Source organism: Haliotis rufescens, unplaced genomic scaffold (assembly GCF_023055435.1).
Source record: "Haliotis rufescens isolate VD_foot unplaced genomic scaffold, xgHalRufe1.0.p SCAF_66, whole genome shotgun sequence".
NCBI lineage: Eukaryota > Metazoa > Mollusca > Gastropoda > Lepetellida > Haliotidae > Haliotis > Haliotis rufescens.
This window is the reverse complement of record NW_025964357.1, coordinates 663,029-790,964: the sequence shown is the minus strand read 5'-3', so window position 1 is coordinate 790,964 and position 127,936 is coordinate 663,029. Positions and strand designations below refer to the sequence as shown.

At 38.7% G+C, this 127,936-nt stretch overlaps 2 protein-coding genes across 9 annotated transcripts; one reads left to right on the top strand and one right to left on the bottom strand.

Moving 5' to 3' along the window:
- Nucleotides 1-29,429: 29,429 nt before the first annotated feature.
- LOC124118971 lies at nucleotides 29,430-50,907 on the bottom strand. Of its 6 annotated transcripts, none has more exons than XM_046481317.2 (4): nucleotides 50,614-50,898; nucleotides 36,008-36,099; nucleotides 34,024-34,198; nucleotides 31,336-31,516 (listed from the first exon to the last, which is right to left on the bottom strand). In XM_046481317.2, the coding sequence occupies exons 1-4, from the start codon at nucleotides 50,710-50,712 to the stop codon at nucleotides 31,481-31,483; spliced, it is 402 nt and encodes a 133-aa protein (XP_046337273.1). In that variant the 5' UTR covers nucleotides 50,713-50,898; the 3' UTR covers nucleotides 31,336-31,480. The 6 variants fall into 6 exon arrangements, with proteins under 6 accessions (XP_046337274.1, XP_046337273.1, XP_046337276.2 ...); XM_048387116.1 differs by lacking the exon at nucleotides 31,336-31,516 and adding an exon at nucleotides 33,286-33,455 and having other exon boundaries at nucleotides 50,614-50,899; XM_046481318.2 differs by lacking the exon at nucleotides 34,024-34,198 and having other exon boundaries at nucleotides 29,430-31,516; nucleotides 50,614-50,873.
- A 340-nt stretch (nucleotides 50,908-51,247) lies between these two features.
- On the top strand, nucleotides 51,248-98,751 carry LOC124118967 (ras GTPase-activating protein-binding protein 2-like). 3 transcript variants are annotated; one of them, XM_046481311.2, is made up of 12 exons: nucleotides 51,248-51,402; nucleotides 56,888-57,009; nucleotides 64,591-64,672; nucleotides 65,796-65,897; nucleotides 70,688-70,862; nucleotides 73,257-73,350; nucleotides 78,066-78,298; nucleotides 78,869-79,037; nucleotides 85,801-86,015; nucleotides 90,420-90,478; nucleotides 95,341-95,400; nucleotides 96,558-98,751. In XM_046481311.2, the coding sequence occupies exons 2-12, from the start codon at nucleotides 56,915-56,917 to the stop codon at nucleotides 96,819-96,821; spliced, it is 1,548 nt and encodes a 515-aa protein (XP_046337267.2). In that variant the 5' UTR covers nucleotides 51,248-51,402; nucleotides 56,888-56,914; the 3' UTR covers nucleotides 96,822-98,751. The 3 variants fall into 3 exon arrangements, with proteins under 3 accessions (XP_046337267.2, XP_046337266.2, XP_046337265.2); XM_046481310.2 differs by having other exon boundaries at nucleotides 70,688-70,901; nucleotides 85,834-86,015; XM_046481309.2 differs by having other exon boundaries at nucleotides 70,688-70,901.
- Nucleotides 98,752-127,936: the final 29,185 nt, after the last annotated feature.

Below are 127,936 nucleotides of genomic sequence, written 5' to 3'. Positions count from 1 at the left end.
CAGGGTACCTCTGTCCAACAAGCCCTCCTCCTGCCTTCTGAATTTGTTGAAACTGATGAATTTGACAACAAATTAGGATAAAGTCACCACTGCCACAACAATTTCTGCCTTGTGTCAATCGCTTGCCAGTCAAGTTACGCGATGCCGTTATCTTGAATATGAAGCATGTACACTGCTGACAGCAGAATATGTCAAACATCCCCTTATTTATAGTAAACAATGTAGCATACCAATATGTCTTTCTGTTAGGTGCTCTTGTGTGAATGAATGATGCTATTTTTCTATTAAGTTTCTTAAAACAGACTTATTTTTCACTCATATAACTTTCAAATAATTATTTTGTCCCCTCAAGAACTGACTCCTGGCTGTTATATCCAAACTGGTTTGCCATTTGATATTGTCTGAACACTTTTTTCAGCTTTTCACATGCCTGATGTTGACTGGGGAGGTATATGTGCACTCATGCAGAAGAAGTAGGAGTTTCGACATCGAATTTGGCATTTGGAGAAGCTGATCCGAAGTCCGGTGTTGGCAGTGTGTGATCGACAACCCTTGTTTTGCCTCGCTGCGCTTCATTACCTTGTAGAAGTTGTGGAACTTGGACATGTAGGTACAGTAAGTACATTTAAAAACCCCAGTCCACTTGAGGCCCCTCTGTTGCTCACTATCAAGTGCCATAATAAGATCACCCTCATGCACTAGACATTTCTGACAGTGCTCCCTTAATGCCTCACTGTGCAGTTTTTTAGTTTGCAAACATGAAGTAAGGGCTATACACCAGTCCCAGAACCTGCTTAGATGAAAATAATATCCACTGGCTCTTTTGGAATGTAACATTATGGTTCTGAAATCATCTGTAAAGAATGTGATAGTGTTCGACAAAACTAAATTATCTCCCCTGTTTAGTAAAATGCATTGTATCTTTCATTCCCCTATAAACCCATAAATTATTGGAGAGAAACACTATTTTAAGCTGGTATTGCATGACACTGTTAGTTGTGAATAAAAAGAATTACATTTATGTCAGGATAAGCTGTACATTTTCATAATTATATGGAATTTTAACTTTGTTTCATTGAAACTGGCAAATAACTGAAATAAGCAAGTTTAGCCACCTTGAAACATTAAACAGTAAGAATGTTTGATGTCCTGTGAGTATTTTAAAGTCTTAACTAAATAAATCAATAGAGTTAAGTGTAATTTCCTTCCATGTTGTGGTTTCAAAAAGCTTTTTTCTACTTGAGGGTCCATTTCAATTTCTCGGCTTTAATAGGCGGTATGGTTCACTGGTCAGCATTTGAGATTGCTGTTAACAATGCACCCCTTTACTTCCTATTTTCTGGTAAAGTTCATTATCCAGCCTTACATATATGATGACTTTAAAGCTGCTTAATGTGTCCCTTGCTTATTGTTGGCCTGAATTCCATGCTCTCTGTCCAATTTTGAGATTTTTTTCTGATTCCTTTCCATGTGTACTTATGTCATCAGCCTATATCATAGAGGATTATACTTTTGATTTTTGGAGTATATGAAAGCACAAACATTTGTGATAGCCCCTCCATAGATGATTTACCAAATGCTGACAGCCATTTGAGTGTTTAATTATATAAACAATGGATGGTGTAAGTTCGAGCAATCTCAAACAATATCAATCGCATCATGTCATGAGTGTCAAAACCATATTCCATGAATGTAGCAGACTCTGCTATGTTCTGATGATGTCAGCAAAGGAAGGCAAACAACAGACCACTACTCAATTTTAAATATGTATTGTAACTGGTTTTGAGGTTTAAAGATTTGTTCAATTTTTTTAGTCGAAAAAATATTTTAGGGTGATATGATCTATGCAGCCTCAATCATTTATAGAATTGACCCCTGACCACCATCTTTTATGAAATATAAATGAACTTCCATGGTCAGTGCATGAAGGTAAAAACTTCTTTATTAATACAGAAATACCTTTTGTAAAACATTGATGAAGTGTACACCATTAAACTCTCACAACTCTTTCTGTGCATCAAAACTATGTATTCTGGTGCCATATAGACATGCTGGATAGGAACAAGTAGTGAAGTTTAATCCAATTTCCATTTTTTTTCTGAGAAGCTACATATATATACAATATATAAATCACAGATTTGACAAGTGCAAATATATTCTGATTTGTCTACAGGTTCTACTACACCAAATCAGTACCAGTTTGGAGAGTGCGGTTTTCGTAGGGAGCCTTCAGTGCAGATCGAGAGATATCTGCAGGCTGTGATTGGAGGATATTCTGTAAGATTTTTATGTCTTTCAAATGTACATCCATCCAGTTATTAAAACTGACCATGTTCTTCTATATTTAGTACTGTCTTTTTCAACATGATGACTTATGCTGAATGTGACCACAGCTATTTTCAAGTAGGTGACATTTGGTGCGAAACTGGGGGTGGTGTGTTTAGCTTCCGGTACTCGGAAAAGGAGCTGGGTAAGCTAGTCATTTTTATTTTTTTTATTGCTGCTCTAAGGCCAAACTGTGCACACACGTACAGGTAATAGCTGTTGAATGCTTAGTTATTTAAAAAAAAATCATAACGTTACTATAGAAGTCTATGGGAAAACATTTGGTTGTGTGTAACCTGTAGGGTGAGTGCACATTTCAGTAATTCATACTTTACATGCTTTTCTGTTTATATTTCACCATGGATACACCATGGAGGCAAATTTAAAAATAATGACAGTGAAGTTGGGGACATTTTGGGTTGAATGGAGCATTTGGATGGGCTGGAAATGAATGTTGCTTCGTATTGTGGTCGAACTCAGCACGAACCCCCCAGGGTACCTCTGTCCAACAAGCCCTCCTCCTGCCTTCTGAATTTGTTGAAACTGATGAATTTGACAACAAATTAGGATAAAGTCACCACTGCCACAACAATTTCTGCCTTGTGTCAATCGCTTGCCAGTCAAGTTACGCGATGCCGTTATCTTGAATATGAAGCATGTACACTGCTGACAGCAGAATATGTCAAACATCCCCTTATTTATAGTAAACAATGTAGCATACCAATATGTCTTTCTGTTAGGTGCTCTTGTGTGAATGAATGATGCTATTTTTCTATTAAGTTTCTTAAAACAGACTTATTTTTCACTCATATAACTTTCAAATAATTATTTTGTCCCCTCAAGAACTGACTCCTGGCTGTTATATCCAAACTGGTTTGCCATTTGATATTGTCTGAACACTTTTTTCAGCTTTTCACATGCCTGATGTTGACTGGGGAGGTATATGTGCACTCATGCAGAAGAAGTAGGAGTTTCGACATCGAATTTGGCATTTGGAGAAGCTGATCCGAAGTCCGGTGTTGGCAGTGTGTGATCGACAACCCTTGTTTTGCCTCGCTGCGCTTCATTACCTTGTAGAAGTTGTGGAACTTGGACATGTAGGTACAGTAAGTACATTTAAAAACCCCAGTCCACTTGAGGCCCCTCTGTTGCTCACTATCAAGTGCCATAATAAGATCACCCTCATGCACTAGACATTTCTGACAGTGCTCCCTTAATGCCTCACTGTGCAGTTTTTTAGTTTGCAAACATGAAGTAAGGGCTATACACCAGTCCCAGAACCTGCTTAGATGAAAATAATATCCACTGGCTCTTTTGGAATGTAACATTATGGTTCTGAAATCATCTGTAAAGAATGTGATAGTGTTCGACAAAACTAAATTATCTCCCCTGTTTAGTAAAATGCATTGTATCTTTCATTCCCCTATAAACCCATAAATTATTGGAGAGAAACACTATTTTAAGCTGGTATTGCATGACACTGTTAGTTGTGAATAAAAAGAATTACATTTATGTCAGGATAAGCTGTACATTTTCATAATTATATGGAATTTTAACTTTGTTTCATTGAAACTGGCAAATAACTGAAATAAGCAAGTTTAGCCACCTTGAAACATTAAACAGTAAGAATGTTTGATGTCCTGTGAGTATTTTAAAGTCTTAACTAAATAAATCAATAGAGTTAAGTGTAATTTCCTTCCATGTTGTGGTTTCAAAAAGCTTTTTTCTACTTGAGGGTCCATTTCAATTTCTCGGCTTTAATAGGCGGTATGGTTCACTGGTCAGCATTTGAGATTGCTGTTAACAATGCACCCCTTTACTTCCTATTTTCTGGTAAAGTTCATTATCCAGCCTTACATATATGATGACTTTAAAGCTGCTTAATGTGTCCCTTGCTTATTGTTGGCCTGAATTCCATGCTCTCTGTCCAATTTTGAGATTTTTTTCTGATTCCTTTCCATGTGTACTTATGTCATCAGCCTATATCATAGAGGATTATACTTTTGATTTTTGGAGTATATGAAAGCACAAACATTTGTGATAGCCCCTCCATAGATGATTTACCAAATGCTGACAGCCATTTGAGTGTTTAATTATATAAACAATGGATGGTGTAAGTTCGAGCAATCTCAAACAATATCAATCGCATCATGTCATGAGTGTCAAAACCATATTCCATGAATGTAGCAGACTCTGCTATGTTCTGATGATGTCAGCAAAGGAAGGCAAACAACAGACCACTACTCAATTTTAAATATGTATTGTAACTGGTTTTGAGGTTTAAAGATTTGTTCAATTTTTTTAGTCGAAAAAATATTTTAGGGTGATATGATCTATGCAGCCTCAATCATTTATAGAATTGACCCCTGACCACCATCTTTTATGAAATATAAATGAACTTCCATGGTCAGTGCATGAAGGTAAAAACTTCTTTATTAATACAGAAATACCTTTTGTAAAACATTGATGAAGTGTACACCATTAAACTCTCACAACTCTTTCTGTGCATCAAAACTATGTATTCTGGTGCCATATAGACATGCTGGATAGGAACAAGTAGTGAAGTTTAATCCAATTTCCATTTTTTTTCTGAGAAGCTACATATATATACAATATATAAATCACAGATTTGACAAGTGCAAATATATTCTGATTTGTCTACAGGTTCTACTACACCAAATCAGTACCAGTTTGGAGAGTGCGGTTTTCGTAGGGAGCCTTCAGTGCAGATCGAGAGATATCTGCAGGCTGTGATTGGAGGATATTCTGTAAGATTTTTATGTCTTTCAAATGTACATCCATCCAGTTATTAAAACTGACCATGTTCTTCTATATTTAGTACTGTCTTTTTCAACATGATGACTTATGCTGAATGTGACCACAGCTATTTTCAAGTAGGTGACATTTGGTGCGAAACTGGGGGTGGTGTGTTTAGCTTCCGGTACTCGGAAAAGGAGCTGGGTAAGCTAGTCATTTTTATTTTTTTTATTGCTGCTCTAAGGCCAAACTGTGCACACACGTACAGGTAATAGCTGTTGAATGCTTAGTTATTTAAAAAAAAATCATAACGTTACTATAGAAGTCTATGGGAAAACATTTGGTTGTGTGTAACCTGTAGGGTGAGTGCACATTTCAGTAATTCATACTTTACATGCTTTTCTGTTTATATTTCACCATGGATACACCATGGAGGCAAATTTAAAAATAATGACAGTGAAGTTGGGGACATTTTGGGTTGAATGGAGCATTTGGATGGGCTGGAAATGAATGTTGCTTCGTATTGTGGTCGAACTCAGCACGAACCCCCCAGGGTACCTCTGTCCAACAAGCCCTCCTCCTGCCTTCTGAATTTGTTGAAACTGATGAATTTGACAACAAATTAGGATAAAGTCACCACTGCCACAACAATTTCTGCCTTGTGTCAATCGCTTGCCAGTCAAGTTACGCGATGCCGTTATCTTGAATATGAAGCATGTACACTGCTGACAGCAGAATATGTCAAACATCCCCTTATTTATAGTAAACAATGTAGCATACCAATATGTCTTTCTGTTAGGTGCTCTTGTGTGAATGAATGATGCTATTTTTCTATTAAGTTTCTTAAAACAGACTTATTTTTCACTCATATAACTTTCAAATAATTATTTTGTCCCCTCAAGAACTGACTCCTGGCTGTTATATCCAAACTGGTTTGCCATTTGATATTGTCTGAACACTTTTTTCAGCTTTTCACATGCCTGATGTTGACTGGGGAGGTATATGTGCACTCATGCAGAAGAAGTAGGAGTTTCGACATCGAATTTGGCATTTGGAGAAGCTGATCCGAAGTCCGGTGTTGGCAGTGTGTGATCGACAACCCTTGTTTTGCCTCGCTGCGCTTCATTACCTTGTAGAAGTTGTGGAACTTGGACATGTAGGTACAGTAAGTACATTTAAAAACCCCAGTCCACTTGAGGCCCCTCTGTTGCTCACTATCAAGTGCCATAATAAGATCACCCTCATGCACTAGACATTTCTGACAGTGCTCCCTTAATGCCTCACTGTGCAGTTTTTTAGTTTGCAAACATGAAGTAAGGGCTATACACCAGTCCCAGAACCTGCTTAGATGAAAATAATATCCACTGGCTCTTTTGGAATGTAACATTATGGTTCTGAAATCATCTGTAAAGAATGTGATAGTGTTCGACAAAACTAAATTATCTCCCCTGTTTAGTAAAATGCATTGTATCTTTCATTCCCCTATAAACCCATAAATTATTGGAGAGAAACACTATTTTAAGCTGGTATTGCATGACACTGTTAGTTGTGAATAAAAAGAATTACATTTATGTCAGGATAAGCTGTACATTTTCATAATTATATGGAATTTTAACTTTGTTTCATTGAAACTGGCAAATAACTGAAATAAGCAAGTTTAGCCACCTTGAAACATTAAACAGTAAGAATGTTTGATGTCCTGTGAGTATTTTAAAGTCTTAACTAAATAAATCAATAGAGTTAAGTGTAATTTCCTTCCATGTTGTGGTTTCAAAAAGCTTTTTTCTACTTGAGGGTCCATTTCAATTTCTCGGCTTTAATAGGCGGTATGGTTCACTGGTCAGCATTTGAGATTGCTGTTAACAATGCACCCCTTTACTTCCTATTTTCTGGTAAAGTTCATTATCCAGCCTTACATATATGATGACTTTAAAGCTGCTTAATGTGTCCCTTGCTTATTGTTGGCCTGAATTCCATGCTCTCTGTCCAATTTTGAGATTTTTTTCTGATTCCTTTCCATGTGTACTTATGTCATCAGCCTATATCATAGAGGATTATACTTTTGATTTTTGGAGTATATGAAAGCACAAACATTTGTGATAGCCCCTCCATAGATGATTTACCAAATGCTGACAGCCATTTGAGTGTTTAATTATATAAACAATGGATGGTGTAAGTTCGAGCAATCTCAAACAATATCAATCGCATCATGTCATGAGTGTCAAAACCATATTCCATGAATGTAGCAGACTCTGCTATGTTCTGATGATGTCAGCAAAGGAAGGCAAACAACAGACCACTACTCAATTTTAAATATGTATTGTAACTGGTTTTGAGGTTTAAAGATTTGTTCAATTTTTTTAGTCGAAAAAATATTTTAGGGTGATATGATCTATGCAGCCTCAATCATTTATAGAATTGACCCCTGACCACCATCTTTTATGAAATATAAATGAACTTCCATGGTCAGTGCATGAAGGTAAAAACTTCTTTATTAATACAGAAATACCTTTTGTAAAACATTGATGAAGTGTACACCATTAAACTCTCACAACTCTTTCTGTGCATCAAAACTATGTATTCTGGTGCCATATAGACATGCTGGATAGGAACAAGTAGTGAAGTTTAATCCAATTTCCATTTTTTTTCTGAGAAGCTACATATATATACAATATATAAATCACAGATTTGACAAGTGCAAATATATTCTGATTTGTCTACAGGTTCTACTACACCAAATCAGTACCAGTTTGGAGAGTGCGGTTTTCGTAGGGAGCCTTCAGTGCAGATCGAGAGATATCTGCAGGCTGTGATTGGAGGATATTCTGTAAGATTTTTATGTCTTTCAAATGTACATCCATCCAGTTATTAAAACTGACCATGTTCTTCTATATTTAGTACTGTCTTTTTCAACATGATGACTTATGCTGAATGTGACCACAGCTATTTTCAAGTAGGTGACATTTGGTGCGAAACTGGGGGTGGTGTGTTTAGCTTCCGGTACTCGGAAAAGGAGCTGGGTAAGCTAGTCATTTTTATTTTTTTTATTGCTGCTCTAAGGCCAAACTGTGCACACACGTACAGGTAATAGCTGTTGAATGCTTAGTTATTTAAAAAAAAATCATAACGTTACTATAGAAGTCTATGGGAAAACATTTGGTTGTGTGTAACCTGTAGGGTGAGTGCACATTTCAGTAATTCATACTTTACATGCTTTTCTGTTTATATTTCACCATGGATACACCATGGAGGCAAATTTAAAAATAATGACAGTGAAGTTGGGGACATTTTGGGTTGAATGGAGCATTTGGATGGGCTGGAAATGAATGTTGCTTCGTATTGTGGTCGAACTCAGCACGAACCCCCCAGGGTACCTCTGTCCAACAAGCCCTCCTCCTGCCTTCTGAATTTGTTGAAACTGATGAATTTGACAACAAATTAGGATAAAGTCACCACTGCCACAACAATTTCTGCCTTGTGTCAATCGCTTGCCAGTCAAGTTACGCGATGCCGTTATCTTGAATATGAAGCATGTACACTGCTGACAGCAGAATATGTCAAACATCCCCTTATTTATAGTAAACAATGTAGCATACCAATATGTCTTTCTGTTAGGTGCTCTTGTGTGAATGAATGATGCTATTTTTCTATTAAGTTTCTTAAAACAGACTTATTTTTCACTCATATAACTTTCAAATAATTATTTTGTCCCCTCAAGAACTGACTCCTGGCTGTTATATCCAAACTGGTTTGCCATTTGATATTGTCTGAACACTTTTTTCAGCTTTTCACATGCCTGATGTTGACTGGGGAGGTATATGTGCACTCATGCAGAAGAAGTAGGAGTTTCGACATCGAATTTGGCATTTGGAGAAGCTGATCCGAAGTCCGGTGTTGGCAGTGTGTGATCGACAACCCTTGTTTTGCCTCGCTGCGCTTCATTACCTTGTAGAAGTTGTGGAACTTGGACATGTAGGTACAGTAAGTACATTTAAAAACCCCAGTCCACTTGAGGCCCCTCTGTTGCTCACTATCAAGTGCCATAATAAGATCACCCTCATGCACTAGACATTTCTGACAGTGCTCCCTTAATGCCTCACTGTGCAGTTTTTTAGTTTGCAAACATGAAGTAAGGGCTATACACCAGTCCCAGAACCTGCTTAGATGAAAATAATATCCACTGGCTCTTTTGGAATGTAACATTATGGTTCTGAAATCATCTGTAAAGAATGTGATAGTGTTCGACAAAACTAAATTATCTCCCCTGTTTAGTAAAATGCATTGTATCTTTCATTCCCCTATAAACCCATAAATTATTGGAGAGAAACACTATTTTAAGCTGGTATTGCATGACACTGTTAGTTGTGAATAAAAAGAATTACATTTATGTCAGGATAAGCTGTACATTTTCATAATTATATGGAATTTTAACTTTGTTTCATTGAAACTGGCAAATAACTGAAATAAGCAAGTTTAGCCACCTTGAAACATTAAACAGTAAGAATGTTTGATGTCCTGTGAGTATTTTAAAGTCTTAACTAAATAAATCAATAGAGTTAAGTGTAATTTCCTTCCATGTTGTGGTTTCAAAAAGCTTTTTTCTACTTGAGGGTCCATTTCAATTTCTCGGCTTTAATAGGCGGTATGGTTCACTGGTCAGCATTTGAGATTGCTGTTAACAATGCACCCCTTTACTTCCTATTTTCTGGTAAAGTTCATTATCCAGCCTTACATATATGATGACTTTAAAGCTGCTTAATGTGTCCCTTGCTTATTGTTGGCCTGAATTCCATGCTCTCTGTCCAATTTTGAGATTTTTTTCTGATTCCTTTCCATGTGTACTTATGTCATCAGCCTATATCATAGAGGATTATACTTTTGATTTTTGGAGTATATGAAAGCACAAACATTTGTGATAGCCCCTCCATAGATGATTTACCAAATGCTGACAGCCATTTGAGTGTTTAATTATATAAACAATGGATGGTGTAAGTTCGAGCAATCTCAAACAATATCAATCGCATCATGTCATGAGTGTCAAAACCATATTCCATGAATGTAGCAGACTCTGCTATGTTCTGATGATGTCAGCAAAGGAAGGCAAACAACAGACCACTACTCAATTTTAAATATGTATTGTAACTGGTTTTGAGGTTTAAAGATTTGTTCAATTTTTTTAGTCGAAAAAATATTTTAGGGTGATATGATCTATGCAGCCTCAATCATTTATAGAATTGACCCCTGACCACCATCTTTTATGAAATATAAATGAACTTCCATGGTCAGTGCATGAAGGTAAAAACTTCTTTATTAATACAGAAATACCTTTTGTAAAACATTGATGAAGTGTACACCATTAAACTCTCACAACTCTTTCTGTGCATCAAAACTATGTATTCTGGTGCCATATAGACATGCTGGATAGGAACAAGTAGTGAAGTTTAATCCAATTTCCATTTTTTTTCTGAGAAGCTACATATATATACAATATATAAATCACAGATTTGACAAGTGCAAATATATTCTGATTTGTCTACAGGTTCTACTACACCAAATCAGTACCAGTTTGGAGAGTGCGGTTTTCGTAGGGAGCCTTCAGTGCAGATCGAGAGATATCTGCAGGCTGTGATTGGAGGATATTCTGTAAGATTTTTATGTCTTTCAAATGTACATCCATCCAGTTATTAAAACTGACCATGTTCTTCTATATTTAGTACTGTCTTTTTCAACATGATGACTTATGCTGAATGTGACCACAGCTATTTTCAAGTAGGTGACATTTGGTGCGAAACTGGGGGTGGTGTGTTTAGCTTCCGGTACTCGGAAAAGGAGCTGGGTAAGCTAGTCATTTTTATTTTTTTTATTGCTGCTCTAAGGCCAAACTGTGCACACACGTACAGGTAATAGCTGTTGAATGCTTAGTTATTTAAAAAAAAATCATAACGTTACTATAGAAGTCTATGGGAAAACATTTGGTTGTGTGTAACCTTGATCTCCCCAGGTTGACATGCGAATAATGTGCTCCTTCTGTACCCGCTGGATGATACAGGTCATGTACCAGAATGTCAATGTGTACCCTGTCAGTGATAGTGGAGAAATTCACTTAGATGAATGACTTGTGCATCTGTATGAATGTGGACGTTCATGCAGCAGTAATGATTGTTAAAATAACTATCATATTTCACATGGTGAACCCAATTGACTCATGGAGAGAACAGTTATAGGCATGTTCTAAGTGAGAAAGGTGATCTTTCCACTTTGCCTTTTGCTGCTCCTCCAGAGTGCCGAGCATCCCTAAGAGCGTTCGATTAAACCGCTCACATAAGCCATTACCCATCGGATGATACAGAGTGGTTCGTGCTTGGAGAATACCCCTTTGCTGCCCAACTGTTTGATGATATAACTCTCAAAGTTAAAGCCTTGATCCGAGTGCAACTTCTCTGGAGTGCCACAGTGAACAATGAAGTGATCAAACAGTAGTTTGGCTGTAGTATGCATGTGCCGTTTGGTTGCGAGTTGGGATGGCATCAGCATATTTGGTGAAATGGTCGGTAATGACAAGGACATAACCACCAGAGGAGGGCTCTAAGCTGAGATAGTCGATGCACACCAACTCCACAGGTTGAGTGATTTGAGGTTAGGAGCTTTACGAAGCATACACATACAAATACACATACACATACACATCATTCTCGGCCAGTAAAACCATGTCCGAAGAAGTGCCACAGTCCTGTCCCATGCCGTCATGTGAGTGAGTATGTTTTAGGCCGCTTTTAGCAATATTCCAGGAATATCACGGCGGGGAACACCAGAAATGGGCTTCACACATTGTGCCCATGTGGAAAATCGAACCCGGGTCTCCAGCGTGACGAGTGAATGCTTTAACCACTAGGCTACCCGACCGCCCCCCAATGGAAATGAAATCATCCAGGAAGCAAAGACGTGGTTAGACTAACCTGGAGACAACTATAGTCATCACAGATACAAGTAGTAACTACAAGTATTACAGACCAGACAACTGTTAGAAATAAAACATAATAATAAGATGCAACTATAAGTGAATTGAACATTCAGTTAGTAAATGTAAAAGAGTAGGTACTGACTGAACTCCACTGTCACACATGTAACTTACATGTGCAGGGAAACTATACAAATATCTTGCATCACAACTGAACTGTTACTTGAGATAATAGATATGAGATATGCAATTGAGGGAGACACAGGCGATATCAAGATATCAGTGTCGGTATAAGTCACTGAAGGTGTTCCTATACTCACACGCAATAGAAACGCTAGTAGTTTTAAGCAAATAGGTAACAAACACGGAACCATGAATTGATACGAGTTTTAGCATGTAGTGAAGCCTGATGGTGTTATCAATATTTTTGGTTGCATTTTGGAAGCCCCGAGTAAAAACGCAACATAAAAAACGAATCGCCAAAACGCACCATTTAAATGAATATGTGGGTATCATGCACCCATTTCTCGCGAAATCGAAAATGCACGAACTGTCACGAACTGTAGTGGGTATAAAACTGTGGCCGATTCTTGGACCTGCAACTCCTTGGACAACAATGCCACGCCTTACTCAAATTCAGAGAAACGAGGCTATCGGACGTTTGGAAGCTGGAGCGTCTGTCCAAGATGTTGCCCGTCATTTCAACGTTAACATAACCACAGTTTACCGTCTCCTGCATCGATACAATGCTACACAGACCACAGATGACCTTCCTCAGAGCTGTCGTCCTAGGGTCACCACACCTCCTCAAGATCGGCAGATTACCCGTCAACACCAGCGACATCGTCTTAACTGCAAGTGAAAGTGCTCGACAAACCATAGGAACACATAATCGACACATTAGCTGGGACACTGTGATCCGACGTCTCCGTTCCAACAACCTCAGATGTCGCCGACCAGCACGTCGTCCTGTTCTCCAACCACGGCATCGAAAAGCACGACTTCAGTGGGCACAGGGTCATCGCAATTGGCGTCATCGTGAGTGGAGGCGTGTCATCTTCTCTGATGAAAGTCGCTTTTGTGTCTCCCATGAAGACGGAAGGGTTGGCGTCGTCGAGGTGATCGTTTCGCTGACAGAAACGTTGTGGAAAGGGATCCATGGGGTGGACCTAGCGTCATGATATGGGCAGGGATTGGACTTAATGCGAGACTTGGACCCATGTGCTTTCTGGATGTTGGTCAAGGTCGGGGACACGGCGTCACTGCTCAGCGGTATATCGACCAAGTGATCAGACCCCACGTTGTTCCATTTTTTGTACAACATCAACAACACATTTTCCAGCAGGACAACGCTCGTCCCCATGTTGCCAGAGCTACCATGGCCTTTCTGCAACAACACAACATCCGTGTTCTACCGTGGCCGGCCCTCAGCCCTGATCTGAACCCCATCGAACACTTGTGTGATGAGGTTCAAAGGCGTCTGCACAATGTGCGCCCAGTCCCTACAACTGCCGATGAACTACGCACAGCTGCTCTGGGTGTGTGCAGGGGGATCCCTAGGGCCTTCACAAATCGTCTGATCCACTCAATGTACAGGAGATGTGTGTCAGTGATCAATGCTAATGGTGGTCACACCAGGTATTGACTGACAGTTTGGGTATTGACCCGAAACTGTGTAAGCCCTTAACATTTGAAAAAAACAATTATGTCATCTGCCTTTTAATCCATTAAACTGTCTTCAGTCAAATTTTTGTCAATCTTGCCCTATTAGTATTTCTTATCTTTACTGTTGAAAATAGATAACATGTATACTGCATACTCGACTTGCGTTTCTTTTGCGTGTGAGTATATATTGCAAACAGATAAAGATCTGCTATGAATGATGAAATGAAGAAACACAAGACAAGACAAAATATTTAGGGTAGGGTAAACATGTTTGTGGTTTGCGACGACAGGAACAACATGCAAAAAGTACTGAGGATATCAAAAGTATTGACTGAAAAGATGAAGTAAAAACAAATTAACTTTCGATTTTGAAATTGAACTGTTTTAGTTGAAAGCTAGATAATGTGAAACATTAAATTGGAATCAAAGTCAAATAATTCCCAGCTACACTTAATATTAACCTGAAATTTTGATTAGTGCTGAAATTTTGAATAGAAATGAATTCCAATTAATATTTTAAGAACATATTTGTTTTCAATGAGGTGAATATAAATCTACTCTATATTGATAGTTTAAATAAACACTGTAGACATAGACATGTGGTAGAAAGAGAATTTGTACTAGAATCAATACTTTGTAAAAATCAGTATCATTATTAATTCAAACAAATGTAAACATGGTAAACATATAATATGTATCACATGATTATATTGCAAATTGGATATTGCAATTAAGAATATATATTATGCATGCAGTTGATAGAAATATAATATGTAGATCACAGATCGGGTATTCAGGCTCTATTGTCAAAGCTCACACAAGTCCTGAATTTGGGAAGCACAAGTTGTAAGGTTCAAACGCTTCATAAATCACAGTCTGTATCATGTTGAATTTATTATCCATCAATGAAAGTGTATCTGATGGTCCTTGGAAACTGCACGAACTCTTGAATTGCCATCTGATGAATGGTGAACTGCCTCTTCTCACTATGCAAGTGATGATGTTGATTAACTAGCAGCCGCACGTTGGGCGCCATTCTGGGCTGCTAGTTATAACATAAGTTCCGTAAAAATAGATCTGAATCTAATAGGAAAACTTATTGTCAGTTACGCAACAAATATAAAACAAAATGTAAAAGCTATGTAAAATCCCTTAAACTTACCAAATTAAATCGTCTAAATGCCTCATTATCAAACCCAAAACGGTTCTGGAGAGAAATTAATTCTCTACGCAGTCCATCATCTGTTCAGAATAATATCACAGGCACAGAGTGGCTGACTCATTTTAAGCATGTGTTTGGCAATGATCTTATATTCCATGATGTTATTGAAAATGAGCATGACGATATTGCTGTTTATAACCCATCAGATGTTGAGTCTGACATTCTTGAATCCGAAATAACAAGAAAGGAAATTCTCGATGCTATTGACTCACTTAAACCTGGAAAATCTCCAGGCCCTGACAATATCTTAGCGGATATGCTGAAGAGTTCCAAACACATAACTGTTCCATTTTTGCATTCTCTCTTTAACGACATATTCAACAAAGGTATATTTCCGTCAATTTGGTCAAAATCTATCATTGTTCCTCTATTTAAGAAGGGTGATACAAGCGTTCCTGATAATTATAGAGCAATTTCATTGACAAGTATTTTAGGTAAAGTTTTTGCTATAGTTTTAAACAAGCGTTTAACGCTCTGGTCTAATGTTTATGATAAAATTCCAGAAAATCAGGCAGGCTTCAGACGATCATATTCACCTATGGACCATATTTTTACACTTTATTCTATTGTACAAAAATATCTTGGATGCCGGAAACGAAAACTGTATGTTGCATTTGTGGACTTCAAAAAGGCTTTTGATAGCGTTAATCGTTGTAAACTTTGGGATTGTTTGAGAAAAACGGGCGTTGGGGGTAAAATGTATAAAATGTTAAAATCTATATATGCAAATGTCAAATCATGTGTTCGTCACAAAAATGGTGTCACTGATTACTTTGATTGCCCTATCGGTGTGAAACAAGGCTGCATTTTAAGCCCTCTCCTTTTCTCTTTCTTTATCAACGAATTGTCCCTTGAAATCCAACAAAACGGAAAACACGGTGTCCAACTTTATCCAGATATGTATGAATTGCTAATATTACTTTTCGCAGACGATGTTATACTAATTTCTGATACTGTTAATGGGCTTCAAACACAAATAGACATATTATTTCAGTATACCATCTCCTGGAAACTGACTGTTAATACAGATAAAACGAAAATTGTTGTTTTTAGAAAGGGGGGTCCTCTTGCATCCAGGGAAAAATGGTATATAAATAGGCAACAAATTAATGTTGAAAAAACTTATAAATACCTTGGTGTCATTTTTCCTTTTAATCTGAAACTAAATCACCTCGTCAACGATCTTGCGCTACGAGCTAAGAGAGCCCTCATTACCTTATTTGTTGTTCTTGATAAACTCGGTGTGTCTTCCCCGTCTGTTTTCTTCAAACTTTTTGATTCTCAAGTTAAACCAATTCTGTTATATGGTTCAGAGATTTGGGGTCTCGAAAAATATCACATCTTGGAAAAAATTCACTTAACTGCTTGTAAACGATTCTTAAATGTTGGCAAATCTACCCCAAATTGTATGGTGTATGGTGAATGTGGAAGACATCCCTTATATATCTGTTCTTATGTACGCGGTCTAAAATATTGGTTAAAGATTATAGAAATGTCACCTGATCGTATTCCACGTAAATGTTATGAAATGCTGAAATACCGCGACAATGTTGGTTATATAACATGGGTCACTAAAATCAGACAACTTTTATTTCTTCATGGATTTGGATATGTTTGGATTTATCAATGTGTTGGAGATAAGACAGCATTTCTTAGTGTATTTAAACAAGTTGCATCTGATATGTTTATCCAAGAATGGAGAGCTACATTGGAAAATAGTTCAAGATACGACCTTTATAAAACATTTAAATCCTGCTTATCTCCAGAACAGTACTTAACAGAAATAACAGACAGAAAACTAAGAGTGTGTTTTACACGTTTTAGATTAGGTTTGAACAATTTAGTATGTAATACGGGTCGTTTTTCCTCAGTTTAAAAAAATATGCGTTTTTGTCCTTTTTGCCCCACATTTATTGAAAACGAATACCATTTTATGCTTATCTGTCCATGTTATGAATCGCTAAGAACAAAATATTTCCAAGGTTTACCCCAAAACATCAATACACTAATCAAGCTCCTCCGTTTTGATGAAATATCTAACGAGCAACAAAAGAATACTATCCTATACATTAATTATGGTTTACGACTTCGCAACCGTCTTTGTACAAATGATGTTTAATTATTCTTTAGGTTATTTGCCTTCATTAATCAAATGCTTTTATCTCTTCTTGTTGTGTTGTGTTGCGACTTATTTTTCACAAAATTGTACACGTGCACATCTCTGTGCATATAAGTCTGCATGTTTATACTTCTACATGTACAAAATTGTATACATATAATGTTACTGTATGTATATGGGCCTATGGCCAGAATACAATAAATGATGATGATGATGAACATGAGGCAGTTCTTGGATGATGATGAAGTTTATTCTGTGTTTTGTCAGATGATGGGAGAGAGGCTGGAAATAAGAGACCTCCCTCCATAAAGAGTCATGCAGAATAATACAAGAGGCCCATAGGGCCTGTATTGCTCACCTGGATATTTTACGCAATCATGACAATATATACATTTGCATTGTACATGTATATAATACTGCAAATATTTCGTAATTTTGACTGTCTGCATTTAAAAGGGGTGGATGGCAAATCTGGCAGCATAAACGTGCACTTCTCTAAATACAAATGTAGCATAAAGATCTGAACGATTTCCATGTTATAATCCTGGATCTAGGTTTCCAGAGGCAAGGCTGGACCCAAGGGCGAATACTATTGGCATTGATGTATTATTCTCTTCATAACAAACGTATACAATCTCTCTGTTTATTATAGGGTGGGGATAATATGTACTTTCATTTGATTCATAATTAATTAAATATCCTCAGAATGTGAACATATTAATCTTTTTTTATGATTCAGTAATACAGTTAGCTCTGAACTGTCCGAAAGGTTTATGTTATAAAATTAATCTTTGAAGATGTCTAATGGGGGCTTTTGGTAATAGTTAATGTCCATAATATTATAGCGCCTCCCTTGTCAGCTTCTTTTATAACAACTCATTTTTTGATACTCTATTTCGAGCCGCTCGCTCATTCTCTTTGTAATGTTTGATTTTACAGAAGAGGTTAAATCGTTGAGGTGGGCCTTCCCTCTTGTTGTTCACTGTGCTGGTTTGTAGTGAAGATATCTTCTCACAGATATGCCAATGTATGAATACACAATGCCATTTAGAAAGTGGTCGAATGTAACAAATTTTATATGTGGGATAACTCTTTCTTAGTAAAGTACTTAACTAAGAAATTGTTATCCCAAATATTACATTTGTTGCATTTGACCACTTTCTAAACGACATTTGTGTATTCATAGCTGTCGGCCATGGGAGCCGTGCCAAATTACTCTTGTCAGAGGGGTACACAAAGTACGTGATCTAGACTACCAGTTGTTGGACTTTCATTTTTGTGGAAGCCTCAACCCGTGAAGAGAGGGGTAGCATCTCATGTATGCTGTAAAAGGCGACTATGCTTGTCGAAAGAGGCGACTAACGGGATCGGGCGGTCAGGCTCGCTGACTTGGTTGATGCATGTCATCGTATCCAAATTGTGTAGATTGATGTTCATAGTGTCAATCACTGGATTGTCTGGTCCAGACTCGATCATTTACAGACCGCCGTCATCTTGATGGAATATTGCTGAGTGGGCGTTAAACAACAAACAAAACAAACAGCCTCCACATTAGCCTCCGGTTAGACCGCTGACTTTGTGTGCTGGCGATTAGGTGCCTCACTCTGGTAGTGTGGGTTCGAATTCCGGATGGGACTCAACCCAAAAAAGTATGATTATCTGTACTTTACTAAGATAGTGTTGTCCCAAATATAACAATTGTTACATGCCAATACTAAAACCATGATGCACAATTTAAGTGTCTAAGAAATCGGGGGCACGGGTGGCCCAGTCGTCTAAGGCGCCGCGATTCGCTGTGCAGAGTCGCGTCCCTTAGGCACGCCTGAAACCTATGATTGTGGGTTCGAATCCCCGTTCGCCCCGATTATGTTTCTAGGTTTGTCAGCACCATACCCGTGCTCGTGGTTTTCACCGAAGTGGTAAACGTCTGAGACCTGCATCACTTCGGCCTTTCCTCCCACATTAAGCCGACACGCCGTGATATGACTGGAATACTGTTAAAAGCGGCGTTAAACCACTCACTCACTCTAAGAAATCATGAACATTATTCTGTATTGATCCATGCTTGGGAATTGGGAAGGTGTTTCCCCTGGATTGTGGAAGATAGTCTAGCAGTGTCAACAGTGTCGCTCAGAATCGTGTTCATATTTTTGCTTGTCAATATGTTTATTCTTATGATTTTTTGGCAGCAATTTCATTGCGATGCTGGTAGAATATCAAGTTGTAGGAGTGACCTTGATGTAGTGTGACCTCCCTTGGTTGTATATAATCCAAACTTCGTCTCAGTACTTGACACCTTTTTTGCCCTCCCGGTAGAGAGAGTTTCACTGCGAGGAGCTTGGCTTGTTAACTGTTATTGACTGTCGGTAAACACATTCTCCACGCTTCAAAGCAGCATGTTCGAGAAGGCTGGCCATTCCTATATAAGTGCGATACGAGTGCGAATGGAGACCTTCCTTCTACGATATGACACCCGGGAAGAGAAAAGGTCTTCAGCAACCCATACTTGTCGTAAGAGGCGACTAACAGGATCTGGGTGATCAGGCTCGTTGACTTGGTTGATGCATGTCACCATATCCAAATTGCGTAGATGGATGCTCATCTGACTTGTGTCTATCAACTTGCCTAGTAGTCCAGTCAATCTAGCCAAAAATAGACCCAGCCCACCACAAATTGCAACAGAAACGATTTCAACTGATTTACACTCAGAATTTATCCCTTTGTAACATATAAAAAGTCAACCAAAATCGGAATGGTGAGCACTCATGTGAGATTATGATATTCTTTTCATTTTTGTTTCAATTGTATCATGATGCATATCAAATGAAAGCTCTCTTCGTATGCTTTTCAGAAATATATACGTTGTCAATGTGAGATATATACATCTTGAGAATTAAAGAAACAACACAATTTTGATGTACAAAAACATATTGAGGTATTTAATTCTTAATAGAATTAGGGAGCAAAACTAATGTGACATAACATTAACATTTCAATAATATGAAATTGAATTTAAAAAACAACAAAATGACTTAAAATATTAAGGTGAAGTCACTTGGTGTTTGGTCAGTTTTGCACCTACAAACACTTGTTGTCTTACAAGTAGTACAGAAAGTGCCATTGCCTACGACATAGAAACCCAAACAAGGTCATAACTATGGCCTTATTTTGATGTTTTGTCACACATCATGGATTAAAGGTGAGTAAACTTGGATTATGAAGAGATATAATGTCTGTGCATTGAAAGAGATAACACATCCTTTGTAAATATCTATATAAAACGAATAATTTACAAAGAAAGCATGAAGATTTTGTAGGTGCCACCTGTCAAACTTTTCCTTAAGATACTATCTTCCTGAGAACAACTTTTATTAATTGAGGATTTCATTTCTAATTTGTTTGCAATTAATGAGATTGAATCTCTTTTTACACAAATGTGAATCATAGATGCTCAAGATTTTTTTATATTAAATAAATATACATATGTACATTTTTGTTGACTTTTATCCATATTTTTCAAAATATTTCAGCTTCATGGTGCTACATAGAGGAATGTGTTCTCTGTGTACACAGCCTTTGAATAATGGTGAGGCAACAGTGGTGTGACATGAGAAGGGGTGGGATGGCCTTAATTTGGCAAGTCAAGAATGTGGCGAATCTTTGATTGTGCAGCCAGGACAAATTGTTCATATCAAATGCTGAAGGAAATATATTAACCCAAGAGACATTCTTGCTGGCAAAAAAAAAATGACATCAAGCTCTCTCAAGATCATTGCGTTCACAAGAAAAAGTATTTTCTTTTAGAACTGACTGCATCTTCTGTGGACAATGAGCCAAATATTCTGGCAAAAAAAGAGAATATGATGTTATCCCAGTGTGGACCAAAACGTTTCAAGAAAACATTGAAAACATGTGTACTATGTGTAATGACATTTGGTCTACCAAGGTTAAAGCAAGACTTCTGATGCTGCATACCAACAGTCTTGCAGTGTTAACTTCAGGACTCACAAAAGCATCCCTCGCTTTTATGCATGCAATGATGAGGATGAGTGTTAGAAATCAAAACTAGGCAGACACAACAATTCCCAGAAAATAGATGCTTTCAACTATGTAGTGAAGTATCTGGAAGAATATGATGATGAGCAGATTACCATTCAGGACCTCATTTCAAAGATGGAAGACTGGCTGGATGGTACTGACTGGGATGCCTACTCTTTTACATTTAAGAAACAGAGACTCAAAAGCCATTTTGGAGATAAAATACTGATTTCAGAAGTCAATGGCAAACACAACATTATCACATTCAGAACTACAGCATCCAGAATTTTACATGATCACTATGGTATTCCAAAGAAACAAGACACTGAAAAGGAAAAAATGAGACTCAATGAGACAGCATAAAGGTAATTAAAAATGACATTGAATCCATGACAGTGCCTGATAGTTCCTACCCATCACCACATGAAGTGTCAGACATTCAAGAGAATCTGCAGTATCTTCCTGCATCTGTGAGACTGTTTCTTGAAACTCTTCTTGATGGTAAAGATACAGACCTGATGCTTGCTTCTATTGGTGAGGCAATTGTGCAAGCAACACGACCTCATCTTCCGCGAGCGCCTCTTCAGCTTGGACTTGGAATAGATCTTCATTGCCGATTTGCCTCAAGATCCCTTGTTGATCAACTCCATGATCTTGGATTCTGTTGTTCTTACATAGAGGTAAAGAAGATTGAATACAGCGCTGCATTCAATCAAAGAACAGACATTCCAGACTTCTCTTCTGAGAAGTTTGTTCAGTACTCGCCTGATAATGTGGACCATAATGTAAGAACATTAGATGGATTTAACACCTTTCATGGAATGGGTATTATTGCCACCGTTACACCGATATGCAGAATATTCCGACCAATACCAAGAAATGATGTAACAGCAGATGATATCGCTACCGTAAGTAGGATCAAGATCCACTTTTACCAACCTCCAACCTCAGGATTTCAACATCTGAAGTACCATCCTATCATCAACATAGCTGCAGAGGATCCAACTTCAAGCATTGACATACTATGGAAGAGTGCTTGGCTTCTCTGACCTACCAGGCCTTCCTGGTCAGGCATGATGCAAGCTATTCATCATGGAAGTCATCCAGGACAAGCATCAGTAGTATATCTACCCATGATTGACATGAATCCTAGTGATCTCTCTTTTATATACACCACGTTGACATTTGTCAGCAAACAGGCAATCAATTACAATGTGACACCAATCATCACATTTGACCAACCTCTATGGTGGAAAGCTACAATGATAGTTACAAGTGAACCTTCATCAAGTGATTTGAAGAACATAGTTCTGAGACTTAGGGGTTGCACACTCAGATGAGCTTCTTGGGATGTATGTCACTATGTCTGAATCAGGTCTACCTGAGTTACTTGAGGTGATATATGCCAGTAATACAGTCATATTCTGGCTGGAAAAGCAGTAGCAAGAGCTATGCGAGCACCCTTTCTGATTGATACAGCCCTTAATGCAATGTTGGTTTCAAGAACTTTTGGAGTTACTCTTCCTGATGAACCAATTGCGGGCTCTCTTCCTGACACAGATGATGAGGATATACATAGGGCAACCGTTCTATATGATAAACTCATGAGCGAGTATTTGTGTGTCAGTGAGGTCTCTTCATCTGCTTCTCTGCAGAGTATACAACAAAGGGTAGATATGGAGAAGAATGCCATGAGAGACATCAGTTGTGGATCCAGTATATGAGCATGGTTGATGTTTTACACAGTTTCATCAGAGCTGAACGAACAGGAAATTGGCAACTACATCTTAAGTCAATGACCAACATGTTGCCATTCTTTGTGGCAGCTGGTCACAACCTGTACACCAAGTCTATGAGAATCTATCTTCAAATGATGATATCTCTGCAAGAAATAATCCACAGACATTCGAGTTATTTCAGTCTGGGCAACATGTTATACGATGCACTGATCGCTACTGGGAAGGCCTTTCCACAGATCTTGTCATCAAGTAAGTTCTAATGAGGACTGTCAAGACAAGCGGTGGACTGACTAGAGGATCAGGGATGTCTGAAACTCAAAGGCTGGTATGGCTCATGTCAGTGCCTTCATGCACAGAGATCAGTAATGCCATGGGAGAATTAACTTATGATGGAAAAAGAAATTCTGATCTTCATAAGGACATGTCAAGTGCCAGACAAGAACGAGACAAAAATGATGCATGTAAACTCCTCAGCTTCCTTTAGGACAGAGACCCCTTTCAGCCAGATCCTGACCTCAGAAATATTGCAAATGGTGTCACAGCAAGTAAATCTGTAAATGCAGATGATGCATATAATATTTGTGTACACATACTGGGCTCTATGACCGACAAGAATACAGCAGAGCACACGTTCAGAAAGAAAGAACAAGGCGTGACAATGAATGCAAAGCACTTTGACAACCAAGAGATCAGTTATGTGGACCCAATGCTATTTTCCAGAGGTTTTTGACAGCAGCTGGAAGCTCAACAGAAGAACTTGGAACATTGCTGAAGTTTGAACTTTGCAGTTATCCACCTGCTCTCTTTGATTCAGCTGTGTTCTTAAAAGAAGCCAACAAACCTGCATTCATCTCCACTTTATTGGATGCTGATACCCTTGGACCTCCATACAATATTTGGTATGTACTTGATAGAGGAGCGTTGCTTCACTGTTTGCCTTGGCCGCACAGTCACATATTCTCATTTGTGCAACATGTATTGCAAATGTCTCAAACCATTGTGGACAGCACAGTGAAATTTGACAGTGACATGATCTTATAGTCAAACAAAGAATCCTTCCTTGCAAATGTTGAAAACAAAGAAAAGTTCATCAAGATGCTGAGTGAATGCCTACAGGAAGATGGATGCAAGACAATCCATGCAACGGGAGATGCTGATGTCTGGATAGTGCAGACAGCTGTCTCAATGGCATCACAGTACCTTTAGTTGTCATAGGCGATGATACCGATCTCCTTGTTTTACTCTGCCATCATGCCAATATGGAATCAAAAGATATCTTCCTACAATCAATGTCCACGAAGAGTTCTACCAAAGCATTGCAGTTCTGCAACATCAGTGAAACAAAGGAGAAGCTTTGCAATATTCTATGTCAGAATTTGTTGTTCCTCCACTCAGTTTTGGGATGTGACACAACATCAAGGGTGCATGGAGTTAGAAAAGCTGTTTCCTTGAAGTTTCGAGGAAATGAATCATTCAGAGAGATAGTGGAAGTATTTGATAATCCAGTTGAGGAAATAACAACAGAGCAAATCATCGAAGCTGGAGAGAAAGCTATCGTGTGTCTGTTGAACGGTCAACCTGATGAAAGACTTGATAGGTTAAGACATCGGCGTCTTTGTGAGAAGGTTGCCTCAAGCCATGTCCATGTTCATCCCTAGAGTCTACCACCAACATCAGCTGCAATTAAGTATCACAGTTTGTAGGTTTACTTCCAAGTCCTAGAATGGAAAGGGAAAACAGCTGGACTAGATCCTAAAGACTGGGGTTGGAAGGCAGTTGGCAACAAAATGATGCCCATACAGACAGATTTGCCACCAGAAGAATTGCTCAACATCATCAAATGCAACTGTAAATCTAACATGTGTAATTCTCAGTGATGTAGCTGTAAGAAACATGGATTGAGATGAACACATTTGTGTGGTGGATGTCATTGATGTGCTTGCTTGAATGCCCAGCTTCCTGGTCTCAGTAACGAACAACATTAGTCTTCTTCCAGCACAGAGACAATTCAGAATGCCTTTTGAACAAGATAAAGTGGAACTTAATAATGTGAATTTTATCCTGATTGAATGTGCAAGAACTTGAAACACTTGAACCGCCTCCTATTGATCATAAAGACAGGTATAATGGAGACGAAACTGGAGTTATTCACTTCAATAACTGCAGTCAACATTTTTTCATTTTTGATAATGAAGCACTTATACTTACGCGAAACTAAATTGTATACTCTTCAAAAAAAGAAACTTGACACTGACTTTCAAAATGTAATATAATGCGATTGTTTCAAAATAGGACACAGAAACCATAATTGAAACACTGTTTGAAGATCAATGTACACAATGTTCAAAACATTAATCGTGTCACCTAGACAGACACACGTACTCGATACAGTTAATGTCACAGGGGTACAGAAAATTTCAGTATCGGTTGTGCGCACCACGTGCATCAATCACCGCTTGACACCGACGACCCATAGATGCAATCAAGTTGTCAATAACACACTGTTGGATGTGCTGCCATTCATGCTGAAGTGCATCAAGATGCGCCGGAAGTGTTTGGGGCGGTGGATTCCTTCTGCTAACGCGTCGATCCAACTTGTCCCACAGATGCTCAATCGGGGACAAATCTGATGACCAGGCTGGCCAAGGTAATGTCTGGATGTTGTTGTGCTGTAAGAAGTCCTGACAAACACGTGCAATATGCGGTCGAGCATTGTCCTGCTTGAACTGTCCGCCATGAACGTTGACGTGAGGAAGAACGTAAGGCTGTAGGATCAAGTCTCTGTTACACCTGTCAATGCACCTGCCACATGCACGAGAGGCGTCCTACCACCGCGATGAATTCCGGCCCATACCATGACACTCCCCCCGCCAAATGGGACAACCTGCTGCACACAGTTGGGGGCGTAACGTTCACCCTGACGTCTGTAGACACGTGCGCGCCTATCAGCACGTGTGAGTAGAAAACGGGACTCGTCAGTAAACATTACATTTCTCCACCTTGCACGTGCCCATCTAACCCTCTGTTGGCATCAAAGCAGACGGTCCGCCAGATGACGTGGGGTCAATAAATGACGTCGAACAGGTCTTGTGCAAAAAGTCCAGCCTCCCTCAGTCTGCTGCGTACCGTTTGATCTGATATTCTGCGTACCCCAGGGATCTGTGTGGTTGTAGACGTGGCTGTGGTAATGCGGTCTCGGAGGTGTCGCAGCCGGATGTATTGATCTTGTGCATGGGTTGTCACCCTTGGTCTTCCTGACCTTGGTCTGTCGTCAACTCTGTTGGTGTTGTTGTATCGGGTCCACAGTGCGGAGATTGTCTGTCTGGATACGCCAAAGTGCCTGGCCACTTCTTGCTGAGTTGCTCCAGCTTGTAATCTCCCAATGGCGTTGTTCCGGTTGAGCTGCATTCAGTCTTGGCATTCTGTCACCGCCTCTACTGCCGTTATAAGGACTGTATGAACAGCCGTTGATGTGGATTTTTATACCCATTCAGCAGGCGGCCTGCATGCCTAAATGCAGGATCCTGTGCTACACGTTTTTTACAGGCAGTTGCGTTTGGATGAAGCTGTAAAATTGATCCCAAACGCTACGTTTATGTGCTTTGCATGTGTTTTCGCGAATTATAGACACATCATCTTTCTGTTTGACTTATTTGGTTTTCATTTAATGTAGTTACAGTGGTCCCTCGCTACAACGCTACCAATGGGGTCCAAATAATTGGTTGGCGTTATAGACGATGAGCCGTTTAACCGAGGCGGAGGCGGGGGAGCGCGCTCGGCCAATCTCACAATCTTCGCCTTGTCTCGCACATTGCAATGATACAAGTTGTTTACGGTTCATAGTGTAAAAAATATATCCATTATGTTTTCGCCGTTTGTTATTATTTACAAGCCTTAACTGTCACATTCAATGTGAAAGTACTCTACTTACATGAAAATATCGATCGATAATGGTAGTAACAGAAGCTATGAGTGAAGAGCCAAACACAATTCATTACGCAAGTACAGAGTGTTTCAGTGGCATTGATTGGTCATGTTGCTTAAAATACGGAAAAAGAGAGTTTTGACCAGCACTAGAATTTATTACATGTGCGCATTCATACACATTCATACAAATATAGATACACATTCAAGCCAGATTAATTGGTTTGATACTGTTACTTGATCCGAATCAAAAGGAATGACCGTCGTGTTGTGACAGCAACTACATGTGAGTTGACAGTGTCGCCTCAAATTGGATTGCCCACTAATTAAGAATATGAACTTCGCTTGTGGTTCTCTTTTATTGCGTGCATGCGCTTCTAAGATCAAAGGATGTATAGTGTGAAAAGTTAACTAGCAGAACAATCGTATTTCCGGGACTTGCCGTGGATGTTTTCAAACAGATTATTAGAACTCCATTCAGCGATAAACAGTTGATTATGCAATGAGAAGCGTTATGTGCAAATGAACAACGAACAACAATGCAATCATGTCTGTGTAAAACTCTCAGTATAAAAAGTGTACATAAATTTTGGGAGCCATGCGTTACCGCGTGTAGTAACCAAGGTAGCGCTTTATCGAAGAGCACAATAGCGAGGGATCACTGTATTTTAGATATTTGGCAAAAAGTGGTTTTACATCTGTCAAGTTTCTTTTTTTGAAGAGTATATTTCTTAAAGGTACAGAATATTTACATTTAAACGTGAGAGATAAACTTAATATGACCTTCTAAAAACAATAACACAAAATCATTTCTTTTGAATTTTATAACAATTTTTTTTTAATATTGCTCATTATCAATTGTTGTAATTATTTTTGTTAGACTAATACTGGGGTGTTTTTTGTATTTCTCAAGATGTATGTATCTCACATTGACAAAGTATATATTTCTGAAAAGCATATGAAGAGAGCTTTCATTTAATATGCATCAAGACACACTTGAAACAATAATGAAAAAGATCATAATCTCACATGAGTGCTTCAGAGTGGCGTTGACCCCCCTGACTTTAGGTGTCAAATTCGACCGTCTTCCACCACTCCGATTTTGGTAGACTTTTAATATGTTACAAAGGGATAAATTCTGAGTGTCTGATGCAATTTTAGGTGGGTGCCTTGTTATTTTGGCTGGACTATTGTGCAGATGGGATACCTATACGAAAACCGCAACTTTACTGCATGTTTCAAATGCCGATTCCTGGATTCAAGAATGGAGCAATTCACCTGTGACAAATTTCGGACATTTCGTGAGAGCACTGCACAAATATGTTTGGAAACCTATAATCCAATGATAACATTGTTTAAAAAAAAATCTTTAGAAATATGAAATATGAGTTACAAAGTTTCTTTTTCAGGGTTACAAATTTTCTTCAGTAAGGGTACGAATTTGTTTGGGTTACGGAATTACCGCAACTGACTTGGGCCTGATATTTAATATTGCTGACCCACTGTATTGCTTTTCAGGACTGTGCACCTTAACCTGTGTATTTCAATAAAATTTGTTGATGGTTCATAGATCTTATGTGGTTATTTATTGATTTCACAATTTAATAATACCCCAACCTAAAAGGGTGGGGGTATATGGTTATACTAGAGCTCATTTTCTATACCAATAGTTGAGGTGAAGTGCAAAGTTTGATTTCAATATTTGGATTTTCTAAAAAATTACTCTTTACAACTATTTTTTTATTTTTTGAGTTCAACATTTTTGAGACCTATTACATGATAACTTGAATTTTTGTCAAAAGTTAGGGAACAGTTTCAACGCTAAAAGAATAGGTGCAGGGCAAATTTAGATTTTAATATGTGTATTTTCTTAAAGAAATATGATTTTTCATGTTTTTGGACTTTTGTTTTTACTTCAACATTTGTGCCACTTACAACTTGAAGTTACCTGCTTGCCTGATGTTTGAGACAGCTTTCTTATCGTTTTGTGAGAGTTACACAGTGATCTTTTCCTCTATCACAATGAAGGTTGTCCAGAGATGAGAGAAAACTGTTATTTAGGGACCGACCATGGAATATTGCTTCAGCTTGTTGAAAAAAGAAAGAAATCTCTTGCCACAAAAATTAGATTGGTGCAAGGTAACAAAAAAATCATGCTCAAAGTTTTAAATAAAGATATATAACTGATTTTGAAGCTGAGGCTGACAAAAAATATCTAAATCTCGATCTGTGACATCGTGGTAATACTATGAGGTCACAAAAGTACAAAAGACGTACATAAATACATGAACATTCTTCAAAATAACAATCGATCGAGGGTCAAAATATTAATCAAGTCAAGTGTACTGTATCAGACAAAGCTTGCTGATGATGCATCTTTAAATCATGCTATTAAGTACTATGTTATATAATTGTGCTTCTTAAGAGAGACCGCCTCCGCGGAATAGTGGATAGAGTGTCTGCCTGGAGAGCGGAAAGTCATGGGTTTGATCCCTGACTGCATCATATCAAAAGGATGTTAAAAGATAGTACCTGTTGCAACCCTACCTGGCACTTGCCATCAAGAGGCTAAAACAAGGACGGGTAGGCTCGGAGTCTACTGTGTCTGAGTGGGCATTTATGTTAAAACTGTGTGGATCATTGTAGTTTGCCAAACAGTTAAAAAAACAACAGCAATCATTGTGCAAGTAATATATTTTATTAAATAGTACATAAAAGGCAAATATTGTATAAACAAATAATAGTGTAATACTGACAAGGTATAGTATAGCAACAGTGGCATATGAAAGCTTCTGGTCAATACTTTTGTCCATGGTAAGCAGCAGTGCAATGCAAAGAGACAGTTAGAAATGTTTATACTGACAATCTGTCATACACAGAGATTTGTTTCACTTATTCCTCAACAGTAGCATTTAAAAAAAATCCCTCCAAGTTAAAGAGCTATGACCACTTCTTGCTATGGTTTGTATTTCCTCGAAATGTTCTCAATGGCTGAGATAACCCTTCCTTTTCCTTTACTTACTCATGACTATTATACTGTTTACCTGACTTCATTGTACAATATATTACAGTTGGTACACAGGTAAACGACATCACATTCCTTGTAAGATCACACAGCACGCATTAGAATAGATTCATCCACAACAAAATACAGGAAACAGCATGTTCATATACACCAAAATATGCACACTATCGAAGGCCATCAACATGGTGGTTTACTTTATCAAATCTGTGCAAAACTTTATACTTATAAAAAAAACAAGATATGGAATACATAGCGCCTGTATCAACTTACTCAACTGAAACCAGGTATTTGTAAAATATGTAAGATTATGCACAAATGAAATGTCTTGCATCTTTCATGTTCTTGCAACATGAAACTATTCAAACATATTAGTTCTTAGCAGTCATTTCAAACATGCTGGAATGCAGAAGAGTGACATGAATTTGTTTGACAAAATATACACCAAATGTTTGCACAAGAGGTGATGTAAAAATAATTGGGGAAAGGGGGAAGTCTTCATTTGAAAATGGGACAATTTACAGGAATACACAGACAATAGGCCCCCCCTGACATTGTAGTTCATAAACCTGACGCTTCATTTGTCCATGTGAAATATATATAGAAATGAATATGAAGAAATGCCTTTCACACACTGTAATCCAGGTTAAAAATTAACTTTGGTATCACTCTTATAATTTATGTATTCAGGTTATGAATGTAACACCCCAACTCATGTTACCCCATGTCAACTAAAGCAGATTGGTGAGGACATCTGCCCGATGTAGACCTGAATAAACAAATAAAAATCATGTGCTGCTCAATCTATTCTGCAAAAATCTTAAATCTTGAAGGGGTAATTGAAAAGGTAACAGAGTTCTGGGTATAATTCTAGGGTGGGGCCTTGGGCTTTAGCCCTTAAATTTGAAAAAAGGCCCACATTTTCAAATACAATGGGGCATTTTAACATTCTGCTGTATTGGCAAGAGTGGGTGTACCTCTGGAATATATGAGGTTTTCACATAAGATTCTTAGAGTGAACCCTGGTTACACATATGTATACGGTTTATTTAGATCTAGTTCAATTTGCCAAATTACCCAATGTGAACACAGTTACAATAAACCAAAAACAAGTTGAAATAAAATGAAGAGATAGTGCAAGCATGGAAAATACACTTTTGATTACAGCAAACTTGATATTTGCTGCTTCAGTGAGGATTTGGAAAGAAATAACCAAGATTGGGGCAGATGTGGAAGAGATGAAATTGGTAAGATATACTTGGGGGTAACAGTCACATAAAGACACTACAGTACTTTAGTACTTGTCTTTTATTTATATCATATTTATCCATATCTTGTTTAATCATTACATATACATTTTTGTCACTTGTCCATAAATCTTTTCCTTTCTGGGGCTGAAGTAATGACTAGATGAGTTAATATAGTTCTAGGCAAATATAATATTGTTCACCTTTGCTGAAAGGAACTGCACATAATAACAAGTGACAGCAAACTGGTTAGCAATTTACAAGTTCCCATGAACATTCATAAGTTCTCAAAACTAATACTATGCTAGGTCTCGTATGAATTTCAGGATGAACAATTGAATTTCATCCTTACAGCTGATGCTCCAAACAGTGAAGTGGTTGCCTCCCTAAACTGAAGTTCTTTTTTCAAACTTGTCCAAGTATTGGGCAGAATGGGACCATCTCGACTATGGTCATACTGACGTCTATTCCGTTCCTTTCCAATCCATGACAGAACACTCCTAGATAATCATACAATATTGTTAAAGTCAATATTGTCTTTATCAAAGGATCATTTATACAAACAAGTTGGCAAGGTTAACATATTTTAGACTTTGAAGTGTGGTTTTCGACATGGCAACTCTGGCACAGGCACTTTGAAGACTGGTTTAGGATGCAGAATTGGATATATCGTATCACTTGCTACATTTGAGTAGTTGATATGTTTATGACAATTATGACCATTCCTGCCTTGATTCCTGCAAAGAAATAGAACAGCACAACATTTACTCTAGTGCAGTGACAGTGACCCATAAATGAAAATAGTTTATATAGACCCATTCTCTTCCTACTTAAAATATTCTTCATACATATAACACCTTACAAGTAAACATGACCGTGTGTACAGGGTAAAACCCTATTTCTGTATGAGACCTCATCTCCAACCTTGGGCAAATTATTGTTTATATTAGTATTCAAATCTTGATTTCATAACTGGAAACCTGTTGCTATAATCAGGGCCAGACAGCCACTGGTCTATTCATCTAGACGAGTGAAATCTAGAGATGCCACTTGTTTCCTTCCCAAAATTTAGTTATTTTACGTAAACCACTCGTTTGAAATGAGCTGTGAACTAGTTGGATATAACCCATGGTATCTACTGTCTCCCTTCGTTAGACCACAAGTTTTATTACAAAAAACTGAAGTCTTTATTAACAAGATATTAATGTACTGTACACAACCTGATTCAGGGCTGTCTTCTGACCTTTAGAACAAGATATCAATGTACTGTACACAACCTGGTTCAGGGCTGTCTTCTGACTTTTAGAACAAGATATCAATGTACTGTACACAACCTGGTTCAGGGCTTTCTTCTGACTTTTAGAATGTGCACAGAACGTAATAACACACAAACCACCAGTAGGCTGTACACTCTTTAAGACCTATAACTTTATTGCACAGTATGTTCCAATAAGAAACGATAATTGAAAATAAATGTTCTTTTCTTAAACATAAAAACACATTACTTTTTTCATTAATACATAAAAAAATAAAAGACCTGATATATTGCAAATTTAACATTTCCATTCTGAAATAGATCTAATATTATAGTACTACCTTTGGTAAACAGGAAACAAGTTCAACTTTGTTCTAACTGCTATTTTAAATAAAGTTGATGAGATACTCCACACATAAAACAACACAGAACAAGAATCAACAGGTTTTAAATGCAGCTACTAGCTATGGAAGTCATATGGGTGGAAGATTTTGTACACATGATCTCGCTGGATGGCAAGGATTGTAGGAGGTGGTAGATTGGGGATAGATTCATTCTCCAACCTATGTTTCCTATTCTGAGAAAAATCAAATCCTTTCCTTAAATTCTTTGCCAATAGAGATTCATGATTTTGTCTGAAAAAAGAATGATAGTTTTCATTTACACAATCAACCTTAGAGTGGTCCAAACAAAACCAAGACAGTCCAGCTTAAGATGTGTTCTTTTCTGCTCATGTCACAGAATATTGAAGTGACATGTCCAATATGCAAGACCTTATTAACCAAACATACAATGGCAGAGCTAAAGGTGCGAAAGAATATCCATGATAAAACTATATGCAGCATGGACTCATTGGTAAACTTGCTGACAATAACAAAAACTGATCATAATCAAACAAAGTTTGGAAACAAAATGTTCTGAATAATAGAACATGATTTTATTCAGGTGTTTGTCTTAATACTTGTACATGGAAGGGACCATTGACTTTGTTCAAAATATTATATTTATCTGACATGATGTTCATTCTCCTGTTGTTTTGGTTCACATCACAGGTGTAATCAGAGTTATCATTTCCAGGGTAAAGTAAGGCGAAAGCCTTGTCACAATGGGGTGCTAACTCTTGACGATTTCTATAGCGATTTTTTAACCCTTCTTCATTCACTCGAAACATGGGTAAGTGACACCTGAAAGTTAGATATTAGCAATAAGCTGATGTCTGGACAAATTCATACATAGCATAGTATAGTATGGGAAACGTCCAATATGCAGTAAAGATGGCCTGATTTGACTGTTCTGAGATGTACTATTTATCATTGTTGAGTATCTGTGAAATTTCGAGGACTTTGCAATCCTGCTGATCTTAGTCTGGTAAGCAGGCTATATTTTAAACACTGATGTGATTTGAAAATGAAAAACTAATTCAGTAAAATGGTACAAAGAACAATTTCAAAATAAAATTAAAATTCTTTAAACTACAATATCCACACTGTTCCTGTACACAGCTGCAGTTATAATTCTTAAACTGGTCATCACTGTCATGGCTTCCACAGCAGCAGTGAATCTTACCTTGACCACAAAACACAAGTGCCTCAAAATATGGCAAACATTATCAAAGACCTCATAGTCTATTGAGTAGTAGTATAGCAAAGCATCAGTGGGTACTTGTAATTGAATTCTACATACCAATAAAAAGAGAGAGAGAAGCACAAAATATATGGGGGTTGAAGGTGTTTAGTTGATGCAAGCACCTACATGATGGCAGGGGTCTGGGTACATGATTTTGTGTATGGGATCAACATGTACAGGAGCACTTCCAGCAGATTTCAAAATGCGGTATTTAAAATTTGGGTCGTGGACAACCTCCCCAAACACCACACCTTCTTCTCTAGGCAAGGTAGACATGTACTGGTAAGAGCTGTTACTTGATCTAAAAACAGTAACACAACATTTGTGTCAAATAGAGGGGATGATATTTCATTTGCATCTGCAATCTCACATGATCCACAATATGATTATTACTAATCCTTGGCCATTGTAATATTAATTTCACTTGTACAAACAAAATGATTTCAGATATGCCAAATGTATGGAGTCTACTGGACTAGACATGTCCTGTTTTAGCAGATTTAACATCTTTACATATTGGCTGTCATTTTTCAGCTCTGTAGACAAACAGAAGTGCTACTTAAGTGTCAGAATAGTGGCCAAGTTGCAGACTGACTACTGTATACTAACGAGTGCAGGCCAAATGATTCCGACCCAAAAAATAGAACAACAGCACTGTAGCTCACCTGGATATGTAGTCAACAGTTTCAAAAGTCAACAAAGGGGACAAATCTAATGATTTGGACAAAATATGATGTTATCATGATGGCAATTCCAGAGGAAAAAAGTTTCCAGAGCTAAATATGTACTTTGAGAGAATTTAAGAGCTTAAGATTTTCTAAAATTCATGGCCATAAATAAATTTTTCAAAATATGTTTTTAGCTTTAGGCTGCACTCAGCAATATTTGTGGCTATGCTGGAAATCGGATTAGAATTATTTGAACATATTCAGGTGTCATAGGTGGGAACAAGCATGCAAGGTTTCATCTTTATTTGTCTTGTGGTTTCTCAGGCGATGATGTTCACAGTGCAATAAAATGCATTTTGAGTGAATGGACTAAATGCCAAGGTCCATTAAAGGTCAAAATTTTAAATATCACAAAAACCATAACATGTGTGCTCAGCTCCACTATCAACAAACTATACACTAAACCTCATTACTTTTCACTAAGTTACTAAGTAACATCCAAAAGAGCTTTCAGTATGGTCGAAGTGTAAAGGTCGAATCAGGACTAAAATTCAAAATATTGAAAAAAAAGAAAAAAAGAGAGAATCCTGCCAGAGACTTCAGTAAACCTACTCTAATCCCTGGATCCATTCCTGTTGTTCTTGTGATCTCAAATTGCTCACACTTGATTTTCATTTGCCAATTTCATTTGCTACTCTACTCACTCGAACAGACCAATCAGAGTGCAAGTTACAAACCAACCTAAATGTTGGGTTGTCAATATTAACAACATTGAGACTTATGCGCCCTCTACATTCATACTATCGGAGCAAAACTTAATGATCCCAGGGCCCTCTATAATTTGGAACACTGTATTATTGGGAATACCGTCACCAAATAAGTACTTTCATGATTAACATTTGACTTCTATCAACTAAATGAGAGAGTTTTATAGGGTACCGCCAAGATACAGGATTACAGCAATGATATGATCGAGGTATGGTATTTGCAGGAATTATCAGGATTGGGTGATCATGATGTGTGACTTGGCATTTCATCACAACCTGACAGTTTTGGATATCAGCTTGTTCTCTCAGCCACTGGTCTGTCTGCTCCAGACGAGCAGGTATGATAAACTTTAATATTGCTGACTTACTACACTAAACAACATTCCTTCATGATGTCTGAAGGTAAACGCCTGAAATAGGTTTTATATGCCTACCGGTATATTGGAAAGACTATTAATTTATTGTTTGAAGAATTTTCTTGGCCAATCAATAAGCCAAGATGGTTGCGGGAAGAATTAAAAAAATGTAAATTATTGACTAGAGGTTACTCATAATGAAAGTGGTAAAACATGAAATATATGTTGGTTGATTATTAGGGTACTTATTGTCTCCATCTCCTAATTCAATTTTGCAGACTCTGCTTATGAAAGGTAACAAATGTTTACAGAAACCCACCTCTGTTGATTAAACTGGCCTTCATCGGTAATGAGCGGAGATTCTTTAGGTGTCTGTTTAGAGAGATAACCGTCCATCACTGCATCTTTGGTCTGTGAAAATAAGTATCACAGCACTGCAGTTCATCATATATATATAGTTTACAGCATAAAATGTTAGTATTTTCTGCATAAATTCCAATATTGAGGACTACAGTGAAATGTTATACCACAATCTGTAACAACATATTTAAGGAAGCACTTTAGAAATCAGTGCCAGATCTTTAGAGGAGAAGAAGACAATCTCATTAAAATCAGATCTTAGTTCTCGCTACCGCTAAACAAAGATCTGAGGACATCCCATTACGGGTCACGTCAGACCGACCTTGCGCAAACTTTGACCGACCAATGGAAGGACCAATCAGAAGGCAGCTTTCTCGTGCTTTACAGCACAAATTTCAAATTGGCGAATACACCCCGAAACATATTTTGACAAATTCTCGATAACAAATTTGAAATCTGAAAATAAAAAAATTCTGGAATGGCTAATAGATGGTCTAGATTGTAAGGATTCAGTCGTTAAACCCGTAACTATCGTTTGGAATACCCCATGTTAAAGTTTTCGAGATTGCATGATTAGAAATCACATTCCGACTGTCACTTTCATAATCTGGTAAGCGACGCACTGATTGGTCGGATGAAAGGTCGTTCTGACGTGACCCCTAATGGGATATCTTCAGATCTTTGTTTAGCGGTACCGAGAATTAAGGTCTGATTTGAATGAGATTGAGAAGAAGAAGAACCTTTAGAATTGTGTACCAGAACATCTTGTAACGATGACTGATGTCCATGTTATGGAAACGAGGAACCAGTTTTAATGAACATTCACTGGGCTTGTAACCCATGACTTTTGGTTGTGAGCTCACTATTGACTGCCCTCACAGCTATACAGAGTTACAATAAACCTTGTCATACCTAACACTTTACTGAAATTCATAAATATGGTTCATTTGCATATTGAAAACAGCACTCAGAAGGCAATCGACACTGGCACCGCCAAAAGTTAGAGCGATTAAACACCAAATATATGATGTGACAGTAATTTAGATAACATGTCCAGGAAGGTGTTTACGTAAGTATTTTGGAATAAATACTTTACTTCAGTAGATTTGAAGCATGAAACAATCTCAGAATGAACTTCAACTTTTGATGACATAAGCGCCAGTAGATCGCGGGACTATTTGAGCTGGTCACAGGAGCTAACTATAACTGTTAAACATTACGATACATTTAATTGATCTTATACCTACAATATACATAGTTTTTTACACACAAGATGTGTATGTAATAATAAATAATCATATCTTGAACAGCTATAAAAAACTTCAAAACGATTTCGGGTACGTGGGCGAAAAACTGAAGGTCTCGATTGTTTATGACCGAGCCTGACTATTACGTCATTTCTGGATATTAGAACATGCACTGGCAAATTGATGAAGTTGTATATTGGATGACGTTATTTTTAGGGAGTGTCTAGTGAGTTGTTCCCCATAGATGTAGCTGGGCAACGGAGATAAACGCGATGGCCAACTGATCGCATCCAAAAGCAGCAGACATGAAAATATGTGGAAAATACCCACCTGTGCATAACATGGACTTGTCCGACATTGCTGAGGTCGGATTCTATTGAGGGCGTCATCATTAATTAAATACAGGTAAATATTTTTTAAGCTTGTAAATAGAGGTTATCAAGCGAGTGTGTTTGGGGATGGTGAATATCCTGTATTAGGAATAAACATTGTATTTAGCGAGCATTTGCGAGCTATACATACAGTGTTTGTTCCTAATACAAGATATGTACCATCCCCAAACACACAAGCGTGATATTATCTTTATCATATAATGTCATTCTTCAATTCTGTGCTCGAAAATCTCTTCCATCTCTCATAAACATAACCTAAACATTGCAAGTCTTCGTGTAATGTGCGCAGTAATATATATTACGTCAGAGGGTAAGTAATGTGTCAGTCGGAGAGTGACAGTAGCGAAATATAGTTCCAACTGCAACCTGTTTCTTAAACAGTGGAGTAACTACACACGTGGAAAACACAAATTGTTTTTACTAGCATTTCTGTCAGATAGAGTTAGTGCCCTTTATCAAAGGGAAGCTACTCTAACCCTTGTGTATGAGACGTCACGGCCACAGTAAGTTGTGATAGTCGGCCTGTCCTGTGACAACCTTACGAAATGCAGTCAGATGTACACAGCAACTAAATGAAACAAGGTAACAATTCGAACATATTCCGGCCAAATGTAACTGTTTTAATCTGTAGAAAAGGTTCCAAGCCGCAGAGGTCTACAAGCACAGCTATTGAAACTGATCTCTCTTGGCTAGTGTCTTTGCTAAATTGTTTTGCAATTTATATCTCCAAAATTGCCAAAACTTGAAAAGTGCCTTAGCTATGTCACAGTCAGACACTGATTTTCAGTATATTAGACTATTGATATATGATAATGACAGCAATTATCCTATTAGTTTCTCCAGATTCCCGATCATTAATTTTGACACAATGACAATGCATTACTCCTTTATGCATTTACTGCTTACCTTACGACCAAAAAGATAGCGCCTTTCGACGGTCCTGGGTGAAAAAAGAAAAAAGACAACTGTTTCCGACTCAAGGCCGCTTTTTACAGGACCACCGCTGCTGTCTTGTGACAGGTTGTGATGTCACATCCAATCCGTTTTACTGCTCGTCGTTTGATCTATCAAAAAGAGTTTCTGAAGCTGTAGTGGGGAGGCAAGTCTATGACGGATGGGTCCTTAGACGTAGTAATGTAGGATAAGTATGCATATGTAAAAAAATATTTATATTTTACTAATATTTTTTCTTATCCTGCATTACGCCTTAATGCATCTGTGTCAAGCGGGATGGTGGAGGGTATACCTTCAGCTGTCAAAAACCTCAATAAAAGAAAGCCTTTAAAGACAAGGCGCAAAAAGCCTGAAACCCTGGATGGTAGGGCTGGTTCAATCTTATTTACAGATGGAACATGAGAATTGAGGATAAGTCCGTACAAACAACTAGTCAAACGGAAGATTAGTGTAAGCTAAAATCTTTACATACTGTGTTACCAAGCCAAAGCTGATGAAAACCTTGAAAATTCCTCTCACCGGGCATATGGTAGACAGTACTGTGCTGGAAGGGAAAACTGGTTCCCGACGGGATAAGTTCATTATTTGTGTTGGTTAACAGCTGGGCTTCTACCAGAAGGCCAAAACTACGAACGCCATCGACGTCTTCAAGAAAGCTACTTCCTTATTGGCTGATGTCAACTTCTTGTTAGTCATTTCAGTGGTCGGTCAAAGTTCGCGAAAGGTCGTTCTGATGTGACCTGTAATGGGATGTCTCTGGATCTTTGTTTAGCGGCAGCCAGAACTTAGATCTGATTTTAATGCGATTGAGTTCACCCTCATCTTCAACGCTAACAAAATTGTTGAGATTGGTAGGATGGTGAAGGAACAACTGGGTTGGCCTGGAAGTTGATTTTCCGCAATGAAATCACACCACAACCCGAGATGTACCGCTCCCTGTACCATGCTCAAAATGGACACAGGTGATGTCCAGCACGTGTAGCTTGCTCACTCGCGCCACAGTGGCAAAGGCCAAGAGAAAAATTGTTTTCTTGGGGAGGTCATAAAATGAGGATGTGTTGAGGGGCTCGGTGGGGGGGCCCACGTAAACCTTAAAGTTCCACATTCAAGTCCCAAGCAGGGGCAGAATTTGGCCTTCTGAGCCTCGTTCCACCAAAGATCTTAGCGCTATGACTGTCGTAAGTCTATGTTAAAGTATGGGAGTTACGATCACCTTAGCACTAAGATCGCTTTGTGGAACAGGGCCCTGATCTTTAAGCCTGAAAGAGCGTAGTACGGCCCCTAGTTCCAGAAGCCGATTCATCTTGCGATTTTCCGGTACACCCAACACTAAATTAAGCGCTATCAAATATGTTGTAATGGTGCTACCCTTCAAGTGTCTTTTGGTACGCAAGTGTAGGAGGTATTCAGCTAAGAACTGAGGTGATCTTGATTCTTTGCCTTACAAAATGTTTCAAAGGATCGCCACTTGCACCGCATAACCCCCTGGTAGAGGGAGGATGTGCCAAAGCAATGACCTTAGCTGCCTGCGCCAAATAGCCCTTTGCGCTTATCGCCTTTTTAAGATGAACCAGAGACCATATAATAGAGGGACGGCCCTCCCCAACAGTTTATCATAAACCATCAGCGCTACGGTCTGGCATGTAACTGATACACCCCGACACCCTGCTGTTAACCTCTCTGTACCGCTGCAGATGCGCAATAGATGCGCAGACATTCACGACTGACCATTCTGGTAACCACGTAAACAATATTATATAATATCCGGGGTAAGAGTTAATTCCCTTAGCCGAGATTTCTCCGACTTCGACCAGCGACAATCCAATAAAAGGACGTCTCTTAGCGGATTACAAAGATTTTTTTATGATATCTCTCATAAGCACATGTCAGTTGGCTGCAAATAATTTGCTGAACATGTGTGTCTTCCGGGACATTTATTTCAATTTACATTCGCCACAGCCATGGACGACTTCATTCACTGGGACGATTTCGTCTTGGACCTAGATATGCCACTTGAAGAATTCCCTCTCTTCGACCAGGGGTTGGTTTCGGATGACTCTTGGTCTAAATAAAATGACAGTGATGTTACGGCTACCAAGCCGTTGGTAAATACCTCCCAAAAAGATTCACTCAAAGAAAAAGACAGGAAATGAAAATATGACGTCTGTCCACAAGCGTAAGTTTTCGAGGGCGTGTGAAGAAAAAGCCGTTCCGATATCAAAAGTATTTTATAAAGTATTCTATTTGTTTTAAAAATCAGTTAATATATCTCATTTTATGCTGCAATTGATACCTATTATAAATAAACAAATATACCAAATCTACTACGAACGCCACAGAAAACTACGATCCGGTAAATTGCACAGGAACTCAGGAAGCGTAAATAAAACTCATCCAGAAGCAGGGAAGACACTTGTAACATATCACCATATTCCCGATGTTCACAAAATATCTCCATATTAACTTCATATCTTATAATAAGTCCAGACTAGATTTACTTGCAAAAATGCATGATCACCGACTGGTGTAAATGCTTTACTTTTAGCCAGAAAAAAAATGACGCCATATTAATGTTTTTATTTCATGTAAATTCGCTACTATTTTATAATGCTAATAGTTCCAATGAATTAGAAATACACATTAAACTACGAGCGTTGTTTAATTAATTTTCGATGTGTCCGACAATGGGCTTCGAAAGAATAAAAAGTTATTGGTTAATGCCAGTTTGGGGCTAGCAGTATGTGGTTTGCTGGAGCGAGGTAAGTTTTTTTTCAAAGGGAGGCTACTGTTAAATTCCAAATATTCCGATATTACCCGATTAGATTGATATTTCAGCATACAAATAATTAGGTATTTCAGGTATAACAATATAGCTTCAATGAGCATGGGACCAGATATGTACTAGTATATCGTAAACTGTAGTAACGTTTGTTGTTTTCAAAATTCAATGGACCATCTATATATTTTACTGAATGACACCTTCGACCTTGTTGTCTGGAACTTCTCTCCCGACGACTGCCGATATAATACTTCTTCTTTCTTGGCATTTTCAAAGCAAATGATAATTTTATTAAACAAATATTTCATGTAACTGATTTTTATTTTTGTATGATGTTTTCATTGATACCTTCATCATATTTACATTATTATGATTGGGTTTAGGCCAATATCATTTTGCTCATAATCAATATTTACAGGGCATAAAATAAATAATTGATTAAATGTAGCCATGATTTATACAGACAAAATCTACAGAAGATAACAAATATGTAGTATTGTAGTATGTAGTATATGCGCGATATGTGATAAGGCCTAACTGAAACAAAGTTAAACTTACGAAGAAATGGCGAAAGCAATGGTAAAAAAAATACGCGTTTTACAAAAACAATTCTAATATCATACAATATAAGTCACTTTGTAGAATGTATCAAAGGATATATGCGGATGATAATCACAGACAAAATGCATGTTATGTCGTCTGCTATATGGTAATTTAACTTAAAATATGTGACGTAAAATATGGCATTGCGCCAAAAATCATACTAAAAAAACTACCGATCGTATCTAAATAACGTTGGTACCAAGCCATAGGGGAAATCGTGATGAATGTAAAACTATTAAATTCAGGACCGATAATAGGAACACATTCGTCTGAAAGCATGCGAAAATTAAGAGTTGTGGTGTAATTATTTCGGGAAAATTCAGATTTAGTCCCATTTCTTGAGTCAAAATCTGAAATTTCGGATCCGCCCTAAATTTGTTAATGGCACTAAACCAATTTTTAACATATCTCCTTTTTATACACCTGAGTAACCAAGGACTTTCATTGCGAATTAGAGGCCGTTATTGAAAATCAAAATCTGCACTTTTGCCGATTTTACATGTGCGCCATTTTGTTCTCTCGGACAAAGACAAAGCGTGATCACAGTCATCAAATACAGTGACAACGACATGCTTTAGGGCACCAACAAATCTCAGTTGTAATGTTAACAATGTTAAGAAATATATGAGTGTAATTATGTATTGTGAAATATATCTTTTGCATGGGAAAAAAAGGCGACAACGATGACTGCAGTGAACGCGTTTCTGCTCGCTTCCGGACAGGTTGCGCAGTACAAGCCGTTGCACTGATGGTTTCGCGCATAGGCTAGAGGGCCGTCCCTCTATTATATGGTCTCTGGATGAACCAAGCAAAATCTGTCTGGCATTGGGCAAGGCAATTTACTGTGAGGGTGGATGAGTAGGTTTAACCACTGTGGGAGGGGTAGTGGATCATCTTCTGCTAGATTTCTGAGCTCAATGAACCACCCCCTTGCCGGCCACCAGGGCGAGACTAAAGTCAGAGCAAGATTCCTTGTCTCTTTGATCTTTTGTACCACCTTGAGAAGAAGAACAGGTGGCGGAAAAGCATACGCTTTTAGCCCTTCCCAAGGGATGCTTGATGCATGCACTGCCCAAGCCTGCGGATCTGGTAACTGGGAGACATATGTCATAATTTGGTAGATTGGGCAAGTTGCAATGTTTGGTTGCCCAATCACAAGTTGGAAAGCCCCTGAGTTAAGTTTCCACTCCATGGGAAACGCTGTGTCTGACCAGAATAGGTCATCGGTCAGGATGTTTCAACACTGGGGGATGTGCTGGACTATGAATGTTGGTCCCAGACGATCGTCTAGATGAAAGAACCTGAGCGTCTGTTACAAAAGGGAGTGAGTGCGTTGTCTCTTGACTGCACAGGCACCACACCTCCCTACTGTTGTCGGTGGGTATTTTGAGTTGTGTGGACTATAGCTGCTCCTGCCAATGTGAGATGGTCAGAATGAGCGCTTCCAAACTCTAGATTGTTCACGTGCCAAATCTGTTGTGCATACAACCACAACCCTGTGACTTGTCTGGGCCTGTAAGAGAGCACCCCTGCCGGGAAACGTTAACAAACAGGTGTAAATTCATGGCTAACCCGAATAAGGAGACGTTCGACTATCAACCACCAGTTGAGAATGTCCTCAGTTGAGACGGTAGATTGATAGCCTCTTACGGATCTTGGCGACTGATGTGCACAAACCCTGCACCACTTACCACTGACAAGAGTCTATGTGGCTTTTGAATGGGTAGTAGCAAATTGTTGTCTTCAAGTTTTTGTAAAAGTTGAAAAAAAATCAACTAATAGAGCTTCTAGTCGAGTTGTGCCTTGTCTGGTCAGAGACATGTAGACTAAATAAAAGCACTCCTCAACCGATAGCCAAGATACGAGGTCGTATATATGCTCCCATTCTTATACTGAGGCGATAGTGAAGGGAGGCGCCTCTTACTCCGTTTGTGGCTCGATGTTGCGCATGTGAGGTTAGGATTATCTACCGTTAGATCTTGATCCATAGCACAGGTTGAAGAAACCAGTGCTGACAAAGGTTTTAGTACACGACTGATTTCTGTTTCAATAAACGCAAATCTGGTATCTTGGACCTTAAGCGTGGTCATCCTTTGTAAATCATCATCCAAACTATGAGCCTGATCTGCCACTGAAAAAACCTGAATAAGAAAATCATCTTTCATGAACTTTGGAGGTTGGAATGATGGAGCAACTGTGTGTCTTGAGAAATCCTTGTCCAGTGCCCTAACCAAATCATCCACTGACAACTTAGGCAAAGCAAAATTACTGAAAATGACCTCTGAAAATTAGGTACATCGTAAATGTCGCATTTTACACATAACTAAATCACCATTCAAGGTGTTATTTACAGCATGTTTTGACATCTAAATTTCAGATATTTACTCAGAGATGAATTTCAAAAACAGCATATTAGTGATCACAGGTATCTGTCTTTTATTAAATCACCAATGACCATTCAAAAACGTTTCTGATAACCCTAAAGTAATGTCGGAAATGCTAGAAAACTGCTTTTTGCCTGTTAAAAAAGGATAGAATTTTTCACAGACTGTTGTTATTGAAATATCAAGTAACTACCGATCGACCTACCTGTGGTTTGAAGTATTTCAGTCACAAGGAGTTCTATCGACAAGTTTACAGGAGACAAAATCTGAACGAAAACTGGAAGTTTACATTTATTCTAAGTCGAATGATGGCAGTCTGAAACGGACTATAGACATATGCCCACATGACTCTGTTACAATGATAATAATGTACTCTTCATAAAACATTTAATCCACACACAAAAATCATTTTAAGAAAATTCTAGATGTGCATCTTCTAAAATGGCAAAATGATGCTGCATTTGTTTTGTTAACATTGCTCCCATGATGCATGTTACATTACACTCGCATAGCCATAACCATGGTACACGATATGGAGTCTGTACTGGGAAATGTATGCAAGTTCTTTACACTTCAGAGAGATAGAGGGGAACCATTTATTAATTTAGATAGGATGAATTACTGAACTGCCCATGCTATGTGGTTTTCAATTCATACCATCAAGTCTATGGTATGATAAATAAAACAAAACAGGTATAGGGGTGGTCTCAAAAACAAAATCGGGACGTAAAAGGATATTAGACAGCTTTGATACAGGGTGATTAGGCATATAGTGTACAAGGTTCATGAGCAGCAGGTAACCCTGACTTGTAGTAGAATTTGGGAGGAATTAAAGATACAAATGTACAATTAATGTTAACTGCACTAACTATTGCTCTCCAAGAGATGGGATATCGATACACTGTGCATGGCGATGACCAAGCACTTTTCAGGGGAAAATATTCCATCCTGTCTATGAGGTCACATTATCTCCGAACCATTCATAACTATCACAGTCAGAGCATCCAGATAATTTACCTTGATGAATCATTCCACTGACTACATGTGGCTATCGGCAGATTGACATAAAGCACCCATAGACCAACAGGTAAAGGTAATTGGTCATTGTTTTGCACGCTGCAGTGATATGGAAGTTATTGATGGATGTGTGCTAGTTTTCGAGGCGAAAAAGAAAATTATAGAAGTTATTATAGAAGGTGATGTGTTCATAGACTGTTTGGAACTTCAGCTATTGCACATTTTAAATAATGTCAGTGTCATTGTCATAGATAACGCCAGTTAATATAACGTCCCTTGAATCAGAATGTAAAGTACAGGACATATGTGCTGGCTGCACGGTCACGTTGTCTTACGTACGCCAGTCACACATTGCGAGCTCAACCATGTTGTGTCCATCTTGGCTGAGTGTAAAGGGTTCATGGCAAGACCTAACACAACATTAAAAAGTACAGATTCATATACGTCATCAGTGGAGATAAATGTTACCTCAAGAAATCATCTGTAGAACAACAAATACTTCTGGATTACAAAACCGCAACCTTCCAATACTCATCCCGTTTCATAGCTCTTAACTAGTCCATCATGTTTCCAAGCAAATATAATGCAGGTCATCACCTAGGGACATGTGTTAGGTAATTACCTCAGGTTATAGGCCATTTCATACATGCATGACAACACACGAATATTTTCTAAGTTGATCATCATTTTACCTGTAAAAATACATTTTAAGGGTAATCACAGTGTCAGTTAGGACAGGCTAGATTAGGGCAATTTGCATTATTTTGATATATGCTCTTTTTATAGTCCTATGACTCGTATTTATTAAATGAAGCCAGAAAAGCAGTTTTCTAGCATTTCAGACGGTATTTTAGAATCGTTTAGAATGTTTTGGAAAATACACAAACATGAACGCCGAAGTGAACTTTCTGTGGAGAGTGTTTACAAAATCATATTTCGTGTATACCGGGTAAGGTCAGAAAACTGCACTTGTTTGAAATATAAACAAAGCAAAATTCTGGTTTAACACAGTGTTGCATTTTCTCCTATTTTGAGCCAACCATTCTTCTATTCGTTGTATACATTGGCTCAATATTTTCAGAATATGCATTAGAAGAGAATTGCAGGAAGAATTAGAGAATTACAAATAGACACATCACCATGATTTGATATTTTCAACAGAAATTGTCAAAGTTTCCGTCCTGTGTGATGCAAAATCATGCACTATAACAGTATTTATCGGAATTTCTGACTATTTCCCTGGGTTTCAATGAAAAATATTGCAACAAATAACAGTATACAGGTTGTCAGAATGTTTCTGACTACTTACATGTCACATTCATGTATATACGATCCCTAAATTAACAAAAGTCCCCTCGTAAAATCCTGCGTACTGTTGTCAGTGAATATGCCATTTTATAAAAGTCGGTCACTGGTAGTGAGGCTATACGTCAACATTGTTGTTCATATTTGGTAATTTCTTTGAGGTGAAGGTCCTTGAATAAAAGCACACACCATCATTGTATCCTGCTCTTTATAGTTTTAATTATGATGTAGATTTTGCACAATTAATTTCACTATGGATATTTGTCAGTGGTTAATATATCATACGTAAATATAAGCCACAAAATGTAGGAACCTTTGATAATCTCCTGTTTGTTTGAACTTTGTTTACATAGGAAATTGACAGATTTTGTGTCATATATTCGATTTTTCTTACCTTAAGACAAGTGGTAGAAAATGTAAATGTAACTTCAACATGTACATATTTCTTTGGAGTGTAATAATGAATATTATAAGTTCATAAAAACAATGTCCCGTGAAGATCCGGGGTAGAATAGGTCTTCAGCAACTCATGCTTGCTGTAAAAGGCGACTTTGCTTGTCGTAAGAGGCGACTAACGGGATCGGGTGGTCAGGCTTGCTGACTTGGTTGATGCATGTCATTGGTCCCAAATGCGCAGATCGATACTCATAAATTCATTCACTGGATTGTCTGATCCAGACTCGATTATTTACAGCCTGTTGTCATATAGCTCGAATATTGCTGAGTGCGGCCTTAAACAACAAAGAAACAAACAAACAAACAAACAATGTCCATGAATAGCTGTTTCATTTTATTTTATAACTAAAACTAAATATTTTACTTTAACAAAATGGACAATGTGAAAATATATGCACACATTTGTAGAAGAATTGTCTTGGAATTGCTTTTTTTGTTGTTTGATAAACAGAACAGTGATGTCTAACAATTCGCCAGGTGCGCGTTAGTCACAAACGATTTACGAATTATTCCTCTTGTCTCCATAACATAATCAATGGGTCATCCTTTTTTAAATATTGTGATCACAGGATATGAAACTGTTTACTTTATTTCTTCAAGAATTGTACAAAGTATAAAAATAAAAACTGTGCCATGTATCCAGTTGGTGGAACCTTATACGATTATCCTGATAATTCTAACCCAAAGGAGCTTTCTTTGCATCTTTTATTGTATAATTCTGAGACGAGATGATTTGTTTGTTTGCTTGTTGTATAACGCTGCACTCAGAAATATTCCAGATATATATAAATAATCAAGTCTAGATGAAGAGAAACAATCACATAATAATCAAGAAATACCTGTACAATATTGATTAAAATTTTGTTTGTTTCGAAATATTCTTTTGGGTATTTGATAACGTAAAAATGATGCCAAACAAATGCGTGTCTTGTCCAAAAAAGATACAGGGTAAGCTATCTAATTGTTTAAATGTTCAAGACATTATTTACATGGTAAAGGCAGTCGTTTAATGTTGTGTTGCAAAAGTGTCAAATTCCATTTTACACATCACGATTTTCCATACTATAAGGGGAGGTATACATAAATCAAAATACCAGTGTCGTCTTTCTCCGAGGTTGACAAAGACATAAACCACCCATGACGTCAAGCAGAATGGTGTCATTTGTTTTAGTAATTCATTACATTTGATTATAAGGCTTGTGCTCCAAACATAATGGTGCAACATTTGTTCTAAATACACTTGCACAATCAGCAGAATGTTGGAATCTAAGGATGAATTTATAGAATAGATATGGCCATCCATTTTGCTATTACTTCCTTTTCTTATTAAGTACGATTTCATCTCTTCTTTTTTATACCTAAACGTAAACAATTTCAGTATCGATATTTGTGTTGGAATAGTTTGGTTCCTCGTGAACAAAACACTGCGAAGATTTATTGTCCTTACCCACAGCTAATTCTCACCAAGTGACCTGAGTTACAAGTGCTAAGCATAACGAGGTAACGTTCCCTTTTCTTTGTACATGTATAACCTCTCTGTCACCATTTGATGTCCTAGAGGAAAAATCAGTATTCAACATTAACAGCAGGCCATTTTTGGCATTGAATGTATAACGTTATACATAAGCACTTAACTCCATTTGATATATATTTATGTCGTTTAGATATTAGGCAGTATTTTGTTTGCTCACGAATTCTGTATGCATAAAAAAATTGTCACATAGCAGCGTTAGAAATTGGCACTAGTCCTGTAGTCCTTACCAAACTGCCCAATAGTAAAGGTATCATAAGGACTAGTAGAAATTGGCCCATTTTAAGGGTTTTGCTATATGTTATCATTATAAGGACTAGTGGACAAAAATTGTTAGTTTCTAACCCTGACATAGTACATTTATTGGTGTTCTATAAACAAAAGCGGAGAAATTTGCTGATATTCAACGCAGAATAGTTTTTTATTTGAAGTTGACACGATATACAGCTTTTCCTTTGGACAGGGGTCGGTCACATTACCGCGAAAATTGATGTTCATATGTATATGAACGACACAATTTGACATTCATAGGTTTTTCACGAGACCGTGTTCTTGAAATGATGCAAACACTAACGGACTACTTCCACATTCTTGGGGGAATCCCTGGGATTAAATACAGAAGCGTTGTTTCTCATCATTTAGACCCTTTAATCTTGAACTCTGTGTTTCTGCATACATTGGGATAAGTCAGAGAGTTTGATTGCATGTCCGTTTAAGGATATCCTTGCTACTACCCATCTTAGAGAACAAAACGAAGAAAAGCACATTCAAACTACCGTAGTATCGACTTGATCCATGTCTAGACTACAGTGACAGTCTACAGCAATATACAATGTACCTTAGTATGTATTTGACACATCTCTACAATCACCTTTTAGTGATTGGCCAATTGATCAGTGATTACTAACACTTGTAATAGCCACAGGTTCATTAAGAACTTCGGAAATCTCTCCCGTCATGTTTATCCTGTTGGCCATTCTGACGTCTTGGACTTGATGTAAATGTATTAGGACGCGCTGTCATTGTGACTGACTTACTGAGGTAGTACTTAACAAACCTTTATATTATTTGAGTACATTTGGGCCTACATTTGTTTACAGCAACTTCAAAAGTTGTTCCTGTTGAGCAATTTGAGCATTCATAAGCTCATGTCACCTCTCGTTTTGAGAAACTATTTTACTACTTTGACGTTCATACAGTTTGGCCCTCACTCTGCGAAGGTTCATACTCCAATGAATTCACACAAAGTGAAAGTCAATTCTTAACTAAATTCTCCGAAAACACTTAACAGTGTCTTTTTTTCAAACCAGTCTAATATTTGCAGTTAAATTTACACCATCAAATAGGAAATTTAATATTCTACATATCTGCGTATTTTTATAGCCGGAGGTAGATTTCTAGATCCAGTGCCGCGTGAGAGCAATTCTCGCACAACCTTCACTTTTCCGATCTTAGAAAAATGTGTGTCAGAAAAAAACCTCGGCATCCAGCAGGTTAACATACTTTAACATAGTCTTACGATAATCTTAGCGCTAACATTGCTTTGTGCAAATGGGCCCAGGTGAGAGGACATAAAGTGAAGATGATTTCATTCAAATACTTTGAACAATGGCATTACGTGATTTTGAAATTCTGACGAGGCCAGCAAGGACTAAGTGTGATAAATGTGAAGGATGACAACACAATTTATGCGATTATATATATATATATATATAAGATATAGATATAGATATATATAGATATACAATATATTCTAATGCGTATATTTAAGGATTGACTGTGTATTTATTTCGGTTCATTGAGGTATGAATCGAAAAACCAATGTGCAAACTGTATGAATCCGTGTAATTAATTTAACATATATATACAATACAATACAATATATTCTAATGCGTACCAAGTCAGTTCCCTGTTTTTCCAAACGTCTTAAAGCTTCATTCTTTCGGTCCAACAGCCGTTGTTTCCTGAGCGCTTCCATGTGATAACTGTTAGCCATTGTAGTTGACGGATCAGCAGTAATATGTGTTCACACGAATAGTCTACTAGCAATATTTTAGGACAAACGTCTTGACACAGATCGACAATGTAGAATCTTTTATATGAAATTGAGCAAGCGTTGGTTACCAATAGCAACGGTCATGCGCAAGCTTCAAACTGTTGGCTGACTAATATAGTACCAAAAATACAAAATTAAATAAAACTATTTTAATTTTGTATTATAAGTAAAATGAAATAATGTTAAATGAAGAAACCTATAAAAATAGGAAATTCTACTTATGACCTAATAACAGAGTTGCCCTGATCATGAATACTTAATGGCAAGGAAGGTACTATTTATGTTTCAAAATATATTAAAGTATTTAATGTTCTGGTAAATTTCGCACATCGTAGTTTGTTATTAAATATTGAGTGTCCTTTCATTGAATTGTATCAATTTACTTTTAGCTAAAAAGATTAATTTACTACAATCGATGTTGTTTTAAATATCCTCCTTGAAAAGGGGGTTACAATTTCTCAGGCGGAGAGTCCCGGTCTGCGCAGACCTCCTCTGCGCATCGTGCATGTGCTACAGGAAAATTTCTCTCATCTGAAGTGAATCACCAAAAATATTATACTTTTAAACATATTTATATTCAGATGTGTACATAAACTCACTATTTAAATACCCATCATCATCATTTTTGAGGTGAGTATCACTTGGAACGGATATGTGTATTAATAGTAATTGATTCTATGTTTTCTATCTACGAAACCGGTGTGAGAAAACATCTTCCGTGTAAATTTTACATAGCCGTTCTGTATCTTTTGTTGAACGTTACGCACTTGATTGATTATGCATATATCTGAATTTACAAGTTATGAGGTATTGGTCCATAAATATGTGTTAATAGTTGGTTTAGTCGTTTTAGCATGATGAAAACCTGGGGTAGTATGAAATCACGTTTTCGCGGCAACATTGGCCACTGACTGCACTGTGGTCCAAGTTGGCTCACTGAATGTTATCGTTATTCATAATATCTTGTAGGCTTTTGTAGTGTATGTATTATTTCATTAACGCAAATTTTCGGTCTAGACAGCCATTTGACAATATTAATTTGAAATCGTTCGTTAAAAAGTGTTTTGACTAAGTAAACGAACTGGAGGGCACCTTTGGGGTGACCCATAATCAGTGTTATAGCTCAAGTTTGGTGATGGTTCATGACAGTAAGAAGAACAGTTGGTACTTTCCCCGCATACATATATATGTCTTGAACCGTATTTAACCCAAACCAGTACATGAAATGCAAACAATGGCTACACAATCTTTAACTTCTGAATGAACATGCTAACTTGTTGCTGGAATAGTGAAGTATACAATTCAATAGTCAATAAATGTTTCTAGGATTTGCTGTAAACAGTCACGTACAATCTAGGTGAAGTATGTACACTTACAACTATCCAGGTATCTACCAAGCTTGTGCTGAAAGTCTGAAACTGTTGTGTTATGTACCAAAACAAAGATACTCCAATGACCTCGCTGGTCATTTTGTGTGTGCATGTGGCATTCTTCTTTAACCCACTATTCTTTAAAATCTGTTCATGCAATAGTAATGCCATTCTTCAATTTTGTACATGTACATTTCAATTTAAAAGTAAAATATAACGGTGATCGATATGTTTTTCTTGTTCGAGCTGTATTTAAAAAATACTAAAAAAATAGGAGCGCCTTTAGAATTCAGCACCTCAACTTCTTGTGGGGATACAGGTCACAATTCCAGCAACCAGTTTTTGTGAAAACCTCTTAATGGTTAGCCAGACTGACTGAGCTACTCCACACTAATAAGCTGAATGCAAATTTACCTTGTCATGTCTAAGATATTACAATGATTACAAAAATGAATGAAAATGTTTCGATTATGTGACACACTTACAAATGTTAGAAGTTGGCAGGGTGTCTCATGACTTTTGTCTATGGACACTTATGAATGATCACAATGCCAGGCACACTTGTCCAGAGTGATGAGGAATGAGCCAGTGTGGTGCAAACTGAAAAGAGTACGCATGAATGACGGATGTTTAATATTTTGCTGGGTAATTTTCTGACCAAAACATGGTAGGGAACACTAAGGATAAAATGGATTATGGTAAGAAACAAGGAAGGCATTGGGCATAGGTACTGACAGCATTAGGGTAAGTTGGTTTTTGAATCATTACTGAACCATCGGAGCACATGAAAATGGCTTGGATGGAAATTTAAAAAAAAATTCCTGTCTAAAATAGGTAGCTGCCAACCATTTCACCATGCATGCACACTTGATGTTTTTATGAGGAATAAATGCAGTTGAACATTTTAAAGCAATTTCTGGCAGTTAACAAGTTCATTTGCATGCTTAATCACTTTAAAATGCATGAGAAGGGGGTACTGCCCCCTTAGACCCTCACCACAGCTCCTATCCACAGTTGTCATTTAAGACTGGAGTCTGCAGAACTTATCACGCAGTAGATATGTTCAGAGGACAATGTTTTGATGTGTGCGACATGAATACATAGATACCTAATAATTTAAATTCCATTCCTGTCCAAAGTAAAGGTGAGTGGGCGGGGAATTCCAGGATTAGATCTTATCATTCATGCCCTGCGGGTGAGTCTGATGAGAGCACCTAGCTCGAAACTAGTCACTAAGATTGCTATTGGGTTTTAGCCCCAAACTCTCAATTATCCATTCCTGTCCAATTGAAATAATATACATATTAGTTCCCATTTTTAATCCATTCAGTTCAGTGAATTAGAATCAAACTGAAAACAGAAATGTTGAAAATAAAAATGCTTTTGCAAACTGGCATTTGCTGTAAAATGCGCCAATGCATGCTATGATAAGTAAATATATATTGAAAACTCCCAACAACACAGGGCTTATTTATTGACAGTGTGTTTAGAGATTATAGAGAAAGCGCTTATGTACACTCAATGACACCAGCAACCCAGTTGCTATGACATCCCAGGGCATTGTATCATTGTTGAATTCTAATGGTAGACCAAAAGTTGCCTACATTGGTTGAAAATGAATAATGAACAAAAGGTTATCACATTGCACTTACAAGTAGCCAATCACAATCTCATTAAAATCAGATCTGTGTTCTCGCCGCTAAACAAAGATCTGAGGACATCCCATTACGGGTCACGTCATTACGACCTTTCGCGAACTTTGACTGATGACTGAAATGACATCATGATCTGTACATGATGTATGTTTGTAAAGTATACATAACTAAGGAGCACATACATATTAATGGTAGTAGACTTACACAGGTCTTGTTTATGGGTTTGAAAAGGATGAGAGAAAAATGTGCAGTCTTTTAGTCCGGAAGGGCAATAACTCTTCTTTGGAAATGATATAAGCAATGATCCAATCTTTTGTTGAGGCACTGGTTCCCTGCGACTTGTGACATGTAGTAACCCTCTTATCAATTACTGAACTTTTATTATGGCGAGTAAGTGTACATTTTTAGTTGCACAGTTGCTCCTTACTTTATTATTGAATGGAAAGCCCAATTTTCCATTTAATTCTTCCATGTAACTAATGTCTGAAACAATTTTTGATGTTTCTTGGCTGTCCCCGAGCGGAACCAAAACACGATAAATTTCATATACAATGTCGACTAGAAATAGTCTTTCTATATTACTGTTGTGTATATATATTACTGCGTGATTGTAACTGGACATAAAACCCAGTTTTTGTATTCTCAGCAATCTGTATATATAATTCGGTGATTGGCTAAATATGACAAATGATGAAGCATGAACTAACTCTACTCCATTCATGGAATAGTCTTTGTTATTTCACTATGTTATTGTGACATGGAGCACAAAGTAGGTCTGGTGTCTGTGGTGGAACAATGGCAACAAATATATTGTCAATATTTAGAGTTTTCATCCAGCGATAGTAAGCGAACTACTAAGGGTAACACATTCTGATGTGCCTGTAGATAACAGGCATGTTTCGACCAGCGATGTTTTGACTGACAAATCTATTGAATCCAGCACGAGCATCAATGCTAAATCGTCTGCAACTACCGAATCTTCAGCAGGGTGCGGGACATTTAATAATGAAAAGTTAGTAAAATGGTTGACTAGGTCACTGCAACACATAATTTGTAAAGGTTGGCTGAAAGATTTCAATCAGCTTCGATTTAACAAAAGCATGAACGTTATATTTTGTGTTCCACGAATCCAGAATTTGCTGGAACAACAGATGTCGTGGATGGCAGTTGCAATCTTAATTGAGTGATGGGCAACAGAACTCCCCGCTTCAGGTCAATGTTATTTGTTAGATCATCCCCACACACAGAACCATTCCTAAAACATGACAACACAACACAATCAAAATAACATTCTATACTTACATCTGTCAACTTTACCAATACGATTTACATGCTATCTTAACAACACAATAACTTCCAGAATGAGTTATCTCCCTTACATCATGAGAAACTTGTCAAACATTCACAAAGTGCCTAGCACAGACACTTTAGAGATGGCGCCTACAAATCGCTGTGTAGTGATTTTGATACTCCAATGAGAAATGATTAAGAAAAAACAAAATCTGATAAAATTCAAAATAAACACTAATTGCCAAAGAAGAGTTCAAACTCACAAAGTTCAAACTGTCACTTGATAAAGATCTGATTAGCATTGATAATTTTAGGTTATTGGTTATTTTGTTACAAGTTTAAAAAGAAAAAAACCCATGATATTGTGCACAGATAAATGTGGATACTAATAAAACCAGTTGACTCCCAGGGGAAAAACTAACCATGCTGGCTGTCCAGAAATGAAGTCGAGCTAAAATGGTACTCTGTTGCACCTTCATTAAAAAAGCTTACTACAGAATATCTGAAGCAAGCTTATGTTTTGTTGTGATTGTTAGTTTAGAATAGCAACATTTGTTCATTATGCAACTAAAACACAAACTGACATGATGAAGTTGACGAGAAAAACATCATGAAAAATTGTATTGCCTCTGCCTTTTCAGTGTCTGGTAACATTACATCTATAACACAATGCAAACTTAATTTATTTACCATGAAGTCAATGGTAGTATGAAAACTGTTGGATTTAAATTTTCAACAGTTACAGTAAAAATATGTCTGAAATTAAAAAAATGAATGTAGTTGCTGTTCTAAACAAATTAACAAGTCGCCTCATAATGTGCTTGTTTCAGATGTCAATTCAAGGTGTGAAATATCAAAAATGTAAACTTGTCCTTGGATAACTAAACAGTAAATATTCACGTAATAAACTAATAAAACGAAACCATACATTTTGAGCTGCTAGTTTGACTTACCATGACTACTTACGTTATGTTCTGCAGTTTGCTACATGGTACTCTGTTCAGCTGATCAGTGAGTGTGTCCTAAAGCCTAATCAAAATCAGAACAAGGCAGTAACATTACACAGCAGTCGGTTGAATTAGTCACACTTGCAATGCATACACATTTTCAGAGCTACATGTAGTTCTTGTTGATGTTTTTATCAAAGTTTACAGGTCTTCTAAATTATAGAGTTGCAGGGATAATTCTAGGGTGGGGCCAAGTGCTTTTTTAGCCCCTAAATTTGAAGAAAGGCTCACATTTTCAAATACAATGTGGCATTTTAACATTGCGCTGTCAGAAAATTCCTAGAGTGAACCCTGAAGTTGTCTGCAGAATCTTATGAAGATGATATTTCTGGTTTGTCTGCTTAAGCTTGGCTCCCGTCTTTATATGTCACAAGTTGTCACAACCCACATTGACCTAGGAGTATGAGCACTGGTATTGAAAATGACAACAGAATTTGGTACATAATCATGATAATGTAAACCCTTTAGTGCCTTCATTGAAAACAGTTCAGTTGAAAGAAGTCAACTTTATGCAGTCTCATTATCATCAGATCTTTTCAGTTAGATCTCTCTTGGCCAAAGTCAGACCAACCTAACATGTATACATGTGTTCAACAGGTGAACCTTGAGCAAACTTTGACCACCAAATCAAAATGAAGGATGCATGAGTTTTGGGCTTCCTGAAGTGATGATACTGTGTGGTCAAGGTGGCAGCATTGACAGTCCAGTAACAGTGGCATGATGTCCTGTACTTAATTGTTGCTAATATACTATGGTTGTCCCTGAATTAAAATGATCCCTTATCCTCTTTCAGATTTTGTCCAACTCTAGAGTCAAAGTCATGGTCATGGAAACTCCTAGTCCACAATGTGTTGGCCGTGAGTTCGTGAGGCAGTACTACACCCTGCTTCATGAGGCTCCGGTCCATCTTCACAGGTAAGTCAAACAAAAAGTCAATGCTTTCTTCCAAACCTTTCCACTCCTCTGTTTTAGGGTCAGATTAGCATCAAAATGTTAACATGTGTTTGCACCAGTAATCAAGAGCTGTCCGTGGCATGGTTGATGGTGTGGTCATAATGGTGTGGTTAAATTATGACCCAAATGCCTTAAGGGCACACTGAGAACTTTTGTTTTCATTTTTTATAACTATGTGATAATTTTTATCATTTGATAAAGATAGTCACTGTAAATTTAAGATCTACGACAAAATTTAGATGTTATTCCAATGATTTTTAAATACATAAACAGAGAATGTCTAGTTATCATGACTTTGCTGACAGCCTTTGACATTTCTGTAAAGAAGATTTAGATGATGAATACCAAGCACCATTTATATGTCAATTAGGTGGATCAATGCTCATGATATTAATCACTGGATTGTCTGGTCCAGACTCAGATTATTTACAGACCGCCGTCATATAGCTGGAATATTGCTGAGTGCAGCGTTAAACAACAAACCAACCAACCACCTTAAGGTTGAGGTATTTGCCCTTGTATTATCAATATCCTACCATGCACAAGTTTGTATTGTCACTCATAACAAATGATGACAGCATCTTATTTCAGCTAGCTCTTTATATTGAAAAAATGTTTAAACTTAGAAATTCCAAAGCCAATATAAAAACTAAAGCGCTCTGTCACAACATGTCAAATATTATCCAATCATGTGTACTATTGGTCTCAAGACTAGACTATACGAAATAAATTAAAATAAACTGGACAGACATGAAAATGATAAACATATGAGGATATTTTCAAATTTCATATTTCTTTTCTCATTCAAGTTTTTTCTGGTTGGCACACTTACTCTCAAAGTGCACACCTAAAAGTCCATAGGATTGCACTGTGGCACAGTGTCTGTTCTGGCTTAAATTTTCTTGGGGTCACTTCGACCCCTTCATCATAAAATTAGGGGTCCCAAACAAAAATGGATGGGTCCAACTTATAGCACTGTAACATAACATTAACAACAGAACACAGTGGTTGTGAAAAATCAGAAATATTTTCGCAACTGCAAAATATCAACAAAAAGGCAAAGTGAGAGAAAGGTTCACATCAGGGCGCTTCCTGCTCTCATGACCAAGAGGTTTACATTAAGGCATAAAAAATATCTTAAAATGGAAATTTGATATTAATGAATATTTTAACACAAAATTATCCATTTTAATGTCTAACTTCATATATGAAAAGACAGTACACAGAATATTTTAACACAAAATTATCCATTTTAATGTCTTACTTTGTAAATGAAAAGGCAGTACACGGCCAGGTCATCAACCATTGGTAAGGGGTCATTAGGACAGACATTTGTGAATGTATAAATCTAGATCTACCAATGATTTGAAGTTTATGGATTCAGTCAAGTTCAATGGCTGTTCTGGTGCTACTGTAGTGAGTTCATGTCGTAACTGTGACAGTTACATTAATGACTCATGACATAATTGGCATATCAAACGTTTTTTAGTAAGAGTGTATTCAGGATCCAGCATTTCCTTGATATCTAGTCAACATGTTTCAGGTGCTATAAATGTTTAAACATGTCACTTACACTGATAGCTGTTCTGGCAAAGGTATTTTGCAATTCTTAATATAACTCGCCAAAGATTGAATTATTAACAGCTGGATAAGTCTGTTATAGAATAACTAAATATTCAGAGTCTGCTAATTAAAAACATTCAAGTGTTCGCATTTGTTCTTTATCATATGCAGTATCGATAAATCTTGTAATCCACACACTCTGTCGACTGTTTACTTATGCAAATCTAAGCACGATATATTTCATCGCATGATCAGTGTGTCACGGCTACTTGCAAGTATACACACATTAATTTTTTTATGATAGTTTCTGGGATGATTTTGAAGTGGCATTACCCTACCCAGCGTTAGAAATTGGCACTAGTCCTATAGTGGTGTAACGATACAGCGATACAGTATTGTATCCTGATGCACAGCCCACGATACGATGCATAGATTTGGAAAGCATGTATCGCGATACATACGATATTTTCATAACACAGTTTTACTTACCGTATTTTCTTGAGTATAGTGCACACTTTTTTCCAAAAAACACAGCTGTGTAGAAGGGGGTGCGCATTATACACAAATTAATGAGTTTTGATGTTTTTTACATTACCGTGAGCACGTAACACCGGAAATACCATGTAAACAAATCCATACTGAAGTTCGCAAATTATTCATGTAATTACACTGTCTGGCTATAAAAAGTGTTCTTTGTATATCTGGACTTTTGTTTGTAACTTATTTCATTAATTTTATTCAAAATTCCTTTTAATATTGTTTTAATTAATTTCGGCAAAACCGTGTGTGAAGCGATCGAAGATCGCACAACTCACCGTTATTAACAGCAACCCGGTCAGATTAACGCCATTGATGCCTTGAAACGAACTTTAGTTGACAGAATGGATGCATATATCCTAATGGCCATACTTTGATTCGTTAAAAGTCATATTTGTTTTTGTTAGGCGATTCTATGTCAACACGTAATTCTGGCGATCACTTGCACGGGAGCCTTGACGGTGACTGGTCAGACTGGTTGCATGTAAAATATAATACCCGGCAATAGCGATCAGCTGCTTCGCTTAGGGTTATTATTATTTTAAATATGTTTAGTAAAAGCTGCATCTAAATTAACAAGATATTGGAATATATTATTCCTGATAAAAAAAATAGTTTCAGATACAACTTTTGCCGATCCTTGCATTAAAATCCTGTGAAGTTATATCATTGGGTGTGCCTTGACCGAATCACCGGTAGATTCCAAGAAAACGTGTGTACAGCTGATTGCTGTGTCCGGCTTAGTTTACGAGAAAATACACAAGGTAATCTTAATCCCTGGATATAAAACAATGCCTAGCTGAACAAAAAATACAATTTAAACGGTAAATTAACATGTCTGGTGATTTTTTATCTCAAATTTCAAATTTGTACTGACAAAGTTTCTCATCATCTGTTCGTTTGCCGGACTTCGCTGAAGGAGTACAGTGTAATTTTTTTCTGCGCATAATATTCAATTTATTTTTTTTCTCCAAAATATTGAACCAGCTAGAGGGGGGTGCGCATTATACATTGGTGCGCACTATATTCAAGAAAATACATGAAATACGTTTAACAGTTTCAAAGCCAGTTTGTTGTTTCAGTAAAACATACTGTATTGCTGACAATTTGCTATAACAGTAAATAAACACATTAAATCTTCTTCAACTGTACTTGTCACATCTTTTAGAGAGCAGAAAGACATCAACTTGGCTTAGCTTGTACCAGTAAACACTGTATCGTGATACGTATCGTATCGCGACCCCTGTATCGTTACACCTCTATAGTCCTTACCCAACTGCCCAATAGTAAAGGTATCCTAAGGACTAGTAGAAATTGGCCCATTTTAAGGTTTTGCTATATGTTATTATAAGGACTAGTGGACAAAGGCTGTTAGTTTCTAACCCTGCTACCTCCATTCGAAATTGATTAGAAGAGAACCCATTTGTTCAGACTTTACCCATCGTATGCATTATGATTATGCAAAATACAAAACAGGAAGTGATGTAAACCACATAATCCACACAGCCTTACTGCGGTAAGATTCGCTAATGACAGGTACTTTGTTTACCGAACTCGGTAAAGAAAATCAGCATCGATCAATTTATGTGTTATAAAAGTTGAACAAAGAACAACGAACATTTTGCATATCACATATTTAATAAGTTCGCAAGCGTGCCCCATTATGATCCATTACAAATTAACTACCGTGATAATATAGCGCACCGTCCTGCATGGTGACCTGATCTCGCGGGTCACTGCTATTACCACGTTCTGAAGTATATACCCTTGATGTGCATGATGTGCCACGAGGTCGTGATGTTTTCGATCAATCACCAAGCTAAAAGAATTACGAATGTATCCGAGCAGCTTAATATGCGACACATGATTGGCAGAAGCAAACCTTCGGACTATAGCGAACATTAATACATGCAAAACATGCAGTGGCCATCTGATATGAAATTAATGATGGTCCAGTCACTTCGTCAATGAGACACACACGTTACGCAGATGCGTTCAGACTCGTATTTGTGCATCCAAAACGCAAAAACTTCCTCTTCAGCCAACACTGGTTGCACACTTATCACCGTAGATAAGCCAATATTCATAGCTAAGCCAAGATATTAACTTGGCCCTTGAAATCTTATCTGCAGTAGACTTCCTCAGTGGTATAATGGAAGAGCGTTTGCCCGGAGAGCGGAAGGTCCGGGGTTCAATCCACGACTGCATCACCAAAAGATGGTACTTGTTGTCACCCTGTGTGGCACGCCGCATTAAGGGGCTAAAACAAGGATTGGTCGGCTTGGAGTCCTTTTACTGTATCTGAGTAGGGTATTCATGTTAAACTGCGGCATGGTAGCTCAGTGGGCTAGCACTATGAATTGGTATCAGTCCTGATGCTCACTCACTCACTCACTCGCACCTCGTCAACTATCATCAGAAATAGAATATCAACAAATCCGTATTGAATTAAGCAACTTAATCCTTTTGTTACACCATCGGTAATATAAAATGTTATTTGCATATCTGGACTCATGTTTGTAATCGATTTTATTAGTTTTAATCAAAATTTCTTTCCATAATATTTGCATTAATTTAGGAGAAATCTTGTGTCACTCTGATACTTACAACTTCCGTTTTCCCTGTTCCATAAGGTCCACTTTACCACATACCGTGACAGCACAAACTCACCGTTATTTACAGCAACCACGATCATATTACCCGCTTTTGACACCTTGAAACAAACCTTAGTTGACAGAGAATGGATACATATATCATAACTGCCATACTTATACACGTTAAAAGTTACATTTGTTGTAGTTTGACAATTAAATGTCAACATTTTGTTTTTGCGATGGGAATAGGAAGATCGCGTGCAACCTCAGCGGGAAGTATGGGAATTGGAGGTTTAAAGTGTATCACAATATCTTGCAATGCACAAGGCTGTATTGCAGTACGTATCACGATATATTGTATACTAGCCACATTAAGAAACTGTGCACGGAGAAAATATAGATATAAGGGCACACCGTCCATATATGAAATATAGGTTTGAACACAGCAATTATTGGAGACATTCAAACGCTCATGCACATGCCATGCGATATGACGTCATTGATGTGGGCTTATGGACGTGCAATGTGTTACTGCACGTGCATCCTGTGCAGCTGTACACAGCATGTGCAACTCAAAATTCGCTGTCACTTTGGAAAGCATGATCTGTGGTCATTCAAAAATTCAAAACTTCTCAGGCGCAGACACAAGCATATCACAAGCAAATCATGCCAAGATTGACAGCTGCACCCATTGGAATGATCCGAGCAGGAATGAGGCAACAACAGGTGGCAACACATTTCCAATGCCATCGTAACACGATATCGGCCTTTGTGAGGCGTTATCAGAACACAAATGACGTTGCCGACCACCCACGTTCAGGACGTCCCCGAGTAATGACGCCAAGACAGGACAGATGGTTTTGAGTTACACATCTCCGACACAGGTTCCAAACGGCAGTAACGACGTCCCAGACAATTCCTGGACTGCGCCGTATCCATCCCAACACTGTCAGGAATCGTTTACGTCAGTACGGGATTCAACCACGACGCCCTGCCATACGTCCCATCCTGACACACCGTCATCGAGTCAACCGTCTAAGATGGTGTCGAAATCATGTTCGCCAACCTCAAATATGATGGAGAAATGTTGTCTTTACAGATGAATCGAGGTTCAACATTTCCCACAGTGACGAGCGCCAACGTGTCTACCGGCGTTTGGGAGAACGTTATGCACGCAACTGTATTGCGGAGAGGAATCGTTTTGGAGATGATTTGGGATGGGATAACAGCATGGCACCGAACCCCTTTGGTGGTTGTTCAGGGCAATCTCACCGGTGTTGGCTACAGAGATTAGATTCTGAGGCCTGTGGTCATTCCTTTCCTGCAACATCATGGCCCGGGACTGACATTTCAACAGGACAACGCTCGTCCTCACACGGCTAGGGTCGCAATGGAGTTCCTTCATCATAACAATGTCATGTTACTGCCATGGCCTGCAGTTTCTCCAGATCTCTCCCCAATAGAGCATGTGTGGGATGAAATGGAGCGCCTTCTGCGTCGTCTTCCACATCCTCCAGATAACGTCCGTGACTTGGCACAGGATTTGAGGAGGATATGGCAGGCCATTCCCTAGGCCTTCCATGCCCATTTGGTGGACTCCATGCGTTGCCGATGCACTGCTGTGATTCAGGCACAGGGTGGTCATACCCGTTATTGACTTTGTGACTTTGTCGTATGACCCCCTACTCCATTTTGACCTTCTGACGTCATCGTAACAGATGTTCAGGTCCCGTTAACATTTTCTTATGGTCCGATCATTCAGCTGCCACAGCGTCTGCATCATTTTGTTCTTGCTGTGTTTTATTTCAATCCAGAATATATTTTCTCCGTGCAAAGTTTCTTTATGTTGCTAGTATATAATTCTAAATTTTTAATTTTTAATTCAGAAACAATCTGATACATTTAGGTATGAATTAAAGTTCATAATTGAAACCAAATAAGATGCTGGTACAACATAATGTTTACTCATTCAATAAATACGCAGCCATCTTTGGGCCCCGGATGCTCGCTCCTGGCAGTGAAGGCATTTGACAAGTATATAAGAATGAACCTCAATTGACGGATATACCGGTAATACCACACACCCTTACTCAACGGTGATTAGTCAAATTGTTCCAAAGCCATAAAAGTATCCGACAATATACAAAAGTATCACCGGTAGATTGGGAGAAAAGGTGTTAACAGCAGATTGCTATTTCCTGCTTACCACCATGATATGGCTGGAATATTGCTTAAAACGGCGTAAAATCAAACTCACTATTTCCTGCTTAGTTTACAAGACAATAGACACAGTAATCTTTATCACTACATATAAAACAATGCCTAGCATAACAAGAAACAAGAAATACAATCGAAGTGGTAAATCACCATGTCAAGAGATGTTCCTTTTTATGATGACATTATCTTTTGTTCACATCATTAGATTTTAGTTAGTTTTCATCCGTTTATTTATGCTGAAAATATTTTGATATCAATGCTGGCACCAGTGTCTGTCTTTGTTGACTACCGTGCCAGGGCACAGTTAAAGACTCCCCGATAAGTCCCTGATCACTTCAAAACTTCAGACCTGTGAAGGTCGGGGGTAGAATAGGTCTTTAGCAACGCTGTAAAAAGCGACTATGCTTGTGGTAAGAGGCGACTAACGGGATTGGGTAACTTGTTGACTTGTTTGATACAATTTCGTAGATCGATGCTCATGATGTTAATCACTGGATTGTCTGGTCCAGACTTGATTATGTACAGACCGCCCATCATCTTGCTGGAATATTGCTGAGTGCGGCGTTAAACAACAAACCAACTAACCAAAATCAAAGCTTCAAAAGGTCTCACAAATGTTTTTTTTCTTCAGATTTTACAGTCACAACTCCTGTTTTGTTCATGGTGGTGTTGAGAAGCCAGGGGAAGAGCAACCTCCTGTGATGGGACAGGCTGTGAGTGTGCTAGTTCTCTTCTTTTACCCTGTCTTATAGATTCCACATTTGCTAGTTACTCTTCGTGAGCAAATTTGACTCAGCTACACAATTTCTTAATCAGTTGATTTCTATCTTGGACATCAAATTAGATTAAAGGCGAAACACTTTGTATGCGCAAAATACACCCAGTGACCTGAACCAAACAGTTGAAAGAGCTAAGACATATACTATTGTCATGATTAATGAGATAAATAGTTTTATTTTAACACCATGAAAATGGGGATGCTTCAAGGTTTTGCCTAAATTTGACCACTGCTGTGGCACTTTGTTTTTGAAACCACACACTGCTTGGACATCTCAGGGATACCATATCAGCGTTAGAAATTGGCAGTAGTCCTAAAGTCCTTGCCAAACTGCCCAATAGTTGAGGTTTCATAAGGACAAGTAGACATTTGCCATTTTTAAGGGTTTTGCTATATGTTATCATTATAAGGACTAGTGGACTATAAATGTTAGTTTCTACTGCTGCATATCATTCCTATGTCCTTTATTGCACTAGGACATCAAGGTCACAATTGGTGGACAAAAGTATTCATCACTTTCAATATGATGTCCGTTTGTTTACAAAAGTTTGCATCCTTGAAGAATTGAATTTGGAAAGATCTTTTGGAATAATTGTGGAATACATTTCCCCAATAGATCTATGCTCCAAATGAATATGTACTCAAATATTTTATATATTTTTATTCCATGTATTGTTTATAAAAGGTAGTTATTAATTGTGGAATCATATGTGAACTGATAGGCATTTTGCACCATTATTAACTGCAACCACTATCAGATTACTGCCATTGACGTCTTAAAACAAACGTAAGTTGTCGTTTGTTTGTTGCTTAACACCACATTCAGTTATATTCCAGCTATGTGGCAGGTGTATGAATAATCTGGACCAGACATAAGACATTGACAACAGCATTATGTTCAGCATTGTGTACAGAACACTCAAATCATCACTCATTTTTCTTGCTGAGACAACTCAAGTATAATGCTCAAATGATCCTTTCAGTCTTCAAAAAACAGCAGAAGCTACAAGAAATACAAGATTACAAGAAATGTAGCAGCATTTGTTTGTTTTTTCTAGGATATTCACAAGAAGATCATGTCTCTCAACTTCCGAGACTGCCATGCAAAAATCCGTCAAGTGGACAGTCAAGCTACAGTTGGAAATGCGGTTGTTGTGCAGGCAAGTAGTATTTATGTCTTTCTCTCCTCTCTCATCCTCCATATTTCATTGCTCATCAGCTTGACTGGTGCCTTTTGATATTTGACAAAATTATATTTTTATTATGACCCCAGCATATAATGTTGGGGGTATAGTCGATGCCTCGTCTATCTGTTTGTCCGTAATCATTTTGTTTCCGGAGCGTAACTCGGAAACCGTTTTATATTTTCAACAAAAATTGTATTCAAATGCAAAATAAATTTCTAGTGAGAAATATTCATGTTACAATGTAGCTGGAAGTTGTATTAACTCTTTCAAAACCAGTCAACCAGAAACTTTTGCTTTTGAGTTCCCAGTGACTCTTGTGTGATAGATGAAGCCAACACTTATCAAGGAAAATATCTGCTTGTAAAACATCTTTGCTACTAGACCGGAGGCAGGTAATAACGATGATGTGGCATCAATCAATGTGCGGCACGGCCTCCTTGAACACTAACCCACTAAGTGACAACAATATTCATGACTGACAATGCAGTCTTCCTGCCAAATTGGCGTTCGTATAGCCTGTATTGGTAAAGGCCTCCACTTAAAACATGAGTGTGGCATTTACTGATCACTCATCCACAGATAGTCCTAGTTGTATATGAAAATATTCAGTGAATTCAAATGATTGATATTTATGTTTCCATTATTTAAAATTAACATATATGAGATTTATATGTAATATACAAAATAATACACAAAATAATACACAATAATACACAATGAAAAAGAATGCAAAATACACAAGAAAGCCGTGTTCACACAATTTACAAGTAGATGAAATTATTCACATACCTAAACCTAAAGTAAAGCGCCAATGTGAATAAATTTACAAAACAAAATAAAATATATAATAGATCAAGTATAAATATATAAACTCATACTTTGTAGCATGTAAAGTATTTTCACCAAAAATACGATGGAAAATCGTAATATCACATTGATAAAAATTAGCAAAGATTGTTATAATGATAGCATTTAGTGGAGTAAATCTCTTTTCAAAAAGGCAATTTTCAAACACTAATCTTATTTCAGGAAACAATGAATTGCCTCATTGGGTCTACCAAACAAAGACAAAAATACTCTCAAGAAATTTTAAGTGAAGCTGTTTCTATGATGAAAGGCGGATCTATTTCAATTTCTAAAGCATCTAGAGTTAATGGCATTCCCTACACAACACTTCATGATCATTATAGTGGCAAATATGACAATAGAAGTGAAGTGAGAAGTGGGTTATTGCCATGGTGAAAATAGGTTTGGGACGAACAATGCAGGAGCTACTTACCACAGTTCAGAAAATATTAAAGGAAGATGGCTGTGATATTCCGTTTAAAGAGAACAAGCCCAGAAAAGATTGGTACAAGGGGTTCCTCAAGAGACATCCAAATATCTCTGCTGGATCACCAGGTCAGCGATTTCCATACAATCCGTTTGAGGGCTTTGAAGAAGCTGTCATGGTTAGATCAGAGAATGGGTGGATGGACTCTGAACTCTTCGCTACATGGCTCAAAGATGTTTTTATTCTAGGTCTTGATCAGCGGCGAGTTCAGCGCCATGTCCTGCTCCTAGTTAATTGGCATTCTACACATCTAACCATGACAGCTTCTGAAATCTGTAGGGATAGTGGCATTGAACTATATTGCCTACAATAACATGCTTCACACCTGATACAGCCTCTAGATTTGCGATTTCAGCTCGTTGAAGGACACGTGGCGGCAGTCTGTAAGAAACTACCAAATAGAACATGTAGGTGATTAAGTGACAAAGGTAACATTTGCCTGAGTATTCTGCCAAGTCCTGCATTAGTCAACCACTGTTGACATAGCTGTAAAGGGTTTCAGGGACGCTGGGCTATTCCTCTTTAATCCGCCCGTCAACTTCTAAGATGGCTCCAAGCAGCGTCTTTGGACAGTCCTCTATCCTGACACGTGAAGCCAGTGGTACCCCCCACTGCATCACCTGTTGCTACCCAGCCCATGTTAACAGTTCCTGTTTCCGAGACGGCACAGGCCCCAACAACTCCGTTGGAAAGTTTCACTGAAACAAAAGAAGCATCTGAACCACCTTCATCTCCTCAGCTGGAACCTCCTTCTGCCCATGAAGCCCCGACCCCAGCCACAATAACACAGCAAATGTCATTAACATCTTTTCAAGCTGCACTGGGGGAAGAGAGGGTAATGACTTGCAAAACGATGAAGTGTCAAAACGATACTTCTGCCTAAGGTTCTGTGGTATTCAGGTTACTGCTGCTGCACTGTCTCTTATATATAACAAAGTCGTGACTGAATATTATTATTAAGTTTCAATTCATTGATTACATCCTGCCACTTACAACATAAAAAGAAGGACTGTCTTCTGTCTGAATATTGTTTAATTAACATTATGAGCGACATTTGAAACTTTAGATTGGTTCCCCATTCCTGCACCACACCAAGCTGAGGATCCTTGGGAACCAGTCAAATTGTGTTTCAATCATGCATGGGAAGTGAGTTTATAATTGCGCTTTGGTTTCAAAGTACCAATGGATGCGCGAAAGAAAAGACAGTAACAAGGCATTGTGTTACTGCTGCAGGAAGAAAATTAATATACAGGGATGTGAAATCTGTTGAAACGCGGAAAATCACGTTTTTTAAAACAGTAGTTCTCGGGGAAAATATATCTGCGTAAAAATATAATCAAAGACTTAAAAAACACTCCAAAAAATATGATTGAAAACCGGACAACCATTGCGGATCGTCCTGTTTTCGATCAGAGCTTTCAGCAGCATAGGTTTTCGGACATCATATGTTTTCTATCACGATTACTTGCACTATAACGTGGGTTGTGGCATTACACAGAAATTGTAAATACTCAGTCAGATGATGGCTTGTTTTTAAGATAAAAGTTGTCTTTTAGCCTACAAGTGAACAATCTCATTAAAATCAGATCTTAGTTCTCGCTATCGCTAAACAAAGATCTGAGGACATCCCATTAGGGGTCACATGGTTGACATGGTATATGATAATTTGTCGGGTGATTTTTGTGACAGAAAAGTGTGCTAGGGAACAGTGTAAGGATGATGTGGATAATAGTAAGGAACAAGGGAGGCATGTGCATGGCTAGTGACAATACAAGGGTGAGTTCGCTTTTGAATCAGTACTGGAAAAATGTAGCAGGTGAAAGTGGCTTGTGTGAATGTTCCATCACAGTTTCCAGTAGCCAAAGTATTTGACACAAAACCATTTCATCATTTTTGTGTGAAGACTATTGGGAGCCGCTATAGAATCTATAATAGCCACTAAACGAGTAGATTTACCTAATCCTAATGATTGTAAAGGGATGATTGATCGTACAGGGGATCCAAGGGCTAAAGAGAGTATGGGGTAACCTACCCTAACACTAGCGATATTTGAATGTGTTCAGCGCCTATATGTATATTAGTTCCCGTTTAGAACCATTTTAGCCACTTGAATTATGAGAAAAACAAAATAAAAAATATAAGTGCTTTCGTAAACTAGCGCTTGCTCTAAAATGTGCTGCCACAGTCTATATTTATTAAACATATTCAAAACTCTCCACATCGCTTGGCGTATTCAATGACATTTCGTGAACAGATGATAGATCTCTGGGAAGAGCTTATGCACACTCGATGACCCCTGACTTCAAAGGACATTGTTTTGCTGGTGTGACTGTCAACAAATTACTACAATTTACATCATAGGGTATCGTCACATGTTTGAAAAGTTTGTGGTACTGTATTCTAAAGGCTAAAGTTAGGCCTATAGTTGTTCATGTGGTTAGCGAGAAAACTATGAATGTTTCTTCACCGTCCGAAAACCCACATGGGGATATATGTTGTATTAATGTCATGTTTGCAATGGAGTTTTGTTTTTTTCAACAAAAGGTAAGTAAGTACAGGGTATGTTTCAACATGGGGAAAGGTCAGACATTGCACGCTTGTGACAGTTGTCCTTGTGTCTGAGGGATGGGGGTTGAAGTTTATGGCAGTATTGCTCCCATGCCTGATTTTTTAAAAGTACTGATTTAACTTCAAAATTTTACTGCTTCTGCCATCTTTGTATATTTGACTTTTTGACTTTTGCCATTGACTTGTCCCTTTTCTTGGTGTGAATGTTGTCCAAACTGCACAAAATTTCTTAAAATGCAATCAAAAGTTAAAAAAATAAAAAAGACCCCCTAGACTTTTCCTCTCTTTTTGGGGGGGGGGGGGGGGAATCCTGCTCACATCCCTGAATATTTTGATAGTAAGGGGAAAGTGCGCTAAATTTGCAGAGATGGAGCAGTCATCAGAAATCTGTTTGTCATTGTTGGGATTACAATTTTAGGATTTGGAAGTTAAACGAGAAAAGAGTCCTTGAAAAGTGCTTTAAAAGTGCTAGACTTTAGAGTCCAAAGATCTGTCTGAACCCTACATTATATTTGTGCAAGGCTTTTATGTCATAGTTAACAGGTAGTGATTGGCAACTTAAATTGTACTTTCCATTGCCGTAAGCATTTGTAGCTACCCTGACTGTAAGTCAAGTGAGCTTATGTTGTGGCACAGTCTGTCTGGTCATCAGGCTGTACATTGTTAACCACATCTCTAAAACTCCAAGTCATGAAGCTTTGTTTGAATGATCCCAGCTATGGGTCAACTAGAAAACTGCTCTCCGAGTTCTGATCTGATTTTAATTGTTTTTGGCCAATTACTCAGCAGGTTTCATTCTGAAATTTGAAAGATATGTCAGGTGATGGTCAGTTGTCTGATTTATAGGTTGGTTCCTTTGCAGGTTACTGGAGAATTGTCTAATAATGGTGAGCCCATGAGAAGATTCATGCAAACATTTGTGCTTGCTCCTCAATCCCCGAAGAAGTACTATGTGCACAATGACATCTTCCGTTACCAGGATGAAGTGTTCCATGATAACGACAGTGATGATGCTGAGGTGGCAGAGGAGGCTGGGGGTATGCAGCTTCTTGAACTAGGAGATAACAGCTTCTGTAGTGGGTATAGATTATGTAGACCACAGAATTAATAGTATCAGTTAAAGGTTGATCCTTACACCTCCACACTGAAGATGGTGGGGGATGTTCATGTATACATGTTGAGCTCACCTGGCCTGAGAGGCCATGTGAACTTATAATATTATATTGTCACCCGTCAACCTTTGTCAGCATTAGTATCCACACACTGTATCATTTTGATGGCTTCTCAAATATGGCGTGATGGATTCAGCGGATGTGGATTATGTTGATGGTTGTTACAACATGTACAAGTTGAAAGTTCCAAGTTTGTCCAAAGCAAAATAGTGGAATTTTAATATGGCAGTCAGGTAGCCATTTTTATCTCCCCGGTTTGAAAAACGGGGCGGGATATAGTGATCAGCATGTCCATTCAACAGCTGTCCATTTTCCTTTTCTGAAGCAACTCCAAAACTGTAAATTTTTAAACTTATCCTATCTCACTCTATGCATTTCATCCTTCTTCTTCCGATTTTGTGTGGAAACGTCCCACAACAAAGTTTCCACCCTTTGCATCACCATGATGCCCACCCTCTAACAATCAGGTCACAAAAACACGAATCAGCAACCTGAACTGCATAGAGTGAGATAGGATAAGTATTATAAATATACAATTTACTGTAAAATTTACAATTTTATGTGTTTAATGTTAAGCACTTGCCAAATACAGGGAATGTAATTAATAAAATAAATTACAAATATAAGTTCAGATATACAATGAACACTTTTTATGACCAGACAGTATAATTGCAAGATTAAATTCTTCAGTACAGATTTATTGACATGTTATTTCCGGTTTTACATGCTCATGGTAATGTCTTTGCATTGGGAAAAAACAACTCATCACAACTCATTATAGCATGTATAATGCTCAAAAAAGTGTGCACTATACTTAAGAAAATAGGTAAACATTACGTTGTACCAGCAACTATTTTTTTTTTCAATTTCTGAACTTCAGTTAATACACTGGTGTTTCAAAGTTTTGTCTGAATTCTAATATGTTGTCATACGTATTGCAATACAGCCTTGTGCATCGTAAAATATTGTGATACACTTTAAACCTCGATTATACCAAAACTCGATTACCAATGATCTCAAGTATCCTGCATGACCTTGTTAAATTGCTGTGGTCGGGAGTATTTGGTGCCTTCGACAACCTTATCATGGAAACAATGTGGGTCGTTGCATTTTTCTGATTTCTAAGGTGCGGAGAATTCACCTGTGTAGCAGATTTTGAACCAGAAATTGGATTTGCACAGACAACGCTGCACCTTGAACCTCATAACTTCCATGAGCTTTGAGCTTTATTGCCCTATTTTTCAAATAGTGACACTGTCTTGTGTGGCTATAGTTAGGGATTAACTCAGTTCATTGAGATATAAATCGAAAAATCGTATTTCGAAAAAAAATACAGTCAATGCTTATAATTTAATTTGACAATGAAAACATGTTTTATCTACAATAGTTTAACCAAATACAGTTGTATATATCAAAGCAGACAAAAATGACGAGACTGATACACATTCCGTGTGTTGGAATACATACTGTGGCGTGACATGAATCAAGTGATTGTTTAATTTATGCACACAACTTGACACACCTACAAAGTCAGTAGCCAATCAACGGAGTGTATGATAAAAACAAAGACTTATGCATAGTCAGTTACCGCCAGATGCAAACATTAGTTCCCTGAGAATGGGAAGACAGTTGGAAAAATGCTAGTCGGCAAAGAAACCCGAAGACATGAAAGTTGTGGAACCGAGGCGAGCGTTGAAAAAAACAGGCGAGCAAACCTCCACGTTTGCTGTTTTATTCCTTCTCAGCCTTCGTTCTCAAAGAGTTGTTTGGACAATGAATATGCATGAACTCCGCTTATTGTCATGTTTATGACGATAGGGAATTCCCTCGACTGTAATATTGGGATTCTCTGACATTCCGTAGTTATAAAAGTAGTCTGCTTCGGTGGGCATGGCTTAATGTTTTACACTCATTGGGAATTGAATGCAATAACACACTCAATTCAGCTAATCAGAATGCAGGAATTTCAATGAATTCAACGAAAATTTAATTACAAGCATCAATGTATGTGTAACCATGTTTCACATACGTCTAGGCCAAATGAAAATGTATAAACCTGTAGCATAAACCTGTGTCATGGTACTATTTATGTTTTGATTTTTCACATGAAATTACGCTTTTGTACCCTTCTGATCACTCCAAAGTTGCATTTAATGTTGGCATCTCTCCTCTAGCATTCCATATCTCATTGTCATGACTGATGAGACAAAATAAGTTGATTCTTATTCATACATCAATGAAAATATTTCTTTTTTTCAGACTCTGAACAAGATGTTGTTGAAAATGGTCAGCAAGTGGATTCAGGGACTCAAGAGTCTTCTACATCTTTCTATGATCAACCTCCACCTCTCAGGTAACCATAGTAATACCTGCATGATCATTTCTCTTAAAATGAAGTGCAGCAATTCTTATTTCTCTGTCCCTTGCCTTGACTAGCTGTTTATTTTAGCTCACTTGGTTTGAAAGAGCTTGGGTCGTCATAAGTCGTCCTGTGGTTTACATTGTCGTGTTCGCCAAAATGGTTTGATATATTCCTCTGAAATGTGGATGTTGTTACCATTGGTTTGTTCAAGTTTGTTCAAAGTCTCTGAAAATGCAGACGAGTTAGCATTCAGGGTTTTGTAAAACATCTTCATGTCATTGTCAGTTTCTGAGGCAAGGTTACCTCCACCTCAAATATCATTAAATTTTTCAAACATTTAGGTCCTCTCTGAGCTTATTGACACAAATTGTTTTATCATATTTACTCTTGAATATGGCGCAATGTAAGTTCTAACAGAATAACGAGGTGTAAATGTGGTTTTATGGATCTCTCGTTTTATACCTAGATCTTGTTCTTGTCATTCTGGAATGCAGATAAGATATTGATTATTGACACAGGATATCCAAGAATGGACTTCCTCATTTGGAAAGGTTAATGTCGTGAGAGAGGCAAATCTTACTCAAAAGTTTGTGGTAACTTTTTCAAAAAGGTTGTGTAATGCAATTAAACTTAATGTGTCTTTTGTCAGTTTCTGAGGCATTGTTCCCACTACAGCTATGAGACTTTCCATTGTCATCTTTGATGTTGTGACCACCTCTATGGTCTTGTGGTTGAGCTTCCGCCCAGCCTTCAAATACCAAAAGATGTTAAAAGATGGTACTTTTTGTTACCCTGCCTAGCGCTTAGTATGAAGGGGCTGAAACAAGGACTTGTTGGCTAGTAGTCAGTGTACTGTGTCTGACTGGGGTATTCATGTTAAACTGCGGCATGGTATCTCAGTGGGCTAGCACTATAAAATTGGTATTTGTATTGACTAGTGCACACATGTCAACACAACACAACACATTGTCAAATATGTTACACATTTGTTTGTACAGTCCTGAAAATGGAACTTATAAGAAGTTGTCTCGATTACGGTCAAGATCTTGGAAATGTTCTTTTTTTGTTAGTATATTCAAATACTTCTAGTTGGTTTATTTTTTAACTTATTCTGCATTACCCGTTTTACTCCTGCTTTTACTGCTTGCTTTTGACAGAAATGAAGCTGTGATTGGTCCTGCTGCAGAGAGAAAAAAAAAGGTTGTTCCATTCCATGAGCAGGATTCCCCAGTGATCAATCAATCAATCAAACACTCAATCTACTACTTCAACAAATTGAGCGCTTTCAACGCCCATCGGTACCTCTGACATCCTGCAATCGCTTCACGCTACCGAAGTGCAAAGCGTTATTGTAGCTTCTATGCCAGAGCCTACAGCACAAGCACAGCTATCGCTCAACAAAGATCTGAGGACATCCTGTTTCGGGTCATGTCAAAGCGACCTATCATCCGACCAATAAGAGCATAGCTTACCAGATCATGAAAGAGACAGGCGAAATGTGTTTTCTAATCATGCAACCTCGAAAAAGTTAACACGGGGTATTCCGACCGTCAGTTATGGCCCGTACGACTGATTCTGTCAAAATTATCGTTTGAACGGAGGAGGCGTTGAACACTACGTGGGAAGCACTGCCATACAATCGCAACCATATGTTAGACATTCGGGAATGTTCGTTTGTTCCGTTTTCAAATTTTTAATCGAGAACTGTGTCAACATATTTTTCAAGTGTAGTCTGAAATGGAAAGTGCCAGGTTGAAACGAGTGCCGTAAAGCTCGAGAAAGCTGCTTTCTAATTGGCTGATGTCGACTTCTTGTTAGTCGTTTCAGTGGTCGGTCAAAGTTTGAGAAAGGTCGTTCTGATGTGACCCGTAATAGGATATCCTCAGATCTTTGTTTAGCAGTAGCGGGAACTAAGATCTGATTTTAATGAGATTGTAATGTCTTTAGCAGTGCCTATCTACGCGCCTAAAGACGCTTCTACTAGACCTGCGCCTTCAGGAGTCTCTACATTGCCAGTGCCTAAATGAACATCTATAATGTTTACACATTCGACAAACCCTGTGATGCGTAGCAACTCTCCTTGGCTGTGCCTTTGAGCTTCAACTTGGGCTTCAACACCTGCACATACCTTCCATCACGGCCAGTTGTTTAACTGTTCCTGGCCACACCATAAGCCCCTTTTACAGGCACACTGCCTTCTAGCAGTATACATGAGCGCCTTGAGTAACCACTTGCGCCTCAGGTTTAAACAGCTACCTCACCCCGTACAATGCCTCAAGTGCCTCGTGCTCACCAGACCTTGGACTGTTTAGTTATATGTCTATTGCTGAGCCCACTGTCGTGGCTTACGTCACAGGATTCAGTATCTCCCGGCACATCTTCCATATGACTCCTGAAGACAGCCAAATCTATATCTGCTATCCGTTACACTGGTACATGTGGTACATGAGGTACATGAACAACCTACAGTTGGAGGCCCTCATACAGGTGACAACTCATTGATAGAAGCACCTCAGAAACACCCAACAAGCCATTTCCACCGAAAACATCATGATGGCCCCCCCTTCAGAAGCAGGGGATTCAAACGCTCTTTACTCAAATATGGATGTTCAGGTTCTTCAACCTAGTGGATCGACAGGGTCTGCGCTAACTGGTCCAGCACATACCTGGGTAGAATGTCTCCAGCAACCAATGCTAGCCATAAAAAGTGACTATGCTTGTCGTATGAGGCGACTAACGGTATCATGTGGTCAGGTTCCCCCACGTGGTTAATGCATGTCATCATATCCCAATTGTGTAGATCAATGCTAATGTCAATCACTGGATTGTCTGGTCCAGACTCGATTATTTACAGACAGTCCTATAGCTGGAATATTTCTGAGTGTGGACTTAAACCAAAAAAACAACATACCTGGTTGTTGGAATTTGCTTGCAGACGCCCTATACAGGCCAGTCAGTGTGTAGCCCACTGAGGGTAACTTCCACCCTGAGGCATTCCAAATTGTTTGTCAGACCCTAGGTCAAACCAACATCAACCAATTCGCCACACGTTGAAACTGCCAGGTACCATCAATGCGCTGAGCATACCTTGGGGGCGTACCTTAAGAGCGTAAACTTTTCCACCCCAGTACTTCTTCCTAAGATGGTGCAAAAGATACGGGCATCCAGGAACCTTGCTCTGATTTTGACCGCGCCTTAGTTGCCGGCCTTTATTGGACCTAAGAAACCTTACAGGAAGCGATCTCCTACCTCTACCGGGTTGACCCAGCCTGCTAGCACATTCACACAGAAGGCAGCCACACCCCACGCCAGGCAGGTTTCATCTACTGGCCTGGCTCATTTACAAGGAGCCCGATGCAAGAAAGATTATTTGTCAGGAGCGGCTAAGGCCATTGCCATGGCACATAGAACCTCGACTCGAGGCCTTTACGATGATAAGTGGCTATCATTTAAGACCTATTGTTAAGAAGAGGCTCAAGATCCCACTAACACCTTGCCTCAATTCTTGGCTGAGTATCAGCTACTCCTGCATACCAAATGACGCTTGAAGGGTAGCACCATTACCAGTCTGGAACTCTTCAAGCCTCTCCACGTTATATCATTCTTTAACCTCACTAAGGAGACAATATTTCTCTTGGCACTAGCCACAGCGGCAAGCGTGAGCAAGATTCATGTGCTCGACATCACGTGTGTGCACTTTGAGCGTGGTACTCGCGGAGTGGTTCGCCTCGGGTTCTTCTCAATACGAGTATTTGTCTGCTGCTGCAAGACAGGTGTGGTACGTGAAAAAACAGTTATTTATTCCCTTTTCTCAGATGTCTATGACCGAAGTCAGCAGCAATACTGTTTCTTAATGGTTGCATGTTCTCATCCTTTAGGCATACGAGATTGCCAATCTCATGCCGCCAAAAGCTAATAACCCCCCATTAGATTCGGGCAGTTGCCTTCATGATGGCTCTTCACAGTAATTGTTCAGTTAGAGCTATCATGGAAGGATGTTTTTTGTGGTCAGACTCAGTCTTCGCCAGCCACTGACCTGAGGGACGCGGTTTTAGAAGACATTGAGGGCTTTTGCGGTTTAGGGACCGCTTGTTATAGCCCAGCAGCTGACCAACCCGCAACGCCATAAATATACTTACTCATGTCCAGAGCCATCCTTACCCGCTATTGTCTCTTACTGATTGTTTACCTGGACATACTCATACTCTTGTTACCTTTCAGTGGACAGGATTGGTTGATCAGTTACCGATCTGCGCAGAGGAATTGTGCCGTACGGCACACATGACTGCTAGTTGTTTATCAAGTACACATCTAAGATATCCCCACCTCTATATCGTCGGATATAGATGCATTAAGGAGTAGTGCAGGATAAGTTTAAAAAATCTAGTAAAATCTAGATATTTTTGTATTTGTATACTTATCCTGCTTTACAAGGGCCCACCCATCACAGACTTGCTTCCCGACAATAACTTCAGACAGTTTACATGTGAACATCAGCAATATGAAAGGTCCACTGCCGGATGACGTGGTAGCTGGTGGTTGGGGATCCTGCTCATGGAATGGAACAACCTTTTTACTCTCTTCAGCAGGACCAATCACAGCTTCTTTCTGTCAAAATCAAGCAGTACATGCATTAAGGAATAATTCAGGATAAGTAAACAAATATGAAAAATATCTTGATTTTACTAGATTCTTTCTAAATACAGTAATGGGTCGTCACATGTTGAGGATGTCGATGAGGCTGTTGGTGTACCAGAAGAGGGGAAAGATGTTGAAGAGAAACTTGAGCTGGAAGATGAAAAGTTTGATGAGAAGGTAGATTTGAAGACTTCTCCTGGACCTACATCTGCAGCAATTGCCCAATCACCTGCAACTACAACACCTGTGACTGCCAGCACGATCACAGAAACACCACACGAAGATGAGGAGGAACCACAAGGTTGTTAATACTTGTGACACCTCATTGTGATTGCTACATTTTGATTTCTGCCATGTGTCTTGATTGTATGTTTTTAAATGTTCTGTTATATTATCAGGATTGAAAAGCACAACAGTAGGTTGGCTTTTACCTGGTAATACCGGTGTACCTTCTCAAGGAATGAGGCCCTGCTGTTTATAGGTTTTTCTCAAAATGAGCCAAAGGTCAATGTCAGCATTCAGGTTTTTGGAAAACATGGTTATGTCAGTTCCTGGGGCTTGGTTACTTCTGCAGCATGTACCTTTACAAATCCTGCCACTTGATATGTTTATCAAATGTCAAGGTCATCTTTGACGTTTTTGTTATTGACAGATACTGTTGCATCTTAACTTGTACAGTCTTGAGGCTTGGAAATTTATCTAGAAATAATGTTTTGGGGCTTGAAGTACATGTTCTTATTGTAAGACTTTAAAAGCTTTGAGGAAAAGCGTCAGTTTCTGTTAAACACCTACCTTGTTGATCAAACTGTTTAAGAAAGGGATGTATGTATTTCTTTATTTTTCATGGCAATGTTTTCATTTTTGTTTTCAGTTGAAGCGAAACCATTTTCATGGGCTGCAATGGCCAGTAAAAATACAATGTCAGGATCTGCCCCACCTCCAGTGTCGAGCCCTACTGTCAAGTCTCAACAGACAAGACCAGAGCCCAAACCTGACCCAAGCCTGGCTGCTGCTGCTCCACAGCCTCAGAGAGCTCCAAGGTATTACTTCCCTCTTCCACTTCAATAGCATGTTGGTGTACTTGGCGTTTATGTCTTTTTGTCAGCAGCCCATTGTAGATTGTTTTACTTGAATTTGACTGCTTCCACCTCTTCTGCAGCATTGTTTTTGAAGCAAGACAGTGCTTGGACATCTTGGGCTTATCATAGCATGTGTATCTCCTTCATAGCTTTTGGAATATTTGGTTTGACAATTGTGCTAGCCATTCTCCGGGCAGGGTTCTGTCTGGAAGTGCATGGTAGAAGGAAATGATATCTTAGTCTTGTTTTTGTAGCTTCTTTAGGGAGAACCACTTCTTTGAAAAGTGTTTTGGACAAAGGTCAAGGTCAACATTCAGGTTCTTGAAAACAAGACTGCTCGATTTCGCTCAATTAAACATGTACCAGTGCAACCTATCATGAAAAGTGTAACCTAATACTTGTGTCTACATGCGCTTTTCCACACAACAATCTATGAACACACTCAATACCTCTGACCTTCTACTACATCATTAATCAGTGTGTTATGGCATTCGTCACCACTCGCCACTTTCCGTAACCTGCAAGAGGACTCGTCCCCCTATCGATGAATGTTATGTGCGAAAATACGACAAACCAATCAGAATGCGCGTATGATTTCAATTTCTTCGTCAAAGAATCCCTCAGAAACAATTTTTGATTTAACATATGTCTTGCATCTAAAAATATACCCAAGACACAGTTAAATGTGGTCAATCATACTGTATAATTCCGCATGTCCCGATGTGCTTTAAATTGCATCTGAAATATTTATAATATATGGGGAAATATATGGGAACCATTACTCAACGTGTTGACAATTGTTTTAGGTATGCCCGTTTGCGCTAAGACGGAACCCGGTCGCAAAAATGGCCATGAGAGGCGCACGAGTCGCTATTCGGCTTGTCCCGGAATAACACGAGTTGGTCACGAATGTGTGTTATGGATAATTTGTCAGGCTTTCTTGTGCATGACATCATCAAACTGTTTGATGAGATTATGTGCACGTTTCTGATGTTTTTTAGCAATACATCATTTACTTATGTAAAATCACGGAACAGTCGTCAAAGATCTGAAGATTGTATTTATTTTTTTTACTTAAGACTACCGGTAGTCTATATTTGAACTTTGATAAGTTTATGGGACAAGAGTGCAACCTGGTTTTGTCTTGTGCAGCTAGTTTTTCATGTCAACTTGCACCTGGTGCAATGTAGATGTATCATATTTTCATATGAATAGGATGCAAAGGAAATTAAAGAATATCCTTCTATGGGCGTACACCACATGGAGCTAGGGAATTCTTTTGGCACATGCACTGATAATGTGAAAGGTCAAGGTCATAGGGTAGGAAGACTCGAAGACATTAATGCATAAATCATAAATCATAAAACATGGCATGTACCTTCTCAATAATGGATCTCTGCTTTGAATAGGCCTTGGTCAAAATGAGGCAAAGGTCAAAGTATTGTGTGGTCAAAGTAAGCGTTCAGGTTTTTGTAAAACATGGTTTATATCTATGGCTACTGTGTATGCATCTGATGTTGGTGCTTTGTCTACCAAAGGTCAAGGTTATTGTGAAACATGATTGTGTCACTCAATGCCAGATATTGTTTCACTTATACTTGTCCAATCCAGACACTTGACAATTGTTGAATCTTAAGAAGGTGTCAGAAAGTTTGGAAGTAATGCTGTTGAATTGAAAGTACATGATTGTATTAAAGACTTTCGAAGCTTTGAGGAAATGACAAATTGGCTGCTTTGGTGTTTGCAAAGACCTTCAGTTTGATGCAATGCATAGCACAGGTCACTAACATACATGTGATATGAATTTCTACGTTGAATTGCTGTGACCTCATAGCACAATATCATTAGTTTCATTATCCCCCGCCCAAACTGGTTCCCTGCGTGCGTGTGCGTCCCGAAATCATTTCCGGAGCATAACTCAGAAACCGTTAAATATTTTTCTACGAAACTTTGCATGTGCATCCGACTCATGCTGATGTCTTTTGCTATTTAGGAATTTTAGAAATTTATATTTTTTTACGTTTCCATGACAAGTTGGATTTAAGTTTTAATACAGGGTGGGTTCACTTATGGAGTATAACAAATAAAGCACATACTGAACTGGTGCCATTTGATATTAAGGAGTTTTAGAAATGTTTATTTTAGAATTTCCATTGCAGCTATTTTGACATGGGCTAAGAGAAATGTTGGGTCAGTTACCTGGTTTGGGACCATATGGGCGGGGGATATAGATGACTTCGTCGCATATGCACTTGTTACAACATTGGAATATTCCCACTGCAAATCCAGTCATTAATATCCCCCTTGCATTCAGTGCTGGTGGATATAGCCAACAGGTCTAGTGGTGAACTGGTGCCTTTTGATAGTTTGGGATATTTTACAAATATATTTTCTGAGTTTCCATGGCAACACCTTTGATTTGACTGAAAATGGCGGTTGTGCTTGTTCCTGGATTAGATTTTGAAAACAGTACAATATCTCTGCAGCCCACTTGGCACATAGAAAGGTCTATTGGTAAACTGGTGCCCTTTGATAGTTTGGGATTTCTGAAAAAGTTATGTTTTGAGTTTCCATAGCAACAAGTTTGATTTGACTGAAAATGGTGGTAATGTTCGTTTCTGGAGCAGGTCTTGAAAAATATTACTTCACCAAACTTGGCACATAGTTAGGTCTAGTTGTGACCTGGTGCCTTTTGACAGTTTGGGATTTTTTCAGAATGTTTCCTCGGCAAGAAACTGGACTTTGGCTCAAATAAGTGTAGCATTTGCACCCATAATTCTTAAACTGTTTACACATTCTACAAAATACCTGAAGATCCGTAGGAGAATAGGTCATCAGCAACCTTTCCTTGCCCTAAAAGGCGACTATCCTTGTCTTAAGAAGCAACTAACAGGATTGGGTGGTCAGGCTAGCTGACTGGGTTGATGCATTTTATCGATCCCAATTGCATGTTTAATTTCATTTTTTTGACCAAGGTAGAACAAAAATAAAGTGCTGTTTTTGTCAGGCAATAGTAGCCGTTTTCGCTTGAGGCGAGGTGCCATTTTAGCTATAACCCGCCATTTTAGCTATAACCCGCACTGATGTAATTTGATTGGCTGCCTTAGGTCACATGCTCAAATTTGACCAGGCTTGGATATTTAGCGCTTTCTAACTGGGATTCCGAATTTTAGCGTAGGCTCCTACGTCAACTAGCGTACTGTTCAATGAACAAATCGCGGACACGTATGCTAAATTATGCTAGGGACCTCGCTCAAGGCATTAAAGCACGTTTCTCAGTTTTTCCCAGGGGGTAGGCAGGTCAGGTAATTACAAACCTAGACCCTCTTCTCCCAAAGAATGTCAAGTCCAGGATTCTTTTCAAGGAAGAGGGCGTGGCAGAGATAAAACTTAAGGTTCCTATTAGTCCTGCTGTGGTAAATTCCAGGGCAGGCGAAGTGGGGTAAACACTGAAGTGTTGGACAGTCAGAACCTGTTCTGGCAGAACTGAACCATTCACAAGGATGATTTCATATTCAACATACTACATTACAGCTACCAACTGAACATAGAGGTAGTTCCACCATTGGAAGTAAGCAAGGAAGCAACATCTGCTACTAAAATCCAACATAGAGATTTTACACAACCCAGAGTTATTCTCACATCTTTCTAGTACCCAAGAAGGACCCAGACAAGATGCGATTGATTCACAATATCTTCGTGGTCAACAAACGTCATCTGATGCGTCCACCTTACTTCAGCCAGAGGTTCCTTCATCGAGTGGATCGGCCGGAACTAACATTCATAGTTCAGCACATCCCCCGAATGTTGGATCTTACCAAAAAACACTTGAAAGGTAGTATCATTACTAAGTGTTTGGTAGCCCTTAACTCAGTGTTGGCCGTTCCGGAGAATTGCAAAAGGACCTAGGTCTCGGAAATACAGGCCCTATTATGCTCATCTAGGCTTGAGGATCTGAAGGCCAAATTCCTTCGAGGTTTGCGAGGGCCCCTTTTCGAGCCCGTCTACACATCCTCTTTTAATGACCACACCAGGAAAATAATATTTCTCTTGGGGTTAGCCAATGCGGCACAGGTGAGCGAGTTAAATGCAATCGACATCACCCTGGTCTGTTTTGAGCATGGTATGCATGGAGCGGTACATCTCGGGTTGTGCTTGGATTTTGTAGCAAAAAATCAACCACCAGGCCAACCAGATCGTTCCTACACTATTCCTCCAATTTCTACTATTGTGGGAGTTGAAGATGAGGGTGAACATGCTCTACGAGCTTTCATCCCCCGCTCCAAAACTAGGCGTGGTTCGAGGAAAGTTATTCATACTCATTTCTCCTATGTCCATGACCGAAGTTAGTGACAATACCATATTTCTATGGTTATGTGCAGTCATCCTTCAGGCTTATGAGATTGCCAAACTTGATCCATTGAGAGCGAATAATCCTCACGAGATCAGGGTGTTGGCCTCTACCATGGCGTTACATTGTGACTGTTCTATAAAAACAATCATCAAAGGATGTGTTTGGAGGTCGGACACAGTTTTTGCTCGTCATTACCTTCGCGATGTTGCTCTTGAAGAGGTCAAAGGCGTGCACAGTTTTGGCCTTCTGGTAGTAGCCCAGCAGGTAACCAACCCTCGACGCAAATAATGAACTTGCCAAAAACGGAGCCCCACTTCCTGTGCAGGTCGTATGAGACAGTAGAGGAAATGAAGACCTGCTTTTTATCCCCTGCCGGGCCAGAATGGCCGAAGGGGGATTATATCGTGGCGCTGTCCGTCCGTCTGTCCGTCCCACAGAGGGTACTTCGCCGCGAATAGCTGGAAAATTGCTGATGCGGCGTTAAGCAATATTCACTCTCACCCACAGAGGGTACTAAGCTTGTGAAATCAACTCCTGCAGTTTCCAGAGAATATCACTGAAACTCTACACACAAGATGTCGACATGTTGATGATACGCATATCGCAGTCCCGTTTCATTTCGACTAATTTTGACAGAGTTACTGCCCCTGTTTTACGGAGCTTCATTTGCCTAATTGTGAGAGAGGTACTAAGCTTGTCAAATCAACTCCTCCTCCAGCTTTTAGAGAATATCCCTGACACTCTACTCACAAGATGTCGACATGTTGATGATACGCATATCGCAGTCCCGTTTCATTTCGGTTATAGGTTATTAGATTACCCGAACTCTATCCTGAGCCCTTGGATCCAATTTAGTACCCGTTTAGTGGCATTTATAGATTCTATAACAGCTCCTAATATTTTTCACGCAAAAACGTCAAGAAAGCAGGGTGAGATGGTTAAGTGTTGAATATTTTGGCAACTGGAAACTATCCTGGAACATTCACACAAGCCACTTTCACCTGCTATATTTATTCGGTACTGATTCAAAAGTGAACTCACCCTTGTATTGTCACTAGCCATGCTTATGCCTCCCTCGTTCCTTACAATTATCAACATTATCCTTACGTTTAGTTCTGTAACATTGTAGGCATGTCTAGTTAAATTTGCACTTAGTTTTACAATGTTCGACGTAGCTCAGTAGGTTAGCTGTCCAGCTAACAATCCAAAGGTCGCGAGTTCGCGTCCAACAGTTTCTCACAACAAATGGTTGCTTGTCTTTGGGACAAGTGACCTTCGGCAGAGATCGTCCTCACGATAAGTTGTACTGTATTCTAAAGGTGCTCCCATTCTTGACAGTTTTGTTGAGCTAAAAACAGGTTATTCTATGTCAGATTGGAGAATGTTATTGTCAGTGAAACACCATTGCATTATTCACTCCATTAATGTGGATGGGTAGGTGTTAAAATTTAGTCTATTTGTGTAATCACCTGGTCGAATTCAAAATTTTCTGACTTCTTAAGATATTGCCTAAAAAGTAGGGCTAGGATGGGTAACTCGGGTACCAGGGTCGGGTGGCTACAGAGTAGGACCCGGGTACCCATAGGACTACCCGGACTAGTGGTTTGTCACGTGATATATTGTCTAATGACTAAAATTATCTAGAACTCTATGGTTACACTACAAGTCACTAATGTTAGCTTTTCGTTCTGACTATGCACTCATTCCTTCTGATTTTTCATATGGTTGAATAACGATATAACTTAAGTCAACTTCAGTGTATGCATGACCAGATTGTTTAATACATGTATCTAAATACGTTTTGCCAGGGCTATGCTAAAAATATTCCCAATCGGACATTTTGAGACATCTCCTGAGACCTGGAGTGGGTACCCAGGTAGGGTAGGGTAATAGGGGGTGGGTACCCGGGTAGTAAATTTGGACTGGTCCCAGCCCTACTAAAAAGGATTATGGTTCTGTTTACATTTAATTTCAAACTAGAATAGGTTGGTTGGTTCTTTCTGTTAGTTTTGTTTTCTTCAGAAAACTGCTGTACAGTTTAGGCTGATTAAATCTTTTGTATTGTCATAACCAGACATTGCTCATAATTTCAAACACTGGTTAGCCACTATCATGTATGTAACTTCATGCTGCATGAAACAGACAACAAAATTGTTTCAAGCAGTGAGCTACCACTGATAAAGTAGTTGGCACTTTTAATTAGGGTTAGTTTGGTAACCCAAACAACATCACTCTTTTTTAGACCATAATGTATATTTTGTTGTCATACATTTTAATGTTGTGTGGTTTGTTGTTTCTATGCATTTAGATCAGTCTGTTACAGCATGGCTTGCTCTGTCTCTCCTATTGTTAATCTGTCTGTGGTTGTAGGACTTTCAATGATGAAGGGCCTGATTCTTTTAGACAAGCCCGGGAACAACGTGGAAATGAACAGCGAGGAGAGAGGACAAGCATGAGTCGAGACGACGGGGACAATGACAGCATCAGTGGAAGAAGGGGCTCTCGATTTCCAGATAGTCACCAGCTCTTTGTTGGAAACCTACCACACAACATTTCAGAAAAAGAACTGAAAAGTTTTTTTGAACGTAAGTTGTGGTCACAAATCTTATATTTAATGAACGCTGTTTGTATTTTAAAATGAGCAATTATATATCGCAGTTGCGATGAATATCTTACACCATGTTGTCAAGATATTATCTTGAAACGAACAGCATTGACTTTTATTAATATGTGAAAACGTTGCCTGTAGCAAAAAATAACTGTTTTTCATTAAGGATGTACTTTGATTATTTTGGGGCAATGCAGATATTCATCTAGACCTACTCAGAGGTTGATATTTTGCCCCAAATTAACATCAAATGTCAGTAAAAACTTCATGTTTATGTAGTTCCAACTACTGTGAAGGCTTGGTCGAGGTGACTTGACCAATAAAGAGGAAGAGGCTTGAATGCTTAATTTTAAATGATTGTATTGAGTGCAGTGTTGAAATACAATGTTAAAATAAGGAAGATAAGAACTTTTAGAAATCCAAATTTCTAAGCAAAAATACAATGATTTTCCCAATATTCCTGCCATATTTGTCTTGGTATCCAAGACAAATCCTTGCAGTGACTCATTAATAATAGTCCTATGGTTTCTGTTCATGGTTGCTGTAAATTGGTGCAATCTGCCGATCAGTTTACACATAATTTCACCAAAATTAATTTTATGCATTCAATATTGAAAAAAACTTTGAATAATATTAATGAGATGGAGTTAAAGTCAGAAAGACATTCAAAGTTTTTTACAATCAGATTGTGTAATAACAAGATTGGCTTGTGTAATCAGTACAGATTTGTTCAAATGCTATTTCTGGTGTTGAGTGTTGGCTGTAATGTCATTGCTTTGGGGTGGGGAGGGGTGGGGGAATATACACTCACCTGCATGTGTTATGTGTATCCCACTCTGCAATGCTGACCTTGGGGGCAAGAGAGTCTTCTTTACCTTCAAGTCAATGCTGTAGTTCACACTATTGCAATACCTTTCCATTAACAATAGTATTATGACAGGTTGACAAGATGTTTCTACTGTAATAGTGTACATTTCTTTTCCTTTTTTGTGGGCCACTGTTACACGCTGACTGGCGTTAAGTGTTTTCTGTTTGCTTTTCTGACCTACAGAACATCCATTCATTCCCAGCTGTCATTTAAAAGCAGTTTATCATATCTAATTGACAAACATTTGAATGTATCCTTTGCCTTTATAATTTTCAGCCAAGTCAGTTCACTTAGTTGATTTTATAATACTGTGTTTATTAAATATTTTCACTGAATTATTGAAAGAAAGCAAATGCTTGAAAGAAATACTTGTCAAGTTTACATTGTCAAGTTTACATTGTCAAATAATTATGCAATTAATGTTACATGTGATAGGAAATGAACGTAAAAAAGTCTGTTTCCATCAAATGCGACTGTATTATTATCCCCCGCCATGAAGTGGAAGGGGGATATAGGAATGGGTGCCGTCCGTCCGTCCGTCCGTCACATTTCGTTTCCGGAGCAGATCTTGAAAACCATACCATATTTCTTCACCAAACTTGGCACATAGATAGGTCTAGTGGTGAACAGGTGCCTTTTGATAGTTTGGGATTTAAAAAAAAATTTTTTTTTGAGTTTCCATAGCAACGACTTTGATTTAGACTGAAAATGGCGGTAGTCCTCGTTTCTGGAACAGATCTTGAAAACCGTACCATATTTCTTCACCAAACTTGGCACATAATGTCATCTCGCAGTATTGAATACATTTCCATTCTTGTTGGTAAGTTCTGCATTGCTGGTGTGTATGTTCCTCCAAAAGTATCATGGACACAGTTGTTGCATTCATTGACTAACTTTATTCAGAAACACAACTCATTACAAAAACAACAGTATAACTGATCTTAAACCTACTCAACTGTATAAACACTGCCTCCTACTCTGTATATATTCTTGTCAACCATACTCTGTACTTCACTTGCTTGATAATTGTGTTAGAACCTACACCGAAATCATCGATCCTAATTGTAATAAAGAAGTTGTTTGTCCATTTGTCTCATCCTTACTCATTCCAAATACAGTTACATATTCTATCATAAACTGCAGATGGCAAAACAACACCAGTAATAACTTTTTTTAGTGCTGCAAATTAGGCCATTTACAAAAAGGCCCAGTGAACATAGTTCACAGGAGCTAATGCATTGCACACAACCCAACATGTCATATTGGCGGGGGATGTGAGTATTTCATGCTTGTTGTGTTTGGTTTACCCAACAAACGTAAATCCTCCAGTTTGACATGTGGTGCCACTTCATTGAAACAATAGTAATAGTATATAGATAAATAAAGCATATTCAAGTTTGTTATTAGAGAAGGTTCCTAGCATTACATAAGTTTGCAGAAACTTTTTAACTTAGGCTTAAAAAAAATACAAGAATTGGTTCTCAATGGCTTTTGAAAATACAGTGCAGGCGGGCAACCCTTTTTGTTTGGTTGTATAAACAAGTATGTAACCAAATAAACAGTTGTGTACAATCAACCTGGGAAGGGTCTTCCCTACATAAATGAATTCCTCTATGAGTAAAATACAATATTCTACCATTGGACTACCAGTAAATGCATAATACACGCATACAATGAGCTTTGATTCTATTTCACATTGCGAAAACGTTATAGTGAGCACAAAACACTGGGAAAAGCGTGTAAAAAAATCTGTACTAAAGTACGCTATAAAAGTGTTCATTGTGTATCTGGACTTTCCTTGTAATCCATTATTTTACTTTTGTCCAAGATTTCATTCAATTTTGTTTCCATTAATTTTTGCGAAAACATGTATCATCTGGTCGGCAAATCACATCAACTCACGGTGAACTCGCCTTGAAACGAACATTAGTCGTTGGAGATACAAACTACAAAGTCTTCGGTCTTTCTATCAATTTTCTTTTCAGTTATGATATTGGCCATGACATGAAGTGGGTTTGGTTTTTTTACTATATCACCCATAGATCGGGAAGATAATGTATAAACAGCTGATCGCTATTACCTGCTTATTTTACAAGACAAATACACATGTAATCTTATTCTCTGCGTGTGAAACATTGTCCGCCATACCATTGAATTTGTAAATCATCATATCTAGTGATGTTTATAAAAACATTCATGTTTTCATTGACCAAATTTGTAAATAAGCATGCAACTATTGCCGCCATGACCATAACATATAACACTAGATGGGCAGTACACAAGTGTGCATGTAAAGGGAAGTAATTAATATTGGATTGTGTTGCTTTTAAGTATTGTAGCATTTCACTGCTGAGGTTGTGTGTTTGAGATGCTGAATATTTAAGGATTTTTTATGTGCGGTGGACTTTGTGATGATGCGGCGGTGCCTGAGAACCAAGAGTGTATTTTTTTTTAGCCTTAAATAAGCAAGATTACAAAATGGATACTGTTGTCGATGCGATAAAGCGATCTAACAGACTTTGTATCAAGATTGAAAAAATGGTTCAAATAATGTCACCTAGCTTTCAACTACTTTTAAGATGCACCAACAGGGAGTTTGTAGTTCATTTAGTGTTGCTTAAGTTACTTCTGTGAGTGAAGGGGCGGTGGAGTAGCCTAGTGGTTATGCTTTAGCTCGTCGCACAGAAATGCCCAGGTTCGATTTCCCACATGGTGTCTCCTGCTGTGATATTGCTGGAATAGTGCTTAAAGAGGCGTAAAACCATACTCACTCACTCACTCTGCAAGTGAATTTATGGCTTTCAAATACATTACTTGAAGGATGACATATTTTATGTGATAGATGTGTATTGCACTTGCCAGAGTCGTGAATTGTACAATTTTTATGCAAAGACATGATATACACACTACAAAACACTTCTCTTATCATTTCTATTTAACACACCTACTTTGCTGTTAGTGTTACTGGTCTAGGCATATATATTGCATGAATGATCAATATTTTGCCATTGATAAAAATTAGTGGGAAAACTTGAACACTGTCAGTATAGAAAAAGTGAACATTGCAAATGTTGCTGTGATTGAAACCATCACCATAATGTGTGGTGTATATATTGGGTGAAGATTATTTATTGGTCAGGTGGTAGATATGTAAGATCTGCAAATGTGTGAGTATAATAACTCAACAATATTCCCGCTTTGTCATGGTGTGTAACTGGGAGTATAAGGTGGAAAAAGCAATTTAGTAAGGAGCCAGATTGGAAATAATTTGATAATTTTCACATGGTAATAACAAATGTACTTTGCCTTTAGATAATCATGATTTGTACCCATTATTAGGTACCAAGTACTTCAGCATTTCAGCATGTGTTAGGATTAACATTTTCTACATTTCTTGTTGCTTTGTAAATAATGCAAATGCCAGTAAACTAGTCAATCGTTTATGAGTAACAGCTTTGTAATGAGCTTTAGATTTGAAACAATGTCAGTCCTTTATTGTGTCTTCATTTTCAGAGTATGGAAAAGTAATGGAACTGAGAATCAACACTAAGAGTGGTGGAGGAAAATTGCCGGTGAGTACCTTCATTGTGATATTATCTGCTCACCTGGATGAAAGTGCTTGTGTCAGTGTCTGCTTGTCCATCATTTGGTGTGTGTGTATCCGTCAACATCTGAAGAAGTTACCTCGGGAACACAGAAAACAATAGTCTGTATATTAATTCCACTTCTATTCTCAATCAACAGATGATCTGACAGTAACATACAAACACAAACTCGTACACAATTGTCTTAGTCCTCTGGAACACACCATCCCTCCCACACTTGTTATCTTAAAGCTTAACTGCCCTTATACGTCATACAATTACATCACAATCTCATAGAATACATCGGGGGCATGGGTGGACCAGTCGTCTAAGTGGCTGCTATTCGTCAGAAACCTTTGGTCGTGAGTTTGAATCTCTGTTCGGCCCATTTGTGCTTGCAGGTTTGTTGGCACCATACCCATGCTCGTTGGTTCCCCCAAAGTTGTAAACGTCTGAGACATGCATCACTTTCATGGCATTGAACACTACTCCCTCACTCATACATGTAACCAAAGTACTGTTGTGTGGAATGCAAAGGGAGATATCCACTAATAGTACTAAATTGATTTGAATTAGGTCAAAATGGCATTAGGTTATTTTTTGAAAACAATTTTTGAAAACCTTAACATCACAGGGCTTGTTGATATTGCATGCATATATGATAGATCACTGACCTCAGCAAACCTGTTGCAAGGCTGATGTGTCAGGGCATTGTTTCACTTGTTTCAAGCAACAAAATTTCAAAATTCTGTCATAAAGTATTGTGACATCTTTGAAAAGTTCGAGGTAAATTCTGAAGGTAAGCACAGTTGAAAGAACCATGTGAACAAATAAAAACCGAATGTATACTAGCCACGTAAAGAAACTGTGCACGGAGAAAATATAGATATAAGGGCACACCGTCCATATATGAAAGATAGGTTTGAACACAGCAATTATTGGAGACATTCAAACGCTCATGCACGTGCCATGCGATATGACGTCATTGATGGGGGCCTATGGACGTGCAATGTGTTACTGCACGTGCATCCTGTGCAGCTGTACACAGCATGTGCAACTCAAAATTCGCTGTCACTTTGGAAAGCATGATCTGTGGTCATTCAAAAATTCAAAACTTCTCAGGCGCAGACACAAGCATATCACAAGCAAATCATGCCAAGATTGACAGCTGCACAGCGTCATGAAGCCATTGGAATGATCCGAGCGGGAATGAGGCAACAACAGGTGGCAACACATTTCCAATGCCATCGTAACACGATATCGGCATTGGTGAGGCGTTAGCAGAACACAAATGACGTTGCCGACCACCCACGTTCAGGACGTCCCCGAGTAACGACGCCAAGACAGGACAGATGGATTCGAGTTACACATCTCCGACACAGGTTCCAAACGGCAGTAACGACGTCCCAGACAATTCCTGGACTGCGCCGTATCCATCCCAACACTGTCAGGAATCGTTTACGTCAGTACGGGATTCGACCACGACGCCCTGCCATACGTCCCATCCTGACACACGGTCATCGAGTCAACCGTCTAAGATGGTGTCGAAATCATGTACGCCAACCTCGAATATGGTTGAGAAATGTTGTCTTTACAGATGATTCGAGGTTCAACATTTCCCACAGTGACGGGCGCCAACGTGTCTACCGGCGTTTGGGAGAACGTTATGCACGCAACTGTATTGCGGAGAGGAATCGCTTTGGAGGTGGCTCTGTGATGATTTGGGGTGGGATAACAGCATGGCACCGAACCCCTTTGGTGGTTGTTCAGGGCAATCTCACCGGTGTTGGCTACAGAGATTAGATTCTGAGGCCTGTGGTCATTCCTTTCCTGCAACGTCATGGCCCGGAATTGACATTTCAACAGGACAACGCTCGTCCTCACACGGCTAGGGTCGCAATGGATTTCCTTCACCATAACAATGTCATGTTACTGCCATGGCCTGCAATTTCTCCAGATCTCTCCCCAATAGAGCATGTGTGGGATGAAATGGAGCGCCTTCTGCGTCGTCTTGCACATCCTCCAGATAACGTCCGTGACTTGGCACAGGATTTGAGGAGGATATGGCAGGCCATTCCCCAGGCCTTCCATGCCCATTTGGTGGATTCCATGCGTCGCCGATGCACTGCTGTGATTCAGGCACAGGGTGGTCATACCCGTTTTTGACTTTGTGACTTTGTCGTTCGACCCCCTACTCCATTTTGATCTTCTGACGTCATCGTAACAGATGTTGTTCAGGTCCCGTTGACATTTTCTTATGGTCCGATCATTCAGCTGCTACAGCGTCTGCATCATTTTGTTCTTGCTGTGTTGTATTCCAATCCAGAATATATTTTCTCCGTGCACAGTTTCTTTATGTGGCTGGTATAGAAACCTGTCTTAGAAAACTTTATATGATGTTTTAAAAGGAAATTTAACTGTTGTCTGTTGTAAACACTTATACATATTATATCTATTGTAACAGATTAAGAAACATTGAAGTTAAGTTACTCATGTTTCAATTAGTATTTGACCCTCAATGCTACAGTGTTCCCTCGCTATTGTGCTCTTCATTATAACGTTAACTCGGGTTATAGCTCGTGGTAAAGCATGGTTCCCAAAATTTACTAACATTTTTAATTAACTCAAGTTTTCCAAAAAAACAATGTTTTTTCCCCATCTCAGAAAACATTATCAGCTGATCACGGCGATCATGTAACACCGGAAATACCTGTCAACAAATCCGAATTGAAGTACGCAATTTAATCCTATTATTATAATATCTGGTTATAAAACAATGATTCATTGTTTTTCTGGACTAATGTTTGCAATATATCTTAATTATATTCAAAATTTCATTCAATAATTATAATAATGTTTACAATAATTTCGGTGAAATTGTATGCGAAGTGATCGGTATGTTGCACAAGTCACCGTTATTTACATCAACCATGGTCAGATTACCGCTATTGATGCCTTTGGAACAAACTTTAGTTGCAAGAGAATGGACACACATATCATAAATGTCGTACCATGACTCGCTAAAAGACATTTGGGTCAGTTTGACTATGAAATGTCAACTTAACGTTTTCTCAATCGAAATACATGTCCCTACGGTGACTGGTCAAATTGTTCCATTCGTAAAAAAATATCCTGCATACCCCCTGTACCAGAGTGCTACGCTTATGGTTCTTATAATATTAAGTATATATAGTGGAAGCTGCAACTAAAATAACACAATATTAGGATATTTTATTTCTTATAATATTATAATTTGAGATACAATTTCTTCCGACCATTGCATCAGAATTCTTTGAAGTTGTATCATTGGGTACTGTTTTAACTGAATCACCGGTAGATAACACTGGGAGGAAACGTGTGCACAGCTGATTGCTAATTCCGGCTTAGTTTACGAGAAAATACACACGGTATTCTTAATCTCTGCATGTAAAACAATGCCTTGGAGAGCAGGAAATGCATTTTAAATGGTAAATCATCATGTCTCGTGATGTTTTATATCAAATTTCATACTTTATTGACCAAGTTTGTTATACCTGTTTATTCACCTGAATTCGCTGAAGGGATACAATGTGTTTTTTTGGAAAGCGCATATTAATACTCGATAAATCTTTTTTTAAACTATGAATCATAAACAACTTCTTTTCTAATCTTTTTTTAAAACTCTGAACCAGGCAACATAGATGGTGTTAGGTAGGCAGAACTATTTTGTTGGTCATCTACTACCCACGACTCGACTTCGGGTAGACATCTGATCATCTATAATGCTCATCAATTATTTGGACCCTGAAGGTAGCGTTGTAGCGAGGGATCACTGTAATTTGGTTTAACAAAACATTTGCTCATTAGCAATGACTATGTACTTGGAATTTTGTAAAAAGCTGGCATTTCTTTGTGAAAGTTTGCATTGAGCTTGGTGATACATACTTTATTATCCCCCGCCCCAACGAAGTTGGCGGGGGATATAGAAATGGGTTCCGTCTGTGTGTGCGTGCATGTGCGTGTGCGTGTGTGCGTGTGTGCGTGCGTGCGTGCGTGCGTGTGCGTGTGGGTCCCGAAATCGTTTCCGGAGCAAAACTCAGAAACCGTTAAATATTTCTCTACAAAACTTTGCATGTCTATCAGACTCATGCTGAACTGGTGCCTTTTGCTATTAAGGAATTTTATAAATTTTTATTTTTTACGTTTCCATGGCAACAAGTTGGACTTAGGTTCTATAAGGGTGGTGTTTGTTTCCGGAGCATAACTCAAAAACTGTTAAATACTTTCTTACAAAACTTTGCATGTCTACTAGGCACATACTGAACTAGTGCCTCTTACTATTTAGGAATTTTATAAAAAAAATAAAAATTTATGTTTCCATGGCAACAAGTTAGACTTAGGTTCTATAGGGTAGAGCATAACTCAAAACCCATTCAATACTTTCCAACAAAAACTTTGCATGTTTACCAGACACATACTGGACTGGTGCCTCTTGCTTTTTAGGAATTTTAGAAATTTTTATTGTTTGTTTCCATGACAACAAGTTGGATTTAAGTTTTAATATAGGATTGGTTTACTTAAGGAGTATAACAAATAAACTTAAATATTTCCTTGCCAAACATTGCATGTCTATATATAAAGCGCATACTGAACTAGTGCTATTTGATATTAAGGAGTTTTAGAAATGTATATTTTAGAATTTCCATTGCAGCTATTTTGACATGGGCTAAGAGAAATGTTGGGTCATTTACCTGGTTTGGGACCATAACGTGTTAAAATTGGTGGGGGATATAGATGACTTTGTCAACTATACGCTTGTTGTATTTAAAAAATTGAGAATTACAATGAAAAATGTTGTTTTTTATTTGCAGAATTTTGGTTTTGTGGTGTTTGACAGTCCTCAGCCTGTACAGGACATATTGAGAATTAAGGTATGTGTTATATTAGTTGTACTTTGCAATCTATACTTTTTATCGAGACAAATAAGCTGATGTCATGTCATGTTTGCCTGCCTTGCACCGTCTGTCAACAACAACCACTATAACATTGAAGTTGTAACTTGGCCACACTGATGATATCAAAACTTGTTTGAGAAATTTTGATCCAGTCTCGATATGGCAGCCATATTGAAAAGCCACTAGGGGCTATTGAAAGCAATTTCTGCAGATAATGAAGTCAAATTCGGCATATGTGTACCATGTGTGGCAAAAGATACAGTTTCCAATTTTTAATGTATTTATATAACTTTGACCTTGATTAGAAGATATGGGGTAGAATAGGTCTTCAGCAACCCATGCTTGCCATAAAAGACACTGTTTGTTGTAAGTAGCCACATACGGGATCGGGTGGTCAGGCTCGCTGACTTGGTGGAAGCATGTCAATGATCCCAATTGTGTGGATCGATGCTCATGATATCAGACCCGTGAAGATTCCGGGGTAGAATAGGTCTTCAGCAACCCATGCTTGCCATAAAAGGCGACTATGCTTGTCGTAAAAGGCGACTAACGGGATCGGCTCGCTGACTTGGTTGATGCATGTCATCAATCCCAATTGCATGGATTGATGTTCATGATATTAATCACTGGATTGTCTGGTCCAGACTGGATAATTTACAGACCGCCGTCATATAGCTGGAATATTGCTGAATGCAGCATTAAACAACAAACCAACCAAACCAACCAATTATGATATCAATCACTGGTATGTCTGGACCAGACTCGATTATTTACAGACTGCCATCATATAGCTGAAATATTGCTGAGTGCGGCATAAAACAACCAACCATCTTTGCACTCCATTTTGACCATGCTCAAATTTTCTCCAAATGCACACTAGACTCTGAAAACATTATTTTTCACAATATCTTAAATTACAACCTTTATTCAACTTTGTGCTTTAACCATGCTCCTAAATACTCCCATTGCTTTGTGAACATCTCAACAAGAAACCAATTGGCCAATGAAGTTGAAATTGAAAAAACACACCAAAAAACCAATATTGTGAAAACAAGCAGGATTATTATCATCATCATTATTATTAACCATGAATCATGTCTATACACACAGAATTGAATTCCCTTTTCTTCCAGCAAACCCAGCCCATTAAATACAATGGTGAACACAGATTAAATGTTGAAGAAAAGAAGCCTAGAGGAGATGGTGGCCGAATGGGAGGAGGAGGAGGACGTGGTGGAAGTGCCCGTGGTGGAGGAATGGGGCGGGGGTCAAGTGGTTTTGGCGCCCCAGGGCGTGGTAACATGAGGTCTGGAGGCGGTGGAATGGGACGAGGAGACAATAGAGGAGGGTTTGCAAATACAAGGGGCGGCCTTCCAATGGGTGGAGGACGACGCTGATGATGATGGTCCATGGTGCTTAAACTTCTGAAAGTATGCAATTCTGAGCTGAAGTAGACAGGCATATCAAATTTGAAGCTGTCTTTAAAATGGTCCCTTCTGGTGCAGTCAGTAAAGCTGAATGGTTGTTTGATTGTGCTTTGTTTTTGAACCATTGTTAAGTTCAAAACAAAGTGCACCCTCTATTTAAGAATGCTTTGTGATTATTATTATTATTTTGTCCTAAAAAATATCTAAGAATGGGGCAGTGGAGTGGAATGGACTTTCAGTGATATAAAGAAACCCTCCTTTCCCTTGTCAGTGCATCATTCCTTGAGATGAACGATAGAACCAATGAAACCAATTTTAAAAAAAATGTACAGTAAAAGTAATATAAGACGTGCGCAGAACGGGTCTCAATTGGTTTGCATTGGTGCTTCTGAATACTGGTGTTGCTCAGTGATACAAGGAGTGATGTGAGTGAAGGCAGAATTGCATATTTTCTCATCTTTATATGTGAACTGTGTCATTGTTACATGCTGCATAAAATACAAACAAAAAAAAGACTCCTGATTTTGTCTGTGGCAGTTCCATTTAGCTGTAACAACTTCAAGATCCACTCATGTACATTTGTTGTAAAAATGGATTAAAACATGAAAATTATGAAAGATCAGTGTTATTTTCATACTGTTTAAAAAGAAACTGTTTTTTAATATATATATATTTTTTTTTCTTATTTTTTTTCTTTTTTTCCCTTTTTTGGTCCCCAAATGTGAATTGACATAGAATGTTTGTTTGATTGTAACACTATGCAAAGTATGTGCAGGTAAATATCATCTCCATGCTTTGTTTTTCTGTGCCCAGTAATCTTCTTTCCCTGCTCGCCACTGCTGCCTCTGTTACTGTGTGCCAAGCTGTTTCAAAGGGCAGGGGAAAAGAACATTCCTTCTTGTTGCTTGACTGAATCCACCCCTCATGTATCCCTAACCCCATCCACTCCATAGTCGTCAGTTACTCATGGCCATAAAACTCCTATTCGAAGTATTACATAGGACTGAAGGGACATAGGGGAAATATATTTTAAGGTTGCTGTTATAGGATGGTTGAACTTCATTGATGAATAAGGTTTTGCATACAGATCCTATGAGGAAACGTACCATCACAGATACTTTCTCAGTAGTCATGCAAGACAGGTTTCAGTGATAAGAGGAAGATAAGTTCATATTGCCACGTCGATCATCATCAATCCATTTCATTAGATTGATTTGTTTGCAGTGTGTAAATCAACTATTTATTACATTTATTGTTGGTAAAAACATTATGAATTTAATATGTCATAATATGTTCATTTTACATCAGTTGCTCATGTAGATCAGCCTGCAGATACTTAACCAAAGAAACTTGGCCTCTGAAATGTTTGACTGGTTGCCCTTTTGGTTTCGCTCATCACAATACTAAACACCTTCAGCATTTTGAAAAGGTTAAGAACAACACTGGTATGTAGAATTCCAATGATATTCCTTTTGAAGCTACTAGGTTGTTAGCTGTGTCACTGACCTCAAATAATGATTGATACCACTGAAATTTTGTTGAGATGTGATGAAACAAGAACCTAATCAGATTTGTAAATTCAGCATCACAGAATGCCGGTTGTCTTTCATTCGTCAGATACAAGTCTGGTATTTGCTATTTCCATGATGGCATCTTGTAAAATATCACATATTCACTTGCAGTGGCATTTTGAGAGGATGACAGCCAGTATGTCATCAATGACCTGTCATGACTGCCCAGTTCACTTTTCTGTGTTCCTGTGGGCATCCGTTGAGAGACCAATCTTGTATGTATTGTATATTCCAACTGAGGTGGTTTCCAGTTCCCAACAATTCTTGATGTAATCGGATACAAATCAACTGTCCAGCTGCACGTTTTCAATAAAATTCCTAGGATTTTTTGCTGAGAGTTTGTCATTTGTGTTAAGTTAAGACAGGAGTTCGGTGTAGATTTCTTTCTGATGACTTCCTCTTGGAAATAAGTGCATTATTTTCTTGACAATAGTTGAAATTCTTTTCTCTTTATACAAAGTAAACTCGAAACTGCCTTGTTCTTCAGTGACTGCTTTTGGACAAATATGTATGTGTACATGATACATCTACTTAATGTCATTAACATATAATTGTTTGAAACTGCACAAAGGCAGTGCATGCATATTTGCAATATTGTATGTAGTTCATCTATATTATTATGTCTTTAAATGAGTATTTGTTTTATTATGGAAGTTTCGTTTCAAGGATGAATATATATATATATCAAGTTGATCATAACAAGTTTTATTGCTGTATAAGTCTGCAAAATAGGAAAGGAAAGTTGGGAGGGGGTAGGGGAGACATAATTCGATCAGAAGAATGACTGCCCGAGTTTGACAAATTGGGAGATGTGAAATGTGTTTATGGGGAACCCTTTAATGGGCCAACAGTTACACATGGCTGAGAACAATCCCTGGTGTGTTGAAGTCTGTTGAATATCCTCCCAGTAATTGCAAAATATTCCTCTGTAAAAAGAAAGCTGTTTCCTGATAAAAAAAAAATAATAGAAAATATACTTCCAGCAGCATTTCAGTTATTGAATTAAGGCGTTTGATGTGTATATGGCATGCAGTGTTGACAGCTTTGTACATGGTTTTACCGCTAACTGTCATTCTCTGATGCATTGAATATAGGAAGTACCATCTTTGAGGGCAAGTATAGTGAAAACAATTGAGATTTTGTTGCACGTATCAATTTTCCTTGACGCATTAAGTCAATTTCGGGGAGAGAGAAATTACTAAACAATGGCTTCATTTATCTAGGAATTGATATTCACAACAACATGGCTGTCCCATTTTTCATATTTGCCTTCTAAGTTGACTTCGGAATTGGCCATTGGAATGTTAAGATATTAATATTTCCTCTCAATTGGAATACTTAGGGTCTGTACTGCAATGCTGGTTCTATGACTGTACACACATGCTGACAAGATGATGGTTGATGGCATTTAAAATACGTTTATGTTCAACTTTTATCACCCACATTATCCTACCTAAACTAGTATCAAACGTTCATGGAACGTGTGCCATAACGCTTGCGAGTAATTAGATTGGTTAAAAAGCAGTCTTTTTCCTTCTGATGCTGCTTTCGATTCATTCATCCGATGACCTCGGCAAACCAGTTCCAAGCTTGACAGCACAGTGCAAGCGGCATATCTGACACCAACATTTCACAAATTACATCTTGTTTGTGGTAATGCATAGACAGATCCACAAACAGTTAAACCTGAAAGTATGTGTGATTCAGGGCTGCATTTAGTGTGTGACCTACCTCGAATATTAACTGGCGCAGGCGGTCAGCGAGGACTGACCGCAGTTGTAGATATGTACACGTTTTTAGGTCTCCGGGTAGTCAATTCTTTATATTGATGATTTAACAATAACATTTTATGTACGAAGAAAGTATCATTTTGATAGCATTACTTAAGACATTTTTCTTGCATCATGTGTCTCGAAACTGTAAGCAATAGCATAATTTGGGAGTCATAATTTTTTATTCCAGTGAGCGTGTCTGTAAAAAGCGTTAAAGAAACAGGACTGATGAAACTAAAACTTCACCTTTCTATTCCCACCAATGATGACACCCCATTTGGCTTTCTGAAAGCCCATGGCTTCTTCTTAAAACATAAACCACATACAAAACACCTCAAATCTAGATTATATTGTGGGTGGTAAAAATGTTGAACCACATATCATTAAATAATGAAAAAATATGTCCTGGACTCCCGACAGACTTAATTTTTAATTGATAATTTTGAAGGATGAAATATCAGTATCGCAAATGTTTCTTATGGAATTAATCTGCCTATTCAAAGTTTATTACCTAGCAAGATCAGAAAGTATATAAATCATAGCCTGCCTTTGTGCTTCTTGAAATATACATAATACCACGTCAAACATCATGAACGAGCTTTTACAGGTTTGCAGGACTTTTGCCAAAACGCGAACGAATATGGTTTCCTACAGGGTTTCAACTACATACCTGCTTATACCTTATCTCAGCAATGTTCCACATGCATCGCTACATTACTGAACAGTAGATGGAGAATCTCACCCATGTATATTTTGATAAATACATCTACACCAGTCGACAAGTGTTGATATATTTGATATCAAAAGACACAAGGGTGAGATTCTATTTATCATCCAACATCATTCTTCTAAATTTTTCAGTTTGAAGACAGTAATAAGCAGTGTTAAAATTACTGCTATCAGCTCCAGTATCAAAGCCATTAATGATGTCATTTCATTGTGACGTCACAATGGTCTGCAATGCATTGTGATGCAATTTCATTGCAGCGATATATAGAGGTTATCACGCTAGTGTGTTTGGGGATGGTAAATATCTTGCATTAGGAATAAACATTGTATTTGGCGAGCCTTGGTGAGCTAAATACATAGTGTTTATTCCTAATACAGGATATTTCCCATCCCAAAACACACAAGCGTGATAACCTCTTTATCATATAATGTCATTCTTTAATTCTGTGCTTGAAAATCGCTTTCCCTCTCTTACAAACATTACCAAAACATTGCGAGTTTTCCTTGAATGCGCGCATTAATATTTATTACGTCACAGGGTAGGTGATGTGTCAGTCGGACAGTGACTGAGCCGATATAGTTCCAACTGAAATCTGTTTCTTATACAGTGGCGAAGCAACATATACGCAAAACAACAGTTGTTTTTAATTGCCTTTCGCGGCAATCCATCGGTCTGTCCGCTAGAGTAACTGCCCTTTGTCAAAGGGAAGCTACTCTAACCCTAGTCTATGAGACGTTGGCCAGACGTTGACAGTCGGTCTGTCCTGTTGTAACGTTAAGAAGTGTAGTCAGATGTACACACAGCGACAAAACGAAACAAGATGACAAATCAAACTTATTTCGGCCAAATCCAACTATTTTAATTTGTGGAGAAGGTTTCAAGCAACAGAGGTCAACAAGCACAGATATGGCTACTGGTCCCACTTGGCTAGGCCTCGTGCCCTCGCAAAATTGTTTCGAAATTTATATCTCCAAAGTTGCCAAAACTTATAAATTGCCTTATCTACGTCACAGTTAGACACTGATTTTCAGTATATTAGACTGTTCTTTTGATAATGATAGCAATTATCCCTGTAGTTTATCCAGATTCCCGATGGTTAATTCTGACTCGATCGCCGAATGACGAGGGCGACGCCATGTTTGTTTATAAACAGTGAAAGTAGTCCTACTTGACCTTTGATATTTGCATCTCTATCCGCATATGACCCCAACGGATATCGTTTTTATCCGTTGGCTTTATCCTGCCGAGAAACCTACCCATTATATGATAAAAAATGATATACGTAAAAAACGGCCATTAACATGTATGAAGGAACCTTTGATAATCTCCTGTTTGTTTGAACATTGTTTAAATAACAATTGATAGGTTTTTAGTGTCGCATACGATATTTCTTTCCTTTGGACAAGTGTTACAAGAAGTGTAAATGTAACTGCAGCATGTACGCATTTCTTGGGATGTGTAATAGTCATTATTATAAGTTCATATTAGCAATGTCCATGAATAGCCGTTTCATTTTATTTTATAACAAAAACTGAATATATTACTTTCACAAAATGGATAATATGTGTTGGGTAAAATATATGCACACATTTCTGAAAGAATTGTCTTGGTCTTGGAACTGTTTTTGATGTCGTTTGATACACAGAACAGTGATATCTAACGATTCGCCAGGTGCGCGTTAGTCACACACAATTTTACGAATTATTCCTCTCGTTTTGCATTATATAATCAATGGGTTCATTTCTTTTTCAATAAGACCGCCTCCGTGGTCTTGTGGTAGAGCGTCCGCCCGGAGAGCGGAAGGTCCAGGGTTCGATCCCGGGCCGCGTCATACAAAAAGACGTTAAAAGATTGTACTTGTTGTTACCCTGCCTGGCGCTCGGCATTAAGGGGCTAAAACAAGGACTGGTCGGCTCGGAGTCAGTATACTGTGTCTGAGTGGGGTATTCATGTTAAACTGCGGCATGGTATCTCAGTGAGCTAGCACTATAAATCGGCATCAGTCCGGACTAGTACAAGCAGCCACACACACACAAACACGTGCATGCACGTCGCTATATAAGTGCAATAATCTTGGACGCGACGTTAAACCCCATTTCACCTCACCTCACCTTTTTCAATATTGTGATCACGGGATATTAAACTGTTTACTTAATATCTCACGGAATTTTAAAATGTATAAAATAAAACCCATGCCAGCCCCGTTGGTTCAACCTTATACGATTATCCTGATAATTCTATACCAATAGACCGCCCGCCCGGAGAGCGGAAGGTCCGGGGTTCGATCCCCGACCGCGTCATACCAAAAGACCTTAAAAGATGGTACTTGTTGTTACCCTGTCTGGCGCTCGGCATTAAGGGGCTAAAACAAGGACTGGTCGGCTCGGAGTCAGTATACTGTGTCTGAGTGGGGTATTCATGTTAAACTGCGGCATGGTATCTCAGTGAGCTAGCACTATAAATCGGCATCAGTCCGGACTAGTACAAGCAGCCACACAAACACACACACGTGCATGCATTTTGGATGCGACGTTAAACCCCATTTCACCTCACCTCACCTCACCTCACCTCACCTCACCTATACCAATAGTGCTTTCTTCGCATCTTTTATTGTGTAATTCTGAGACGAGATCAAGAGAAATAATAACATAATAATGAACAAATATATGTTCAATACTGAATATAATTTTGGTGGTTTTGAAATATTCTTTTGGGTATTTCAGAACGTAAATTGATGCCAAACAGGTGCGTGTCCTGTCCAATTAAGATACACGATAAACTATCTAATTGTTTACATATTCAAGACATTATTTACTTGGTGAAAGCAGTAATTTTATTTTGTGTCGAAAAAGCGTCAAATTACGTTTTACACATCTAGATTTTCCAAACCATCAACGAAAATAATGGGAGATATATATTAATCAAATACCAGTGTCGTCTTTCTCCGACGTTATCAAAGACATAAAACCAGCCATGACGTCAAAAGGAATGGTGTTATTTTTTGGGTATTTCATTACATTTGATGATAAGGCTAGTGCTCCATTAATAATGGTGCAACATTAGTCAAATTACACTTACACAATCAGGAGAATGATGGAATCTAAGGACTTAGTTATAAGTTAGATAGGGCCATCCATTTCTCTATTACCTCTTTTTTATGAAGTACGATTTCATAATTTCTTGTGGTTTTTTTAAATAACAAAACGTATACCGTTTCAATATCGATATTTGTGTTGGAATAGTTTGGTTCCTCGTGAACGAAACATCACGAAAATATATTGTCCTTACCCACAGCTAATTCTAACCAATTGACCTGAGTTACAATAAACTAGTGCTAAGCATAGCGGAGTTATGCCCCCTTTTCTTTGTACGCGTGTAACCTCTCGGTCGCCTTTTGACGTCATAGAGAAAAATCAGTTTTCGTCATTTACGGCATGCTATTTTTGGCATTGAATGTATGTCGTTATACATACGCATATAACTCCATTTGATATATAGTTATGTCGTTCAGACATTAGGCAGTATTTTGTTCGCTGACAGTTTCCGTAAAGCTTCGAAATAAAAAAATTCGTCGCACCGTACTTTTATCGGTGTTCGATAAAAAGCGGAGAAATTTACTGTTTTTCAACGCAGAATAAATTCTTGGACAACACTTAGAAATGTATTTCTTTAAAACCGGTTAAATATTTGCAGTTAACTTTACACCATCAAATAGGAAATTTAATATTCTCCACCTCTGCGTAGGTTTATAGCCAGAGGTTTATCCAGTGCCGCGTGAGCGCAATTCTCGCACAACCTTCACTTTTCCGATCTTAGGAAAATGTGCGTCAGAAAAAAACCTCGGCATCCAGAGGGTTAAGGTTATCGCAACTCACATACATATAGAGAATACTACACTCATTCTCGTTAGATACCATTTTTACGAAACGAGTTGACTTTCTATCGTATCTGACCGAGCGAAAGCGAGTACAAATACCATAGAATGTTCACGAGTTTCGTCAAAATGGTATCGTGCCTGTCCGAAAATGAGCGTCTGCGAGCCATTGGTATGCTTGAAGCAGGATCGAGTCAACGTGATGTTGCAAGACAATTTAACGTCCACAGAAACACCATTTGGTGTTTATGGCAACGTTGGCAACAGACGAATACAGTCAGAGACCATCCTCGGAGTGGCAGGCCAAGCGTAACCAATAATCGACAAGACAACTGGATTCGAGCAACACACCTACAAAATCGATTCCAGCCAGCAACAGTGACTGCAAGAAGCATCCCTGGCCTTCGACGAATATCTTTACAAACCGTACGTCGTCGCCTAAGATGTGCAGGGATTGTCGCATGAAGACCCGCCAAACGTCCTATTTTGACAGGAAACCAACGCCAGGCACGTCTACAATGGTGCAGACAGCGTCAACGCTGGACGGCCATGCAGTGGGGACAAGTTCTATTCACTGACGACTCTCGTTTTCACCTCAGCCACAGCGATGGACGGATTCGAGTGTACCGACGTTACGTCAATCATTGTGTCATGGAAGAAGATCGGTTCTGGGGCGGCAGCGTTATGGTATGACTACAGCAAGACAGAGGACCCGTTTGATAGTGGTAGAGGGAAATCTCAATGGACAGCGCTACCGCGACGAGATATCCCACAGGAATTTGTGCGACGTCTGGTCCATTCCATGAGACGAAGATGTGTTGCTTGCATCGCAACCAGAGGTGACATTTTGGCATGTTCATGGTTTTTTTTTAATGAAATCACGCATTTTCTGAAGTCATTAAAAATATAACTTTGCATTAAATCTTATTCAATGTCACGGGAACTTTTGTCGTTCAGTATACATATGATATTGTCGACGCCTCACCTGTCCGTCCGTCCGTCTGTCCGTAGTCATTTCAAAACAGTTCAATATTTTTCAAAAAAACTTGGCAGATATATACTGAGTCTAATTAAAAACTTCACATTTTTAAAAGTAATCCCATATATGATATACAACGGACAAATGTATAAGAGAAGGTAATTTTTAATCATTAATGTCCAAAGAAGGATTTTAATTAACGGTGGTAACCATAATTTGTTCGAAGCACCTACGGTATTCGGTAATAACATCAACAGTTTAAATCATAAGTCCCAAGCACGAGAATCTGATGGCACACAAGTTCAGTAGCGTGTATGGCCACCATGTGCGTTGACAACTGCCACACAACGCCTCCGCATGGACCTTGTGATGCTTGTGTACACATTATTGGGAAGACGCCGCCATTGTTGCTGCAAAATGGTGCCCAGATCTTGCAAATTCTGTGGTCGGTTCTGGAGAGTGCGCAGACTTCTGCCAAGAGCATCCCAGACGTGTTCGATGGGATTGAGGTCGGGAGACCTTGACGGCCAGTTCATGACATTGACTCCCGCATTCTGAAGGAAATTCCTTGTCAAAATTCCTGTGTGGGGTCTGGCATTGTCGTGTTGGAAGATCAAACCGGGTCCATGTGCTGCCATAAAAGGCAGAAGTTCTGGTGCCAGTACCTGGTCGCGGTAAGCAGCAGCGTTGAGGTTGCCACGGATGACAAGTAGCCTGGAACGTGCATTGCCACAGAAAGCACCCCACACCATGACACTTCCGCCTCGAAATCTGTCAACTTCCTGTACACAACACTGGGCGTAACGTTCATGACGGCGCCTCCACACCCTCGCCCTCCCATCAGCAAATCGAAGATTAAATCGGGATTCATCACTGAAGACGACTTGATTCCAATTCCTCTGAGTCCATCGTAAGTGTCGCTGTGCCCACAATTGACGTTGACGTCTGTGTAATTGAACAGAATCGGCCCGCAGTATGGCCGTCGTGCTTGAAGGTGAGCAGTTCTCAGACGGTTTCGAACAGTTTGCGCACTCAGTCTACCCCTAAACAGTTCATTTCTGGTTGATGAAGCCGTCAAAAATCGGTTACGGAGGTGACGTAAGACAATCTGACGACCCACTGCATGTGACGTCACACGTGGTCGACCTGGCCGAGGGCGATCAGCGGTGGTACCCGTTTGCTGTAGACGCGTCTGTAATAGTCTGGTCATTTTGGTCGAAATAAATGGCCAACCTCAAGAAAATTGCAACAGAATTAATTCATACTTTATGTTATTTGGTAGCATGTCAGCTTTCAGGGGGGGGGGGGGGGGGGGGGAGTCATACATAGCCATTAATAATTGTAGCCAGTCAGAGTCTGAGGTATCAATGAGCAAGCCTCCAAGCCTCCGACTGAAATATTTGATATTTTATGCTATTTGGATGCAAGTTTTGACGTTTATATAATTCCAAAGAAAATGGATGATTTTGATAAGTCAAGTGTCCTTCAATACAAGTTTTACAATTTCGTACAAGTAATACTATTTTGTCCGTAGAAACGGGTCGTGGCAGAATGTTCCTTTGATTGACACTCTGCCCGAATTGTGACTCGCGTACAAGGGGAAATGAATATCATATGTTCCAGTTTAATTGTTTTATATTTGAAAGAAAATTATTACCAAACTATTGTCGTATAAATCCCAACTTTTATAAACTCCGATACTTATTCACAACTACTGATAGTTGAAGACTCATTCGTTTAAGTAAGTATATTGGTTGCATATTTCAGAAGTTAAATTTGTTGTTGTTGTATAATGCCGCACTCAGCAATATTGCAGCTATATGACGGCGGCCAGTAAATAATCGAGTCTGGACCAGACAATCTAGTGATTGACATCATGAGCAGCGATCCACGCAATTGGGATCGATGACATGCATCAACCAAGTCAGCGAGTCTGACCACCCGATCCCGTTAGTAGTCGTCTTTAACGACAAGCATAGTCGCCTTTTACGGCAAGTATATATGGTACTGGAATGTTGTTGTGCTAGATGTAAATAGTATAACGTAGCTATAGTTTCGAAAGATAATCCAGTAATAAAACACTTACAGAACAATAATCATCTTTAATGTCAATTATATCATGTATGCTATTTCTCATATCACTTTAAAGGGGCACTGATCTAACGCAATTCCCCGGGACTGGTTGTTGCCTTTGTTATTGTTTTTTCCCAGTGAATACCCGGATGTATAGCAGAAATCTAGACTAGTTCGCGACCTCTGCTGCGCCATTCGTAAGCGCATTAGTCACTTTATGGGTAGTAATAAGGGCGTATGGTCACATTGATCAACAAAATGAAATACAGTTTTCGAGATAATAAGGAAATGTAGGTATCTTTGTGAGTATCATCGGTAATGGTGACGAAGTTTTGATAAGTCACTTGCTTGGTAATTTTGCGATTTTCGTTTACACTATTTTGACTTGCAACACAAAGTAAATATTTCACCTGAGCATATGCTATTTTTATAGTGTGTATATTTTTTTACTGTCAAATGTGTAACAAATTTATTAAACGTCTAAATATTCAGTTATTTTACAAAGTGACGGAAAGACATTTCCATCTGTATTATTATGACAACGAATTCCAAACATTTTGATGTTTAATGTCATCACCAAGAGACTGAAAATGTAACGTTGAAAAGTACATTTCTAAGTTGTTTGGCTTTTAATCCTACATAATAATCTGTTGTGATGTTTGTAGGCCCTTTTGATCGTCTTGATCAATCTGGACAGATGTTTTAGTCAAAATGACTGAAATATTTACACATTTTATAAATTGCCTGAGAGAATCACATTTTACAAATTGACGGTAATATATACACGCTTACAAAGGAAAAGACCTGTGACAACAACGTCTATCGCGCATTGAAGAATTTCCCAACCAAGACGTAGAGAAACAAGAACGAATCGGTTCAAATGAAGGAAAACAAAATGCAGATATCATAATTACAACCTACCAAATTTATGTGTATAAGTTTTAGGCAGCTTCCTTTTTCGAGGAATGTATCCGTGAATATCCACACAAAGGAACAATATCCCACTCTTCTGCAGCTGTACAAAGAAACTTATTCGATGTCACGTGTCTCAGTAACAATCAAATATTTTAAAAGATATATATCGTTTCGGGATATTATAACCCGTGTTCGTTTCTCAACTGATCGCTTGGATTGTTTCAGGTGTTTTACATAGGTGTCAAGTCTCAATGGTCGGCTGAGAAAGCCCACGTGACAACTATTTTCATAGCGTCCACGGTTCCTAAAAATTCCATTGAGTGATAGATAACAATGATCAATCAATCAACGTATTATCAGTTAACCCTTTGAACAAAGTATGTTGTTTTTACATCGGCACTTCGCGCCATGATATGAGTGTATTCCCTTTGTTTTAGTAAACCTAGACATGTAAACACTCACTCTTGACATATCCACTGTGCAAGATAACAGTGATTAATCAATCAACGTATTTTCTGCTAATCCTTTGATGACTAGGAACGATCCGTTGATTTACAAAAAAAAGTAAATCAACTGATCATTCATCTCTTGCTGGGCTGCCACGTGCATATTACATAACACACATTTCACCTCACTTCAAACCTGGATTTAGATTGAATAATTACCCCAGACACAATAAATGCCAAATGGGAACCTTTGTCAGGTAATATAAGTGGTGCTACCACTAACTGTACCTGTAATAAATTCATTAACTGAGCATCAAGTGAATGACAACAAATACACAAGTGTAGGGTTATACAAGAAACCGTGGATGACAACAAGGGAGTAGTAATCGTATTATCGACGCAAGCCGAAATCCGAAAAAGGTTTCACTGCATGGATATTTTTTTTAGTATTAAACTATAACCATCTGGGGTATTTCCAAATGACGACATCCGATGAGCTCCCTTGTTCTTTTTGTCTGTTTGTTTAGGCTGCGTAAAACAAATATTGCCTCCAGCCTCCAAGTTTATTTAGCTGTCCTTGCAGACGGTACCCCAGTCTCTGGTCACGCTCAGTTGCGTTGCGTATCATCCGGGTACTCACGGGGGGAAAACAATAACAAAGGCAACAACCAGTCCGTTACATCAGTGCCCCTTTAATACATTGTAATTTGTATGTGTATCATGTTTGGGAGAGGCATTCAGATAAGCAAAATTTGCTTGTTTGCCAATCCCTTCACTTTATGGAAATAAATATGTTAATGTCATAAAGAACTGGAACTTGGTAACGCATGGGTAGTTGGTCGACTATAGTCTATTCTGGTGAAAGGGGCCCCGGTGAAACTCATGTCAGCCGGTTATCTATTACTGTCGCTGATACGCTAAGTGAACACAGGCTATACTGACTATAGATTCATTAATTTTAGTGAGCGAATCTATTCAATTTGAGTATAAGTACAAGATAATCATAGACTATTGCATAGCATAGCAATATGGCAAACGCTCAAGTGAGTGAGTATGGTTTTACGCCGCTTTTAGCAATATTCCAGTTATATCAAGGCGGGGGACACCTGAGTGAGTGAGTTGGGTTTGAAGCTGCTTTTGACATTATTCTAGTAATATCACGGTGTGTCAGCTTAATGTGGAAGGAAAGCCCGAAGTGATGCAGGTCTTAGACGTTTACCTCTTCGGTGAAACCCACGAGCACGGGTATGGTGCTGACAAACCTAGAAACGTAATCGGGGCGAACCGGGATTCGATTAGGTTTCTAGGGTGCCCAAGGGACGCAACTCTGCACAGCGAATCGCGGCGCCTTAGACAATTGGGCCACCTGTGCCCCCGAGAGCAATCTCATTAAAATCAGATCCTAGTTCTCGCTACCGCTAAACAAAGATCTGAGGACATCCCATTACGGGTCACGTCAGAACGACCTTTCTCGAATGTTGACTGACCAATGAAGTGACTGACAAGAAATCGACATTAGCCAATCCGAAGGCAGCTTTCTCGAGCTTTACGACACTAGTTTCAAACTGGCGACTACGCTTCGAAACATATTTTGACGTATTCTCAAAAGAAGAACACTCTGGAATGGCTTATAGATGGCCTAGATTGTATGGATATAATCATAAAACCCGTAACTGTGGTTCGGAATACCCCGTGTCAAATATTTCGTGGTTGCATGATTAGAAAACACGTTCCGACTGTCACTTTCATGATCTGGTAAGCGACGCTCTGATTGGTCGGATGAAAGGTCGTTCTGACGCGACCCCTAATAGGATGTCCTCAGATCTTTGTTTGGCGGTAGCGAGTACAAAGATTTGATTTTAATGAGATTGCCCCGAGGGACACCAGAAATGGGCTTCACGCATTGCACCCATGTGGGGAATCGAACCCGGGACTTCGGCGAATAAACACACAAGTGCCTCGCTGTATTCCAAACAATCTTTGGGGACAGTATTTGGACTACTCCTGCTACAAATTTAGTTTCAAGTCAAGAAACGGAGACAAAGTCCACTGGCGCTGTTGTCTGAGATCATGCCGTTCCAGAATGGTAGCCCTAATTCTGAAAGAAGAAAAATGTCTTACAGCATCGTGCCAAAAGAGAGTAAAGTTGTTTAAATTCCTATATATTTCAAGTAATGACATCTGCATTTGCTGAATATTCCTGGTTCCGTTTTTCACCAATTTCCCAGACAAAAAAAAAGTTACAAGCCGGTTAAAAGAGTTAATTTTGTGACTTTAAACAGTAAAACAAATGCACTCAAGACGAGAAATGTCAATATCGGGTGTTTTAGAAATAGGTAACTTGTTCCGATATCAATATTGTCAAGATTGGTTGTAAAACGTAATGAATTTGATTAATTGCAAATTACGTACGCATTACGCAAATGATTATACATCATGTCACTCATGGGCTTCCATACATTTTTTATTTTATCAAGGAGGGTCCACTTTTCGATATGATTTTTCACATAATTATGTTTCTAATAATTGTAACAATGTTGGATGAATTTATAAAAGACAGGAATATGGTTATCGGTCGTGTTTAACACACATGTTCTCTGCTGGTGCGGCCGTAGTTACATAGCAGACGACGCTACACAATTTATGGGCATGTTAGAAGTATATTGAAAGCCAACTACTATTATTTTCATCATTATTAATTACATTTTTAATTAATGTGTATTTGTCAACTTACCATGAAATAATACGGCTCCGTAATCGTTGGTTTTTTTCTGAATATTTTCGAAGGCACCAGCAGGATCACTACAAATTATCTCCATTTGCGAGCTCTTCTTGATGTACGGCAACCCGTAGATGCCATATTCTCCTCGTTGGTTTTTATCTTTTTTGAGGCGGGAATTAACCATTTTCCCGAAGGTTGATTTTGGTAGACTTTTTAATACAAACTCAAATACATTCAATTAAAAGGAAACAGTCGTAAAATATTCTGTTGCAATTTTCTTGAGGTTAAATTACAGAATGACCAGACTATAAATCATAAACAGTCCGTCGACTACAACCCATCGTCCTTGCGACTTCAGCTACGGACGTTCCCGTCTGCAACATGCCGATGGCACGTTCACGTTGCACATTTGAAAGGCGTGGCATGACAAATGGCCTTAAAGACTTTTGTTTTTTTTGTGTTTTTCTTTTTTTGTTAATGACTGCTAACAAGTATGGCTGAAAACACGTGCGGTATTATGGCCACGTGACCAGTTGCACGTGAAAAAACACTTTTGCCACTATAGTGCTGTGCACATGATTTTGATCGATTCACCTGCACAAAAACAGGTGTTATCCGAAGACAATACGTGGCCATTACTGTTTAAATACACAATCCTGTAAGGGCCCACAATGATAACTGGTCAAAATGTTAAAATTTTAGGATTGTGAAGTTTTTAATTTGGTTCAGTATATAAGCATTTAGCCAGTGCTTGTGCTATTTTCTTCGATCTTGCCAATAACTACCTTATCCTGCATCCTATATTACAGAAACGTATAACAAGAAACAGCAAAGGATGATTGTTGTCAGAGACCGTAAAACAAGATTTCAATGAAAAAAGTTTATTTTAGTGAGCATAGAGAAAAACAGTAGATACATCAGATGGAAATCTTTCACGAATCACCTCGACAACACAAGATGGAATAACTTTTCTCTGATTCTTCAACTATTTCTGCAAATCCCAAAAGTGAACCTCTTGTTTATGAGGTGTAGATAGATTCTGAAATGAAAAAGTGTCTTTAATTAGTCACACAATACAAAACATTACAAAAATATCATACCGTTTAGATATATATTTTTGTCATTCAATCTGGAGGGATGCCTAAGAAGCAACTTATATTGATTACATATGCATAATGTTTATACCTTGTTAATAATTCAATAATAACCAAAACAGTTTATATTTTTTATATCATGTTGACATTGTGTGTTAATTACTATTGGTTTGAATACTTCCTGAAATATTGTGAACATGTTTCAATATCACTGATGTAATTTAATAACCTTACATATGTTGTCATAACTGTCTCGCAAATAAACAGATTTATTTTATTTGTCAGATTTGTTTTGCATGATAGATCTTCAAATGCATAATCAAATAAATTGAAAGTAAATCATATTATATGTTTTCTAAATTCTATTTCAAGTGTTCATATAAAAAAGGGAGGTGGGGTAGCCTTATGGTCAAAGCGTTCAATCATCATGTTAAAGACCCAAGTTCGATTCCCCACATTGGTACATTGTGTGAAGCCCATTTCTGGTGTGATATTGCTCGAATAATGTTAAAAGTGGTGTAAAACCCTACTCACTCACTCACTCATATAAAAAAAAATGATTGCATATTTCATAAATCTGACCTTGCAAAACCATTTTAATCTGAAACTGTTCCAGATGATTGCTGAAGGTAACAACACCAAAGAATTATAATTATGATTTACCCATTCCTTGATTGTGGGGTTCTAAGGTCATTCCTTTGGGACATGTACATTTGTTGCCACCTTTATTCAGTATTTGATTCCTGGACACGTCATTTGGAGCCACAGCATTACATTCATAAAGCAAAGAATTTTATGAAAGATTTCAGGGCATATTTTTATATGAATTTGAGCTCTGGTTAATCTCCTACTGGTCCACAGGTGTAAACAACTAGGCCTACATACTGCATTTGCTGGGGGAGATCTCATGGTGGCATAGGTGAGTGATGATGCAGCCACAGCAGTCAGAGGTTCATGTATCAAGCTTGTTACTGATGGTAGCGACATCCAGACAGCACAGCTAATCAGATTAAATCTGCCTTGGACTGCATACCCGCACAGTAACAAGTGCAGCAGTAACATTATTGCATCAGGATAACGATATAGTATTTATTATAGCTAAAATGGATAGAATTACCGGGACTGCACGTATTTAAGCAAACCCCCCCCCCCCCCCCCCCCCCCGTTATTTAGCCCATGGGCCTAAAAACGGAAAAATAAAAAGTTTTTAAGCCCATGGGCTAAAATAATTTTTTTACCTTGAGTAATCTCCCTTTCCGGATATTCCTCAACACGTGTTGTGGCAGGCCTATATATGGCTAATTTGCACCAATTTTGCACCTTAAGCGCTGTTAGGGGTTTCCACATATACAAGACGCATTGGACCCCTAACGTAGGTGACATTTTTTTAAACTAAGTGTGACAGTTTAAACGCATATGACAGACACGCCGTGTCGGTACTGGATAATCATTGTGGGTCACGTTCCCGTTCAACAGAGCAAATTGTGCAACTACTTTCTTCTTCGTGGAGGTGTCATTCAAGTAGAAATTCTGTCACATAAACCAACACGTTCTAATCTACTGCAAGGTGGACTTGAAATTCCTGCATTGTTTATATTCATTGGCAGAGAAAAGGACATTAACAAATTGCCTAACATTTTACAGGAAATAACTGTTCAAGTTTAAAGTCATGGCGTCCAGAAAATCATTTACGTTAGGTCAAAAATTAGAAGCTGTACAGAGAGTTAAAAATGAGTTTGAAGGTAATTTAAGCAGGGCTGCCAGAGAATTAAATATTGATCGAAGAAATCTCCGAAGATGGATGTCGGAGGAACAGGTCATGTCAAATAATGACGGCAGAAGGAACAAACGTTGCATTGGCAATCCTGGGCGTAAACCGCAAGAACCAGACCTCGAAGAAGCATTGTTGGTGTGGTTTAAAGAACAAAGAGCTGAAAAGCATGTTGTGAATTACATCAATATGAGGGACCGGGCATTAACGCAGATGAAGGAAATGGGAATTAGCGAATCACTAAAAATTTAAATATTAAACGAGACTTACCTGTAAGGTGAAGTTTGATATAAATTCCACCGACCTATGGAGTACTGAGGGATTACGTGAGATGTGCGCATGCGCTGATTCATCAGTCTTTAAAGTGGAAATGTGATTCCTTGTCATACCTAGGGTTGGGAGTGGAGGGCACGTAATCCCTCAGTACTCCATAGGTCGGTGGAATTTATATCAAACTTCACCTTACAGGTAAGTCTCGTTTAATATTTAAATTCCACCTCTCTATTCCGTACTATCGGAATCACGTGAGATGTTTAGAGTTGGAATCATATTTCCATATGGTAAACAACAGAAACGTGGTATGAAAATCTACCTATTTAATGCTAAACCATGTTCATCAAAGTTTACAAAAGTAGCAATGTCAAAAATGTCACATAATGTCTGGCTGGGTGCCAAAATGAATAATTAACCAATGTCACTGTATTATAGGCTAAAGTCTATGCCTTGCTATGATCACATAGCTTTCATTATGCACACTGGAGCTAGGCTACACACAAATTTCAGTTCAATAGAACGATCTACACATTTCACTTCAAAATAGCTCTACTAAACTGACTAGCATCTGAAACAGGTTTTTTTGTAGTATTTCCCAAACACACAATCAGTGCTCCAACCTGCAGTATTAAGAATTGTCTTTAGAGGCACTTTTTGGCAACTCGCCTTACTGGTAGATGCTGCCCTAATGCTATGTGGCTTGACTGTGTCCATGTTTATTCCAGCATTCTTAAGAACAATTTTCACCCATCTTGCTATAGTGTCTTTTGAGACCCTTTGATATGGTTTCTTCGTTGTTAGGAAAAGTGCAGTTTCTGTGCCTCGGAATTCTTCTGTCCCCTTGATGTACAGACTAAGAAGGTAAACAACCCAAAGCTTCTTGTCAGGAAAACTGTCTAAAGTCAGTTCCTCTTGGTGATATCCCGGCCGAGATTGTTTTAGTAAATCTCCGAACCTGATCTTCACAGAAGTTTCTAACATATCAACATTTCTGCAATCAATCAAATGAAGTGCCTGAAGCCTTTGTCCTGACAGTAATAACAGAAGAGTTGACAGCTTCATTGAAAGGCATTTTAACGACACACTTTCATAAAATTCTCTCAGATAAGTGATCACTTGTCCCACATCCCAGGTGACGTTGTATCGAGGGAGAGCAGGTCTCACATTAAACACACCTTTCATGAATCGTGACACTGTGGGATGTTGTCCAAATTGCACATTCTGAATCTTCACTATTGTTGACAAGGCTGACCTGGCTGTATAAATTGCTGAGTAACTTAAGCCTTGCTTGTACAGCAATGCTAGAAAGTCTAGCCCCTGCCTCAAAGAGGGTGAAAAGGTATTGATATGCCATTTACCGCAAAAAGACACCCACTTCTTGAGATATGACCCATAATGTTTGTGAGTAGAATTTCTCCATGACTGCAATATAATGTCCTCAGCTGGTTTTGAAATATCTTCACTTTGGAGTCCTTCCCTGATAATTTCATGGCTGTAAGGCGTAACTTCTTGTGCAGTGGATGAGTCGCTTCTGGACGATTTCTCAGTTTCAGCAGACTGGTTGACCTGGGCAGCAATCTGGGACAGTCTGTTAACAAATGTAGTAGCTTGCTGAACCAGGGTTGTGTCGTCCAAAGTGGTACTATCATTAGTACATCTGCTGCCTCCTCCTGAATCTTCCTCAGAGCTGGTCAAATCACACTAAAAGGGCAAAATATGTAGTTATAAGAATTGCCCCAAAACAAAGAAAAGGCATCAATTGCTGCTGCACCCGGGTCAGGGTGCCAAGAGACATAACAATCAAAGTTGTCTGTTTAGCCTTGAAGCAAAAAGGTCAATCGATGGGGTACCATATACTTCAGTCAGTCTGTGAAAAACACCACAATCTAGTTGCCATTCTTTGTCATCTGACACATTTCTTGAATGCCAGTCAGCTTCACTATTACAAATCCCTGGCAAATGAGCTGCTAAAATCCATAGGTCCCTTTCTGAACACCACTGCCATATCTCTCTAGTAATATTGTTGCATAACAACTTGGTACCCCCCCATGTGGTTTATGTAAGCAACTGCTGTGGTATTGTCAAGCATAAGTCTGATATGAGCACGTGTCATATTCCCACACAGTGACGTTTCCCCTACAAGCAGTGAATCATCCATATATGCAGTGTTTGCGAAACCCTGTTTTCTCAAACAGGAAAAAACTGGTTTCATGATTTTTGTGAATAGTCTAGGGGCAGAGGCTAAACCATTGGGCAAACATGTGAACTGATACATTTGGTTTTCCCAGTAAAATCTCAGATATTTCCTATCTTGGGCACATAAAGACACTGAATAATAGGCGTCTTTAAGGTCTACAGATGCAAAATAACAATCTTTTTGGACCAAGTATAGGGCTTATTTGAAAGTGTCCATTTTGAAGTGAGATGAGTCAACCTCATTATTCAAATGTCTGAGATTTAAAATAATTCTCAATGAATTGTCCTTTTTCACCCTGCAGAAAATATTTGAAATATATTCCCCAGGTTCATGGGCACATGTTTCAATAATACCTTTTCCCAACATTTTTCTTAACTCTGTGTCAATTTGAGTACGCTCTGCACTGTCAAAAGTTATAGGCGTGGGAACACATTGTTGTATGGGTACGTTTCTGAATTCAATACTAGCACCCTCAACACAGGACAGTGTCCAGGGGTCAGATGTTATGTTCTCTACTTCTCTAAATGCAAATTAATCTTGCCTGCAGTGAAATTGTCAGGAATGTTGTAAAGTGACCCAGTTTCATAAAGATTCCCCACCTGTTCATGGCTACCGCCATCATTGTTTTTCAGAATTTCCTGTGATGTGGTTTGGGCCCTGATGGGCGTCGCCCTAAAAAAGGCCCCTGGTTTCGGTGATTTCCCGTTCTTCCACGATCAGACCCCGACTGAAAACCTTTGTTCTTCACAAAACCACCTTTTCTGAGTCGTTGAGAGTCATAAGGCCTGAACCTGTTTCCTGGGTTTCTATGTCCATATCCAGGTGTGTATGACCCCCTATGCATGACTGACTTGCCTGGTGTGTGGAGCTTGTTGCTGAGCTCTTTGCACTCTGTTATGTCCTTGATACTTTGGGGGAGGTCATCCCCAAACAGGTATGCTGTCGTTGGGGTATCAGTCGAACACAGGCGCTTGTAAGGTCCTTGCAGATCTGGTTTAAAGTTATCTCTTCTTTTGACATTTAGATCTGTCTCTACTCCAATAAGTATTCTCAGAGAATCTTTGGTCTTATCTAACATCTTGATTGCATTAACCTGTTGTCTGTTGGCAACAGCAGTCATCAGTTCATCCATCATCTCAGTGATGGGAACAATAGCTTTAGTTATCATTCCTTGGGTGTGCTGCATCCGAATATCACGTGCTCTGGTCAGGGGTCCGGCCTCATTCCAAATAACTTCATTGACACGTGGTACCAAAAGGTTCCCAACATTCTTAGGTCGCTTGTACTTGTCCAACAGGGATTTTAACTTGACCATGTTAGGAGGTTTAGACAGTCCCTCATTGACAGATCTGGCCAGGTTTCCCATGATTTCCCGACCAGCAGCGTCCTCCTCGCCAAAATACTCGATCATATCTTTCATGAGACTGTTCAAATCGGCCTCATCATCACCATTATCAACACTGGAATGCTCACTGTCTGTACACTGATTTACCAAATTGTCAATCATATCCTCATCGGATGTTTCACCTTCCTCACTATGGGCGCCGCCATCTTCCTGCGATACGGAAGCAATCGTTTCTTCTCGACTCTTTCCGTCACTTTCCCCCCTGCTGCTATTTTTAGCCAAAGTAGCACAGAGTTCACGCATGGCTTGAGCCTGGGCGTTCTGGCCCTGAAGTAGTGCTTGCAGTGTAGCGTCCAGCTGCGACCCCCTCACGGAATCTGCGTCACTGCCACTCTCTCCTTTTCTGCCACTTGGCTTCTTGGAACCAGTCATTTCTTTTACTCTCTTAGAGTTCGACTGTCCCCCAGTGGAGGTCGTGTCGGAATTAGAGGCATCGTTCGAAATCTCAGTGAGATTCTCAACAAAATCAAATAGGCCAAAAGTCTCTCTTGCCACACTGTCACCAGCAGTGCTACTTGGTCCCTTGACCCCTTCTGCCAGTGGCATCGCCATCTTGGCTGACCACGACCAGTAGCCGTATCGGTCAAAACTTCAAAAGTAGATCTAGAGTTCTTGATGAGACCCACTCAAGAATCGTTGTTAGCAATCGGGTCCCATCTTGGATAAAGACACACTGAACGTAAAGAATCTTGATGACACGTCCTGGAACCGTAGGAGAAATTGATAAAACTTCTCTCTCCTGATTTACCTCTTGACCGATGAATTAACTCACACGAACTGATGAATCAGCGCATGCGCACATCTCACGTGATTCCGATAGTACGGAATAGAGAGGTGGAATTAGTGATTCTTGGCTACGTAAATTTTGCCATAACATTTCATCCAGGAAGATCACCCATCACGGACAGCAGGACAAACGGAACTTAATGTTTCAACGAATGGTCAGCTATGATCATCTACGTGGTGTGCGACAGTTGGCAGCAGAACTCGACAAGACCAAGATATTTAACATGGATGAAACTCCATGTTACATCGACATGGCAGGGCAGACAACGCTCGACTTTGTTTGATCGAAGAACGTTGATGGCCTGACGACTGGACACAATAAAAACAGATTCACCGTTGTTCTGTGTACATGCTTTGATGGGTGTATCCTCAAGGTCATGGTCATTCTCAAGAACCCTGGTCCACCTCCCAAAATGCAAAGTTCCAAAGAACATTGAGTTGTTTGTGTCCAAAGGAGGTTCAATGAATGAAATGCTGATGCTTTCTTGGATAGAACGCATGTTCAAATCCCGTGGATTGTATTTTGCGAATCAAACATCTCTACTCTTGATGGACAGTCACAGAAGTCATTACACTGATCCTGTGGTTAAGTCACTGAAGTCCCTGAATGTCGCCACTAAACTTATTCCTCCAAAGGCGACATCCTATCTCCAGCCTCTTGATGTATCAGGTGGGGTCAACGCTCCATTCAAGGCTGCAATGAGAAAAGCATGGCAGGATTGGTTGATCAACGGGGACAAAGAATTCACCCCAACCGGTAACAGAAAGAAGCCATCTTATGATGTTCTTCTCCAGATGGTTTCGGAATCAGTGGAATCTATCCCATTTCTGTCGTCATCAATTCCTTTCAGCTGTGTGGTGTTGCTGTCTTCAGCAATGACGTAACAATGGAAAATCTAAACTCCCGACTATGAGACATCCTCCAATCCTCTGAAGGCTTTGTTCACTCGGATGAGAACAAAGACGACGATCCCTTTGAATCTTCCACCTCAGAAGATGAAGTAGAAGACTGATTTACAGTCATTAAAGAACTCACATTGAGTGTCTAAGCAGTCTTTACAATTTTGAACTTTTTGAATTTGAAAAAGAAAGTCATTTTATTTATGTTAAAGTGTTGTTGTTTCATTCCAGTTGTGAGTATTGTTTCATTAAACTTGAGATATTCATTTTTTGTAGTGTGTTTTTGTCCATATTTCGAATTTAAGCCCTGGGCTTTAAATATTGATAAAATGTTACCTTATTAAAATAGGCAATATCCGTAATTAAGCCCAGGGCTTAAATACGTGCAGTCCCGGTATCATTAAACTGCCCGCATGTTATCAAATATTATAGCTAAAATGGATAGAATTATCATCAAACCGCCCGCATGTTATCAAAAATGAGCGGGCCACTGTAATTTGATAATGCCCTCACATTGCTTGACGACGGGCCATTATCACGCCCGTTGTCAGGTGACGTCATAGGATAGGGATAGGTGACGTCACGTTCAATAGTGACGTCATCTGGTTTGTTCTATGACGTTTCCATTGTAAGTTGGTCAGTGACATTCGTGTTGATTGCAGTAAATGTTTCAAAACCGATATTGTTGTTTCTTTTTTTTTTATAACAAATTCCATCCATTTTAGCTATAATAACGGTAACGCTATTTTTCAGGGCATTATCATTTGAAGAAGCCCTCGGTCTTTTCAACTGCCCTCCTTCGTCGGGCAGTTAATGGAAGACCTCGGGCTTCTGCAAATGATAATGCCCTGAAAAACAGCGTTACCGTTATATGAGCGGGCCACTGTAACTTGATAATGCCCTCATATTTCTTGACGACGGGCCAATATCACGCCCGTTGTTAGGTGACGTCATAGGATAGGGATAGGTGACGTCACGTTCAATAGTGGCGTCATCTGGTTTGTTCTATGACGTTTCCATAATTTGTAAAATTGGGTCAGTGACAATAGTGTTGATTGCAGTAAATGTTTGAAAACCGATATTGTTGTTTATCATATAATGGGTAGGTTTCTCGGCAGGATAAAGCCAACGGATAAAAACGATATCCGTTGGGGTCATATGCGGATAGAGATGCAAATATCAAAGGTCAAGTAGGGACTACTTTCACTGTTTATAAACAAACATGGCGTCGCCCTCGTCATTCGGCGATCGAGTCAGAATTAACCATCGGGAATCTGGATAAACTACAGGGATAATTGCTATCAAAAGAACAGTCAAATATACTGAAAATCAGTGTCTAACTGTGACGTAGCTAAGGCATTTTATAAGTTTTGGCAACGTTGGATATATAAATTTCGAAACAATTTTGCGAGGGCACTAGGCCTAGCCAAGCGGGATCAGTAGCCATATCTGTGCTTGTTGACCTCTGCGGCTTGAAACCTTCTCCACAAATTAAAATAGTTGGATTTGGCCGAAATATGTTTGAATTGTTACCTTGTTTCGTTTTGTCGCTGTGTGTACATCTGACTGCACTTCTTAACGTTATGACAGGACAGACCGACTGTCAACAACGTCTGACCGTGGCCGCGACGTCTCATAGACTAGGGTTAGAGTAGCTTCCCTTTGACAAAGGGCAGTTACTCTAGCGGACAGACCAATGGATTGCCGCGAAAGGCAATTAAAAACAATTGTTGTTTTGCGTATATGTTGCTTCGCCACTGTATAAGAAACAGATTTCAGTTGGAACTTTATTGGCTACTGTCACTGTCCGACTGACACATCACTTACCCTGTGACGTAATAAATATTAATGCGCGCATTCCAGGAAAACTCGCAATGTTTCGGTAATGTTTGTGAGAGAGAGAAAGCGATTTTCAAGCACAGAATTGAAGAATGACATTATATGATAAAGAGGTTATCACGCTTGTGTGTTTGGGGATGGGAAATATCCTATATTAGGAATAAACACTATGTATTTAGCTCGCCAAGGCTCGCTAAATACAATGTTTATTCCTAATGCAGGATATTTACCATCCCCAAACAAACTCGCGTGATAACCTCTATTTCTTTGTATTTGATAACAAATTCCATCCACCTTAGCTATAATAACGGTAACGCTATTTTTCAGGGCATTATCATTTGCAGAAGCCCTCAGTCTTTTCAACTGCCCTCCTTTGTCGGGCAGTTAATGGAAGACCTCGGGCTTCTGCAAATGATAATGCCCTGAAAAATTGTGTTACCCTTATAATATATTATATCACTTAATTTACATATTTGATCCTAATCACTACAATGGTTTTTATTATGTCAGAGTACATATATAACAGAGTTATACTGTACACAGACTGTATGTTATTATGAAATTAATTTTTTACCACATGATATGAGGTATATTAACATTTAGAACACACTGAAGAGGTTATGGAGTTGATCTGCATGCGATTATTTCCAGTCAGTTGGGACAGTTTTAGGGGGTGGTTGTTACAGATGATTTCATTTCCAAACAGAAATCTACAATTTCAATTTAAAAAAAAAAAAAAATCAACAAGTTTTAATTATAGTTTCTTAAATAATATATATATATATATATATAATTATATAATAAAATCCACGTTAGTCTGTCCGTCATCCACTATCAGTTTCAGACATAGTACTTTTGCTGTCTCATGACAGCTCTTCAGTGTAACTGACAATGATGACGTCATAAATTACAACTGTGACGTCATAATGTATTTACACACTGCAGCGACGACACCAAGTAATTTAACAATTGTAGGGAGACATTTGAATTAAAATATACAGTATTTGTAAAGTAACAGTGTAACATTTACGATTGAAATGTCAAATCTATTAATACATTCTAGAGTTCAATTTGGGTTTCATCAATTGGATAAACATTTGTTCTTTTCCCAGTCTCAGCTGCTTGTTACTTGTATACAACTTATAAAACGGAAAAAAAGTAAATTTCCCGTTTCCGCAATCATCAATGTGTTTGCTGACACATAAGCATCGAAAATCAGGGTCTCTAATCTGCTGTTGGTGTACAGTGACTCTATCTTTTAATTCCATGCCGGTTTCATCAACGTAGTTTTCGCCGCATCCCGAACATCTCATAACATACACCACATCTTTGCTGCGGCAGTTCATGTCGGTTTTCACATTGAAACCCTTGCCATTAGCAAAAAGGAAAGTAGTACCGTCACTTATGATGTTACACATGCCACATCTTGGTGTGTTACATCTACTTACACATGGTACACTCTCTGTACAAGAATATTTGGTTGGACAAAGAATTTGCTTGAGATTTTTTGGTTGCCTGGTACTTTTTTATCATCCCCCCGGCCCAAATGCGGGGGGATATAGCGATCTGCCAGTCTGTCCGTCCGTAATCATTTCCTTTTCCGGGGCAGAATTTCCAAACCATTCAGTGTATTTGATTGAAACTTGGCAAATCTATCAGGCACATACTGAAGTGGTGCCTTTTGATATTTTGGGATTTTTCTCATTTTTATTTTTTAAATTTTTATGGAATGAAGTTGGACATAGACTCAATTGGGGATGGGGTTCGTTTCCGGGGCAGAATTCGAAAACCATTCAGTGTATTTGATCGAAACTTGGCAAAGCTATCAGGCACATACTGAAGTGGTGCCTTTTGATATTTTGGGATTTTTCTCATTTTTATTTTTTAAATTTTTATGGAATGAAGTTGGACATAGACTCAATTGGGGATGGGGTTCGTTTCCGGGGCAAAATTCGAAAACCATTCAGTGTATTTGATCGAAACTTGGCATTCATATGGATGCGACCATGGTGGATCTTTTGTGGGTAAACAATGTATGCTTCTTAAAGGGCAAGTTCACACGGAAATTAACCTATTTTTCTTGTACATTTTCCACATTAAATGTGTTAACCTAGAAGTGTCATAGACAAAAATATAAAAATATCACAATTAATTAACATATTTTTCGCATTAAAACGATTTATATTTTTCACATTTACCAAGTGTTCTATTTCCACAACAAAAACACCATGGCTTATGCCCCTTGCAATATGACGTCATTGGTGCCAATTGATAAACATTATGACGTCATCATGCTTTGTTAGAGCCGCTTCACGTGGTGTAGGTCTAGGTGTGTGATTCTAGCGTCTCAGATGCCAGCCAGCAAAGTGTTATGCTGAGTCACCACTGCGCCGGAGTGTGTCGTAGGCCATGTTGTTTTACCGCAAATTGGTACTTGATATCTTTTGCGTTGAGAATAGACAGGGACCCAGTTGAATTGGCACCAATTACGTCATAATCTAAGGGGGATAACTCAGGCCTGTTTAGCTCGAAAAACGAAGGCCTCATAACGGCATATCATTTTCACACTATTGTGAGCTTCCTACTTTCACTGTGAAAAAAATGAGTGTATATTTTCAAACACAGATACTAACTAATTCTAAAATTGCGTTTTGTTTAGAAAAAGAAAGAAAGTAATTTTTGCGTGTACACTTCCCCTTTAAAGAACATTAAACTGTTGACTCATTACATACAGATTGCACATTTACTAGTGGTTACTTTACAGACAGCTGTCAGACAGGTTGTCCCTTATGACTGGCATGATATCACAGTTATTAGGATGGAAGGTAGACACAAACGGTATAATTTGATCGCCCACAGATTTTTCATTAGGTTTCAGGAGAGTATGTCTTGGAATTTTTAATGACTTTTCTATAGCGTCATTTATGACGCGAAGCGGATATCCTAGCTTCCTGAGATACCCCATCAATTCTTCCAATCTTAAGTCTCTTTTATCCGTTTCCGACACGATGGTACATACTCTCCGCGCAAGTGAATAAGGAATGTTAGTTCTTCTATGCCTGGGGTGACATGAACCGAATTGTAGGTATTGATGGGTGTCCGTTGGTTTGTAATAGATATCAGTTTTCAATTTAGTATCTTCCTTAAAGGGGAAGTGTACACGCAAAAGTTACTTTCTTTCTTTTTCTAAACAAAACGCAAGTTTAGAATTAGTTAGTATCTGTGTTTGAAAATATACACTCATTTTTTTCACAGTGAAAGTAGGAAGCTCACAATAGTGTGAAAATGATATGCCGTTATGAGGCCTTCGTTTTTCGAGCTAAACAGGCCTGAGTTATCCCCCTTAGATTATGACGTAATTGGTGCCAATTCAACTGGGTCCCTGTCTATTCTCAACGCAAAAGATAATTTCACGAGGGCCATATTTTCCGTAATCACCCGTATCGAGTGGGTTATTTTAATTATTACCCATACTCAATTTTGATGATTTACGTCGTTAAAATGTGCTGCATCGTGTTGCTATATAAGCGAGCTCCACCCGGCCATCTCCAATATATTCATCCGCAGGAAAACAAGCGGCTTTTTACTGCTAGCCGCTTCACTCTTACCAAGTCAAATTCAAACGATATGCAATGTAGTACCAGAAAAAAATGGAGAATTCTCATTAAAAACTGCAAAACTCACGACTTTGTTTAACAACAATTTATAACAATTAATAATACATGTTACTGATAAAACTTTTAGTTATCAGAGACAAATAAATTTACAAAACAGTCAAAGCTAGGTCAGACCGTTGCAAACAGTCCCGGAAGCAAGAGGTGCCGAGAAATGCACCGATGCTGTTACCGACGAATTTCGCTCAATATGTCAGTATTGTAAACTGTCATCTTCAACAACAATGAAAACTGGCTAAACAAAGTCACAAAGTCAATAGTTAAAGAACATGTGTGTCACGAAAACAGATGGGAATGTCATACAAGAAGAATCAAGTCAGTCGCAGTGTGAGATGTTTGACCTAGATCTCGGCCGAAGTTTCAGAGCGCGCATGGCTGAACTGGGAGCAGGATGTTTACATCTATCATCGATTCTATGCAGAATCTGTCTGGATGTATGATAACCTGGGACTAATCGGAATCAGAAGCGGAATGAATGACGTTAATTCTTCGTAGTTTTGGACTTGGTTGTCTGACCGTAGCCCCAGTGTCATTTGGGGAAATTGTAATGTTAAATACCCCACCATAGATCGGCCCAGCGAAAAGTGTGTGAACTGCTTCACATTTCGTGTCATGTGAAACTCGGTTCTGTTGTGATTTACTAAGTGACACATGGTGGGCTTGTGGCATGTCGTGAGATCTATCAACATGTGATTCAAGAACTTGGGAATTTCGCATGGCTACAGTGGAGTTTGAGGTGTTGGAATGTGCAAGGATGTTGTTAATATTGTGATGCTGGTGCTCATTTATTTTGGAGTAATGATTGATGGACTGGATGTTTTTGTGTCCAGACACCTGCATGATCTGATGTGCGAAACGCCATTGTCAGAGAGAGTTTGAATCATCCTTTTCCTTGCACTGTGATTTGTTAAACATTTGTCAGCTGACAACCCTGCCCTGACGGCTATCCTTTTCATTATGGACCCCAGTTTATTACTGCAGCAGGGCGTGGAGTTATCCCACAGATGACATCCTTACCTTGTCAGCTTGCCTCTTTTGTCATGTGGACAAGGCGTCCGACCTCAGATCAGAAGGTCCGTGGTTCGAATCCCATCACGGGACTCGGGAATTTTATGGCCGTTACATTTGGTAGCCTTGACAGAACATCAGCATCAATGTTACTCTTCCCTGGTCTGTACCTAATGCTGAAATTATACGCAGAGAGTGCTGCCAACCATCGATGACCAGTAGCATCAAGGCGAGCAGTCGTTAAGACATACGTGAGAGGATTGTTATCTGTGACAACTGCAAACTCATGTCCATACAAGTAGTCGTTGAACTTTTCTGAGATTGCCCACTTCAAACACAGAAACTCCAGTTTATGTGCAGAGTAGTTTCTCTCAGATTTGTTCAAACCCCTGCTTGCATAGGCAATCACTCGCAGTTGCCCATCCTGCTCCTGGTATAGCACTGCTCCTAATTCCCGAGTACTGGCGTCGATGTGGAGCTCAAAGGGTTTGGAAAAATCAACATATCCAAGCACGATGTCCCCTAATGATGGTAGTACTGTTACCTGGGATTATGATGTTACATAACTCTGAAGATCTTACAAGTCCAAGTTTCCCATACTTTGCCAACTGCCTTTTACGTAGAACCATTGTTCGATAGGCCAGGTACCATGGAGTATGGAGTCTTGCTCACTGAAGGAACTGAACACCAACAGTATCTCGGCAGTTGTCAAGGAGTCTTGAAAGTACGTTGGTTCCCAAAAGAGCCGGCACTCGTCCGTTATACCTTGTGTCCGGGACAACAAGCACTAAACATGATAAGGCTTCTTTGCTGTCATTGCCGCTGCCTGTAGTCGTAATTCCAACCTGTACATATCCCATGTATGGTAATTGCTCTCCTCCTGCACATTCTATGTTGAGTATATCATCAAGTGGACTGAGTGGAATGTGGCTTAAATAACCTTCGTAGAACGATTGTGACATCACAGATACGGTAGCTCCTGTGTCTAACAAAGTCTGTACAGGTGTGTCTTCAATCCAGATAGTTACTTCAGTGGAGCTTCCAACTAAACCATCT

Coding starts and splice junctions, on each gene's coding strand:
- LOC124118971 (XM_046481315.2), bottom strand. CDS start 50,712: ATGGCTAACAGTTATCACATGGAAGCGCTCAGGAAACAACGGCTGTTG. Junction 36,100..50,613: donor AAAAACAGGGAACTGACTTG/GTACGCATTAGA, acceptor TTATTTTCACAG/ACCAAAGATGCAGTGATGGA. Junction 33,456..36,007: donor GGCCAGTTTAATCAACAGAG/GTGGGTTTCTGT, acceptor TCTAACTTTCAG/GTGTCACTTACCCATGTTTC.
- LOC124118967 (XM_046481309.2), top strand. CDS start 56,915: ATGGTCATGGAAACTCCTAGTCCACAATGTGTTGGCCGTGAGTTCGTG. Junction 86,016..90,419: donor ACTGAAAAGTTTTTTTGAAC/GTAAGTTGTGGT, acceptor CTTCATTTTCAG/AGTATGGAAAAGTAATGGAA. Junction 90,479..95,340: donor GTGGTGGAGGAAAATTGCCG/GTGAGTACCTTC, acceptor TTTTATTTGCAG/AATTTTGGTTTTGTGGTGTT.